This window comes from Pituophis catenifer, unplaced genomic scaffold, assembly GCF_029215685.1.
Source record: "Pituophis catenifer annectens isolate HBS135680 unplaced genomic scaffold, rPitCat1.0.hap2 SCAF_2, whole genome shotgun sequence".
Lineage (NCBI taxonomy): Eukaryota > Metazoa > Chordata > Lepidosauria > Squamata > Colubridae > Pituophis > Pituophis catenifer.
Genome location: NW_027256882.1, coordinates 28,900,200 through 29,044,378, shown reverse-complemented (window position 1 = coordinate 29,044,378; position 144,179 = coordinate 28,900,200). Strand labels below are relative to the sequence as shown.

Genomic DNA, 144,179 nt, shown 5'->3' with positions numbered 1-144,179 from the left:
GTTTTCTCCTTCAGGATTTTTATGCAAGAAATTTTGCTTAGGCTCCGAATTTGTTAAAATTAGCTCTTCTGAAGTTTAAGACACTTGTTGGATTATATTGGATTATATTCTATTGCTTGTATTTGCATTATACTGAATTCCATTAAGACGTGGTCACTCACCCAAGGTTCCGACAACTTCAACTCCTTCTATCACTTCTGCTCTTATTTGCAGCTGAGGACTTCCATGAGCAAAAGTGGTGCTTCAAAGCTTGCAGAGGCTTTTGGCATCATCTCATCAGCTAAAGCCCCCACATCTCTAAATTTAGCTCCAAAGGTTTGACTGTAACCAAATTGGGACATTTTGTCAGGCTTGAAAGACATAGATTTTCTCCCTGTATACATGTGTAGGTGGGTGTATCTTTATTTCTCTCTATGCATATAGCTGCAATGATATAACCTATCCCCAACACTTCAAGATATATTTGATGATAATACTTTGCATTGCTAAGAATTTATGATTAACCCAACTAAATAACTGAATCTGATTGAATGGATATTTGAACATGGATCTCAATAGTACTCCATGTGTCATATGAATCATCAATAATGTAAGTGATTATTCTAGTATTGGGGCATGTTTGTTTTTTCATTGTAATATATACTTTTTTCTTTTCTCACATCATCTCTAATCATTTTATAAACAAAGTTACACTTTTCCTTGAATCTTACAGACAAAGAGGATGGCAATAAGAGCACTCTGGGCAACTGTAAATAACAAGCAAAGTTGAAAAGGGAAGAAAATCAAGCCAGAAATCAAAATATGTTCCGTTTCCTTCAGAAAATCATACAATGATGCTCTTCCTCCAGCAGCTGTTAGACAAAAGAGAGAAAATCAAAAAAGAATAAGCAGATTATGCAGAACTGAAGGATACATTACATGAAAAGTGAAGAGAGATTATTTATCATTCAGAAAAAGAGGGAAATATCTGGAAGTCCGTGAGGAGGAAACTGTCAATAGTAAAGTCACGTAGAACAGACAGGAATACAGGCTTCTCCCTGTGAAGAAGAAAACGGCTTGAATGATAGCACCACTAAACAAGGCATTGTCCATATTTGTTTACCTCCTCAGGAATACTGGCTGTAGAAAAGCTCCATAGATTTGCCTATTGTGGGAAAAGCACAGATTGCAAATGTCCTGATTATGGGAAAGTCACAATTCCTGCCTAGGATTAAACCAGAAGATTCACATAGGAGAGAAATGCTTTGAATGTTCTGATTGTTGGAAAACTTTCAGTTATAATTCCAATTTGGTGATAGACCAGAGGAATCATAAAGGAGAAAAACCCGTTCAATGGCCGGATTGTGGGAGAAGTTTCAGTCATAATTCCTGCCTTACTCCATGGAGAAACCTTATGAGTGTCAAGATTGTGGGAAAGGTTTCATTAGAAATTCCCACCTCCTGAGACACAGGATCACGCACACAGAAGAGAAACACTTTGAATGTCCTGACTGTGGGAAAAGCTTTAGTAATAATTCCAATCTGCTGACACACCAGAGGATTCACACAGGAGAGAAACCCTATGAATGTCTTGACTGTGGGAAACGTTACAGTCAGAAATCTCACCTGGTAATACACCAGAGGACTCACACAGGAGAGAAACCCTTTGAATGTCCTATCTGTGGGAAAAGCTTTAGTAATAATTCCAATCTGGTGACACACCAGAGGACTCACACAGGAGAGAAACCCTTTGAATGTCCTCTCTGTGGGAAAAGCTTTAGTGATAATTCCAATTTGCTGACACACCAGAGAACTCACACAGGAGAAAAACCCTTTGAATGTCCTATCTGTGGGAAAAGCTTTAGTAGTAATTCCAATCTGGTGACACACCAGAGGACTCACACAGGAGAGAAACCCTTTGAATGTCCTGACTGTGGGAAACGTTACAGTCAGAATTTCCAGATGTTAATACACCAGTGGACTCACACAGGAGAGAAACCTTTTGAATGCCCTATCTGTGGGAAAAGCTATTGTGATAATTACAATCTTCTGAGACACCAGAAGAGTCACACAGAAGAGAAACCCTTTGAATGTCCTGACTGTGGGAAAAGCTATAGTGATAATTACAATCTTCTGAGACACCAGAGGAGTCACACAGGAGAGAAAACCTATGAATGTCCTGATTGTGGGAAAAAATTTAGTCACACTTCAAACCTGGTGACACACCAGAAGACTCACGCAGAAGAGAAACCCTTTGTATGTCCTATCTGTAGGAAACGTTTTTGTTATAATTCCAGTCTTGTGAGACACCAGAGGACTCACACCATGAAGAAATCTTTGAAATGACTAGTCTGTAGACATTACTTCAAGCATAAATCATCCCTTATTGCACACAAGGTAATCTATATGAGGAATAGTAGATGAGTTTAGAGAATGCTGGAATTTCATTTGTGATCTCCCATTGAAAGTTTAAATGAGAAATTGATTGTTTGAATTTTGGCCTGATTCATTTTGCTCAAACATTTTTCAGGATTAAATTCGTAGGTGGAGAGAAAAGGAAAATGGGAAATGGTTAACTAGTTTCTGGTTATTAGCAGAAGCTTCTGGATATTTCCTTTTCCAGAAGTAGTTGAATTCCTCAAAAAGGAATTTTGGGTGGAGCTTTTGTATTTTGATTATGGAATTCCCACATGTGTAGTTTCAATCTTCTACCTTGGTTTCCACCCAGATTCTGAGCCCCAGAATTCCGCAGTCAGCATAAAAGTAGTCCTCAAGATATGACTATTATGGACCTTGAATTATGGGTGCATGTTGCAATGGCTGTTAAGCGAAATTGCTTTCCTTAACTACCCAAATCCCTCTGCTCTCCCTGAGGCAGCCATTAATCAAATATGTGAGTCGCTATGCTGAACACTGTCTACTCAGAGCTGGGGAAAACTCTTGGAGATCTAGTGCATGGCCAGGCTTGTGTGCCATAGGCATCTCTAGGCCCCCTCTCCCTCCAAGACATCCTTGTACTCTGTATCCTAACCCTTGTGTCCCCTGGGCCCTTCACTCCCTCCCAGCGTCCCCTTACACCTGACTCCCACCCCACCCAACCTCACACCCTCCTCCTTCTTACCTTTTGAATATCTCTGAACCTCATGGTGGGGACAGAGGGAAGGACATGCATCCTTGGGCCTCATGATTTTGTCCTGGAAGTAGCCACCATTTTCAGTGGACCCTGGATTCATCCCTGCTGTGAACTGTGGTAATGGTGCAACACGCCACACTACATCCTGCCCCAAACGGCAGCTTGCATAGGCTGCACGACAAGCTATGTAGTATATGGCCACTCGCGGCCGCAGAAGACGTCAGATGGCTGTGCAACAAGTGTCGGGGTGTGCTTGCCCTGGCTGCGATGGTCCTAAAGTAAGCAGCTAAGAAATCCTCCAAAACTAAGAAGTGGGGCTCATTTTGAGCCCCAAAAGAAAATAAAACTAGGTCTTATTTTCAGGGAAACGGGTATGTATATGCAATTGTATGAACTCACGATTGACCCAAGTCAACAAATAAATTTCATAACTGAATGGGTGTTAGGTTCCGAAATAAAAGACTGCAAATCTTGATGATGATGGTTAGAAGATGCTTTATTGGTACAGACTGACATCCATAAATAATGAAAGGAAATATTGTTGGAGTTATTGCTCTGTGCTCCCCACCACCTTATAAAGTCTTGTGCCTAAGCAGGGCATTAAAGCAGCCCCAATCTTCTACCCACCCTCCTAATCCAAGGGCTAGCCACCCACACACTGGTCATACCCACCTCATTCCTACCTACTTCCTACTGCAGGGAATGTCAGTAAGACACAATCAGCCCTAACCAGCCCCAGTCCTACCAGCACTTTCAGCTCTTTCAGCCTCAGTCTTGCCAGCAGTTTCAGCTCCCAGTTTAGGCCAGCATGTCCAGGGCTGCTAGGCTTACTCCTTCCCTCTGAGAGCCTCCCATCGCTCGGAGATGCTTGCAATTCAACCACGGAGAAGGCTGCTGACTGCCTTATGACGTCATCCTTCCCTTGAGGAATGAGAGTAGGCTGTAGCAGTGGCTGGCGGCCTCCTGGAGACAGTATGATCAAGGTTAGCTCGGTGGGCTGTGGCAGCGCTGGCTGCGCCGGGGATGACATGTGGACCCCTACCATGAGGACCACGCCTGGAATATAAAGATTACAGTGAGTGGTAGCACGGGTCAGGGGCCCTGGGTTTGTCTGGATTCTTCCTGTGGAATCTAGTGGTCAGTCTCGGGGCCTTGACGTCCTCCATCGGGACCCAGGATGCCTCTGACAGCAGATACCCTTTCCACATTATCAAATACTGGAGTTTCTTTCTGTGCCAGCAGGTATCTAGTATGTCCTCTACCTCATAGAGTTGTTCCCTTCCTACCATGGTAGGAGGTGAAGGGGCAATCCTGAGGCCCCTCAGGGTAGTTATATGGACTGGTCAGAGTAGGCTACAATGGAATACCGGATGGGTTTTCCCTAGTAATCGGGGAAGACGGAGTTGCACGCTTACCGGATTAATGACTCGTATTATCGGGAAGGACCCTATAAACTTAGGGCCTAGTTTCTTGCAGGGATATGGGTAGTTTTGGATACTTGGTAGAAAGGTACAGTGGTTGACCCACCCTGAACATGGGTGGGGCTCTTTTTGTCCCCCGGCTTTTTGTAACCTGTAGCCGTGTGGTTTAGGGCTTTCTTGACGCTTCCCCATACGTTCCTCATTCGGTCTGACCATTCTTTGACTCCTATATTGGCTGGATCTATACTAGGGCACTCTGGTATCGCCATGAACTCTCTTCCCGACACTGAAATGGAATGGAGTAAACCCTGTACTGCTATGTACAGCATTATTATATGCTACTTCAGCATATGGCAGTAGGTCTGCCCAGTCCATTTGCTGATGTTTGATATAGCATCTCAGGTAACGTTCCACCATGGCATTGGCTCTTTCGGTTGCCCCATTGGTAGCAGGATGGAACGCATGTCTATCACAGTCCAGATGATTGTATTTCCTTGACTCTCTGGTAGCTCCACGATAAAGTCCATGGCTATCTGTTCCCAGGGATGTGTGGGGTCTGCTATTGTTTACAATAAGCCTAATGTTTTCCCTTGTGGGGTTTTCATGGTAGCGCACACCATACAGCTCCGTACATATTCCGCTACATCTTTTTTCATAGAGGACCACCAGAACTGGCGATTGATGAAGTGCAATGTCTTTAAATACCCAAAGTATCCAGCAGGTCGATCGTCATGACAGCACTGGAGTACCCTTAACTGCACATCTGGGGGAACATACAGCTTTGACCCCTTCCAAACAAAGCCATCCCTAAGTGTAAGGACAGAGCGATTTTCACTATACCACTGGTCTCTTGGTAATGCGGTTTGGATGGCCTGCGGAACAGCCCCACTGGAACCTGCTGGGTTATAGATGCCGACTGGGCGACAATCAGTGGTTCGGTGGTTTCGGTATGATAGTATGATGGCTTGCATTATCTCCTCCCTGGTGCTCTCACATGGTGGCTTCCGGGACAGAGCATCAGCCAGGAAATTTCTCCCTGTGGGTATGTATTTCAAAGTGAAATTGAATTGTCTGAAATAAAGAGCCCACCTCACTTGTTTTGGCGACAGCCTCCTGGGTTGTTGCAAAGCCCCCAAGTTCTTGTGGTCCGTCCACACTTCAAATGGTACTCCACCACAGGAGTGAAATCTAAAATTTGTTATTTCCGGTTCTGTGGGTGTGGCTTGGTGGGGGTGGGGGGGGGGTAATGTGACGGTGGGCATGGCCAACTTTTTTTTTTAACTTTTAAAAGCATTTTTTCTACAACCTTAAGAGGTTGCACAAAAAATACTTTTAAAAGCTTCTGACGATCAAGCAAGTCAGCTGGGATCGCCAGAGGCTTTTAAAGGCATTTTTTTACAGCCTCTTCGGCTGAAGGGGTTGCAGAAAAAAATGCTTTGAAAAGCCTCTGGTGATCCCAGCTGAGCCGTGCGATCATCGGAGGCTTTTTTTTAACTTTTAAAAGCATTTTTTTCAGCCGAAGTGGTTGTAGAAAAAATGCTTTTAAAAGTAAAAAAACCCAGCCTCTGATGATCACGCAACTCAGCTGGGCATGGGAGGGGTGCAGGAATTTTTGCTACCTGTTCTCTGAACCACCTGCCACCATTGCTACTGGATCAGGTGATCCAGTCCGAACCGGGAGCATTTCACCCCTGCTCCACCACCTTCCAGGAGCTGTCGCCAGGTCACCAACACCCAGTTAACAGCAAAGGTCTCCTTTTCCCAGATTGGCCAATTATGCTCAATCTCTGTTAACTTTCATGATGTGTATGCACATGGCTGCAGTGCTCCCTCCTCATTCCTCTGTATCAGAACTGCAGCCACAGTCACATCAGGGGCATCATTGGGATAAGCTGGTGTTAGAAGTTGGAGAACCCCAGAAAGCTTTGTAACTGCTTTCGGGTCTTAGGCACCTGCCAGTCTATCACCTGTCTCACCTTAGAAGTGTCCTCCGTAATATGCCTCCCGGAGATCCAGTTTAGTAAACACGCTTCCCTCGGCCAACCGGGCCAACATGTCCTTCATTAACGGCAGTGGATACAGCTGTTTTATGCACACTGCTAATCCCTCGGAAATCCACACATAATCTCAACCCACCATCCTTTTTCTCTTGAAACAGGACAGGCGCAGCACTTGTTTTCACTAAAGGCGTCTTTTAGATCGGCCTAGACCTCTGGATAACCCAGGTCTCCGGGTTTCCCTGACTGTGTTAGAATATTATATTTCTCCAAAGAAGAAATGGAGAAACATGTTCTTAGAGGCAGAAAGCAGCCCCCAGTCTTTCTTAATAGTTTACAGCAGATGCTCATTAAGAAATCCTGGGCCAGCCTATTCACAAACAAAATACCTTCACCTCCAGGTGATGAGATTAAGGACAGGACATGACCTTAACCTATGCATTGGAAAAAGTGGAAACAATACTGGTCCATGAAGGAAGGAACACTGGAAGCAATAGATAATAGGGTAAAATCAATTACAAGGATGAAATCCTCCATGGGTCACTAGCGCTTCGCCTGCTTGCACATGCACGGTGCCTGCAAGATGCATGATGTGTGCCCACAGACGCAAAATGCACACGCACATCAAATGCATCATTTGCACAGAGAAACAAACCATTTGATGGTAAGTACAACATGGAGGGGGGGTAACAGCTGCGTCACTCAGTACAAATTCGCTAGAAAGCAAGATTTCCTGCTTTCTAGTGAATATCACGCGGCACAGCTGATCGTCTGATATACCAGTTCAGACCAACTGGTAGCTTTTTTTTTACTACCGGTTTGCTGAACCAGTAGATTTTATCACTACCGGTTCACCCGAACCAGTCTGAACCGGTAGAATTTCACCACTACAAGGAAGTCATAATTAAGACCCATCATGAGCCTTTGCGAAACAAGTAAAACTAATCAAATAATAAAAGCAAACAAAGCAAAGGTCAAAATTACAAAATACTGTAAACTGTATAAAAATCCTTGCACTCATCAAGCTACTTTGTCAGCTGTCCCAGAACTGCATGCTGTGGTTCTGCTCATCAATAAACGTACCTTCTTTCGTAAGCAGCTAGCCTCCATTTTATTTCCAGAGCCTCTCTCCCCGCTTAGAACTGAACCAGATGGATATTTCTTCCAACATCCTGCTGTGATCTTTTCTTCTTGGCGATACCTGCTTGTTACCCCGGTGGTAGCAGCGCCAAGATGCTGACAAATTTGTTGCAACAGCCTTAGTGTTTAAGCTCTGAGAAAGAAACTCTACGATGGAAAATGTTTCATTTCTAAAAAAAGCATTGTGCTGCTCTTTAAATAGCTTTTGAGAATGAAAGAAATGGGTAACATTAACAGCATTGCTGTGAATGTGGGGGTAAAGCTGTCTTCCAACACACGGGAGATGTTTCCATTTCTTTCATTCCTCTCTCAGGGCTTCTTAAAAATTTCCAATCTCGACAAGTAAAGAGAGGAACAATAATTGGAGCAGAGAACTGGAATTTTAGCTCTGCAAATGAATCATCCTGATTGCTAAATTTAGAAGAGGAACCAAGAACCTCCTTTGGCCTGAGCCTCAAGCTCCAGGTAGCTTCAAATTTAAACATGTTTGAAAGTTTCTAAATTTTAAAACATTAATATATTTAATGTTTCCCTTCACTCATTTTTGATGTCATTTTTTTTGCGTAGCTGTCATCATGTCTCATGGTTAAGAGCTAAAAACCTTTAAAATGGCCAAAGCCTCTGAATCTTGGACTGTAATGCATAATCATGCATTCTGAACCCCTGTTCAGAATCTACCTCAGTGGGTTCTCCCAGAAGTGATATAAAGAATTACTGATGGATGATGGATTCAACAGCAAGAGGTAGATGTTGAGGCAGATGAAATAGATTAAATATGAGTGATGTAAGGAGATACAAGATCTCAAGGGAGGAGCATGGGAGATTTGACAAAAAGTCAGTAAGAGTTGAAATACTAAAAAGGGCAAGAGATGATGGATAGATATAGAATACTTAAGATGGCAATTGCTTCATTAAGGGTTAGAAAACAGGTATAAAATAGAAATTGGGAAAATAGTATTCATACATAATAGAATACATTATAATTACTATGTATACATAAATGTTAGAAGTTGAAAGGTATTATGTAAACCTAAACAGTATTATTATTAGTATTGTGTATAAAGTACATTGACCCAGACTGTTCACTAAGCACTTAGATATTTTTTAAAAAAACTTATTTAAAAATTATATTTAAAAAAATCTACCCCAATGGGAACTAATTATATTTATCAGCCATGGATTTCTGATTATTTGGGGGAATAAAGTTGGACAGTAAGACAGGGAACAGAAGAACTTGGAAGAACTTACGGCTTTGCTGGCTACCGCAAGAGTTCATTGCAAAGAATGTGACTTCTTTTTTCCTCTTGGAAATGTCTGATGCATAGAACCAAAGCCCCAGAAGGCAAGAAAGAGGGGGGCAATGGGTATGATTCCGAATATAAAAATAATAATAGTTTTATGTCATGATTAAGGATTAAGTGCAGATTAGAAATAAATATTAATTGAATTTCAATAGACAAAGAATACACATTAAAATTAATACGAGCTAAAGAGCAGAATAAGGTAAAAGTTCCGCTCGCACATATGTGCCAACTCTAGGGGGAGGTGCTCATCTCAGTTTCAAAGCCGAAGATCCAGCGCTGTCCGAAGACGTCTCTGGTCATGTGGCCTACATGGCTAAATGCCAAAAGTGGATGGAACGCTGTTATCTTCCCACCAAAGGTGGTCCCTATTTTTTCTATTTGCATTTTATGCGTGCTTTCAAACTGCTAGGTTGGCAGAAGCTGGGACAAGTAATGGGAGCTCACCCCATTACACGGTACTAGGGATTTGAACTGCTGAACTGCCGACCTTTCGATCAACAAGCTCAGCATGTTAGCCACTGAGCCACCGTGTCCTGATAATAACAGAATATCCAACCAAAAAACCCTCTTTCATAGCAATGCAGACAATATCTGTTTTTTCATTCTTAAAAGCTATTTAATGCGTTTTTTTAGAAAAGCAACATTTTCCATCATATAATTTCTTTTTCAAAGCTCCAACACCAAGGCAGTTGCAACAAATTTGTCAGCATCTTGGCGCTGCTACCACCGGGGTAACAAGGCGGCACCTCCAAGACTACAAAATCATAGCAAGAGGAGTTTATGAACCTAAGAACCCTGCACTCAAAACCACAATGCTTTTACTTCTCAAGCTACAACCCCTGTGCATATTTTTTTACCATGTAATTTTTTTAGAAGCTTCAGCAGCTTATTGGGACGACTCAGAAACTCTGCTTATGACTCACAGATAGTTTGTGCAAAGGATATGCTGGCTAAGAAATTCTGGCCTCAAAATCTGGAAGACATTCAGGATGCAGAAGGCTGAAACTGAACGTTGCGTTTCACTAAGACACATTAAAACTAGCATGAGGGGAATAGCAGAATATCAAAAAAAAAAAAAATACAACAACCCTCTACAATAAAAAGATAAATTAGGCACCCCTCCCAAACTTACTAACACTATATATCTAACAAAATTGAGCAAATTAAAAGGCAGCCCGAAACAAACACCAGAGGAGCTAGTCACAGGGCCAGGCAGAAGCCACTACCCAATCAGAGGAACCCTCCGTTTTCTCAGAAGAAAAGTATGAAACTAACTCAGATCGAAAGATGAAAAAGATCTGTTATCTGGAGAGTAAGGACGAGCCGGTTACAGAGTAAACTGAATTTTGAAAGTTGTAGCTTTCAATTTGCTGTTGAAGCAGCAGGAAGAGCTCAATGGGTAGATTTGTGGGGAAGAAGATGATCCAGGTTGGTGTAGTGGTGAAAGCTACAGGTTAGAGACTGGGAAATACTCAGTTGCAGTCCGCCTAAAGTGGGAAGCCATCTGTGCAGCTTTGGGCAGTCCTATCAGGTCTAGGCCTAAGAAAGAAAGGGGGAAACCGCTTGACTGACTTGAAGGCACCAAACCAGGGGTGAAATGCTCCCGGTTCGGACCGGATCGCCTGATCCGGTAGCGATGGCGGCGGGTGGTTCGAAGAACCGGTAGCAAAAATCCGTGCACAACCCCCATGCCCACCTGAGCTGCGCGATATCAGAGGCTTTTTTTTTTTACTTTTAAAAGCATTTTTTCTACAACCTGTTCAGCCGAAAAAATACTTTAAATACTTTAAAAAAAAAAAGTTGGCCATACCTTTCTAAAAAGATTAGCCTGGTGATCACTTAGCCATGTGGTTTGATGGGCTATTCTATTTTTGTCCTTTTTTTAAAACAATTTTTTTTGGGGGAAACATTTCTTCTACCATATATAGGCAATCAGGCCCTCTTTCTTAGGCTCCATTTTCTAGGCCCTGCTGCATATTTTTTCTGTGACCTAATGGAGACTTCAGTGCAAGCAAATTTACAGAATTTATACACGGCATTTAGGAGATATAAAATTTCCTCCTTCAGAAATGAAGCTTGGTGGTTGATGCTCTTGGACGCAGCCCTGGCCAGCAGGAGTGAAGCTGGCTCCCCTGCAGTGTCTGGCCTGATGGTGCTGCCATGTCCAAAATCCTGGGAGCCACAGGAAATCAGATTTTGGGGTATTAGAGAGGTTTTGATCTCCACTGAGAGTCACCCCTAAGAAAGCTGTGTAATTCTATAAAACCTTCATGAACTTTTACCGCTGAACACATAGCTAATCTTTGTAAGATAAGCAGCATCACATTTCACTAGGCTCAGAAGACAAAAACGACTTGATAGCATTTAATTAGTGGAAACATGTTGCAAAGGCCTTAGACAGAGGCTGGAGAAGCATGTTTTTCTGCCTCCTGGTAGGAGATGGTGGTCAAACAGGCAACACCTGTGCCTAGAAAGCGGTTATCATCTGTGGTTGAGCTTAAAGGAGTTAAAACCATAGAGTACTTTATTGCTAGAGAGGTTGGAAGGCGAGGGAAGGGTAGAAGGCAGTCGAGTTTCCTTTTGAAAAAGCACCTCTTCCGGATGACTGATGGGAGGAAGTTGGTGTGTGCAGAGCGGCTTTTCTGCTGTTTCCATGGTGGAAGCAGCAGCTGGCAGGTGAGTTGAGGGCTGCAGGTGGGAGGAGAGTCCGGGAGCAACTTGGGCTGGAAGCGGAGAAGCAACTGGGCTGAAGCCTCTCAGCTGCTGCTGCTGCAGGTTCCTTCCCTCCCCAAATGGAAGCCCACTGGTGCTGCAGGCTGGGAAACTGGGGGCTGCAATTTCTGCTGGTGGGAAGCTTGAAAAAGCCTCTTTCAAGTGGAGGTTGGTTCTTTGGGGCTGGCTTCCCTCCAGAGGTTGTGGCTGCTCCGTCACTGGAGGGTTTGTAACAGGGCTGGAAGGGACCTTGCAGGTCTTCTATTCCAACCTCCTGATCAAGCAGGAGACCCAATATCATTTCAGACAAATGGCTGTCCTGTCTCTGTTTAAAAGCCACCAGTGATGGGTCTCCCACAACTTCTGAAGGCAAATCCTTCCCCTGGTTAACTGTTCTCAGCGTCAGAAGTTTCTCCTTAGTTCTAGGTTGCTTCTCTCCTTGCTTAGTTTCCATCCAGTTTCTAGTCCTGCCTTCAGGGGCTTTGGAGAATAGATTGACCCCTCCCGCTTTGTGGCAACTCCTCAAGTATTGGAAGACTATCATGTCTCCCCTAGTCCTTCCTTTCACTAGACTAGACATTCCCAATTCCTGCAACTTTTCTTCCTATGCTTGCGCTCCAGCCCCCTAATCATCTTTGTTGCTCTTTTCTGCAATCTTTCCAGAGTTTCAACATCTTTTTTATGATACGGTACCAAACCTGTATGACTTAAAGGTCCCTCTGATTCTTGATGAACATATCTTTTCTTTTATATACACTGAGAGCATATGCACCTAGACAAATTCCTTGTGTGTCCAATCACACTTGGCCAATAAAAAATTCTACTCTGTTCTGTTCTGTTCCTGCTTGAGTCAGGTTCTACCTGTTCTGTAACAGTACATTTGGTTTTTCCTGCATAAGTGTAAAACCTTATTTTTTTTCATCCATCGAATTTCATTTTGTTAGGTAGGGCCCAGTGTTCAAATCTATCGAGATTCTCTATCTTGAGCCTATCTTCTGAGGTATTGGCTATTCCTGCTATCTTGGTGTCATTTGCAAATTTGATGCGTTCCCGTTCGATTCCCTCATCTAAGGCATTTACAAAGATATTAAAGAGTACTAAAACAGGATCTTGGGGTACCGACTGCTTACTTCCCTCCATACAGATATAGTCCCATTAAGGAATACACTTTGAGGATGGTTTGTCAGCCAGTTACGAATCCATCTGTGTGGATGGATGTACCTATCCCACATTTTTCTAACATACCAAGAAGGCGGCTATGATCTACTTTGTCAACTGCATTGCTGAAATCCAATTATACTACGTATTTCATTGGTCCACTAATTTAGTCACTTTGTGTAAGAATGAAATAACATTTGTTTGGAATGATCTGTTTTTGACAAACCCATGTTGACTTCTGGTTATATACAGTATTTGCTTGCTTCTAGGTGTTTGCTTCATTATTGTTTCATTATCTTTTCCAGGATCTTCCCAGGTAGTGATGACAGGCTAATTGGCCTGTAGTTTTATGATCCTTTTTTGAAGATGGGAACTACCATATTTTTCGGAGTATAAGATGCACCTTTTCCCCCCCTAACTACATCAGCTCTTTTCCAGTCCACCGGTAGTTCCTTGGTGTGTGAAGATCTTTGAAATCTATGGTTCAATGATTCTTAGATCACCTCTGCTGGCTCCTTCAGAACTCTGGGATGTAATCAATGTAGTCCTGGTGGTTAGAACTTGTCCAGAATGGACAGATGTTTTCCTATCATTTTCTTGCCTGTTTTAATTTGTATTCCTAGTCTGCCTTTTACAGTTCTGTTTTTGGTAGGTTTGGCTATTTTTTCTTTTTGCCTGAAGATAGATGCAGATAATGAATTAAGTAGCTCTGCTGTGTCTCTACTGCCCGTCACTTCCTTGCCATTGTCTCCCATTAATGGACTGATTGTTTCCTTGCCTTTTTTCTTGTTTTATACATGCTTTTAAATTATTTTTGACATTTGTTGCAAGTGTTAGTTCATTCTCAGCATGAGCTTCATTTCATCTTTGCAGATTCGGGCTATATGCTGGTATTCTGCCTTAGTTTATGTCTCTCTTTCAATTTTTTATACTTATCCTTTTTGTCTTTCAGTTTATCAGAGAGATCTTTCTGCAACCATGCTGGTTCTTGGATTTCTTGTTTTCCCTTTTTAGTGATATTGTGTTGGACTGGGCTTTTATGATCATATTTTCCAGTGTTTCCCATGCTCCTTGCGTTGTTTTCTCCTTCAGGATTTTTATGCAAGAAATTTTGCTTAGGCTCCGAATTTGTTAAAATTAGCTCTTCTGAAGTTTAAGACACTTGTTGGATTATATTCTATTACTTGTATTTGCATTATACTGAATTCCATTAAGACGTGGTCACTCACCCAAGGTTCCGACAACTTCAACTCCTTCTATCACTTCTCTATTAGTAAGAATTAAGTCGAGTATAGTTTTTTCTCTAGTTCCCTCCTCTACCTTTTGGATGGCAAAGTTGTTACCTAAGTTGGTTAGGAATCTGTTCAGTCACCTACTTGCTGTAGAGTTTGTCTCCCAGTTTATATCACGACAGTAAAAGTCTCCTGTTAGAACTTGATGTTGCCCTCTTGATATAGTTTGTAATCTACATGTGTATTGAAAATGACAGATGAATAAAATTTACAAGTTTTTTTTACTTCCATGTCTTGCCAATAAGTATGGTATTTCCTGTCCCACCATCCATGTATTAACCAGGTTCAATTGTGCTTAATCCAGCACTTCTAAGAAATAGCTATTGAGGATCTTTTGACATATTTGGTTGCACAGGTAGTCCTCACTTACCACTTCTTCCCTGAGACTTCAAGTTACTATGGCACAGTAGAAGCAGACGTGCACCTAGTCCACAAAATTTGTGGTAATCCTAGCAGTTGTTCAGTGACCGCACGTCAGCAGTGACTGTGATTTTGAAGGTGCAGGAAAAGAAATCACAGCAATTCGGGTTCTGTCAATAGTTTCACATTCATGATGGCTGCAGCATCCCACACTCACGATCCCAATTTGGAGCCTTCCCAGATAGATTCTGACCAGCAAAATCAGTGGATATACTGGCAGGAATTTGCAAGTCATGGTCATATGAAATTGCCTTTAACAACCCACAGTAATTTGCTTAACAACTACAGAGAAACAGATGTAAGTTGGCACTGTCATGTGACATCATGCTTAATGATTAGTGATGCTCAGTTCCAATTGTGGTAGGTTAAGTGAAGACTACTTGAATTGGAATTTCACCAGAGGGGTTGTAGACAGTATTTTCTGCTCTTATTTGCAGCTGAGGACTTCCATGAGCAAAAGTGGTGCTTCAAAGCTTGCAGAGGCTTTCGGCATCATTTCATCAGCTAAAGCCCCCACATCTCTAAATTTAGCTCCAAAGGTTTGACTGTAACCAAATTGGGACATTTTGTCAGGCTTGAAAGACATAGATTTTCTCCCTGTATACATGTGTAGGTGGGTGTATCTTTATTTCTCTCTATGCATATATCTGCAATGATATAACCTATCCCCAACACTTCAAGATATATTTGATGATAATACTTTGCATTGCTAAGAATTTATGATTGACCCAACTAAATAACTGAATCTGATTGAATGGATATTTGAACATGGATCTCAATAGTACTCCATGTGTCATATGAATCATCAATAATGTAAGTGATTATTTTAGTATTGGGGCATGTTTGTTTTTTCATCGTAATATATACTTTTTTCTTTTCTCACATCATCTCTAATCATTTTATAAACAAAGTTACACTTTTCTTTGAATCTTACAGACAAAGAGGATGGCAATAAGAGCACTCTGGACAACTGTAAATAACAAGCAAAATTAAAAAGGGAAGAAAATCAAGCCAGAAATCAAAATATGTTCCGTTTCCTTCAGAAAATCATACAATGATGCTCTTCCTCCAGCAGCTGTTAGACAAAAGAGAGAAAATCAAAAAAGAATAAGCAGATTATGCAGAATTGAAGGATACATTACATGAAAAGTGAAGAGAGATTATTTATCATTCAGAAAAAGAGGGAAATATCTGGAAGTCCGTGAGGAGGAAACTGTCAATAGTAAAGTCACATAGAACAGACAGGAATACAGGCTTCTCCCTGTGAAGAAGAAAACGGCTTGAATGATAGCACCACTAAACAAGGCATTGTCCATATTTGTTTACCTCCTCAAGAATACTGGCTGTAGAAAAGCTCCATAGATTTGCCTATTGTGGGAAAAGCACAAATTGCAAATGTCCTGATTATGGGAAAGTCACAATTCCTGCCTAGGATTAAACCAGAAGATTCACATAGGAGAGAAATGCTTTGAATATTCTGATTGTTGGAAAACTTTTCAGTTATAATTCCAACTTGGTGATAGACCAGAGGAATCATAAAGGAGAAAAACCCGTTCAATGGCCGGATTGTGGGAGAAGTTTCAGTCATAATTCCTGCCTTACTCCATGGAGAAACCTTATGAGTGTCAAGATTGTGGGAAAGGTTTCATTAGAAATTCCAACCTCCTGAGACACAGGATCACGCACACAGAAGAGAAACCCTTTGAATGTCCTGACTGTGGGAAAAGCTTTAGTAGTAATTCCAATCTGCTGACACACCAGAGGACTCACACAGGAGAGAAACCCTTTGAATGTCCTGATTGTGGGAAACGTTACAGTCAGAATTCTCACCTGGTGATTCACCAGAGGACTCACACAGGAGAGAAACCCTTTGAATGTCCAGACTGTGGGAAAAGCTTTAGTGATAATTCCAGTCTGGTGACACACCAGAGGACTCACACAGGAGAGAAACCCTTTGAATGTCTTGACTGTGGGAAACGTTACAGTCAGAAATCTCACCTGGTAATACACCAGAGGACTCACACAGGAGAGAAACCCTTTGAATGTCCTATCTGTGGGAAAAGCTTTAGTAATAATTCCAATCTGGTGACACACCAGAGGACTCACACAGGAGAGAAACCCTTTGAATGTCCTGACTGTGGGAAACGTTACAGTCAAAATTCTCACCTGGTAGCACACCAGAGAACTCACACAGGAGAGAAACCCTTTGAATGTCCTATCTGTGGGAAAAGCTTTAGTAATAATTCCAATCTGGTGACACACCAGAGGACTCACACAGGAGAGAAACCCTTTGAATGTCCTATCTGTGGGAAACGTTACAGTCAGAATATCCAGATGCTATTACACCAGTGGACTCACACAGGAGAGAAACCTTTTGAATGCCCTCTCTGTGGGAAAAGCTATTGTGATAATTACAAACTTCTGAGACACCAGAGGACTCACACAGGAGAGAAACCCTTTGAATGTCCTGACTGTGGGAAACGTTACAGTCAAAATTCCCACCTGGTAGCACACCAGAGAACTCACACAGGAGAGAAACCCTTTGAATGTCCTATCTGTGGGAAAAGCTTTAGTAATAATTCCAATCTGGTGACACACCAGAGGACTCACACAGGAGAGAAACCCTTTGAATGTCCTATCTGTGGGAAACGTTACAGTCAGAATATCCAGATGCTATTACACCAGTGGACTCACACAGAAGAGAAACCTTTTGAATGCCCTCTCTGTGGGAAAAGCTATTGTGATAATTACAATCTTCTGAGACACCAGAGGAGTCACACAGGAGAGAAACCCTATGAATGTCCTGATTGTGGGAGATGTTTCAGTCGCAATTACACGCTGGTGACACACCAGAAGACTCACACAGAAGATAAAGCCTTTGTATGTCCTATCTGTAGGAAACGTTTTTGTTATAATTCCAGTCTTGTGAGACACCAGAGGACTCACACCATGAAGAAATCTTTGAAATGACTAGTCTGTAGACATTACTTCAAGCATAAATCATCCCTTATTGCACACAAGGTAATCTATATGAGGAATAGTAGATGAGTTTAGAGAATGCTGGAATTTCATTTGTGATCTCCCATTGAAAGTTTAGATGAGAAATTGATTGTTTGAATTTTGGCCTGATTCATTTTGCTCAAACATTTTTCAGGATTAAATTCGTAGGTGGAGAGAAAAGGAAAATGGGAAATGGTTAACTAGTTTCTGGTTATTAGCAGAAGCTTCTGGATATTTCCTTTTCCAGAAGTAGTTGAATTCCTCAAAAAGGATTTTTGGGTGGAGCTTTTGTATTTTGATTATGGAATTCCCACATGTGTAGTTTCAATCTTCTACCTTGGTTTCCACCCAGATTCTGAGCCCCAGAATTCCGCAGTCGGCATAAAAGTAGTCCTCAAGATATGACTATTATGGACCTTGAATTATGGGTGCATGTTGCAATGGCTGTTAAGTGAAATTGCTTTCCTTAACTACCCAAATGCCTCTGCTCTCCCTGAGGCAGCCATTAATCAAATATGTGAGTCGCTATGCTGAACATTGTCTACTCAGAGCTGGGGAAAACTCTTGGAGATCTAGTGCATGGCCAGGCTTGCGTGCCATAGGCATCTCTAGGCCCCCTCTCCCTCCAAGACATCCTTGTACTCTGTATCCTAATCCTTGTGTCCCCTGGGCCCTTCACTCCCTCCCAGCGTCCCCTTACACCTGACTTCCACCCCACCCAACCTCACACCCTCCTCTTTCTTACCTTTTGAATATCTCTGAACCTCATGGTGGGGACAGAGGGAAGGACATGCATCCTTGGGCCTCATGATTTTGTCCTGGAAGTAGCCACCATTTTCAGTGGACCCTGGATTCATCCCTGCTGTGAACTGTGGTAATGGTGCAACACGCCACACTACATCCTGCCCCAAACGGCAGCTTGCATGGGCTGCACAACAAGCTATGTAGTATATGGCCACTCGCGGCCGCAGAAGACGTCAGATGGCTGTGCAACAAGTGTCGGGGTGTGCTTGCCCTGGCTGCGATGGTCCTAAAGTAAGCGGCTAAGAAATCCTCCAAAACTAAGAAGTGGTGCTCATTTTGAGCCCCAAAAGAAAATAAAATTAGGTCTTATTTTCAGGGAAACGGGTATGTATATGGAATTCTATGAACTCACGATTGACCCAAGTCAACAAATAAATTTCATAACTGAATGGCTGTCAGGTTCCGAAATAAAAGACTGCAAATCTTGATGATGATGGTTAGAAGATGCTTTATTGGTACAGACTGACATCCATAAATAATGAAAGGAAATATTGTTGGAGTTATTGCTCTGTGCTCCCCACCACCTTATAAAGTCTTGTGCCTAAGCAGGGCATTAAAGCAGCCCCAATCTTCTACCCACCCTCCTAATCCAAGGGCTAGCCACCCACACACTGGTCATACCCACCTCATTCCTACCTACTTCCTACTGCAGGGAATGTCAGTAAGCCACAATCAGCCCTAATCAGCCCCAGTCCTGCCAGCACTTTCAGCTCTTTCAGCCTCAGTCTTGCCAGCAGTTTCAGCTCCCAGTTTAGGCAAGCATGTCCAGGGCTGCTAGGCTTACTCCTTCCCTCTGGGAGCCTCCCATCGCTCGGAGATGCTTGCAATTCAACCGCGGAGAAGGCTGCTGGCTGCCTTATGACGACATCCCTTGAGAAATGAGAGTAGGCTGTAGCAGTGGCTGGCGGCCTCCTGGAGACAGTAGGATCAAGGTTAGCTCGGTGGGCTGTGGCAGTGCTGGCTGCGCCGGGGATGACATGTGGACCCCTACCATGAGGACCACGCCTGGAATATAAAGATTACAGTGAGTGGTAGCACGGGTCAGGGGCCCTGAGTTTGTCTGGATTCTTCCTGTGGAATCTAGTGGTCAGTCTCGGGGCCTTGACGTCCTCCATCGGGACCCAGGATGCCTCTGACAGCAGATACCCTTTCAACATTATCAAATACTGGAGTTTCTTTCTGTGCCAGCAGGTATCTAGTATGTCCTCTACCTCATAGTGTTGTTCCCTTCCTACCATGGTAGGAGGTGAAGGGGCAATCCTGGGGCCCCTCAGGGGAGTTATATCGACTGGTCAGAGTAGGCTACAATGGAATACCGGATGGGTTTTCCCTAGTAATCGGGGAAGACGGAGTTGCACGCTTACCGGATTAATGACTCGTATTATTGGGAAGGACCCTATAAACCTAGGGCCTAGTTTCTTGCAGGGATATGGGTAGTTTCGGATACTTGGTAGAAAGGTACACTGGTTGACCCACCCTGAACGTGGGTGGGGCTCTTTTTGTCCCCCGGCTTTTTGTAACCTGTAGCCATGTGGTTTAGGGCTTTCTTGACACTTCCCCATACGTTCCTCATTCGGTCTGACCATTCTTTGACTCCTATATTGGCTGGATCTATACTAGGGCACTCTGGTATCGGCATGAACTCTCTTCCCGACACTGAAATGGAATGGAGTAAACCCTGTACTGCTATGTACAGCATTATTATATGCTACTTCAGCATATGGCAGTAGGTCTGCCCAGTCCATTTGCTGATGTTTGATATAGCATCTCAGGTAACGTTCCACCATGGCATTGGCTCTTTCGGCTGCCCTATTGGTAGCAGGATGGAACGCTGAACTGAAACCCTGCGATGAACCAATTCTTGTCAGGAATTCCTGCCCAAATCTGGCGGTAAACAGCACCCCTCTGTCTGATATTATTTTCTGGGGTACCCCGTGGAGGTGATAGACATGAACTATAAACAACTTAGCTAACCACCTGGCAGAAGGGAGACCAGGACAGGGTATAAAATGGGCTTGTTTAGAGAACATGTCTATCACAGTCCAGATGACTGTATTTCCTTGACTCTCTGGTAGCTCCACGATAAAGTCCATGGCTATCTGTTCCCAGGGATGTGTGGGGTCTGCTATTGTTTGCAATAAGCCTAATGGTTTGCCTGGTGGGGTTTTCATGGTAGCGCACACCACACAGCTCCGTACATATTCCGCTACATCTTTTTTCATAGAGGGCCACCAGAACTGGCGATTGATGAGGTGCAATGTCTTTAAATACCCAAAGTGTCCAGCAAGTCGATCGTCATGACAGCACTGGAGTACCTTTAACTGCACATCTGGGGGAACATACAGCTTTGACCCCTTCCAAACAAAGCCATCCCTAAGTGTAAGGACAGAGCGATTTTCACTATACCACTGGTCTCTTGGTAATGCGGTTTGGATGGCCTGTGGAACAGCCCCACTGGAACCTGCTGGGTTATAGATGGCGACTGGGCGACAATCAATGATTGGCAATAGATAATAGGGTAAGATCAATTACAGGGGTGAAATCCTCCATGGGTCACTAGCGGTTCGCCTGCTTGCACATGCACGGTGTCTGCAAGATGCATGATGTGTGCCCACAGACGCAAAATGCACACGCACATCAAATGCATCATTTGCACAGAGAAACAAGCCATTTGACGGTAAGTACAACATGGAGGGGGGTAACAGCTGTGTCACGCAGTACAGATTCGCTAGAAAGCAAGATTTCCTGCTTTCTAGCGAATATATATCACGCGGCACAGCTGATCGTCTGATATACCAGTTCAGACCAACTGGTAGCTTTTTTTTACTACAGAATATCCAACCAAAAAAACCTCTTTCACAGCAATGCAGACAATATCTGTTTTTTCATTCTTAAAAGCTATTTAATGCATTTTTTTTTAGAAAAGCAACATTTTCCATCATATAATTTCTTTTTCAAAGCTCCAACACCAAGACAGTTGCAACAAATTTGTCAGCATCTTGGCGCTGCTACCACCGGGGTAACAAGCCGGCACCTCCAAGACTACAAAATCATAGCAAGAGGAGTTTATGAACCTAAGAACCCTGCACTCAAAACCACAATGCTTTTACTTCTCAAGCTACAATCCCTGTGCATATTTTTTTACCATGTAATTTTTTTAGAAGCTTCAGCAGCTTACTGGGACCACTCAGAAACTCTGCTTATGATTCACAGATAGTTTGTGCAAAGGATATGCTGGCTAAGAAATTCTGGCCTCAAAATCTGGAAGACATTCAGGATGCAGAAGGATGAAACTGAACGTTGCGTTTCTCTAAGACACATTAAAACTAGCATGAGGGGAATAGCAGAATATAAAAAAAATACAACAACCCTCTACAATAAGAAGATAAATTAGGCACCCCTCCCAAACTTACTAACACTATATATCTAACAAAATTGAGCAAATTAAAAGGCAGCCCGAAACAAACACCAGAGGAGCTAGTCACAGGGCCAGGCAGAAGCCACTGTCCAATCAGAGGAACCCTCCGTTTTCTCAGAAGAAAAGTATGAAACTAACTCAGATCGAAAGATGAAAAAGATCTGTTATCTGGAGAGTAAGGACGAGCCGGTTACAGAGTAAACTGAATTTTGAAAGTTGTAGCGTTGAATGTGCTGTTGAAGCAGCAGGAAGAGCTCAATGGGTAGATTTGTGGGGAAGAAGATGATCCAGGTTGGTGTAGTGGTGAAAGCTACAGGTTAGAGACTGGGAAATACTCAGTTGCAGTCCGCCTAAAGTGTGAAGCCATCTGTGCAGCTTTGGGCAGTCCTATCAGGTCTAGGCCTAAGAAAGAAAGGGGGAAACCGCTTGACTGACTTGAAGGCACCAAACCAGGGGTGAAATGCTCCCGGTTCGGACTGGATCGCCTGATCCGGTAGCGATGGCGGTGGGTGGTTCGAAGAACCGGTAGCAAAAATCTGTGCACACCCCCCATGCCCACCTGAGCTGCGCGATATCAGAGGCTTTTTTTTTTACTTTTAAAAGCACTTTTTCTACAACCTGTTCAGCCGAAAAAATACTTTAAATGCTTTTTTTAAAAAAAGTTGACCATACCTTTCTAAAAAGATTAGCCTGGTGATCACTTAGCCATGTGGTTTGATGGGCTATTCTATTTTTGTCCTTTTTTTAAACAACTTTTTGGGGGGAAACATTTCTTCTACCATATATAGGCAATCAGGCCCTCTAACTTAGGCTCCATTTTCTAGGCCCTGCTGCATATTTTTTCTGTGACCTAATGGAGACTTCAGTGCAAGCAAATTTACAGAATTTATACATGGCATTTAGGAGATATAACATTTCCTCCTTCAGAAATGAAGCTTGGTGGTTGATGCTCTTGGACGCAGCCCTGGCCAGCAGGAGTGAAGCTGGCTCCCCTGCAGTGTCCAAAATCCTGGGAGCTACAGGAAATCAGATTTTGGGGTATTAGAGAGGTTTTGATCTCCACTGAGAGCCACCCCTAAGAAAGCTGATTGTGTAATTCTATAAAACCTTCATGAACTTTTACCGCTGAACACATAGCTAATCTTTGTAAGATAAGCAGCATCACATTTCACTAGGCTCAGAAGACAAAAACGACTTGATAGCATTTAATTAGTGGAAACATGTTGCAAAGGCCTTAGACAGAGGCTGGAGAAGCATGTTTTTCTGCCTCCTGGTAGGAGATGGTGGTCAAACAGGCAACACCTGTGCCTAGAAAGCGGATATCATCTGTGGTTGACCTTAAAGGAGTTAAAACCATAGAGTACTTTATTGCTAGAGAGGTTGGAAGGCGAGGGAAGAGTAGAAGGCAGTCGAGTTTCCTTTTGAAAAAGCATCTTTGGGACAGCCGAACTTCCTCTTCCGGATGACTGATGGGAGGAAGTTGGTGTGCAGAGCGGCTTTTGTGCTGTTTCCATGGTCGGAGCAGCAGCTGGCAGGTGAGTGGAGGGCTGCAGGTGGGAGGAGAGTCCGGGAGCAACTTGGGCTGGAAGCGGAGAAGCAACTGGGCTGAAGCCTCTCAGCTGCTGCTGCTGCAGGTTCCTTCCCTCCCCAAATGGAAGCCCACTGGTGCTGCAGGCTGGGAAACTGGTGGCTGCAATTTCTGCTGGTGGGAAGCTTGAAAAAGCCTCTTTCAAGTGGAGGTTGGTTCTTTGGGAATGGCTTCCCTCCAGAGGTTGTGGCTGCTCCGTCCCTGGAGGGTTTGTAACAGGGCTGGAAGGGACCTTGCAGGTCTTCTATTCCAACCTCCTGATCAAGCAGGAGACCCAGTATCATTTCAGACAAATGGCTGTCCTGTCTCTGTTTAAAAGCCACCAGTGATGGGTCTCCCACAACTTCTGAAGGCAAATCCTTCCCCTGGTTAACTGTTCTCAGCGTCAGAAGTTTCTCCTTAGTTCTAGGTTGCTTCTCTCCTTGCTTAGTTTCCATCCAGTTTCTAGTCCTGCCTTCAGGGGCTTTGGAGAATAGGTTGACCCCTTCTTCTTTGTGGCAAGTCCTCAAGTATTGGAAGACTATCATGTCTCCCCTAGTCCTTCCTTTCACTAAACTAGACATTCCCAATTCCTGCAACTTTTCTTCCTATGCTTGCGCTCCAGCCCCCTAATCATCTTTGTTGCTCTTTTCTGCATTCTTTCCAGAGTTTCAACATCTTTTTTATGATACGGTACCAAACCTGTATGCAATTTTCTAAGTGTGGTCTTACTCTTTATAAAGTGGCACTAGTACTTCACATGACCATGTTTCTCTCTCTCTGTTAATGCAGCCTAGTATTGAATTAGCTTTTTTTTTGCTGCTGCAATACATTGCTGGCTCATATCTAAATGATTGCCCAGTATGACTTAAAGGTCCCTCTGATTCTTGATGAACGTATCTTTTCTTTTATATACACTGAGAGCATATGCACCTAGACAAATTCCTTGTGTGTCCAATCTCATTTGGCCAATAAAAAATTCTACTCTGTTCTATTCTGTTCTGTTCTGTTCCTGCTTGAGTCAGGTTCTACCTGTTCTGTAACAGTACATTTGGTTTTTCCTGCGTAAGTGTAAAACCTTATTTTTTTTCATCCATCGAATTTCATTTTGTTAGGTAGGGCCCAGTGTTCAAATCTATCGAGATTCTCTATCTTGAGCCTATCTTCTGAGGTATTGGCTATTCCTGCTATCTTGGTGTCATTTGCAAATTTGATGCGTTCCCGTTCGATTCCCTCATCTAAGGCATTTACGAAGATATTAAAGAGTACTAAAACAGGACCTTGGGGTACCCACTGCTTACTTCCCTCCATACAGATATAGTCCCATTAAGGAATACACTTTGAGGATGGTTTGTCAGCCAGTTACGAATCCATCTGTGTGGATGGATGTACCTATCCCACATTTTTCTAATTTACCAAGAAGGCGGCTATGATCTACTTTGTCAACTGCATTACTGAAATCCAATTATACTACGTATTTCATTGGTCCACTAATTTAGTCACTTTGGGTAAGAATGAAATAACATTTGTTTGGAATGATCTGTTTTTGACAAACCCATGTTGACTTCTGGTTATATACAGTATTTGCTTGCTTCTAGGTGTTTGCTTCATTATTGTTTCATTATCTTTTCCAGGATCTTCCCAGGTAGTGATGACAGGCTAATTGGCCTGTAGTTTTATGATCCTTTTTTGAAGATGGGAACTACCATATTTTTCGGAGTATAAGATGCATCTTTTCCCCCCCTAACTACATCAGCTCTTTTCCGGTCCACCGGTAGTTCCTTGGTGTGTGAAGAACTTTGAAATCTATGGTTCAATGATTCTTTGATCACATCTGCCGGCTCCTTCAGAACTCTGGGATGTAATCAATGTAGTCCTGGTGGTTAGAACTTGTCCAGAATGGACAGATGTTTTCCTATCATTTTCTTGCCTGTTTTAATTTGTATTCCTAGTCTGCCTTTTACAGTTCTGTTTTTGGTAGTTTGGCTATTTTTTCTTTTTGCCTGAAGTTAGATGCAGATAATGAATTAAGTAGCTCTGCTGTGTCTCTACTGCCCGTCACTTCCTTGCCATCGTCTCCCATTAATGGACTGATTGTTTCCTTGACTTTTTTCTTGTTTTATACGTGCTTTAAAATTATTTTTGACATTTGTTGCAAGTGTTAGTTCATTCTCAGCATGAGCTTCATTTCATCTTTGCAGATTCGGGCTATATGCTGGTATTCTGTGTTAGTTATGTGTCCCTCTTTCCATTTTTTATACTTATCCTTTTTGTCTTTCAGTTTATCAGAGAGATCCTTATGCAACCATGCCAGTTTCTTCTTGGATTTCTTGTTTTTCCTTTTTAGTGATATTGTGTTGGACTGGGCTTTTATGATCATATTTTCCAGTGTTTCCCATGCTCCTTGCGTTGTTTTTTCCTTTAGAATTTTTATCCAATAAATATTGGTTAGGCTCTGAATTTGTGAAAATCAGCTCTTCTAAAGTTTAAGACACTGGTTGGATTATATTCTATTGCTTCTGTTTGTATTATATTGAATTCCATTAAGATGTGGTCACTCACCCAAGGTTCCGGCAACTTCAGCTCCTTCTATCGCTTCTCTATTAGTAAGAATTAAGTCGAGTATAGTTTTTCCTCTAGTTCCCTCCTCTACCTTTTGGATGAAAAAAGTTGTCAGCTAAGTTGTTTAGGAATCTGTTCAATCTCCTACTTGCTGTAGAGTTTGTCTCCCAGTTTATATCAGGACAGTTAAAGTCTCCCATTACAACTTGATGTTGCCCTCTTGATATAGTTTGTAATCCACACGTGTATTGAAAAAGGCAGATGAATAAAATTTACACATTTTTTTTCTTCCATGTCTTGCCAATAAGTATGGTATTTCCTGTCCCACCATCCATGTATTAACCAGGTTCAATTGTGCTTAATCCAGAACTTCCTAAGAAATAGCTATTGAGGACCTTTTGGCATCTTTGGTTGCACAGGTAGTCCTCACTTACCACTTCTTCCCTGAGCCTTCAAAGTTACTATGGCACAGTAGAAGCAGATGTGCACCTGGTCCACAAAATTTGTGGTACTTCTAGCAGTTGTTCTATGACCGCATGTCAGCAGTGACTGGTTTTGAAGGTTTAGGAAAAGGAGTTGCAGCAATTTGTGTTCTGCCAATAGTTGCACATTTATTTATTTATTTTGTAAAAGTTTTTTAAAAATTTTTTACACAGACAGACAAACATACAATATATTTTTTCTGAACAGAGTGTTGGCCGTTTCACAAATTTAAACAATTTTTAGTCACTTCAACACAATTTATATATTCCCTTTTTGCCATAGTATTTATTCTCTCTACCTTTTTTTAAAGACCAATATTACCCTTAATTTTCATTTCATTTCATTTTATTAGATTTATATACCGCCCTACTCCCGAAGGACTCAGGGCGGTGAACAGCCAGAGAGATAAAACACACAAAATACAAAATTTAAAAGACAATGTAAAACCCATTAAATAATTTGGCCCAGAACAATTTAAAACATCCCCAATGTTTTAAAACTAATTTTAAATATTTCAGTTAAGGGAAGTTAGGCCAGGCCAACCTGTTGAAATAAATAGGTCTTGAGGGCCCGACGGAAGGTGCATAAATCCGGGATCCTCCGTATCTCCGGGGGGAGCTCATTCCAGATAGCAGGTGCCCCCACAGAGAAGGCTCTCCCCCTGGGGGCCGCCAGTCAACATTGTTTGGCCGACGGCACCCTGAGGAGCCCCTCTCTATGTGAGCGTACTGGCCAGTGAGAGGCGACTGGTGGCAGAAGGCGGTCCCGTAAATACCCAGATCCTAAGCCATGGAGCACTCTAAAGGTGGTGACCAAAACCTTGAAGCGCACCCGGAAGACCACCGGGAGCCAGTGCAGCTCGCGCAGGAGAGGTGTCACATGGGAACGCCATGTCGCTCCCATAGCCACCCGTGCGGCTCCACTCTGAACCAGCTGGAGCCTCCGGGTGCTCCTCAAGGGGAGCCCCATGTAGAGAGCATTACAGTAGTCCAGGCGGGAAGTTACAAGGGCATGAGTGACCGTGCATAAGGAGTCCCGATCCAGAAAGGGATGCAACTGGCGTATCAGGCGAACCTGATAGAAACCTCATCCTAATCTCTAATCTTAACCATTCAATTTTTCCCTTCATCTCTATTTTAAACCCCTTCAATTTTACATAATGTAATTCCTAATTTTTCCTTATATTCCCTTGATATAATCACTAATATTTTCATTTATCAATTATTTCAATATAATAGAATCCAGCCTCTTAATAAAAGTCAAATTAATTATGTAGTATTACAATCATTCATTTCTTATAAAAATAATAAACCAATTTTTTTATATCATACATTTCTTTAAATATTATTCCAAATGAGACAATCCATCGTCTTAATAAAAATCAGTTAATAATATAACAATCTTTTCTCTTTATATAATAATATTTGTACCTCTTCAAACAACATCTTAATCATTTCTACTTTCATTACAACCTAATTAGTTCATAATACAATATCATTTCAACTTTTTTTCTTTTTTAGATTCCAAATATGCAATTAAAAATATTCCAGCTATTAGTTCCAACAGTACAATTTAAAATCTCGTTTATTTTCTTATTCATATTCCAAAACCTATTTCAATTCATTCATATATTCATATAATTTTCCATTATTTTATATTACTTAATATCCCAATCTCATCTTTTTCTAACAAATCATTTCTTTCTCCTTTTCTTTTTTTATTACTTAATTAATATCCCAATCTCATCTTTTTCTAACAAATCTTATTTCAATTCATATTTCAATTCTAAATGTTTACAACATATATCTCTTCATTTCTTTCTCCCTTTTTTTCTTTTTCTTCCCCTTTCTTTTCTTTTGTGCTTTAGAATCCTGAACTCTCCTATTTTGCCCTGAATTTCCCATAGTTTTCAATCCCTTTTCCCTCTTTCTTGTTTTCCCACTGTTAATCCCAGTGCAATCATTTAATTTTTTTGTATTCTTTCTGTTCGACCCTTTCTTCCCTCTTTGTCTCTTTCCACCCTTTCTATTTTTTCCATTGTTAATCCCAATGTAATCTTTAACTTTCTCCTTTTTATTTTTACTACGGCAGCATCCCACACTCATGATCCCCATTTGTGATCTTCCCAGCTAGCTTCTGACCAGCAAAACCAGTGGATACACTGGCAGGAAATTGCAAGTCACGGTCATATGAAATTGTCTTTAACAACCCACAGTAATTTGCTTAACAACTACAGAGGAACAGATGTAGGTTGGCCCTGTCATGTGACAACATACTTAATGATTGAGCTGCTTAGTGACGCAGATGTCAGTTCCAGTTGTGGTAGGTTAAGTGAGGACTACTTGAACAAGGATGTCACCAAAGGGGTTGTAGAAAGTATTTTCTGCTCTTATTTGCAGCTGAGGACTTCCATGAGCAAAAGTGGTGCTTCAAATCTTGCAGAGACTTTTGGCATCATTTCATTTCGTCAGGCTTGAAAGACATAGATTTTCTCCCTGTATACATGTGTAGGTGGGTGTATCTGTATTTCTCTCTATGCATATATCTGCAATTATATAACCTATCCCCAGCACTTCAAGATATATTTGATGATAACTCTTTGCATTGATAAGAATTTATGATTGACTCCACTAAATAACTGAATTTGATTGAATGGATATTTGAACATGGATCTCAGTAGTACTCCATGTGTTATATGAATCATCAATAATGTAAGTGATTATTCTAGTGTTGGGGCATGTTTGTTTTTCATTGTAATGTATACTTTTTTCATTTTTCACATCTAACCATTTTAAAAACAAAGTTACACTTTTCTTTGAATCTTACAGGCAAACAGGATGGCAATAAGAGCACTCTGGACAACTGTAAATAACAACCAAAGTTGAAAAGGGAAGGAAATCAAGCCAGAAATCAAAATATTTTCCTTTTCCTTCAGAAAACCATACAATTCTGCTCCTCCTCCAGCAGCTGTTAGACAAAAGAGAGAAAATCAAAAAAGAATAAGCAGATTATGCAGAACTGAAGGATACATTACATGAAAAGTGAAGAGAGATTATCATTCAGCAAAAGAGGGAAATATCTGGAAGTCAGTGGGGAGGAAACTGTCAATAGTAAAGTCACGCAGAACAGATAGGAATACAGGCTTCTCCCTGTGAAGAAGAAAATGGCTTGAATGATAGCACCGCTAAACAAGGCATTGCCCATATTTTTTTACCTCCTCAAGAATATCAGCTGTGGAAAAGCTTCATAGATTTGCCTATTGTGGAAAAAGCACTGATTGCAAATAACAGCTGATTATGCACAAGAGGAGCCAGAAAGGAGAAAAGCCATACAAATTACCTGATTGTGGGAAAAACTATGCTTTAGTGAGCATGGCAACATGTTGCTACATCAGATAACTCACAGGAGGGAGAAAACACATGACTGTGGAGATTCTGTGAAAGTTTCATTAGAAATTCCCAGGTCATGAGACGCTAAAGGACGCACACACAGGAATATAACGATTTGAACGTCCTTTCTGCGGGAAATGTTTCAGTGAGAATTCCATCCTTGTGAAGCACCCGAGGACTCACACAACAGTGAAACCCTTTGAATGTCCTGATTGTGGAAAAAGTTTCAATCACAATTTCAGTCTGATGTGTCAGTAGATTGACTCCACAAAGAAACTATATGAATGTCTAGATTGTGGGGAAAGGTTCATTACAACTTTCCATCTCATGAGACACCAGAGAACTCACTCGGAAGAGAAGCCCTTTGAATGTCCTGATTATGGGAAAGGCACAATTCCAGCCTAGGATTAAACCAGAAGACTCACATAGGAGAGAAATGCTTTGAATGTCCTGATTGTTGGGAAACTTTCAGTTATAATTCCAATTTGGTGATACACCAAAGGACTCATAAAGGAGAAAAACCTGTACAATGTCCTGACTGTGGGAGAAGTTTCAGTTGTAATTCACGCCTGATTCCATGGAGAAATCTCATGAGTGTCGAGATTGTGGGAAAGGTTTCATTAGAAATTCCCATCTCCTGAGACACAAGACCACACACACAGGAGAGAAACCCACTGAATGTCCTGACTGTGGGAAAAGCTTTAGTGATAATTCCAGCCTGGTGAAACACCAAAGGATTCACACAGGAGAGAAACCCTTTGAATGTCTTGACTGTGGGAAACGTTACAGTCAGAATTCCCACCTGGTGATACACCAGAGGACTCATACAGGAGAGAAACCCTTTGAATGTCCTATCTGTGGGAAAAGCTTTAGTGATAATTCCAATCTGCTGACACACCAGAGAACTCACACAGGAGAGAAACCCTTTGAATGTCCTGACTGTGGGAAACGTTACAGTCAGAATTCTCACCTGGTAACACACCAGAGGACTCACACAGGAGAAAAACCCTTTGAATGTCCTATCTGTGGGAAAAGCTTTAGTGATAATTCCAATTTGCTGACACACCAGAGGACTCACACAGGAGAGAAACCCTTTGAATGTCCTGACTGTGGGAAACGTTACAGTCAGAATTCCCACCTGGTGATACACCAGTGGACTCACACAGGAGAGAAACCCTTTGAATGTTCTATCTGTGGGAAAAGCTGTAGTGATAATTCCAATCTGCTGACACACCAGAGGACTCACACAGGAGAGAAACCCTTTGAATGTCCTGACTGTGGGAAACGTTACAGTCAGAATTCCCACCTGGTGATACACCAGAGGACTCACACAGGAGAGAAACCCTTTGGATGTCCTATCTGTGGGAAATGTTTTAGTAATAATTCTAGCCTTGTGAAACACCAGAGGACTCACACAGGAGAGAAACCCTTTGAATGTCCTGATTGTGGGAGATGTTTCAGTCGCAATTACACGCTGGTGACACACCAGAGGACTCACACAGGAGAGAAACCCTTTGAATGTCCTGATTGTGGGAAGAGTTTTAGTCACAGTTCCAGTCTGGTGACACACCAGAGGATTCACACAGGAGAGAAACCCTTTGAATGTCCTATCTGTAGGAAAGGTTTTTGTGATCATTCCAGCCTGATGAGACACCAGAGGACTCACACAGGAGAGAAACCCTTTGAATGTCCTATCTGTGGGAAAAGCTTTAGTGATCATTCCAATCTGCTGACACACCAGAGGACTCACACAGGAGAAAAACCCTTTGAATGTCCTATCTGTGGGAAAAGCTTTAGTGATAATTCCAATTTGCTGACACACCAGACAACTCACACAGGAGAGAAACCCTTTGAATGTCCTGACTGTGGGAAACGTTACAGTCAGAATTCCCACCTGGTGATACACCAGTGGACTCACACAGGAGAGAAACCCTTTGAATGTTCTGTCTGTGGGAAAAGCTTTAGTGATAATTCCAATCTGCTGACACACCAGAGGACTCACACAGGAGAGAAACCCTTTGAATGTCCTGACTGTGGGAAACGTTACAGTCAGAATTCCCACCTAGTGATACACCAGAGGACTCACACAGGAGAGAAACCCTTTGGATGTCCTATCTGTGGGAGAAGTTGTAGTAATAATTCTAGCCTTGTGAAACACCAGAGGACTCACACAGGAGAGAAACCCTTTGAATGTCCTGATTGTGGGAGATGTTTCAGTCGCAATTACACGCTGGTGACACACCAGAGGACTCACACAGGAGAGAAACCGTTTGAATGCCCTGATTGTGGGAAAAGTTTTAGTCACAGTTCCAGCCTGGTGACACACCAGAGGATTCACACAGGAGAGAAACCCTTTGAATGTCCTGTCTGTAGGAAAGGTTTTTGTGATCATTCCAGCCTGATGAGACACCAGAGGACTCACACAGGAAAGAAACCCTTTGAATGTCCTGACTGTGGGAAATGTTACAGTCAGAATTCCCACCTGGTGAAACACCAGAGGATTCACACAGGAGAGAAACCCTTTGAGTGTCCTATCTGCAGGAAAAGTTTCAGTCAGAATTCCCACCTAGTGATACACCAGAGGACTCACACCGTGGAGAAATCTTTGAAATGTCCTCCAGAAGTTAAAACTGTTTTAATCAGCTGAGAAACAGTTTGGACACAACTTGGATGGACTGCCCAAGAACCTATACGAAGTCTGTCCGCAAGCAGCCGCAAAAAGAGTCAGGCAGCAGTGCAACAGGTGTCAGGACGTGGGAGGCCTGGCTGCGATGGTCCTAAGGAAAGTGGGTAAGATATGCCCCAAAACTAAAACCTGGTGGTTATTTTGGGGCCCAAAAGAAAATAAAACTGGATCTTATTTTCGGAGAAACACAGGGTATGTATATATGTATAATCTATCTCCAGCACTTCCGGGTATATATGATGATAACTCTTTGCAATTCTATGAACTCATGATTGACCCAAGTCAACAAATAAATGTCATAACTGAATGGGTATTTGAGATGTCTATAGAAAATGTAAATAATTAATGTAAGAGGTTAAGTTAGCATTTTGGCATCTTTGCCTTTTATTGTATTGTATGCCTTTGGATCTGTTTTTTTAAAAATATTGTGCAGCCATTTTATAAACCATAATTAAACTAACCCTTTTATGTGAATCTTGCAGGCAAAAAGAATGCCAAAGGGAGCACTGTGGAGAACTGAATCACAAGCAGAGCCACTTATTGGCCCTGGGCGCCCGAGAGAAGTACCAGCTGGCCATTTCAAAAGGGGTGGGAGCAGTTTATGCAGTGGGCAAGCCGCGGGACACAGTCTGAACCTCCTCAGTTGTGGAGCCTCCCCTGATAATTCCAGCCCGGTGAAACACAAGAGAACTCACACAGGAGAGAAACCCTTTGAATGTCTTGACTGTGGGAGATGTTTCAGTCAAAATTACACACTGGTAACACACCAGTGGACTCACACAGGAGAGAAACCCTTTGAATGACTTATCTGTGGGAAAGGTTTTTGCGATAATTCCAACCTGGAGAGACACAAGAGGACGCACACAGGGGAGAAAACTTTCAAATGTTCAATCTGTAGATGTTACTTCAGACATAAACCATCACTTATTGCACACTACGAAATACATATGAGGCAAAAGTAGATGAGTTTAGAGAAGGCTTTTCCTTTGTAATCTCCCATTGAAACTGTGGGTGAGAAATTGACTAATTGAATTCTGGCCTGATTCTTTTTACTCAAACATATCTCAGGATTAGATTTATAGATAGAGAGAAAAGGGAAATGGAAAAAGGCTTACTTTTTTGGTTATCAGCAGAACGTTTTGTTTCTGGTTATTGGCAGCAGTTTCTGGATATTTCCTTTTGTAGAAGTAGTGAAATTCCTCATGGCTTCTGGATGATAGTTTTGAAGATTGATTATGTAACTCCCATATGTGGAGTTTCAGTCTTCTACCTTGGTTTCCTCTAGATTTTTAGTCCCAGAATTCCCCAGCCAACATATAAATAGTCCTCAAGATACAACTGTCATGACCTTGCAATTATGGTTGCATGTTGCAACGGCTGTTAAGTGAGATTGCTTTTCTTAACTACCCGAATCATTTCTTACTCCCATTGGGTCCCTGCAGTCCTTAGGTCTGACTCCCACCCCACCAGGCCTCACACCCTCCTCCTCATCTGTTAAAGATCTCTGATCCTCATGTCGGGGAAGGATGGGAGGACACGTATCCCTGGGCCTCATAACTGTGTCCTGGAAGCAGCCACCATTTTCAGTGGGCCCCGGATTCATCCCTGGGCCATGGGATAGACATGTGGAAGCGGCTGCCATTTTGCCACACTGTCCACACTGTCGCGCAGAAGAGGGACAAACATCTCTGTTTGCTACCTTAACATGAGGAAAAACATGTACAGTTGAAAATGTTTCATTTTTAAAAATGCATCATGTTAGAAGTATCGGTAGCTTTTGACAAGGGAAAAAATGGGTTTGTCAGTGTTGCTATGAACATTAGGGCAAAGCAAGAAGCTCAGAGTTGCCACAAACTGCAAGATGGGCAGCGATTAAATTTAATAATAAATGAATTTAATAATAAAAAGGTAACGTAAAGTTCATTTCCCAGCTCCTGCTGAGTGATGTGGATTCCACAGATACAGTGGGTTTCTAATACACTACAATTGTTAACTTGTATTTTCCTTTAAAAAAATAGGTCAGGATTTCTTTAAAGTTTTCCAAATAATCCCTACAAGTAAAGAGAGGAACATTATTTGGAGCAATGAACAGATATTTAAGCTATGCAAATGAATGATCCTGATTTTGCTGAGTTTAGACATAGCCAAAGAATACCAAGTTTGTTCATTTCACTAACACAATTCAGAGGACTGGTTCCAATTTTTTTTCTAGTGGATCATATTGTTGGTAGGTAGTGCAGGCTGTCTGTGGATATATTGACCCTGTAAAGTACAGCATGCTACACAGGAAGTGCTTTGTATGGCATCTTGAGTTCCTGAATGAAAAGGAAATCAATAAAATATACCTTGCGGTTCTTTTATTCCAGATTCCTCCATGCAACAGAGCTCAGATCCGATAGCTAAAAGACCACTAAAGGTAAAGGTTCCCCTCACACATATGTGCTAGTTGTTCCCGACTCCAGGGGGCAGTGCTCATCTCCCTTTCATAGCCGAAGAGCCAGCACTGTCCGAAGACATCTCCGTGGTCATGTGGCCGGCATGACTAAGCACCAAAGGCTCACGGAACGTTGTTATCTTCCCACCAAAGGTGGTTCCTATTTTTTTTTACTTGCATTTTTTATGTGCTTTCGAACTGCTAGGTTGGCAGAAGCTAGGACAAGTAACGGGAACTCACCTTGTTATGCGGCACTAGGGATTTGAACCGCTGAACTACCGACCTTTCGATCGACAAGCCCAGTGTCTTAGCAACTGAGCCACCGTGTCTCTAAAAGACCACTATTACATTCCAAACCTTACTGGATCTGCACTGAAAATGACAGTGCAGGCTGTCCCTCTAAAAAGGTTAGCCTGGTTATTAATCAACTATATGTTTTGGTGGGATATTTTACTCTTCCCTTTTGTTTTCTTTAAAATGTAAAAATATTTCTTCTACTATATATTGACAATCACCCCCTCTTTCTTAGCCTCCATTTTCTCAGCCCTGCTGCATACTTTCTGTGACCTAATGGAGATTTCCATGCATGTAGATTTAGAGAATTTACACATGGCATTTAGCAGATATAAAATTTCCTCCTCCAGGAACCAAGCTTCTTGCTGGGAGCTCTTGGATGCAGCCCTGGCCAGCAGGAGTGAAGCTGGCTCCCCTGAAGTGTCTGGCATGATAGTGCTGCCATGTCCTAAAATCTTGGTGTCTGCAATGGAGAGCAAAATCCAGATTCTTCTCTCTGCTCTAGTGCGGCATCAGGATTACGCCTTAGTATATTTGCGGTACAAGGCAGCCCTCGTTTCCTGCCGCTTGGGACTTGGAACGGTAAACAGCGTCAGGTTCAGGGAGCAGCCAGATTTTGCTCTCCATTGCGGATGAGAGACGAAAGCTTGCAGGGGCCCGATCTGGCATCTGTAATGGAGAGTAAAATACAGCTGCTCCCCGAACCAGATGCCGTTTACCGCTCCGAATCCCAAGCAGCAGGAGATGAGGGCTGCTTTGCACCACTGGCTGGTGCAAACATACCGAGGCGAATGCTGATGCCGCACAAGTTCAAGTAGTGCTTTGCTCCCGCACTTCTTCGCCTTCCCTGTGAAGAAGGCAAGAGTAACTTGAATCAATGCTCCATCCAACAAGGGATTGAGAGTATTTTTGATGTCCTTGAGAATCCAAGAATGTCAGTGGTGGAAAAGATCCACAGATCTGCCTATTATGGGAAAGCAAAGGTTATAGAACACAGCCGATTATGCCCGGGAGGATCCACACTGGGAGTGGTTGGCACAGGAAGTCTTCAGACTTCTGCCTGGAAAACGGGAGAATTATCAAGAATCTTTATACTACCTATCTTGTAGGAGTAGCTGCACACCGACACTATTCAAAGATACACAAAGGCTATCCCCTTCACCTACTTCCACATAACGCAAGGGTCCTCAAACTTTTTAAACAGGGGGCCGATTCATGGTCCCTCAGACTTGTGGGGGGCGGACCAGCTGGGTGGGCGAGGCTAGGTCATGTGAATGTGTGAGCATGGCTTCTTGTCATGTGACTGTGGGCATGGCCAATTTAGCAGTCCATTAAATAATATACAGTGACCCTTTTTTCTATTCTTTTTATGCATGAAGTTTTTGCTCTAGGGGGGAGAGGTTGGCAATGCCTGGGGAAGGAAAGGCATGCTTTCTGCAGGTCTCATGACTATATTTAAAGAGCCAGCTGATGTCATTGGTGTTGGGAGATTCATTGGTGAGATGATAGTGACTGGATTAGCGATGTTCACTGGTGCAGTAACGAGTTGGTAAATTGACGTGTGGTGAGTATTAACAGAGAAGTCATGGACAAAGAAAGGGCTGACCAAACAGGATGGCTTAAGTTCATTGGGCTGGAGATGTTAACCACACTCCAAACATTGGCTGGGCTTCTCATATATATATATATATATATTTAATTTGATTTATATGCCGCCCTTCTCCGGAGACTCAGGGCGGCTTACAATGCGCTAAGCAATAGCCTTCATTCTTTCGTATATTTATACAAAGTCAGCTTATTGCCCCCACAACTGGGTCCTCAATATTCATTGCAGCAGCCACAATACAAGGAGCTGCTCCTTTGGTACTCGCCTCCCCCAAATTGTCAGCAGCTGTGCTGCTTTCTCCGGGGAATCGGCTGCTTCCCAAGCACTCAGAAACTCTGCTTATGACTCATAGATATTTTATGCAAAGGATATGCTGGCTAGGAAGTTCTGACCTCAAAATCTGGAAGACATTCAGGATGCAGAAGGATGAAACTGAATCTTGCATTTCTCTAAGACACATTAAAACTAACATGATGGAAATAGCAGAATATATAAAAAGCAATCCTCTGTACAATAAAAAGATAAATTAGGCACCCCTCCCAAACATACTAACACTATATATATCTAACAAAATTGAGCAAATTAAAAGGCAGCCCCACACAAACGCCAGAGGAGTTAGTCACAGGGCCAGGCAGAAGCCACTGTCCAGTCAGAGGAACCCTCCGTTTCCTCAGAAGAAAAGTCTGAAACTAACTCAGATTGAAAGATGAAAAAGATCTGTTTTCTGGAGAGTAAGGGCGAGCCGATTGCAAAGTGAACTGAATTTTGAAAGCTGCAGCCTTGAATTTGCTGTTGAATCAGCACGAAGAGCTCAATGAGTAGATTTGTGGGGAAGATGATGATCCAGGTGAGTGTAATGGTGAAAGCTACAGGTTAGAGCAGTGGTTCCAGTGGTGAGATTCAAAATTTCTTACTACCACCTCTGTTGTTGGGCTGTAATCTGGTCTCTTCTACTACTTTTCTCTTTGCAGACATCTTGTCTGTTGCTCTGGTCACTGCAAACAGCCAGTCTGTTACATTTCTCTCTATGGTCCTTGGACCCCCACCTCAGGAATTTCTCCTTGTGGCTTTTCCTAAAATGGTGCTTGTTCTCCTCAGCAATCAAACAAGCTTTCAGGGTTTCCAAACGCAATTCCTGCTCTGGTTTGCAAGCAAATACTGCAGACACTATGTCCCACGTTTCATCCAGACTTTTTAACACCAACAGCACCCTCTGAGATTCAGGAATCTGCATCCCATGCTGTTCTAACTCAATAAATAAAGTCTACATATGTATAAAATGCTGCTCCACAGATTTATGTGGTGCAAGCTGGGCTCTGTATAATTGTCTTGACAATTGCACAATATTGCATGCTGACACATTCACGTGCACACTTCTCAACTTCAGCCAGACTTCATGTGCAGTTTTTAAATTAGCCACACTGATAAATTGTTCATCTTCTAAACTCAAGATTATGTAGGACATTGCTTTATCATGCTGCCTCTGACCTGCAGCTGCTAATGGTGCCTGGGGTGGATTAACAACAATATGCTAGAGCTCCTTAGCCTTCAGGAAACATTCCATCTTTGCAGCCCAAATAATATAATTCTTCTGACCCAATCGAGGCAGAGAGCTCTCCTTGAATTCAACAGCCATCCTGCAATCCTTCTCTGCCTGGTGTTTCTTTTAACACAGGCAGTCCCTTAGCTTAATTACAGTTCAGACTTTCTGTGTGCTCTGGGCCCATAACCTGTCAGAGTTTGCAGCAATCCTCTCTTCTGTTCCTGTTAGTATCTTACTATATCTAATTCTGTCAACACCATATAAAAGCCATATAATTTAGCATCTTTTTCATACCTAGATTCAGTGGTGGGTTGCTCCCGGTTCGCACCGGTTCACAAGAACCGATAGTAAAAATTTTTAGTAGTTTGGAGAACCAATAAGATTGGCTGGCCACACCCCTGAACTGGTCCCCGGCCCAGTTCCCCCTTGCTTATCCTGCCCACCTCATGAGAGGCATTTTTTTTAACTTTTAGAAGCATTTTTTCTACCTCCTCTTCGGGTGAAAAAATGCTTTTAAAAGTTAAAAAAAAGCCTCTGATGATCGCGCGGCTCAGCTGTGATCGTCAGAGGCTTCTGAAAGCATTTTTTTTTTTTGCAACCTCTTCAGCTGAAGAGGTTGTAGGAAAAAAATCCCTTTAAAAGCCTCTGGCGATCGCAGATGATTTGCCTGATCATCAGAAGCTTGAAGAGGTTGCAGAAAAAAATGCTTTTAGAAGCTTCTGACAATCAGGCAAATCTGCTAGGATTGCCAGAGGCTTTTAAAGGGATTTTTTTCCTACAACTCCTTGGGCTGAAGAGGTTGTAGGGGGGAAAAAAATCCTTTTTTGGGGATTTTTTTCCCCTACAACCGATCCCAGATCGTCAGAAGCTTCTAAAAGCATATTTTTCTTCCCACCCAGATCAATCATACCTTCCTTCCATCTTCTCGCTCTTTCGGTGACTGCCCCAGCTTCATAGCAGCACGCAATGGCCGCTTTCCCAGCTGTCAGTTTGAGGGACTTTCTCTGAATCGATCAGGGAGTTTGCGGGCTCCCTGAGATCAACAGATGGTGCGCTCCCCTTGTTTATCATCCCTCCGAGACAATTTAGACCCAGTTTGGGCCACTCCGGCAGCTGGGATTTTGACAACCATGAGGTTCCCTGAAGCACGTCATATCGCTGTGAACTCAGCCCCGCCCCCTAACAGGAACAGAAGAGAGGATAATAAAAAAACCATATAGCTATTTACTGAGTATTAAATTAGAAGAACAAGTAAAGGAAACAATGATAGCCTGGGCAAAAAAATTTGGTTATACGATAGAACTAGCAAAATGACAGCAATTATGGGATAGAAATTACAAACTAACAATGTCAACTGCGTATAAAGAGAATTTGTATAAGATGTTCTACAGATGGCATTTACCACTGGCACGATTGGGGAAGATGTTTAAAGATAAATCAGCTAAATGTTGGAAATATCATCAGACACCCGGCTCATATTATCATATGTGATGGGCATGTGTAGAAGATTAAAAAAAATTGGACAAAAATATGTATATGGTTGGAAACGATGATACAACATATTGATTTGAAACCTGAAATATTTTTGTTGGGGATACTGCCAGAAACATATAGTAAAGAAAATGTATATTTGATTATTCATGTAATAACTGCAGCTAGAATTGTATTTGCACAAAATTGGAAAAGTGAAGATTCCTAGAGAGGAGAATATGATAAGGAAAATATTAGAATGTGCAGAAATGAATAGATTAACACTGGCAATTAAAGAGAAAGAACAAACTGGTTATTATGCGATACGGAAAACATTTTATCGATGGTTAGAGGACAAATATAAAAATTAGAAATAAAAATAGATGAGTAAAATATAGAAAATAGTCAATAGAGTTAAGCAAACTAAGAAGAGGATGTAAAGTATCAGATATTTAATGTATTGGTATTAAGCTAAGAATAGATTAAATAACGAATATGATTGTAAATTTTAATTGTTATTGCACCAACATTTGAACCCCAACGACACACTGTTTAATGGAAGATGGATTATTGTACTAAAATAAAATTTTTAAAAGTTTTTTTAAAAAAGAGTTTGCAGCAATGACATCCAAAAAGCACACACAGGTAAATGATTCAGCAGGATTCATTAACTTCTTTATATACATAACAACACATAAGGCATATATACAATACTAAAACCAGGTTTTCCAATGTGGTAGAGAGGAGAGATTGTAAGTAGGTAGAAACATAGGCAAGAGTTTTAGTTCATTTCAGAGCTAAGCCACGCCCAGGCTCCAACTGTTTCAGTTTCCATTAGCTGATCTGTTGTTATGCCTATTCATTGGCTGACCTTGTTACCATGTCTCTGTCAGTCATGAATACACTGACACTCGACTAGACTATTGCAATGCTCTCTACATGGGGCTCCCCTTGAAAAGCACCCGGAGGCTCCAACTGGTCCAGAATGCGGCCGCGCGGGTGGTTATGGGCGCAACTCGTTGTGCCCACGTGACACCCCTCCTGCGTGAGCTGCACTGGCTCCCAGTGGTCTTCCGGGTGCGATTCAAGGTGTTGGTTACCACCTTTAAAGCGCTCCATGGCATTGGACCTGGATACCTTCGAGACCGTCTTCTGCCACCAGTAGCCTCCCACCGGCCAGTTCGCTCCCACAGGGAGGGTCTCCTCAGGGTGCCATCGGCCAAATTATGCCGGCTGGCGACACCCAGGGGGAGGGCCTTCTCTCTGGGAGTCCCTGCCCTTTGGAATGAACTGGCCCCAGAAATTCGTAAAATCTCTGATCTCCGTGTATTTCGCTGTGCCTCAAAACCATGTTGTTCCGCCAGGCTGGACTATCAATGTAAAGATTTTAATTGGTTTTAAATGGGATTTTAAATTTGGGGTTTTATAAATTGGGCCTATTATTTAATAATTTTAATTATATTTAAATTTTGTCTGGCTTTGTGTTTTTAATTAGGCTGTACACCGCCCTGAGTCCTTCGGGAGAAGGGCGGTATAGAAATAAGATTAATAAATAAATAAAATAAATAAATGACTGAAACTCTTCCTACAGATAGCACATTCAAATTCACATTCACATTTCTCTCCTGTGTGAGTCCACTGGTGTTTCAATAGGTTGGAATTCTTAATGAAACTTTTCCCAGTCAGGACATCCAAATGATTTGTCTCCTGTGTAAGTCATCTGATGTGTAACCAGGCTGGAATTATCACTAAAACGTTTCCCGCAGATAGGACATTCAAAAGGTTTCTCTCCTGTGTGAGTCCTCCGGTGTATCACCAGTTGGGAATTACGACTGTAACGTTTCCCACAGTCAGGACATTCAAAGGGTTTCTCTCCTGTGTGAGTCCTCTGGTGTATCACCAGGTGGGAATTCTGATTGTAACGTTTCCCACAGTCAGGGCATTCAAAGGGTTTCTCTCCTGTGTGAGTCCTCTGGTGTGTCACCAGATTGGAATTATCACTAAAGCTTTTCCGACAAATAGGACATTCAAAGGGTTTCTCTCCTGTGTGAGTCCTCTGGTGGTTCACCAGGCTGGAATTGTAATAAAAACCTTTCCTACAGATAGAACATTCAAAGGGTTTCTCTCCTGTGTGAGTCCTCCAGTGAATCACCAGTTGGGAATTACGACTGTAACGTTTCCCACAGTCAGGACATTCAAAGGGTTTCTCTCCTGTGTGAGTCCTCTGGTGTATCACCAGGTGGGAATTCTGATTGTACCGTTTCCCACAGTCAGGGCATTCAAAGGGTTTCTCTCCTGTGTGAGTCCCCTGGTGTGTCACCAGATTGGAATTATCACTAAAGCTTTTCCCACAGATAGGACATTCAAAGGGTTTCTCCCCTGTGTGAGTCCTCTGGTGTTTCAGCAGGCTGGAATTATCACAAAAACCTTTCCTACAAATAGGACATTTAAAGGGTTTCTCTCCTGTGTGAGTCCTCTGGTGTTTCACCAGGCTGGAACTCAGGCTAAAACTTTTCCCACAATCAGGACACTCAAAGGGTTTCTCCCCTGTGTGAGTCCTCTGGTGGGTCACCAGGCTGGAACTCAGACTAAAACTTTTCCCACAATCAGGACATTCAAAGGGTTTCTCTCCTGTGTGAATTCTCTGGTGTGTCACAAGGGTGGAATTCCGACTAAAACCTTTCCCACACTCAGGACATTCATATGGCTTGTCTCCTGTGTGAATCCACTGGTGTGTGACCAGACTGGAATTCTGACTGAAACTTTTGCCACAGATAGGACATTCAAAGGGTTTCTCTCCTGTGTGCGTGGTCTTGTGTCTCAGGAGGTTGTAATTTCTAATGAAACCTTTCCCACAATCTTGACACTCATAAGGTTTCTCCATGGAGTGAACCTTCTGATGTATTACGAGGCAGGAATTACGACTAAAACTTCTCCCCCAGTCAGGACGTTGAATGAGTTTTTCTCTTTTATGGTTCCTCTGGTGATCACCAAATTGGAATTATAATTGAAAGTTTTCCAACGATCAGGACTTTCAAAGCACTTCTCTCCTATATGAGTCCTCCCCTGTATCACCAGGCTGGAATTGTGACTTTCCCACAATCAGGACATTTAAAGGGTTTCTTTTCTGTGTGAGTTCTCTGGTGTCTCATGAGATTGAAATTTCTAATGAAGCTTTTCATTCTAGACACTCATACAGTTTCTCCTTTGACTTTTCAAATAACGTATCCTTGAGTTCTGCATAATCTGCTTATTCTTTCTTAATTTTCTCTTTTTTGTCTAACAGCTGCTGGAGGAGGAAAATTGTGTGGTTTTCTGAAGGAAATGGAAAATATTTTGATTTCTGGCTTAATTTTCTTCCCTTTTCAATGTTGCTTGTTATTTACAGTTGTCCTGAATGCTCTTATTGCCATCCTCTTTGTCTGTAAGATTCAAAGAAAAGTAGAATTTTTATTGTTTATAAAACAGAGATGAGGTGAAAAAACAAAAAAAAAATATTACAATGAAAAAGCAAACATGCCCCAATACTAGAATAATCTCTTACATTATTGATGACTCATTTGACACATGGAGTACTATTGAGATCCACATTCAAATATCCATTCAAATTCAGTTGTTGATTGGGGCCAATCATAAATTCTTAGCAATGTAAAGTGTTATCATCAAATATATCTTGAAGTGCTGGGGATAGGTTATGTAATTGCAGATATATGCATAGAGAGAAATAAAGATACACCCATCTACACATGTATATATGGAGAAAATCTATGTCTTTCAAGCCTGACAAAATGTCCCAAAATAGTTAGTCAAACCTTCTGAGCTAAATTTAGAGCTGTGGGGGCTTTAGCTGATGAAATGATGCCGAAAGCCTCTGCAAGCTTTGAAGCACCACTTTTGCTCATGGAAGTCCTCAGCTGCAAATAAGAGCAGAAAATACTTTCTACAACCCCTCTGGTGAAATTCCAATTCAAGTAGTCTTCACTTAACCTACCACAATTGGAACTCAGTGTCACTAAGCAGCTTAATCATTAAGCATGATGTCACATGACAGGGCCAACTTAAATCTGTTTCTCTGTAGTTGTTAAGCAAATTACTGTGGGTTGTTAAAGGTAATTTGATATCACCATGGCTTGCAATTTCCTGCCAGTATATCCACTGATTTACCATGTCAGAAGCTAGCTGGGAAAGTCACAAATTGGGATCATGAGTGTGGCCGCCATCATAAATGTGCAACTATTGGCAGAACCTGAATTGGTGCAACTACTATTCCTGCACCTTCAAAATCACATTCACTGCTGATGTGCGGTCACTGAAAAACTGCTAGAAAATACCACAAATACTGTAGACCAGGTGCACGTCTGCTTCCACTGTGCCATAGTAACTTTGAAGGCTCAGGGAAGAAGTGGTAAGTGAGGACTACCTGTGCAACCAAAGATGCCAAAAGGTCCTCAATAGCTATTTCTTAGGAAGTGCTGGATTAAGCACAATTGAACCTGGTTAATACATGGATGGTGGGACAAGAAATACCATACTTATTGGCAAGACATGGAAGTAAAAAATCTTGTAAATTACACTCATCTGTCATTTTCAATACACATGAATTACAAACTATATCAAGAGGGCAACATCAAGATGTAATGGGAGACTTTAACTACCCTGATACTGTATCAACTGGGAGACAAACTCTACAGCGAGTAGAGATCGAACAGATTCCCAACCAACTTAGCTGACAACTTTTTCATCCAAAAGGTAGAGGAGACAACTAGAGGAAAAACTACACTGGACCTAATTCTTACTAATAGAGAAGCGATAGAAGGAGTTGAAGTTGTCAGAACCTTGGGCGAATTCCACATCTTACTGGAATTCAATATAATGCAAACACAAGCAACAGAATATAATCCAACCAGTGTCTTAAACTTTAGAAGAGCTGATTTTAACAAATTCAGAGCCTAAGCAATATTTCATGGATAAAAATTCTAAAGGCGAAAACAACTCAAGGAGCGTGGGAAACACTGGAAAATATCATATAAGCCCAGTCCAACACAATATCACTAAAAACAAAAAACCAGAACTCCAAGAAGAAGCCAGCATGGTTGCATAAAGATCTCTCTGATAAACTGAAAGACAAAAAGGAGAAGTACAAAAAATGGAAAGAGGGACACATAACTAAGGCAGAATATCAGCAGATAGCCCAAATCTGAAAAGATAAAGTCAGGAAAGCAAAGGCTCAGAATGAACAAAGACTTGGAACAAAAGTTAAACATAACAAAAACAAGTTTCTTTCAACATATATGTACAGTACTAGCTGGACGCCTGTGCTTCGCTACGAAACTATGTGCCTGGGCTTGATAAATTGAGACTTACAGCCTGAAACATAATGTAGAATGCGTAACTCTGTAGCATTAGAGTATGTTAATATAATGCAACTGGCAGTTGGAACAGAGGGGAAGGGGGAGTAGAATGTCCCAGCCCGCAGCATCCATTGGTATTCATCTGGCTAGCAACCTGTCAGTGTGTGAGAGAGTTGAGGGGTGTTTGGAAACTCAAGCAGTATTTGCAGTGTGAGCAAAGAGGAGACAGGAAGGAGGCTGGGTGTGGGTTAGCTCAACTGTTCTGTAGTAAAGCTGCTTGCTGTTGTGAAAGTAAAACAAAGTAAAACTCCTTTCCTCTGCTTGTGTTTTGCATTTTGAACAGATTTCTTTTGAGGTGAGGAGCGGAGTAGAACTCCTTAGCATCAGAGAGAGGAACAGATTTCTTTTCAGGTGGGGAGGGGGAGTAGAACTCCTTAGCATCAGAGGGCTGTTTGGAAAGTGAAACAGAATTTGTTGTTTGAGCAAGAAGGAGACAGGAAAGAGCCTGGCCGTGGCTTTGCTCAAGTGTTTTGTATTAAAGCTGCTTCCTGCGGTGAAAGTAAAACTGAAAGTGAAACTTCTCTCTTCTACTTGCTTTTTGCATTTCGAACAGATTTCTTTTCAGGTGGGGAGGGGGAGTAAAACTCCTTAGCATCAGAGCATGTTAATATTAATATAGGAAATATTAATGCTCTGATGGTCATTTCAAAAAATCCTTTCTTAGTGAGCACTTAGAAGCCAAGAGGAACATACGTGGTAAATTTCAAGTTTTTAGGCTTTACGGTTTTGGAGGTTTCATGATTACGGCATGAGTGGTTTTCGCTTTTATATATAAAGATATATAACAAGAAAAATGTCAAAGGTCTTGTTGAATACAATACGGGACTCGAGTATCTTGAAAGGTATAGTGATAAGGCAAGAGGACTACAGAATAAGGGCATTTGCAGATGATCTGGTTGTTACCCTAACACAGCCGATGGAATCAATAATCCAGATGAAAGACATTATAAAAGACTATGGCACAGTATCAGGATTTAGACTGAACCAGAAAAAAACTAAGATGATAGTTAAAAATATGACACAAGATCGAAAACACGAACTTGAAAGGAGGGCAGGTTTTGAGATTGTACCAAAGGTTAAATATCTAGGAGTTCAGGTTGCAGAATCAAATATGAAACTGTTTCAAAATAATTATGAGGTATTGTGGCAAGATGTACAGAAAGATATGGAGACTTGGAAAAAACTGCAGCTGTCTTTACTTGGAAGAATAGCAGCAGTTAAGATGAACATTTTGCCAAGATTTCTTTTTTTGTTTCAAATGATTCCGGTGCTTAAAAGTGATAAACAATTGAAAGAATGGCAAAGTGGACTGAATAAGTTTGTCTGGAACGAGAAAAAACCGAGAGTGAAATTGAAAATTATGCAAGATGTTCCAGAAAGGGGAGGTCTTAAACTTCCAAACCTACAGTTATATTATGAAGCAGCAGCCCTGACTCAAGCAAGCGATTGGTTTGGAAGGAAAAAGACTGGAATATTGAATATAGAAAGTTTTGATCTTGAATTTGGATGGCATGCTTACTTATTTTATGAAAACAAAGTGGATAAAGTATTTAAAAGCCATATACTTAGAGATTCTTTGATGAGAGTTTGGAAGAAGCACCGACTCAAATGGGATTACAAAATACCACTATGGCTGGATCTTGGTCATATCATGTGGAATACAAATATAATGTCACTCGGGGGGGGGGGGTTATATAAAGAGGTTCTTTTTACAGATGCGGGCAGATGGCAAATGAAGACATTAGAGACACTGTTGGACGAAGGGATTAATTTAACTTGGTTACAGTATAATCAACTTCAATTGAGATGGAAAGAGGACCAAAAAATTGGTATTATGTTGCATGAGGAAGAATTGGTTAGACATATAAAAGAGAAAGGTCCAATGCATATTAAAAGGCTTTACAATGTTTTGTTAGAAAGGGATTCAGAAACTGAATTGGTTAAAGATTGTATGATTAAGTGGGCACAAAATTTTGCAGAACCAGTGATGTTGGAAACATGGGAAAAAATTTGGGTTCAGAATGTTAAATTCACACAGTCGCAGAATCTGAGGGAAAATTTTTATAAAATGTTTTATAGATGGCATTTAGATCCTAAGAAATTGTCGTGTATGTACCCTAATGTTCAGCCAAAATGTTGGAGATGTGATTGTTTAGATGCTACATGTTATCATGTTTGGTGGACTTGTAAGAAAGTTAAGGCTTTTTGGATAAAAATTTGGTGGGTCATGCAGAATGTTTTGAAGAAAAAAATTCAATTTTCTCCACAATTGTTTTTACTGGGTATAGTTAAGGGTTTTACATTGGATGAAACAAAATTGATATTGTATATGATAACAGCAGCGAGATTATTGATAGGTAAATACTGGAAAAATGAAGCTTTGCCCACTATCGAGGAATGGACTTTGAAGATGGCCAGCTTTGCAGAGATGGCGAAGATTTCAGCATATCTAAAAGATCGCTCACAAGAGACTTATGAATGGGAATGGAAAAAGTGGATAGATTATGTGCAGAACAAATATCAAACTAAGAAGTATCAAATAGCTTTTCACTGACAGTATTATATAAAGATAGAAATATTTGAATTTTGTGAAGATGAAAAATTATATGGGGGATGGAGGGGTTCAAGTTTTATATAAAGGGGATTCTGATGGGAGTATATTCTGTGGAAGTCTGGGGGGGGAGGGGAGGGTTAGGGGGGGGTTGGGAGGGTTAGGCTGGGGAGCTTGGGGTGGGTTGGGGGGGAAATGGGGTGAAAATGTAATTGTAAAACTTTTGCAATAAAAAAAAAAGAAAAATGTCAAGGAAACAGTCCATTAAAGAGAGAAAATGGCAAGGAAGTAAGAAACCATAGAGAGAAAACAGAGCTGCTTAAGTCATTCTTTGCATCAGTCTTCATACAAAAAAAAAAAAAACTATAGCCCAACCAATCAAAAACATAACTGTAAAAGACAGAGTAGACATAAAAATTAAAATAAGCAAGAAAATGGTAAATGAACACCTGTCTGACCTTGAGGAATATAAATCACCAGGACCTGATGGATTACATCCCAGAGTTTTGAAGGAGCTGGCAAATGTTATCTCAGAACCATTGTACCTTATCTTTAAAAAATCCTAGAGCACCAGATACTACCAGAGGATTGGAAAAGAACTAATGTGGTTGCCATCTTCAAAAAAGGGAAAAACACAGACCCAAGAAACTACAGACTAATCAGCCTAACATCAATACCTGGGAAGATACTGGAAGAAGTAAAGAAAAAACAGGTCTGCAAAGGTGAAGTCAGGAAAGTTCATGCTAGAATGAACTAAGACATGCAAGATATGTCAAGAAGAATTTAAAAAGCAAAATACAAGAAAAAAGTCAAAGAAATAATTGGTCTACTAATGGGAGATGTTGGCAAGGAAGAGACAGCCGTTAGAGACAAAGCAGAGCTCCTTAATTCATTGTTTACATCTGTCTTCAGGCAAAAAGAAAAAGTAGCCCAACTTAGAAAAAACAGAACTGTAAAAGATAAGACTAGGTACACAAATTAAAACAGGCAAGAAAATGCTAAGAGAACACTTGTCCACTCTATATGAGTTTTAATCACCAGGACCAGATTGATTATATCCCAGAATTCTGTGACAGCTGGCAGATGTGATCTCAGAACCATTGAACCATATCTTTCAAAGATTATGGCGCACTGGAACTACCAGTGGACTGGAAAGAGCTGATGAAGTTCTCATCTTTAAAAAAAAAAAAGGGGGGGGGTAGGAATGGATCTACGAAACTGCAAACCAGTCAGCCTGACATCAATACCTGGGAAGACCCTGGAAAAGATAATCAAGCAACAGATCTAGGGGTGGGATGCTGGGGGTTCGCAGAACCCTCAAATCCCACTCCTGGCTGACCCCATCTATCCCACCCCTTCCAGAAGTCTCCACACGGCCCATTTTGGATGCAAGTAAGTGCAGGACACGCATGGAGGCTTGGGGAGGGCAAAAAATGGGCTATTGGAAGTTCGTGAAGGCTGGAAATGGGCCCATTGGGGAAGCCGTTTTCGCCCTCCCAGAGACTCAAGAAAAGCCTCCAGAGGCTGGGGAGGGCAAAAATGCCCACCCACCATGGTGCAGAAGGCTGACTAGGCCACACCCACCAGGGCCACGCCCACCCAGCAACCGGGCAGAGAATCCGTTGCTAAAATTTTTGAAGCCTACCTCTGAACAGATCTGAGAACATCTAGAAGCAAGCAAAGTTGTAACTACCGGTAGAAGCCAAGAAGGGTTTATTAAAAACAGATCGTGCCAAAGAAATCTTATTCTATTCTTCAACAAAATGACTAAATTAGTGGACCAGTAAAATGCAGCACACATGGTATACTTAAGATTTCAATAAAAAGCATCTGACAAAGTAGATGGTAAGTTTTTGTTATATTAAAAAAAATGTGGCACAGACACATCCATCCACACAGATGGATTCATAACTCGCTGACAAATCGTACTCAACATGTAGTCCTCAATGGAACTACACCCACATGGAGGGAAGTATGCAGTGGGATTGCATTTTAGACCCAGTACTGATCAACATTTTCAGAAACTATCTAGATGCGGGAACAGAAGGGGAACTCAATCAAAATGGAGCTGGAAGGGAATTTGGAAGTCTTCTAATCCAACTCAAGGGCCATGGGCCAGATGTGGCCCACAGGGTGCTTAGATCTGGCCCACAGCCCAGTCTAGAAACAGGAAAGGACCAGCCTGCAGTACCTCTGCTAGTGAAAACAGAGCTCAGGGAGGGCTGTGTGCAGCCCTCCCAGGCTCCGTTTTCGGCTGCGACGGCCTCCTGCAACCTTCAGCCAGAGAAAACAGAGCTCGGGGAAGCCACATGCAGTCCTCCTGGGCCACGGTTTCACTGGCAGAGGGCTGCAGGAGGCTGTTGTGGCCAAAAATGGAGCCCAGGCAGGCCTCACACAGCCCCCCCAGCTCTATTTTTGGAGGCAGAGCACTGCATGAGTCCGTCATGGCCAAAAACAGAGCCTCAATGTGTGACATTCAGTTGGCCACGCCCCCCGTAGCCACACACACCCCCGACCCACCGACATCAAACACAACCCTGATGTGGCCCTCAATGAAATTGAGTTTGACATCCCTGCTTTAGTTCCAGGTTGCTTCTCTCCTTCATTAGTTTCCATCCATCCTTTCAATTACTAGAATACCTCTATCATGTCACCCATAGTCCTTCTTTTTTCTAGACTAATCAAACCCAAATCCTGCAACCATTCTTGATATGTTTTAGTCTCCAGGCCTTTAACCATCTTGGTTGCTCTTCTTTGTACTTTCCCCAAAGTTTCAGCATCTTTTTTGTAATGTGATAGCCAAAACTGGATGAAGTATTCCAGGTTTGCTCTTACTAAGGCTTTATATAAAGCAGTACTAAACATTCACATGATTTTGATTCTATTCCTCTGTTTACATAACCAAAAATTGTATTAGCTTTTTTGGCGGCTGCTGCATACTGCTGGTTCATATTTAAGTGATTGTCCATTAGAAGTCCAAGGTCCTTTGGTTTTTCCTATAAAATCTTGCTTTTCTCCACATTAAATTTCATGTTGTTGGATAGGGCCCATTGTTCAACTCTGTCAAGATCTTTTTGGATCTTGAGCTTGTCTTCTGGGGTGTTGGCTATTCCTGCCAGCTTAGTGTCATCTGCAAATCAGATGAATTCCCCTTCTATTCCCTCATCTAAGGCATGTATTGAACATACCGAAGAGTACTGGGTCTAAGACAGAACCGTGTGGCATATCACTGCTCACCTCCCTCCATGTAGATGTAGTACCATTAAGGACAACTTGTTGAGTACATTTTGTCAGCCAGTTAGAAATGCATCTGTTGGTGACGTTGTCTATCCCACATTTTTCTAGCGTATCAAAAAATAGGTTGTAGTCTACTTTATTGTATGCCTTGCTGAAGTATAAATATATCATGGCCACAGCCTAACCCTAACCCTAACCCTAACAAGAGCCTGTAGTACAGTGGACTAATGCACTGTTATTAACATCTGCTGCTTGCAATTACTGCAAGTTCAAATCTCACCAGGCTCAAGGTTGACTCAGCCTTCCATCCTTTTAAAGGTAGGTGAAATGAGGACCCAGATTGTGGGGGCAATAAGATGACTTTGTATAAATATACAAAAGTATGAAGGCTATTGCTTAACGCATTGTAAGCCGCCCTGAGTCTCCGGAGAAGGGCGGCATATAAATTAAAGCAAAAACAAAAAAACAAAAAACCAGCATTTCTCTGGTCTACTAATTTAGTCACTTTGTCAAAGAATGAAATAAGATTGGCATGATCTGTTAACAAATCCATGCTGGCTTTTAACTAAAACTTTTTTTGTTTCTAGATGTTCGCAGATCCGTTTTTTAAAATTATTTTTTCCCAGTATCTTCCCAGGTATCAGTGTTAGGCTGATTGGTCTGTAGATTCCTGGCTCTGTTTTTTCCCCTTTTTTGAAGATGGGAACTACATCAGCTCTTTTCCAATCCTCAGCGTTCCAGGATTTTTGAACGATATGGTACAAGGGTTCTGAGATAATATCTGCCAGCTCCCTCAGAACCCTGGTGTTCTGAGAATCAGGTCCTGGTGATTTATATTCGCCAAACTCATCAAATTTGAGATGACACCAAGCTGGCAGGAATACCCAACACCCCAGAAGATAGGGTCAAGATACAAGAGAATCTCAATAGCCATTCCCAAAGAATCAACCTCCACTTGAAAGAGGCTTTTTCAAGCTTCCCACCAGCAGAAATTGCAGCCACCAGTTCCACAGCCTGCAGCACCGGTGGGCTTCCATTTGGGGAGGGAAGGAACCTGCAGCAGCAGCAGCTGAGAGGCTCCAGCCCAGTTGCTTCTCCGCTTCCAGCCCAAGTTGCTCCCGGACTCTCCTCCCACCTGCTGCCCTCAACTCACCTGGCAGCTGCTGCTTCGACCCTGGGAAGAGCACAAAAGCCGCTCTGCACACCAACTTCCTCCCATCAGTCATCCGGAAGAGGAAGTTCCTCTGTGTTTCTTCTCTCCTCTCATCCTTTCTAGCAATACAGTACTTGATGGTTTTAACACTTTAAAATCAACCACAGAGCCCGCCTACTATATTGTCTGCTTTCTAGGCAGATATTGTCTTCTTTATTTATTTATTTTATTTATTTATTAAATTTTTATACCGCCCCCTCTCCCGAAGGACTCGGGGCGGTGAACAGCCAAAATTAAAAACACACAATACAAATATTAAAATGCATTAAAACAGAATTAAATTATCTTAGGCTTCACCAATTTAAAACCCCGTTACCCATAAAATTCACCAATTAAAAATTTTTAACCCAGCCCGGCTTGCTGAAATAAAAACGTCTTCAGGGCCCGGCGGAAGGTCCGGAGATCCGGGATTAGTCGTATCCCTGGGGGCAGCTCATTCCAGAGGGCGGGTGCCCCCACAGAGAAGGCTCTTCCCCGGGGGGTCGCCAGCCGACATTGCCTGACAGACGGCACCCTGAGGAGACCCTCTCTGTGGGAGCGTGTTGGCCGGTGGGAGGTTATCGGAGGCAGAAGGTGGTCTCGTAAATAACTGGGTCCTAAGCCATGGAGCGCTTTGAAGATGAGAACCAACACCTTGAAGCGCACTCGGAAGACCACTGGAAGCCAATGCAGCTCGCGCAGGAGAGGTGTCACGTGGGAGCGCCACGCCGCCCCCATAAGTACCCGCGCGGCCGCATTCTGCACCAGTTGGAGCCTCCGAGTGCTCCTCAAGGGGAGCCCCATGTAGAGAGCATTACAGTAGTCGAGGCGGGAAGTAACGAGGGCATGAGTGACCGTGCATAGGGAGTCCCGATCCAGAAAGGGGCGCAACTGGCGTATCAGGCGGACCTGATAGAAAGCCCCCCTGGCCACGGCCGTCAAATGCTCTTCTAAGGACAGCCGTGCGTCCAGGAGGACACCCAAGTTACGCACCCTCTCCGTGGGGGCCAATGTCTCGCCCCCAATAGTCAGCGATGGCACCAGCTGACTATATCGGGACGCCGGCAGCCACAGCCACTCAGTCTTGGAGGGATTGAGTCGGAGCCTGTTCCGCCCCATCCAGACCCGCACCGCCTCCAGGCACCGGGACATCACTTCAAGGGCATCGTTGGGGTGGTCTGGGGTGGAGATGTACAGCTGGGTGTCATCAGCGTACAGATGGCACTGCACCCCAAAACCACGGATGATCTCGCCCAGCGGCTTCACATAAATGTTGAACAGGAGAGGCGAGAGGACCGACCCTTGTGGCACCCCACAAACCAGGTGCCTTGAGGTCGACCTCTGCCCTCCAGCCAACACAGACTGCGACCTGTCGGAGAGATAGGAGGAGAACCACCGTAAAACAGTGCCTCCCACTCCCAACCCCTCCAACCGGCGCAGCATGATACCATGGTCGATGGTATCAAAAGCCGCTGAGAGGTCTAATAGGACCAGAACAGAGGAACAACCTCTGTCCCGAGCCCTCCAGAGATCATCAACCAACGCGACCAATGCCGTTTCCGTGCTGTACCCGGGCCTGAAGCCGGACTGGAACGGATCTAGATAGACGGTTTCCTCCAGGTACTGGGGGAGCTGTCGCGCAACCACACTCTCAACAACCTTCGCCAGAAAGCGAAGGTTGGAAACTGGACGATAGTTTGCTAAAACAGCTGGGTCCAGAGAGGGCTTCTTGAGGAGGGGCCTCACCACCGCCTCTTTCAAGGCGGGAGGCAAGAACCCCTCACTCAAGGAAGCGTTTATAATCCTCTGGAGCCAGCCTCGTGTAACCTCCCGGGTAGCCAGCACCAACCAGGAGGGACACGGGTCCAATAAACATGTGGTTGCGTTCAACCTCCCCAGCATCCTGTCCACGTCCTCGGGAGTCACAGGGTCAAACTCATCCCAGATAACCGTCTCAAGACAGACCTCGGACAACCCGCCTGTACCTACCCAGTCGGAGTCCAAGCCTTCCCGAATCTGAGCGACTTTATCGTGCAGATAATGCGCAAAATCCTCAGCACGACCTTGCAAGGGGTCTTCCCGCGCTCCCAGATGGAGAAGGGAGCGAGTCACCCTAAACAAGGCAGCTGGGCGATTTTCTGCCGACGCGATAAGAGCGGAAAAGTAATTACACTTCGCCGCCTTTATCGCCACTAAGTAGGTCTTGATATAAGACCTCACTAGTGTACGGTCAGATTCGGAGCGACTGGCCCTCCAACTACTCTCTAGGCGTCTTTTCCGGCGTTTCATCCCCCTCAGCTCCTCGGAAAACCAAGGAGCTGGGCAGATTCGGCGCCGGGTCAGAGGCCGCAAAGGCACGACCCGATCTAAAGCACCAGCGGCCGCCCTATCCCAGGCGGCCACCAGGTCCTCAGTCGAGTCGCGTGACGTCCATCTCCAGATAGGAAAGGCTTGTGCCGTCTCTACCTAAGGGGTCTGCAAGATGTTTTCACTGATTAAAGCTATCAAGTCGTTTTTGAGTTCTAGCAACCGGCCTTTGCAACTGAGCCAAGTGAAATAGTGAGATGTGATGCTACTTAACCTTGCGAAGATTAGCTATGTGCTCAGCCTTAAAAGTTAATGACTTTTTTTTTTACAGAATTACACTATTAAATTTCCCTGGTGGTGTCTCAGCGGAGATCAAAGCCTCTCTTTGTGACTTATTTAATGTGGCTCTCAAGGATTTAGGACATTGCAACATCGTCAGGTGAGAGTCTCCAGGGGAGCCAGCTTCACTCCTGCTGGCCAGGGCTGCATCCAAGAGCACCCAGCATGCCATGTTCATTCCTGAAGGAGGAAATTGTATATCTGCTAAGTGCTAAATGCCATGTTCTTCTGTAAATTGGCCTGCATGGAAGTCTCCATTAGATCACACAGAGAGAAAAAGTATGCAGCCTAGAAATTGGGGTCTAAGAAAGAGGAAGTGATAATCTATATTTGGTAGAAATGTTTCCAAAAAAGATTTGTAAAAAAAACAAAAGGCAAAATAGTGTAGGAAGTTAGCACCCACCCTTTCCTGGAAGAGTGAAATATTTTAGGAAATATGAAAAAGGCAGAATATTATATTTCCCTGGGATAAGCATGTTTTGAAGCAGCTCCCATCTTCCTGCCCCCACCCTTTGTCAATGGGCCAAGTTAAGGCTTGGGCCAGTCTATTCTACATAACAAAGATCTACCTCCTTCAGGCAGAGTCATAGTAGGAATTGCCAAAGATCCAACAAAGATAGGATTAGCTCTCTACACAATATCAGCAGAAACTCACCACATGCGACCTGGGAAGCACATGTGACCATCGGCTAGCTAAGACCCCCACCCCCTGGGAGTCTGACAACCAATCAGAGTTCTCTTTCTGGGCCCCAGGAAGTTCAAAGCCAGAGAGAGCATAAAACCTGAAAAACTCGCTGTATCTGCCCTTTTCTGTTCAGGAACTCAAGCCATGTGATCCTGTCCACCATTAAACCATCTTTCCAAGCAGTCTCCATGTTTCCAGTGTCTTTTTCCCCACTTGGAGCAGAACCCAGAAGGATGTTTCTTCCAACAATAGAATAGCTCATCAAACCACATGGCTAATTGATCACCAGGCTAACCTTTTTAGAAGGACACCCTACAATGCAATTTTTAATGCTGACCTAATAAGATATGGGGGGTGGGGGTGGTGATGATGACAGCAGTATCCCAGTATTTGAGGGGCTGCCACAAAGGGGAGAGGGTCAATTTATTTACCAAAGCCCCAGAAGGCAAGACAAGAAACAATGGACGGAAACTAATCAAGGAGAGAAGCCACCTGGAATTGAGGAGAAACTTCCTAATAGTGAGGACAATTAACCAGTGGAACCAATTGCCTTCAGAAGTTGTGGGTGCTTCATCCCTGGAGGTTTTTAAAAAGAGATTGGACAGTCAGTTCTCTGAAATGGTATAAAGTTCCCTGCTTGAGCAGGTTGGACTAGAAGACCTCCAAGGTCCCTTCCATTTCTATTCTATTCTGATGATATTGGCTCTGAGCTCTGTTGTGCGAAGGAACCTTTAGGTTTACCTTTAATGGGGAGAGAGAGTGTGTCAGATCCCTAAAAGTGATACTGCCATTCAATTGAGAGAAGGGAGAGACTTGGATTCGATTTACTAGCATTGCCTGTGTCAACAGATATTTTACAACCTATATCCTGGCGCCAAAGAGCCCTGAGATCCCCTTAACGTTGAGGAATGTTTATGACAGCCATGTGGGCTGTTTCACTTTAAAGAAAAAAGGAGAAACGATGTGAATACATACTTATCCAGTTCTCAGGGCAAGTGGTAAAGAAAACATCTTCACACTTGTGTATTGGCTAAAATCTGCATTTTGGCTTAAGGGAGGGTTCCCTACTGCTTTAATCCTACTTGTCTTGCCTAAGGGTATTCAGACTTTGCTTTGAATCCATTGCTGTCACTTCTGCTTAATAAAAGGGTCCTTTTGAAATACTATGTTTCAAGAGTTTTTACTTTCTTAAGTTGAGAGGAGAGGCAATCCTTACAGAGGGAGGGAGGGAGGGAGGAGGTAGAAACAGGGAAATATATGGAAGTATTAGTGGCATATGGAAGATATGTTAACTTGGTTAAACAAATATTATGAATATATTATTATTATTGATATTAATGCAATGAATATTGTTGTAAACACTTTATTATTTTCTAAAATGATTTGTACCCAGCCAATACACTGTTCAATTGAAATTGGAATGTTTGTATGCTATAAAATAAAATAAAAAATTTATTATAAAAAAAAGCTAAATATTTGGGAATATATCTAACAGCAAGATGCGCAATAATAAAAGAAGATAATTATATTAAGCTATTAAACCAAATAAAATGATTTGGTAAAATGGAAGAATTTGCAATTATCTAGGTTCGGAAGAATAGCAATTATAAAAATGAATATTCTACCAAAACTACTTTTTTTGTTCCAAACGATTCCTATAAAAACAGAAAAAGTATTTTGATGAGCTAAATATAATAATTTTGAAATTTATATGGCAAGGGAAAAAAGCTAGAATTAGATTGAAAATGTTGCAAGAATCTAAAAATAATGTAGGATTTGGATTACCAGATTGGGCATTATTTATTTATTTACTTACTTATTGGTTCAATTTATATGCCGCCCTTCTCCAGAGACTCAGGGCGGCTTACAATGCATTAAGCAAGAGCCTTCATACTTTTGTACATACCTGCTTAGTAGGGCTTTCGGGCCCCCCCCAAGAGGTGTTCTTTTTTATACAAAGTCAGTTTATTGCCCCCACAATCCGGGTCCTCATTTTACCTACCTCAAAAGGATGGAAGGCTGAGTCAACCTTGAATTATATTACCAACGACCCATGTACTAACATGGGTGAAAGAATGAATAAATCTCAGACATAAAAGATTATTGTATTTAGAAGGTCACAATCTGCAACTAGGATGGCATGCTTTCTTATGGTATGATAAGAATAAAATTCATAGATAATTCCAAAATCACTATGTAAGAAATGTGCTATTTTTAGTATGGGAAAAGGTGAAAGTGAAAATATATATGAAAATACCAGAATGGCTTTCAACAATGGAAGCATTTGTTCATCCAAACCTAGTAAACTTTGAAAAAATTCTAACATATAGATACGGAAGGGAAACTAAAAACCAAACAAGAACTACAAGAACAGAGATCTATCGTGGTGGCCACAAATGCAAATGCAATTGAGGTACAATAAAGATGTTAAGATATATGGCTTTTATAAAGAACCAACAACATTTGACCAAATACTGTTAATGGTAGATGAAAAGTTAATTAAGAAACTATATAATTTTTTATTAAGCCTAAAAATGGAAGACGAATAGGTGAAAGAGACAACAATAGTATGGGCAAAAACATTTGGATATAATATAGAACTAGATAACTGGCAAAAACTTTGGGAAAGAAACTACAAATTGACGATGGCAACCACTTATAAAGAAAACTTGTATAAAATGTTTTATAGGTGGCACCTACCATCGGCGAGGCTAGCAAAAATGTTTAAAAATATGTCTACCAAATGTTGGAAATGTAATCAAAAACCGGGCACCTATTATCACTTGTGGTGGATGTGCCCAAAAGCAAACAACTTTTGGACAAAAGTGTATACTTGGTTAAAAAAAATGAATATAGATTTTAAGCCAGAACCATTTTTGTTAGGCATAATACCAGAAAAATATGATAAAGGAAATGCATATTTGATATGGCATGATTTAACAGCAGCAAGAATTGCACAATATTGGAAAAGTGAGGAAGCAACTACGGAAGAAGATATAATTTAAAAAATATTAGACTGTGCAGAAATGGACAGAGCAACACTGAAGATAAAAGAAGGCACAGAATATTTTCGAACTTGGGACTTTTTTTTATCAATGGCTGGATAAAAGAGCTGGAAATTAGGAAATTAGTATTACTATGTAAACAAATTGACTGAGACAGTATGCTGTTCATTAAGCACACACACACACACACACACACACACACACACACACACACACACAAAAGGCAAATCCACTCACTCATCCCAAAATCTCCAGAACTGCAAAACCTACAAACCTGAAATTTTGCACATATGTTCCTCTTGGCTTCTAGGTGCTCACTAAGAAAATATAAGATATACTTTGTTAGTGATGATGACAATGAGATGGACATCCGTGGAATCTACCCAGGCACTAATCCAGAACTGGTTAGCCAACTGCAGAAGTTGCTGTGTGAAGACAAGTATATTCTGGAATTTAAGGCTGCTGTTGATTCTGTTCCTAAGAGCCACAAGGATTTCCAAGTGGTGATTAACGCCGATAGGAAGCCTTCTGGAGAACAATGAAATCGTTTCAATGCCTCCTTCTCATTAGGTGGCCAAAGTATTTGAGTTTCATCTTCAGGATCTGGCCTTCTAAAGAACATTCAGGGTTGATCTCCTCGAGGACTGACCGGTTTGTTCGCCTTGCAGTCCAAGGAACTCACAGGAGTCTTCTCCAGCACCATAGTTCAAGGGCCTCAATTATTTGGAGCTCAACCTTTCTTTATGGTCCAACTTTCACAGCCATATATTGAAACTGGGAAAACCATAGCCTTGACTATATGCTCTTTTCTTGGCAGGGTGATGTCTGCTTTTTAGAATGCTGCCTAGATTTGCCATAGCTTTCCTCCCCAGGAGCAAACATCTTTTAATTTCTTGGCTGCAGTCCCCATCTGCGATGATCTTGGAGCCCAGGAAAATAAAATCTGTCACTACCTCTATTTCCTCCCCATCTATTTGCCAGGAATTGAGAGGGCTGGGTGCCATAACCTTAGTTTTCTTAATGTTGAGTTCCAAACCAACTTTTGTACGCACCTCCTTCACTTACATCAAGGAGCTTTACGTTACCTTTTTATTATTAAATTCATTTATTATTAAACTTAATCGCTGCCCATCTCAGTTTGAGGCAAATTTGAGCATCTTGCCTTGCCCTATTGTTTATAGCAACACTGACAATACCCGTTTTTTACATGTCAAAAGCTACTGATAATTGTAACGTAATGCATTTTTAAAAAAATAACATTTTCTACTGTACATTTTTTTTTCTCTTGTAAAGGCAGCAAAACAAAAGTTTGTCACTTCCACAAGTCCACCACATGGCCCAGGGACAAATCCAGGGCCCACTAAAAATGGTGGCTGCTTCCACGACACAGTCATACTGACATGGGGGGAACACACTCTGGACTTGATTTTTGCCTCTAGTCAGTGGTTGAATGATCTGGAATTAGGGGATCTAGTCATCAAACCCCTGTCATGGTCAGAACATTCACTTCTTCAACTAGACTTCCGAACCGCTTCCCCCCACCGCAAGGAGTCAGAACCGCCTAGGTGGTTCCGTCCCAGGCGCCTGATGGATCCTGATAGGTTCTTGACGGAGCTTGGGCCATTCTCTGAGGCTCTGGCTCACGACTCAACTGAAGAACTGGTGGCCACCTGGGAAAAGGCGGCCGCTGGAGCCTTGGATCAAGTCGCACCTTTGCGGCCTCTAACCCCGTGCCGATCCCATCCAGCTCCCTGGTTTTCAGAGGAGCTAAGGGAGATGAAGCGCCGGAAAAGACGCCTGGAGAGTGATTGGAGGGCCAGCCGCTCCGAATCCGACTGAACACTGATAAGATCTCATATTAAGACCTACCTAGTGGCGATAAAAGCGGCAAAATCAAATTATTTTTCCGTTCTTATTGTGTCTGCAGAGAACCGCCCAGCCGCCCTGTTTAGGGTGACCTGCTCCCTCCTTCATGCGGGAGCATGGGAGGACCCCTTGCAGGAGAAGGCTGAGGATTTTGCACAATTCCTGCACGACAAAATCGCTCAGATTCGGGAAGGCTTGAACTCCGATTGGGTAGATCCAGAGGGGGTGACGGGGGTGAGTCTTGAGAGTATTATCTGGGAGGAGTTTGACCCTGTGGCTCCCAAGGATGTGGACAGGATTCTGGGTAGGTTGAGCTCTGCCACATGTTTATTGGACCCGTGTCCCTCCTGGTTGGTGCTGGCCTCCCGGGAGTTTACACGAGGCTGGCTCCAGAGGATTATAAACGCTTCGTTGAGTGAGGATTTCCTCCCCGCTGCCCTTAAAGAGGTGGTGGTGAGGCCCCTCCTCAAGAAGCCTTTTCTGGACCCAGCGATATTAGCAAACTATCGTCCAGTCTCCAACCTCCGCTTTGTGGCGAAGGTTGTTGAGAGTGTGGTGGCGCAACAATTTCCCCGGTACCTGGATGAAGCTGTCTATCTAGATCCATTCCAGTCGGGCTTCAGGCCGGGATACAGCACGGAAACGGCATTGGTCGCTTTGGTAGATGATCTCTGGAGGGTGCGGGACAGGGGATGTTCCTCTGTCCTAGTCCTATTGGATCTCTCAGTGGCTTTTGATACCATCGACCATGGTATCATGCTGCGCCGGCTGGAGGGGTTAGGAGTGGGGGGCACCGTGTGCGGTGGTTCTCCTCCTTCCTCTCCGGTTGTACGCAGTCTGTGTTGGCAGGGGGACAGAGATAGACCTTGAGGTGCCTCATGTATGGAGTGCTGCAAGGGTCAGTCCGCTCGCCCCTTTTGTTCAACATTTATGTGAAGCCACTGGGTGAGATCATCTGTGGTTTTGGGGTGGAGTGCCATCTGTACGCTGATGACACTCAGCTGTATATCTCCACCCCGGACCACCCCAATGATGCCCTTAACGTGATATCTTGCTGTCTGGAGGCCGTGCGGATCTGGATGGGGAGAAACAGGCTCAGACTCAACCCCTCCAAGACTGAGTGGCTTTGGCTTCTGGCGTTCCGGTATAGCCAGCTGGTTCCATTGCTGGCTATTGGGGGTGAAATCTTACCCCCCTCGGAGAGGGCTCACAATCTGGGCATCCTCCTGGACGCACGGCTGTCCTTAGAAGAACACATGACAGCTGTGGCCAGGGGGGCTTTCTATCAGGTTCGCTTGATGTACCAGTTGCATCCCTTTCTGGACCAGGACGCTCTACGCACAGTCACTCACGCTCTCGTCACATCCCACCTGGACTACTGTAACGGTCTCTACATGGGGCTTCCCTTGAAGAGCACCCGGAGGCGCCAACTGGTCCAGAATGCGGCCGCGCGGGTGATTATGGGTGTGACTCAACGCACCTACGTGACACCTCTCCTGCACGAGCTGCACTGGCTCCCAGTGGTCTTCCGGGTGCAGTTCAAGGTGTTGGTTACCACTTTAAAGCGCTCCATGGCCTAGGGCCCGGATACCTACAGGACCGCCTTCTGCTGCGAGTAGTTTCCCACCAACCAACACGCTCCCACAGAGAGGGGCTCCTCAGGATGCCGTCGGCCAGACAATGTAGGCTGGCAACCCCCAGGGGAGAGCCTTCTCTGTGGGAACACCCACCCTCTGGAATGAACTACCCCCTGGGATACGTACGATCCCCGACCTCCAAACCTTCCACCGGGCCCTAAAGACCCTGCTTTTTCAACAGGCTGGCCTGGCCGAATAAGACCCTCGATGGGATATTTTAAATTATGAGTTTTAAAAGGACAAGGCCAATTTGTTTAATTCTTTTTAACTGGTTTTAATTTTTGTATGATTCTGTGTTTTATTATGGCTGTGCACCGCCCTGAGTCCTTCAGGAGAAGGGCGGTATAGAAATCTAATAAACTGAAACTGAAGTCATATGTCCCAGGGATGTGTGTCCTCCCCTCCTTCTTCAACATGAGGACCAGAGATCTTCAAAGGTAAGGAGGTGGAGGGTGTGAGGGATGGAGGGGTGTGAGTCAGGTGTAAGAGGATCCTGGGTGGGGGTGGGGAGAGGCCTGTGGGGACCGGCGGGGGGGGAGAGAAAGGACTGGTGGAGGAACCGTGTGGAGGAGTAAAGGGCTGAGTGGAAACAAGGGTTAAGAAACAGAACACAGAGTGTCTTGGAGGGTGGGGGAGGCCTAGGGATGACTATGGCAGGCAAGTCTCGCCCTGTGTTAGGTTTCCAAGAGTTTTCCCCAATGTTGAGATAGCAAGTATTCTGCTTAGCAACTTGCACATTCAATTAATAGCTGCCTCAGGGAGAGCAGGACGATTCAGGTAGTTAAGAAAAGTGGCCTCACTTAACAGCTGTTGCAACATGCAACCATAATTGCAAGACCCATAATAGTTCTATCTAGAGGACTACTTTTATGCTGGCTGGGGAATTCTGGGGTTAACATCTGGGTGAAAACAAGGTAGAACACTTGAAACTCCAAATGTGGGTCCATAATCAACATACAAAAAATTCCTTTTTGAAGAATTCCACTACTTCTGCAAAAGGAAATACCCAGAAGCTTCTGCTGATAACCAGAAAATGGCAGTTAGCCATTTTCCACTTTCCTTTTCTCTCCACCTACAAATTTAATCCTGAGAAACGTTTGAGTAAAAAGAATCAGGACAGAATTCAAACAGTCAGTTTCTCAACCTACACTTTGAACAGAAAATCACAAATGAAATTCAAGCCTTCTCTAAACTCTTCAACTTTTGCCTCATATGGATTTCCTTGTGTGCAGGGATGATTTATGCTTGAAGTAATGTCCACAGACTGGACATTTCAAAGATTTCTCCATGGTGTGAGTCCTCTGGTGTCTCACAAGGTGGAAATTCTGACTAAAACCTTTTCCACAGTTAGGACATTTAAAGTGTTTCTCTCCTGTGAGTCCTCTGGTGTTTCATCAGGTAGGAATTCTGAAACTTTTCCCACAGTCAGGACATTAAAAAGGTTTCTCTCCTTTTTAAGAGGAGTACTCTCTTGTGTGAGTACTCTGGTGATATTTTTTATAAACAATTTTTTTAATTTTTCCATATAAACATACATATTTTGCGGACTGTACATTGACTGGGTCAAGTCTTTTTTAAACAATATTAACAACAATAATACAAATCAATATGTGTAATCCTATTGTTCCAACTTCAACAATACTATTCTCATTTCATAATCTTTTATCATTTCCCCATTAATCCATTTAAATATAAATAACATTTCTTTATGTCATTTATTTGTTCCCCTATTAAAATGCTATTATTAACTTTCATCCAAATGTGTAGGATTATTAATAACACCAAATATTAACAATATTAAATCAATCCCGGAGTATATCTCAAAGTCCCCCCAATTTCCAATCCTTAATATAAACATTTGCAATATATTTTAACAGACTATAAATATTAATACCACTAAATTTCCTAATCCTAAATTTCCTTCGAATAATCTTTATTTTATATATATAGTACTATTTCCCCTATTAGTAATTTATATTTTCTTACATTTTCTTATTTCCATCATCTCTTAACCTTTTTCCATATTAACAATAATACAAATCAATATGTATAGTCTTAGTCTTCCAACTTCAACAATGTTATTCTCTTTTTATAATCTTTTATCATTTTCCCATTAATTCATTTAAACATAAATATTTCTTTACGCCATGTATTTATTCCACTACTAAATGCTATTATTAACTTCCATCCAAATGTGTATAATTATTAATGACTCCAAATATTAACAACATTAAATCAATTCAGGGTGTATATCTCAAAATCCCAATTTTCAATCCTTAATATAAAAATTCACAATATATTTTAACATACTATAAATATTAATAAAACCACTGAATTTCCTAATCCTAAATTCCCATCTATTGATCTTAACTTATTCTGTACATATACTACTATTTTCCCTTTTAGTAATTTCTTATATTTTCTTTTATTTTCTTAGTATCCATCATCTCTTAACCTTTTTACAATCCCATCATCTATTGACTTTTTAATCAGCCTTTTATCTCTCTCTCTTGGAATCCTAAAGCTCTTTTTGTTGTGTTTATGTCTACTGAACATTACCTTCTGGATATCCTTTATCTCTTTCTGCTGTATTGTTTGAACACCCCAACAAAATTTCCTTCTTTTTTTAAAAAGATTTTTTTTTTTAGTCTTTCTTTTTTGGGGGAGAATTTTTCTCTTTTCTCTCTATTCTTTTGTAAGCTTTTGAGGAGTTCTCTAACTGGTTCCTATTTATTCCTTTCTCTTCTTTAGCTTCTTGCGTCTCATTTTGAATTTCTTCTAAATTCTCACCTATTTCTTGAGTATCTTTTCCCCCCACTTGTTGAGTAACTTCTACATTCATTTTTATCATTCTTTAAAGATTCCCTCATACTTTTTATCATCAAAATTATATCTTCATGTACCTCTATATCCATTTTGACAATTTAATGAAAATTATTCAATATATTTCTATAATTCCAATATCCCAATATTTTAAACCTCCTTTTATACTCTTAAGTTTTTAATTCACAACTTTGAAGTTTCCCTATTATATATTTTCCCAATTGTCCAAATTTTCTTCCTTTCTCCCCCTTTTCTTTTAACACCTTTCTTCTTTTGACTCGTAGAGTGTTCTGTTAAATAACATTAAAAGTCCAAGTCCAGATTAGTCCACTATATTTCTCCAATCTTTCAAATCTATGATCCAATAGCCAATTTTAATAATGTTTAGTTATGTGTAAGTTCCTTTTGAAGTCTTCAGAAGAGAAAAAAAAGGAAAAAAGGAACTCATCAGATATTCTCACAGTTATCCAAGTCGTAACATAAAATCAAGGTCAGGTCGTCTTCCAGATGTTATTGCTTCTATTCTGTGTATTAGACTTTGTGTATATTAAATTCACTTTCACTAAGTATGCTGCAATTGCTGTAGTACTTCACTTCATCCAATAGATGGTACTCTTATTGCCAAATCTCACATTATATAGTCTGTCAAAAACAGCTGATTATCAATAAATCCAGGGGGTTTAAAAATACAAATAGACAAAACAATTTCTCCCAAGAATCACTTTTCAAATTGTCTAAGCTTTTTTTTCAAGCGTTGTATGCTTTTTAGCGTCTCTTGGGCTTCTTTTGCCTCTTAATTGTCTGCAGTTTTTTTCTCCATGTGTCAATCCACGGCTATCTTGGAGTTATCTAAGATAGTTATCTATCTTGCATTTGCATCAGCTCTTTAAGGTAAAGGTCTCTATTATCTCACCCAGTTTCAATGCTCTGTCCATACACTGCTCCAGCACAAATCTTGTGGTCCCGTTGTCCCAGAGAAAAATGGCAGTCATCCCTGCTGTCATTTGGGAGAGGTTGCTTCGGACCAAAACAAGGAATTTGCAGATTCCTTGTGGTCAGCGAAGCGCTTCTCCTACCTTCACCGCCCCGTCAAGGTGGTTATGACCCCATAGGGTCCCCCAGCAGCAGTTACCAGCTGGATTTCACAAGGAGCCTGCTATTTTCCAGCTGTTCTCGCCGCTATGTCAACTGGAAGTCCACTCTGGTGATATATAAGGTGGGAAATTGAAGTTTCTGACTGAAACTTTTCCCACAGTCACAACATTCAAAGGGTTTCTATCCTGTATGGCTCCTCCTATCACCAGGTGGGAATTACGACTGAAACTTCTCCCAGTCAGGACATTCAAAGGGTTTCCCTCCTGTGTGAGTCCTCTGGTGTTTCACCAGGCTAGAATTATTACTAAAACTTCCCCCACAGATATGACATTCAAAGGGTTTATCACCTGTGTGAATCCTCTGATGTATCACCAGTTGGGAATTCTGACTGTAATGTTTCCCACAGATAGGACATTCAAAGGGTTTCTCTCCTGTGTGAGTCCTCTGGTGTCTCACCAGGCTGGAACTCAGACTAAAACTTTTCCCACAATCAGGACATTCAAAGGGTTTCTCCCCTGTATGAGTCCTCTGGTGTGTCACCAGGCTGGAATTATCACTAAAGCTTTTCCCACAGATAGGACATTCAAAGGGTTTCTCACCTGTGTGAGTCCTCTGGTGTATCACCAGATGGGAATTCTGACTGTAACATTTCCCACAGTTAGGACATTCAAAGGGTTTCTCTCCTGTGTGACTCCTCTGATGTCTCATGAGGTGAGAATTCTGACTAAAACCTTTTCCACAGTCTGGACATTCAAAAGGTTTCTCTCCTGTGTGAATACTCTGGTGATATATAAGGTGGGAATTCTGACTGAAACTTTTCCCACAGTACCAACATTCAAAGGGTTTCTCTCCTGTGTGAGTCCTCTGATGTCTCATGAGGTGGGAATTCTGACTAAAACCTTTTCCACAGTCTGGACATTCAAAAGGTTTATCTCCTGTGTGAATACTCCGGTGATATATAAGGTGGGAATTCTGACTGAAACTTTTCCCACAGTCACAACATTCAAAGGGTTTCTCTCCTGTGTGAGTCCTCTGATGTATTACCAGGCAGGAATTCTGATTGAAACGTTTCCCACAGACACAACATTCAAAGGGTTTCTCTCCTGTGTGAATACTCTGGTGTCTTGTGAGGTTGGAATTATCATTAAAACCTTTTCCACAGTCTGGACATTCAAAGGGTTTCTCTCCTGTGTGAGTCTTCTGATGTTTCACCAGGCTGGAATTATCATTAAAACTTTTCCCACAGATAGGACATTCAAAGGGTTTCTCTCCTGTGTGACTCCTCTGGTGGTTCATGAGTTGGGAATTTCGACTAAAACCCTTTCCACAGTCAGGACATTCAAATGGTTTCTCTCCTGTATGAATACTCTGGTGTTGAACCAGGCTGGAATTATGACTGAAACCTTTCCCACAATCAGGACATTCAAAGGGTTTCTCTCCTGTGTGAGTCCTCTGGTGTCTCAGCAGCCTGGAATTATCACTAAAACTTTTCCCACAGATAGGACATTCAAAGGGTTTCTCTCCTGTGTGAGTCCTCTGGTGTATCATAAAGTGGGAATTTCTAATGAAAGTTTTCCCACAATCAGGACATTGAAAATGTTTCTCTCCTTTGTGAGTTCTTTGGTGTTTCATCATTGTGGAATTATCACTAAACGTTTTCACACAAATAGGACATTCTCTCCTGTGTGAGTCCTCTGGTGTCTCATGAGGTGGGAATTTCTAATAAAACATTTCCCACAATCAGAACATTGAAAGGGTTTCTCTCCTGTGTGAGTCTTCTGGTGTCTCACCAGCCTGGAATTATCAAAAAAACTTTCCCCACAGATAGGACAGTCTCCTTTGGGTTTCCTCTGGTGTATCACCAAGGTTTGAATTACAACTGAAAGTTTTCCCACAATCAAGGCATTCAAAGTATTTTTCTCCTATGTGAGTCATCTGGTATTTGTTGAAGCTGGAAGTTTCAATCAGGAAACTTTTCCCCACAGAAAGGTCATTCAAATGTTTCTTTTTTCCTGTGGAGTTCTCTGAGTTTCCTGTCCGTCTCTGAGATGGACATTTCTAATGAAGCTTTTGTACAGTTTCTCCCTGGAGTCAATCCACTGATGGATCACCAGACTGGAATTGTGACTGAATTTTTTTACCCAGTCGGCACATTCAAATGGTTTCCCTTCTTTGTGGGTCTCAGGTGCTTCACCAGATTGGAATTCTCACTGAAACTTTGCCCACAGAAAGGATGTTCAAATGGTTTTATTCCTGTGTCTGCGTCCTTTAGTGTTTCAGGACCTGGGAATTTCTAATGAAACTTTAACACAATCTGCAGTTGCCATACTCACTATAGCATTTACTGCATTGGGAGCACTTTTATGGCTTCCCTCTTGTGTGGTTGTTTCCATGAACCACAAGGGAGTTGTTCTGACCAGTTTTTGCTACACTGAGATAATGTGTATGGCTTTTCTCCTGTCTAGCTTCTTGTTGCATAATCAGCTGTGATTTGGAATCTGTGCTTTTCCCACAATAGGCAAATCTATGGAGCTTTTCCACAGCTGATATTCTTGAGAAAGTCAAAAATATGTTCAACGCCTTGTTTAGTGGTGCTTCCATTTAAGCCATTTTCTTCCTGACAGGGTGTGCCCTGCATTCCTGTCTCCACTCCGTGGCTTTACTATTGACCTTTTCCTCCCCACTGACTTCCAGATATTTCTCTTTTCTGCTGATTGAAAAATAATCTCCTTTGACTTTTCATGTAATGTATCCTTCAGTTCTGCATAATCTGCTTTTTCGAGCTTGAAATCTTTCTTGATTTTCTCTTGTTTGTCTAACAGCTGCTGGAGGAGGAGGAGGAGAATTGTGTGGTTTTCTGAAAGAAATGAAAAATATTTTGATTTCTGGCTTGATTTTCTTCCCTTTTCAACCTTGCTTGTTATTTACAGTTGTCCCCAGTGCTCTTATTGCCATCCTCTTTGTCTGTAGGATTCAAAGAAAAGTGTAGCTTTTATTGTTTATAAAATGATTAGAAAGGTGAAAAAAGAAAAAAAGTATATATTACAATGAAAAAGCAAACATGCCCCAATGCTATAATAGTCTCTTATCTTATTTATGATCACTTACAATATTGATGATTCATTTGATACATGGAAGACTACTAAGATCCATTCAAATTCAGTTGTTGATTGGGATCAATCACAAATTCTTAGCAATTCAAAGGACTATCATCAATTATATCTTGAAGTGTTGGGGATAGATTTTATCATTGCAGACATATCCCTACAGAGAGAAATACAGATACATCCACATGTATACATGGAGAAAATCTATGACTTTCAAACCTGAAAAAATGTCAGGTTACAGTCAAACCTTCTGAGCTAAATTTAGAGATGTGGGGGCTTTAACTGATGAAATGATGCCGAAAGCCTGTGCAAGATTTGAAGCACCACTTATGCTCATGGAAGTCCTCAGCTGCAAATAACAGCAGAAAATACTGTCTACAACCCCTCTGGTGACATCCTTGTTCAAGTAGTCCTCACTTAACCTACTCCAATTGGAACTAATATTTGCGGCACTAAGCAGCCTGATTATTAAACATGATGTCACATGACAGGGCCAATTTACATCTGTTCCTCTATAGTTGTTAAGCAAATTACTGTGGGTTGTTAAAGACAATTTCATATGATCGTGACTTGTAATTTCCTGCCACTATATCCATTGATTTTGCTAATCAGAAGCTAGCTGGGAAGGTCACAAATGGGGATCATGAGTGTGGGATGTTGCAGGCATCATAAATGTGCAACTATTGGCAGAACCTGAACTGGTGCAACTCCTTTTCCTGCACCTTCAAAACCACAGTCACTGCTGACGTGCGGTCACTGAACAAGTGCTAGGATTACCACAAATTTTGTGGACCAGGTGCACGTCTGCTTCTACTGAGTGGCTGTGGTTTCCGACGTCCCGATATAGTCAGTTGACGCCATCACTGACTATTGGGGGCGAATCATTGGCCCCCACGGAGAGGGCTCGCAACTTGGGCGTCCTCCTGGATTCACGGCTGTCTTTAGAAGAGCACTTGACGGTCGTGACCGGGAGGATTTTTTATCAGGTCCGCCTGATTCGCCAGTTGCGTCCCTTTCTGGATCGGGACTCGTTACGCACGGTCACTCATGCCCTCGTCACCTCCCGCCTGGACTATTGTAATGCTCTCTACATGGGGCTCCCCTTGAGGAGCACCCGGAGGCTCCAACTGGCGCAGAGTGCGGCCGCGCGGGTGGTAATGGGAGCGACATGGCGCTCCCATGTAACACCTCTCCTGCGCGAGCTGCACTGGCTCCCGGTGGTCTTCCGGGTGCGCTTCAAGGTTTTGGTTACCACCTTTAAAGCGCTCCATGGCTTAGGGCCTGGTTATTTACGGGACCGCCTACTACCACCAATAGCCTCCCACCGGCCAGTACGCTCTCATAGAGAGGGACTCCTCCGGGTGCCGTCAGCCAAACAGTGTCGACTGGCGGCCCCTAGGGGGAGAGCCTTCTCTGTGGGGGCACCTACCATCTGCAATGAGCTCCCCCCGGAGATACGGAGGATCCCGGATCTGCGCTCCTTCCGCCGTGCTGTGAAGACCTTTTTATTCCATCAAGCGGGCTTGGCCTAATCTCTTCCCTTTTTAAATATGTAAATTTTAATCTGTTTTTAAATTATTGGGGTATTTTAATTTGTCTGGGCCAAATAATCTAATTTGATTTTATCGGGTTTTTAAATTTTGTGTATTTATGTATTTTATTGTTGGCTGTTCACCGCCCTGAGTCCTTCGGGAGTAGGGCGGTATACAAATCAAATAAACTAAACTAAACTAAACTACTGTGCCATAGTAACTTTGAAGGCTCAGGGAAGAAGTGGTAAGCGAGGACTACCTGTGCAACCAAAGATGCCAAAAGGTCCTCAATAGCTATTTCTTAAGAAGTGCTGGATTAAGCACAATTGAATCTGGTTAATACATGGATGGTGGGACAGGAAATACCATACTTATTGGCAAGACATGGAAGTAAAAAAACATTGATCGGTTGAACAGTGTTCCAATACCGGAAGAGTTCACATAAAGAAGAGGGTATCAACTTAGTTTCCGAAGCACTAGAAAGCAAGACAAGAAGCAACGGATGGAACTAATCAAGGAGAGAAGCAACCTAGAACTAAGGAGAAACTTCCTAACAGCGAGAACACGTAACCAGTGGAACAGCTTATGTTCAGAAGTTGTAGGTGTTCCATCACTTTTAGAAGAGATTGCACAGCCATCTGTCTGGAATGAGCAGGGGATTGGGACAGAAGTTTCAGCTCATCCCAGTGATGGACCACCCAGAACCATTCCCAAAGAATCAACCTCCACTTGAAAGAGGCTTTTTCAATCTTCCCACCAGCAGAAATTGCAGCCACCGGTTTCCCAGCCTGCAGCACCAGTGGGCTTCCATTTGGGGAGGGAAGGAACCTGCAGCAGCAGCAGCTGAGAGGCTTCAGCCCAGTTGCTTCTCCGCTTCCAGGCCGTGGAGGGAACGGAACAGCCCGACTTGCTCCCGGACTCTCCTCCCACCTGCAGCCCTCAACTCACCTGGCAGCTGCTGCTTCGACCCTGGGAAGAGCACAAAAGCCGCTCTGCACACCAACTTCCTCCCATCAGCCATCCGGAAGAGGAAGTTGCTCTGCGCTTCTCCTCCCATCCCATCCTTTCTAGCCATACAGTACTTGATGGTTTTAACTCTCAAGAGTTTAAATTTAGAGCCCGCCTATTGTATTGTCAGCTTTCTAGGCACAGATGTTGTCCCCTTGACTTCCATCTCCCGATAGGAAACGTTTGTCCCGTCTCTACCTAAGGCGTGTGGAAGATGTTTTCACTGATTAAATGCTATCAAGTCGTTTTTCACTTCTAGCAACCCACTTTTGCATCTAAGCCAAGTGTGATGTGCTCAGCTATTAACCTGAATAGAATAGAATAGAATTCTTCATTGGTCAAATGTGATTGGACACAATAAGGAATTTTTTTTTGTGCCGAGCTCAAAAGTTAATGACTTTTACAGAGTTACAGAATCAGCTTTCTTGGGGGTGTCTCTCAGTGGAGATCAAAGCCTCTCTACACCCTAAATCTTTATGACTTATTTAATGTGGCTCCCAAGGATTTAGGACAGGACACCAAACTCTCCAGGGAGCCAGCTTCACTCTTGCTGGCCAGGGCTGCATCCAGGGGCACCGAGCATAAAGCTTGATTCCTGAACGAGGGAATTGTATATCTGTTAATGTTAAATGCCATGTGTAAATTCTGTAAATTTACTTGCGGGGAAGCACATGGCTGACTGATCACCAGGCTAACTTTATTACAGGGACACCCTACGCTGCCATTTTTAATGAAGATCTAGTAATTTTAGATGGTGATAGTGGCGTTTTAGCTATCGGATCTAAGCTCTGTTGTATGGAAGAAACTGAAATATAAGAACCTCAATATATACAGGTAGTCCTCAACTTACGACAATTGAGCCCAAAATTTTTGTTGCTATGTGACTCTGGACACTGCAATTGTCATAAATATAAGTCAGCTGTCAAGCATCCGAATCTAAATCACATGACCATGGGAATGCTGCACACAGTCATAAGTGTGAAAAATGGTCATAAGTCGCTTTTTTCAGTGCCATTGTAACTTTGAACGGCCACTAAATGAACTGTCCTGAGTAATTGTTCTAATATCTGCCTCCTTCTGGGTCACTTACAGCAAGCTTTCTTCGGATAGCCTGCCCTCGGCCACAGTTACCAGAGCTTCTCTCCAGGCGTCCCAGGCAATCCTGATTGATTTTAAAAGGAGAGCAGATCTGTTGTCAAGGTTGCGACAGATGCCCTAATTAAGTCATGAGTCTCTAGCCAAGTTTCAAAAGGAATCAAAATGATTTATTTATTTATTTATTTTGTAAAAAGTTTTTCTTTATTTTTTACACATACACACACACAAACATACAATGTATTTTTGCTGAACAGGCTATTTGGCCAGTTAACAAACTTAAACAGTTTTTGCTCCTTACAATTAAAATTACAATTTCTATACCTCTTTTTTGCCATAGTATTTATTTTCATCTATTTTTTACCAATATTACCCTTCATTTCATCTCTAATTTTAACCAAATTCCAATTTTACCTTCTATTCTATATTAAGCCCCTTCTCATTGTCATCTGTTTTTGTATCCATCATCAGAATAATTAATTTTGTGATGCTGCAATTGTTCAATTCTTATTTTATAGCATATATTTTCTTAAGTAATACATACATTTCTTAAGTAACAACATTTTAATATAATCAATTACTTATGTAAATATCTTTTCCATTTATATTAATGGAACAAAAATGGAACAAAAAAAAAAGGATATAAACGTGCCTATTCCAATTAGTTCCATTTTCATACATTAAATAGTTTTCCCCATATGTTCCTCTGAATCACATCTTAATCCTTTCTACTTTTACCACAATATACAATTAAAAATATTTCATCTATTTCAATTTCCTTAATTAAATTTAAAAATATTCTGGCTGTTATCCTCTCATATTGCTTCCCCCATGTATTGTTTCAAGTCCTCACTTAGTCATTTCTATACACACCACCATAAACCATTAAAAGTATTTCAATTATAACAATTTAAACTTATTTATATTTCTAAAAAAAACCCTCATCATTATCTAGATTTCAAAAATACAAATGCTAATATTCCAATCATTGTTCAATTCATTTTCACCATCATATGATTTACCATTATTTCTTACTACAATTCATATTTCAGTTCTAGATGTATACCTCATATTCCTCTTTCCTTTCTTTTTCCTTTTCTCCCTTTTTGTTTTTATTTTTACCTTTTTCTTTCCCCTTCTTTCTGTGCTTTAAAATCCTGATCTCTCCTATTTTGCCCTATATTTCCCATTGTTCCCTCTCTCTTTTCCCTTTTTTTAATTTCACCACTATTTAGCCCGCTGTTTAGCCCAAAATTGTCATTCTGTATCAGTGGTGGGTTCCTCCCGGTTTGGTCCGGTTCCGCCAAGCCAGTAGCGGTGACAATATGACGTCACCGAACCGGTTCTCCCCCCCGCCTTCCCATCCCCCCACCCCCCCACGTTATTCTTACCTTTTATTTGGTCCCACCCCCAATCTATTGCTGCTTCCTGAGTCCCAGCTGATGACTAGAGGGAAAAAAACTGTTTAAACTCTTGCCGCGGGGCTTCAAAGGGCCGTCCTACAGCTGATCAGTGTTAAAAGCAAACAAATGAGTCGGGTCGTAAGTGCGAGGACTTTCCAGAAATGACTCTGACCAGCTAGCCACGCCCACCTAGTCACATGACCTCCAAGCCATACCCACAAAATAAGCCACGCCCACAGAACCGGTAGTAAAAAAATTTAGAACCCACCCCTGTTCTGTATGTCAAAGTCCTGGATTCTTCTCTTCTGCCCTATATTTCCTGTTGTTTTCCACCCTTTTTCTCTTTTTTGTATTTTCCCTGTAAATCCCAGTGTAATCATTTAAATTCTTTATATTCTTTCTGTTCTACCCTTCTTTCCATGTTTGTCTCTTTCTATCCTCCCTATTTCTTTCATTGTTAATCCCAATGTAATCTCTAAAAACCTCCTTTTTATTATTACTACTATCCATATATTCAATTACTTTTTCATATTTAATCACATTTTCTTTATTTTCAGCCTCTGTGTCTTGCTTCTCCGTCTTTGTTTCTTTGTCAGCTTGCATATGCTCTATCTCGTTTTTTATGTCCTCAGATTTTAATTCCCCATGCATCATTGTAGTTATTTCTTATTTCCATTTTCCACGACAAGTACATCGATTTGATCATTTCTCTAATTTCCTGTGCCATTTTATTCTTTTTGATTTAGTATTATTCCAATTTTAAAAGTTCAGTTGTATTCCTTCCCCCCGCCCCCCAAAGTCAAACCGCTTGCAAGCAAAGGAATCCTCCCCAAAAATTCTCACGGCTGTTATCTGTAACGTTCACAATTTTCCAAAACACAAACCAAGTTACAGAGTTTCTTTTTGCTCCTGAAGGTGTCTCTCTGCAATCCACAATTTCTGGTTATCTAACAAGTATCCATTTTGTTTCAATCTACATTAACAATCTTCTCTTTTTCTTTTTAGCTTTAAGAATACCAAATCAGTTTTGTAGTCCAGTCCAAATTTAAACAGCTCTTTTCACTTCTTTTTTCCTTTTTTCTTTTATTTATACTGCACTTCTATTACAGGGTTTATTGGCCATTTTCTTTTATTTTTCTTTAAATTCACAAGAAAGAGTAGAGAAAAAGGATCTATTTATTTCTTTCCGATCCTTTAATCAATCTTGGGGTAATTTATTTCATTTTTAAAATTTTCCAAAAAAATTTTTCCAAGTCGTTTTGTTCAACAATCAGTTTTCTATTCGGCCTTTTGTCTCTTTACAATTACGCTTCAACATCCTCTTTTCTTCCTTCCATGCTTATTAGCTACTGTTTTTTCGCTAAGGGTCTTCAGGTTCTTTTAAAAAAAATGTTTTTCTTATTGTGAATTGGCTGTCACTCACCCAGCTTAAAAAACTCCATTCCATTCACTTCTCCTGCTTAATGCCTAGTCCGGTTGCCCCAGCTTCATGACAGCCACAGATACGCCTGGAATGTGCTCCCCCCTTGCTTCTAATGGCAACTCGAGAGCACACTAGAAATGCTTTTGCAAGTCAACACATAAATTTACAAGGAGTCAACCTTGTATACCAGGTTCAAGGTGGCTGGTGCGTAGTGTTTTCGCAGCTCTTAGAACTGCAAAAAAAAAAAAAAAACCAATTGCTACCAACCTGCCTTCCATTGAGGACCTGTATACTGCACGAGTCAAAAAGAGGGCTGTGAAAATACTCACGTCCTGGACATATATTGTTTCAACTCCTACCCTCAAAACGACGCTATAGAGCACTGCACACTAGAACAACTAGACACAAGAACAGTTTTTTCCTGAACGCCATCACTCTGCTAAACAAATAATTCCCTCAACACTGTCAAACTATTTACTAAGTCTTCACTACTATTAATCTCCTCATCGTTCCCACTACCCATCTCTTTCCACCTATGACTTATGACTGTATCTTTGTTGCTTGTATCATTACAATTTATATTGATATTGTTTCCTGATTGCTTATTTATACCCTATGATTATTATTAAGTGTTGTACTTTATGATTCCTGATGAATGTATCTTTTGCAATCCCCACCCCGAATCCAAAACGGTTCCCAGTTCCCCCGCTGCACATTGCAAGGGAACTGGCCGGCCGCCGCCTGAAATGCGGCTCTGAAAATTGGATTGGGGAATCCAGGCAGCAGTGGCTGGAAAGGAGGGGCGTTTTACTTTAGGAGCTCCCATTCGTCTCAGCTTGGATCCTGGGCGTGGAGAGGGTTTAGGCAGTGGCGGCAGCGGCTTCTCACATTGCTGGGGGGTGAAGTCATCACGAACATTGTCTGCCCTGAGCTGCCCGCTGGGTGGCCAGAGGGGTGACCAGCCTCAAATCGTGGCACCTGTCTTGTTCCCCGAAGCTGTCGGGTGGATTCCCCCCCCCCGACTGTCCCAAAGAGGTTTGTTCCTCAGGCTGTGCCCCGACCCAGATCCCTGCCGCCTGGAACTGCCCAAAAATGGCCGAAGGTTGGGGGCCGATGGGTGGGCGGGGCTACATTCGGCGTATAAGACGCACCCAGATTTTCACCCCCTTTTTGGGGGTAAAAAGTTGCGTCTTATACACCGAAAAATACGGTAATTTGAGCCATCTCTTTCTGCCTCATGGAGTCCAAGAACATAGTCATATAGCTACTCGTTTCATCCAGTTTACACTGTAAAAGGGCATCTCTGGTGGCAACAAGTGTGAAAACCCATGTTTTGGGTAGCTTGTGCAAAATGTCATCAAGTGTTGGCATTAAATAGTGTGACCATTTCAGGGCCATATTCAGAAACTTAGGATCAATGCAGATTCTAATCTTCTCCGGCCTGCTAATAACAACCATGTTGCTTATCCAATCAGTGGGCTCAGATACTGAAGTAATATGTCCTTCTGCCTCATACTTATCTAGTTGTGCTTTACCCTGCAGCTTAATAGCTATAGGCACATTACGTGGAGCACTTTTATTGGAGAAATGATAGAATCAAGTTCAAAATGAACCTCTCCTGGAACAGATGCTATGGGGCCCTCAAATACCTCCTTGTAAACTTGGAGGATTTGCTATTTTGTTAATGGTCTCACCGGTGGTTTCAGGGGGTAACTCATAATATTGTGTAACTCGGCTGGAATGGTGAACTGCATCAACCCCAAGTGCTCACATGTTGATCCTGACAGTAACGGCTTCTGATCAGCTTCCACAATCTCAAATTCAAGTTTATAAATATCCCCACATATGCTGCATTCTGTTTGAAATAGGCACAGTGATTCCATTAGTTCCCCTGAATATAACTTCAGTTTAGTACTACTAGGCCGAAGAAGTATCTCGGGTGCCAGTTTCATTTTATCCTTTAGCCTCATTACATCACATGTTGTACCTGAGTCCAGCTGGCAGGGTTGAATTATGTTATTAAACCTGAGATTTATAAACCATTTTTTTGCCCTTAGAGTGTACTGTGCATTATTTCCTATAAACCACATCGGTTCATCTGATTCATCCTCCGAGTCTGACATTTGCTCAATTGTGTGCAGCTTCCTCACTTCCATTTTACGTGCCCAACACACTCCTGCAAAGTGATTTAACTTCCAACACACACTGCAGGTTTTTCCATCTGCAGGGCACTGCTCTCTCTCTTGTATATGCACACTGACGCAATACTTGCATGCTACTTGATTATTTGCAAACGAATTATAAAGCTACATTTTATGATTGTACTGATAGTTCATCATACTCAGCTGTTGTTTAGAGACTGTATTGACACAATCATTAACATGCTCTAGAGCTTTCAGCCATTTGTCAGTAAGTTCTATAGTCCAACACATCTCAATTGCTGCTTGTAAACTTAAATTATGCTCCCTCAAGAGGCAGCAGTGTGTGCTTTCACTGGTAACACCTAAAACTATTTTGTCCCGAATAAGTTCGTCTCTTAAGGGGCCATAGTCAGAGCTTGCAGCCTTTTCCCTTAAGCATTTGACAAAGTTATCTATTGTTTCACCTTCTTCTTGCTTTCAGCTGCTGAATATATATCTTTCATAAATGACATTTTAAGAGGTCTAAAACAGACCTCTAAAGCATCTAGGATAACTTTGATGTTGCTTTTTGCTCCTCAGTAGGGATTGTGTTTATAAATGTGGAGGCATTCACTACCCATCAATCTCCTCAATGTGGTGGCTTGTAATGCTGCCGGTTTATCTATCAAGCCTCTAGCTAAGGAATAGTCTTCAAGCTCTGCCCTGAATGTATCCCAATTGCTGTTTCAGTCTCCACTCACCCTTATTTATTTATTTATTTTTCAAACTTTTATACCGCCCTTCTCCCGAGGGACTCAGGGTGGTGTACAGCCAATGATAAAAACATCAATACAAAAGTTAAAACAATTTAAAACTAATATGGCCAATAATTAAAACCCAAAAAAACTAAAAACTAAAACCCATTAAAATTCTCATGCCGCCAGACCAGCTTGCTGAAATAATAAAGCCTTAAGGCCTCAGGCAGAGGTATGTTGTTAGCAGCTGCCATTCTGATGAGTTCCTTGCTTCAACTGCTTGTCTTTCAGGAGTATGCCTCAAATGTATCAGGAAGACATAGATTGAGACTTCTGACACCAGCAGTTAACAGTGATAAGCCATCATTAGCAGTATATATGACAGGAACCGGAAAATGCCTCACAGGAGCAGCTAAAGGCAACTCCTAGAGAGGCAGGAAATGCATCTCAGAATAGAGCTGCCTACATAGCAGAGAACCACTGTAACAATTAACACCAGTAGGAAGTCTTCTGGAGAGACTTCCGAGAATATTTCAATGCCCCCATGACTACAGAAGTGGCTGTTCTCATTGTTGGCCAGGATTTGTCAATTTATCAAGCCCAATTACATAGTTCTGTAGTGAACTATGTGTGTTTGTGTACACACACACAAACAGTATGTGTGGAGCCCTCATCACTGAGCAAGAATTGGGAAATGAGCTTTACATTACCTTTTTTATTATTAAATTCATTTATTATTAAACTTAATCACTGCTCATCTCATAGTTTGAGGCAACTCTGAGCAACTTGCCTTGCCCTAATGTTCATAGCAACACTGACAATACTCATGTTTACATGTCAAAAGCTACTGATAATAGTAACATAATGCATTTTCTTAAAAAGAACATTTTCTACTGTACATTTTTTCTTGTTAAGGCAGCAAAACAAAGTTTGTCACTCTTCTACACAACAGTGTGGCAAAAGAGCAGTCACTTCCACAAGTCCACCACATGGCCCAGGGACATCCAGGGCCCACTGAAAATGGTGGCTGCTTCCAGGGCACAGTCATATGTTCCAGGGATGTGTCCTCCCCACTGCCACAGCATGAGGATCAGAGAACTTCAAAGGTTAGGAGGTGGAAGGTGTGAGGGATGGAGGAGTGTGAGTCAGGTGTAAGGGGACCCTGGGGGTGGGGGAAGAGAAAGGACTAGGTGGGACCCTGTGGAGGAGTGAAGGGGCTGAGGGGACACAACGGTTAGGAAACAGAGTACAGGGTGTCTTGGAGAGCAGGGGAGGCCTAGGGATGACTATGGCAGGCTAGGCTTCCAAGAATTTTCCCCAACGTTGAGGTAGCCAGTGTTCTGCTTAGCACCTTGCACATTCAAATAATAGTTGCCTCAGGAAGAGCAGGGAGATTTGGGTAGTTAAGACTTAACACTTAACGGCCATTGCAACATGCAACCGTAATTGCAAGGCCCATAATAGTTCTATCTAGAGGACTATATTTCTGCTGGCTGGTGAATTCTGGGGCTTAAAATCAGGGCAAAACCAAGGGAGAAAACTGAAATGGACCACATGTGGGTCCATAATCAACATACAAAAGCACCATCCAAAATTCCTTTTTGAAGAATTCCACTACTTCTGCAAAAGGAAATATACAGAAGTTTCTGCTGATAACCAGAAAATGGCAGTTAGCCACTTTCCTTTTCTCTCCACCTACAAATTTAATCCTGAGAAACATTTGAGTAAAAAGAATCAGGCCAGAATTCAAATAGTCAGTTTGTCACCTACACTTTGTGAATGGGAGATCACAAATGAAATTCAAATCTTCTCTAATTCTTCAACTGTTGCTACATGTGAATTTCCTTGTGAGCATTAAGGGATGATTTATGCTTAAAGTAATGTCCACAGACGGGACATTTGAAAGATTTCTCCAACGTGTGAGTCTTCTGGTGCCTCATGAGATTGGAATTCTGACTGAAAACTTTTCCACAGTCAGGACATTTAAAGCGTTTCTCTCCTGTGTGAGTATTCTGGTGTTTCACCAGGCTGGAATTATCACAAAAACTTTTCCCACAATCTGGACATTCAAAGGGTTTCTCTCCTGTGTGAGTCCTCTGGTGTCTCTTGAGATTGGAATTCTGACTGAAAACTTTTCCACAGTCAGGACATTTAAACCGTTTCTCTCCTGTGTGAGTTCTCTGGTGTTTCACCAGGTTGGAATTCTCACAAAAACTTTTCCCACAATCAGGACATTCAAAGGGTTTCTCTCCTGTGTGAGTTCTACGGTGTTTCACCAGGCTAGAATTATTACTAAAACGTCTCCCACAATCTAGACATTCAAAGGGTTTCTCTCCAGTGTGAGTCCTCTGGTGGTTCACCAGGCTGGAATTATCATAAAAACTTTTCCCACAATCAGGACATTCAAAGGGTTTCTCTCCTGTGTGAATTCTACGGTGTTTCACCAGGCTGGAATTATCATAAAAACTTTTCCCACAATCTAGACATTCAAGAGTTTCTCTTCTGTGTGAGTCCTCTGGTGGTTCACCAGACTGGAATTATTATAAAAACCTTTCCCACAGATTGGACATTCAAAGGATTTCTCTCCTGTGTGAGTCCTCCGGTGGTTCATGAGTTGGGAATTTCGACTGTAAGCTTTCCCACAATCTGGACATTCAAAAGGTTTCTCTCCTGTGTGAGTCCTCTGGTGGTTCATGAGGTGGAAATTTCGACTATAAGCTTTCCCACAATCTGGACATTCAAAAGGTTTCTCTCCTGTGTGAGTATTCTGGTGTCTCATGAGGTGGGAATTATAACAAAAACCTTTTCCACAGTCTGGACATTCAAAAGGTTTCTCTCCTGTATGAGTACTCCGGTGACATATAAGGTGGGAATTATTTCTGAAACTTTTCCCACAATCAAGACATTCAAAGGGTTTCTCTCCTGTGTGAGTCCTCTGGTGGTTCACCAGGCTGGAATTATAACTGAAAAGTTTTCCACAGTCAGGACATTCAAAGGTTTTCTCTCCTGTGTGAAGTCTTTCGTGTTTCAACAGGTTGGAACTCTGAGTAAAACATTTCCCACAATCAGGACATTCAAAGGGTTTCTTTCCTGTGTGTGTTATATGGTGTTTCACCAGGCTAGAATTATAACTAAAACTTTTCCCACAATCTAGACATTCAAAGGGTTTCTCTCCTGTGTGAGTCCTCTGGTGTTTCACCAGGCTGGAATTATCACTAAAACCTTTCCCGCAATCTAGACATTCAAAGGGTTTTTCTCCTGTGTGAATACTCTGGTGTCTCATGAGGTGGGAATTCTGACTAAAACCTTTACCACAGTCTGGACATTCAAAAGGTTTCTCTCCTGTGTGAGTATTCTGGTGATATATTAGGTAGCAATGCTGACTGAAACTTTTCCCACAGTAACAACATTCAAAGGGTTTCTCTCCTGTGTGAGTCCTCTGGTGTATAACCAGGTAGGAATTCTGACTGAAACGTTTCCCACAGTCACAACATTCAAAAGGTTTCTCTCCTGTGTGAGTCCTCTGGTGTCTCACAAGGCGGGAATTATCATTAAAACTTTTCCCACAGATAGGACATTCAAAGGGTTTCTCTCCTGTGTGAGTCCTCTGGTGTATTACCAGGTCGGAATTCTGACTGAAACGTTTCCCACAGTCACAACATTCAAAGGGTTTCTCTCCTGTGTGAGTCCTCTGGTGTCTCACAAGGCGGGAATTATCGTTAAAACTTTTCCCACAGATAGGACATTCAAAGGCTTTCTCTCCTGTGTGAGTCCTCTTGTGTATTACCAGGTAGGAACTCCGACTGAAACTTTTCCCACAATCACAACATTCAAAGGGTTTCTCTCCGGTGTGAGTTTTCTGATGTCTCATCAGGTGGGAATTATAACTGAAACTTTTCTCACAATCAGGACATTCAAAGGGTTTCTCTCCTGTGTGAGTCCTCTGGTGGTTCATGACTTGGGAATTTTGACTGTAAGCTTCCCCACAACCTAGGCATTCAAAGGGTTTTTCTCCTGTGCGAATACTCTGGTGACTCACCAGTATGGAATTATCAGTAAACGTTTTCGCCCAGATAGGACATTCAAAGGGTTTCTCTCCTTTGGGTTTCCTCTGGTGTATCGCCAAGGTTCAAATTACAACTGAAAGTTTTCCCACAATCAGGACATTCAAAGCATTTTTCTCCTATGTGAGTCCTCTGGTGTATCTCAAGGTTGGAATTCTGACTGAAACTTTTCCCACAGAATGGTCATTCAAATGTTTTTTTTCCTGTGGAGTTCTCTGTTGTGTGAGATGGACATTTCTAATGAGGTTTTTCCCACAATCTAGACATTCGTACAGTTTCTCCCTGGAGTCAATCCACTGATGGATCACCAGACTGGAATTGTGACTGAATTTTTTTATGCAGTTGGCACATTCAAATGGTTTCTCTTCTTTGTGAGTCTCCGGTGCTTCACCAGATTGGAATTCTCACTGAAACTTTGCCCACAGAAAGGATGTTCAAATGGTTTTATTCCTGTGTCTGCATCCTTTAGTGTCTCAGGTCCTGGGAATTTCTAATGAAACTTTCACACAATCTGCACACTCATGTTTTCTCATTGTGGCGAGTCCTCTGATGTATCTCCATGTTGCCATTCTCACTAAGACCTTCCTGAGGAAGCATTGTCCAAAAATATGGACAATGCTTTGTTTAGTGGTGCTTCCATTTAAGCCATTTAAGCCATTTTCTTCCTGACAGGATGTGCCCTGCATTCCTGTCTCCACTCCGTGGCTTTACTATTGACCTTTTCCTCCCCACTGACTTCCAGATATTTCTCTTTTTTGCTGATTGAAAAATAATCTCCTTTGACTTTTCATGTAATGTATCCTTCAGTTCTGCATAATCTGCTTTTTCAAGCTTGAAATCTTTCTTGATTTTCTCTCTTTTGCTGGAGGAGGAGGAGAAGAATTGTGTGATTTTCTGAAAGAAATGGAAAATATTTTGTTTTCCGGCTTGATTTTCTTCCCTTTTCAACGTTGCTTGTTATTTACAGTTTTCCCGAGTGTTGTTATTGCCATCCTCTTTGTCTGTAGGATTCAAAGAAAAGTGTAACTTTTATTGTTTATAAAATGGTTAGAGATGTGAAAAAAGAAAAAAAAGTATATATTACAATGAAAAAGCAAATATGCCCCAAAGCTACATGTATCCACATGTATACATGGAGAAAATCTATGTCTTTCAAGCCTGACAAAATGTCCCTAAATGGTTTCAGTCAAATCTTCTGAGCTAAATTTAGAGATGTGGGGGCTTTAACTGATGAAATGATTCCAAAAGCCTCTGCAAGCTTTGAAGTACCACTTTTGCTCATGGAAGTCCTCAGCTGCAGATAACAGCAGAAAATACTGCCTACAACTCTTCTGGTGACATCCTTATTCAAGTAGTCCTCACAATTGGAACTGATATTTGCATCTCTAAGCAGCTCAATCATTAAGCCTGATGTCACATAACAGTGCCAACTTACATCTGTTCCTCTGTAGTAGTTTAGAAAATTACTGTGGGACTTCCGGCTGTACTTCTGGCACCTTCGGAGCAGGAACTGCAACCTTCATGGTCCCGTTACAAGCTCTCTTTCGAGGGCTGAAATGTGAGCCAAAGCCATTCTGGAGGAGTGGTGAAGTAAAGGGAGAAAATACTTTTAATTGCAATTTGACCCCAAAAAATCAAAGGGAATATACATTTAGAGATATTTGTTAAAGCAGCGACCAGGCATCCAGAAAAAAACCCAGACATTAAAGAAGAATTTTTTTTTTTAAATACAAATAGAAATCTGCATTTTGAAAGAGAAAAGGCATGACATGGCGAAGGCATTTTAAATGTTGGAATTATAACTACAAACTTTTGTTTCATCATTATCGCTCATTTATTGGATTTACAACTTTAAATAATTGAAATTGGATTTTTTAACAATAAAGCAGAGAGGCTGGGGTAGACTGAAGTGAGAGCGCCAGCTGCTGATAAAACATGAACTAAGCAACTTTGGAAATAACTAGTTAAAAAGACTGAAAATACTTGTTGGATAGGCTTCTAATTTAAGACCACTGGAGATTTAAATAAAAGATTCTTGAATATTACTGAACATATAAAAGTGACTTGCAGAGGGTGGAAAACTCCCTGGTGCACCAAGATTGAATAGACTGTGTATTGATGAAATATTTAAAAACTGTGGTCTGGAAATCTTGTAAGCTAAACGGATTGGAGTCATCTCAAAGCACTAAGGAACTACTTGGTCACATGGACCAACTGTTTGATTGCGTAGCTGAAAGACTGGAAAATATAACGCAAGAGATCATGAGCAAAAATTTGGATAATGAGAGGGCAATGGAGTTATCAGAAGACATGGGAGAGAAAGCAGAAGTGAGATGCCAACAAGATGAAGATAACAAGAGATATCACTAAAATTAATAATGATTAAAAATTAAAACACCAGGGAAATAATGTAAAAGTTTTTAAGAGGGAATGGGAGAAACAGGAAGAGAATTGGGGAAAAGAGAAGGGGCATGGAATAGATAGTTTCAAAATCAGACAGAGGGGAAAGGTAGAGGGAGGAAAAAAACCTACGTTATATAATGTAGAATATATAAAAATATATTCTACATTATAGAATATATAATGTAGAATATAAAAATCTATATACAGAATATAGATTTTGAAACAGAAGGAGAAAAAGGCTTAAAAGAAGAACACCGGAAGCAAGTTTAAGAAAAAAAAAGACTAAAAACTTGGAAGCAGCCAAGAGATGATGGATAAGAGGGGTAAAAAGAGTAAAAAATTATTGTTGAATATATATGAATAATGTACACCATTATTAGAATTATATAGGTTGGAAAATTACTTTGTAAATTAGATAACTAGAATTTGTATGAGGGTATTATTAAATGTGTATAAAAATGTGATTAGCAATGAAAAGCTAAAATTAAACAATTTGAGATCAGACAATGAAAGAACATATTTTAATGAAAACGTGTATAGATTCTAGAATTATAAGGATTGAAGGATTGGAAATAATATGAAAATGAATAAATGTACATTAAATGTTTGAATGATTATGGTTGGAAATAGAAGTGTATTCTGAAATATTGAATAATGAAAGAAAGAGGGATCACGCCTTTGAATATTAGAGTATGGGAGGGGGGGAAGTTAACATAGAGGTAGAAGTAAGAGGGGAATAATAGTAAAAAATAGACACAAAAATGTTACAATGAATGGAAGAACTATGAGAAGGTTTAGAACTGAAGGACGATAGTAAAGATTATGTGTTAACAAAATGAAAAATGAAAATGAAATGTAATTATTAGGAATAATAATGTTATGTTTATTTGCATTGAAACGTATGATACCCAGATACCACACCATTCACACAATAGATATATAAAATTAAAAATAACAAACTTGGAAAAAAAAATTCTTAGCAATGCAAAGGACTATCATCAATTATATCGTGAAGTGCTGGGGATAGATTTTATGACTTTCAAGCCTGACAAAATGTCCCAAAATGGTTACAGTCAAACCTTCTGAGCTAAATTTAGAGCTGTGGGGCTTTAGCTGATGAAATGAGCCTGATTATTTATTTATTTATTTATTTATTTATTTATTTATTTATTTATTTATTTATTATTTATTTATTATTTGTTATTTATTTATTTATTTATTTATTTATTTATTTATTTTAATTTTTATATCGCCCTTCTCCCAGAGGACTCAGGGCGGTGCACAGCCAACAATAAAACACACCTATACACAAAATTTAAAAACAGTTTAAAAACATATTAAATAATTTGGCCCAATATCATTAAAAAAGACAACCATTAAAATACATGTTTAGGCCAGCCCAGCTTGTTGGAACAGTAACGTCTTGAGGGCACGGCGAAAGGTGTTATTAGTCATTATGTCACGTGATAGGGCCAATTTACATCTGTTCCTCTGTAGTTGTTAAGCAAATTACTGTGGGTTGTTAAAGGAAATTTCATATGACTGTGACTTGCAATTTACTACCAGTATACCCACTGATTTTGCTTATCAGAAGCTAGCTGGGGAGGTCACAAATGAGGATCATGAGTGTGGGATGCTGCCGCCATCATAAATGTGCAACTATTGGCAGAACCCGAGTTCGTGCAACTTCTTTTCCTGCACCTTCAAAACCACAGTCACTGCTGAAGTGTGGTCCCTGAACAAGTGCTAGGATTACCACAAATTTTGTGGACCAGGTGCACATCTGCTTCTACTGTGCCATAGTAACTTTGAAGGCTCAGGGAAGAAGTGGTAAGTGAGGACTACCTGTGCAACCAAAGATGCCAAAAGGTCCTCAATTGCTATTTCTTAGGAAGTGCTGGATTAAGCACATTTGAACCTGGTTATAAAACATGGATGGTGGGACAGGAAATACCATACTTATTGGCAAGACATGGAAATAAAAAAACATTGATCGGTTGAACGGTGTTCCAATACCAGAAGAGTTCACATAAAGAAGAGGGTGTCAACTTAGTTTCCGAAGCACTAGAAAGCAAGACAAGAAGCAACGGATGGAACTAATCAAGGAGAGAAGCAACCTAGAACTAAGGAGAAACTTCCTAACAGCGAGAACACGTAACCAGTGGAACAGCTTATGTTCAGAAGTTGTAGGTGTTCCATCACTTTTAGAAGAGATTGCACAGCCATCTGTCTGGAATGAGCAGGGGATTGGGACAGAAGTTTCAGCTCATTCCAGTGATGGACCACCCAGAACCATTCCCAAAGAATCAACCTCCACTTGAAAGAGGCTTTTTCAATCTTCCCACCAGCAGAAATTGCAGCCACCGGTTTCCCAGCCTGCAGCACCAGTGGGCTTCCATTTGGGGAGGAAAGGAACCTGCAGCAGCAGCAGCTGAGAGGCTTCAGCCCAGTTGCTTCTCCGCTTCCAGGCCGTGGAGGGAACGGAACAGCCCGACTTGCTCCCGGACTCTCCTCCCACCTGCAGCCCTCAACTCACCTGCCAGCTGCTGCTTCGACCCTGGGAAGAGCACAAAAGCCGCTCTGCACACCAACTTCCTCCCATAAGTCTTCCGGAAGAGGAAGTTGCTCTGCGCTTCTCCTCCCATCCCATCCTTTCTAGCCATACAGTACTTGATGGTTTTAACTCTTTAAACTCAAGAGTTTAAATTTAGAGCCCGCCTACTGTATTGTCAGCTTTCTAGGCACAGATGTTGTCCCCTTGTCCTCCATTTCCCGATAGGAAACCTTTGTCCCGTCTCTACCTAAGGCGTGTGGAAGGTGTTTTCACTGATTAAATGCTATCAAGTTGTTTTTCACTTCTAGCAACCCACTTTTGCAACTGAACTGTGATGTGCTCAGCTATTAATCTGAATAGAACAGAATATAATTCTTTCTTGGTCAAATGTGATTGGACACAATAAGGAATTTGTCTTTGTGCCGAGCTCAAAAGTTAATGACTTTTACAGAGTTACAGAATCAGCTTTCTTGGGGATGTCTCTCAGTGGAGATCAAAGCCTCTCTACACCCTAAATCTTTATGACTTATTTAATGTGGCTCCCAAGGATTTAGGACGAGGCACCAAACTCTCCAGGGAGACAGCTTCACTCTTGCTGGCCAGGGCTGCATCCAGGGGCATGGAGGATAAAGCTTGATTCCTGAAGGAGGGAATTGTATATCTGTTAATGTTAAATGCCATGTGTAAACTCTGTAAATTTACTTGCGGGGAAGTCTCCATTAGGTCACAGATAGAGGAAAATATGCAGCAGGGCCTAGAAAATGAGGACTAAGAAAGAGGGGACAATTGTCAATATAGAGTAATGAAGATATAGTAATTTTAGATGGTGATAGTGGCATTTTAGCTATCGGATCTAAGCTCTGTTCTATGGAGGATGCTGCAATATAAGAACTTCAACATATACAGGTAGTCCTCAACTTACGACCACAATTGAGCCCAAAATTTTTGTTGCTATGTGACTCTGGACACTGCAACTGTCATAAATATAAATCAGCTGTCAAGCATCCGAATCTAAATCACAAGACCATGGGAATGCTGCACACAGTCATAAGTGTGAAAAATGGTCATAAGTCGCTTTTTTCAGCGCTGTTGTAACTTTGAACGGTCACTAAATGAATTGTCCTGAATAACTGTCCTAATATCTGCCTTCTTCTGGGTCGCTTACAGCAAGCTTTCTTCGGATAGTTGCCGTCAGCCACGGTTACCTGAGCTTCTCTCCAAGTGCCCCAGATATCCGGGAGCGATTGAAGAGTCCGGGATTTAGGAAGCCCGGCAATCTGATTGATTTTAAAAGGAGAGCAGATCTGTTGTCAAGGTTCCGACAGATGCCCTAATTAACTCATGAGTCTTGAGCCAAGTTTCAAAAGGAATCCAATGATTTATTGGATTTATTGGATTTATTGAATTATTAGGAGCAGCATGTCGGCCTCTAGGCATCTACTCAAGTGAGGTCTGCTCTGCTGCATGTAAGTTACGGCTCACCTTTGACCCTGTCCCCCCCCTCCTCCTTTCAGTCAATGACATTCTCCAATGAGGTACTCCCAGGGGCTGTAGAGACACACCTCACAACCCGGCTTCGGTAATTCAAAGTTGGAAGAAGGTACTCGTGGAATGTGCCCCCCCTTGCTTCTAATGGCAACTCAAGAGCAGACTAGAAATGCTTTTGCAAGTTGACACATAAATTTACAAGGAGTAATCCTTAACATGGAGAATTTTTAAAACTCCCAACACAAAGAAAAATGCAGGCACCAGTTTTAAAGTATGTGCCACCAGTGGAATACAATATGAGGAGGGAAGGAATTTAGAGCAGCTGACATGTTTCAGCCTCTTGCTTGTCTGCTATTACACCTGGGGAATCCCAAACAGCCCTACTTGCTTCCGGCCTCTCCTCCACCTGTCCACACCTCCCCTTTCAGCTACTGCTTCCACCCTGGGAAGACCAGGAGGGCCATTCTCCCCGCCCACACCCTCTCAGCAGACAACCGGAAGAGGCTGTTCTCTTCTCCTTCAAATCCTCTCTAGGAATCTACTGTTCAAATGTTTGTTTATTTATTTATTTACTTTTAACAATTTTTATTGAACAATTTTTAAAATTTTTGACAATTTTCTTCTTTGCAACATTTCCGCATCAGTATACTTCCACTATATATCCATTTCCCCCCCTTACATCTATATGAAGAAACTGGCAGACGAGATCTCAGAACCACTGAACTATATCTCTCAAAGATCCTGGAGCACAGGGGAACTGCCAGAAGTCTGAAAAAGAGTTGATGTAGTTCCCATCTTCAAAAAAGGGAAAAAAACAGATCCAGGAAACTACAGACTTATCAGCCTGACCTCAATGCCAGGGAAACTTCTGGAAAAGATAATCAAGCAACAAATCATCAAACACCTAGAAGCAAACAAAGTAATAACCAAAAGTAAAAGCCAACATGGGTTTGTCAAAAACAGATCATGCCAGACTAATCTTATTCCATTCTTTGACAAAGTGACAAAATTAGTGGACCAGAGGAATACTGTCGATATAATTTACTTGGACTTCAGTAAAGCATTTGATAAAGTAGACCATAACCTACTACTAGATAAAGTAGAAAAATGTGGGTTAGACAGCATCACCACCAGTTGGATTCGTAACTGGCTGACCAACTGCACTCAACGTGTAGTCCTCAATGGAACTGCATCTACATGGAGGGAAATATGCAGTGGAGTACTCCAGAGCTCTGTTTTAGGCTGAGTATTCTTCAACATCTTCATCAATGACTTGGATGAGGGGATAGATGGGAAACTCAACAAATTTGCAGATGACACCAAGCTGGCAGGAATAGCCAACACTCCAGAAGATAGGCTTAAGATACAGAAGGATCTTGACAGACTTGAACATTGGGTGTTATCTAACAAAATGAAATTCAACATTGAAAAAAGCAAGGTTCTACATTTAGGGAAGAAAAACAAAATGCACAGGTACCGTATATGTCAGTGATGGCAAACCTTTTTGGCATTGTGTGCCAAAAGTCTAAGCGTGCCTGCGCTGTCACGCTCCCACGTGCCGGAACCCATAATGCAATGCGTGCCCCCATTTATGCATGTGTGCACGACAACCCCCACGCTCCCTCTACACATGCGCCCACACTGTGCATGCATGCCCCCCCAATGCGCCCCCCCCACTTTTTCCAAGTGGGCCGGCATACCTCTTACCAGAGGACAACTATCTTCTGTTCAACATTTATGTAAAGCCGCTGGGCAAGATCATCCATGGTTTCGGGGTGAAGTACCACCAGTACGCTGGTGACACCCAGCTGTACATCTCCACCCCGGACCACCCCAACGATGCCCTTGAAGTGATGTCCCGGTGTCTGGAGGCCGTGCGGATCTGGATGGGGAGGAACAGGCTCAGGCTCAACCCATCCAAGACCTAGTGGCTGTGGTTTCCGACGTCCCGATATAGTCAGTTGATGCCATCGCTGACTATTGGGGGCGAATCACTGGCCCCCGTGGAGAGGGCTCGCAACTTGGGCATCCTCCTGGATTCACGGCTGTCTTTAGAAGAGCACTCGATGGCCGTGACCGGGAGGATTTTTCATCAGGTTCGCCTGATTCGCCAGTTGCGTCCCTTTCTGGATTGGAACTCCCTACACACAGTCACTCATGCCCTCATCACCTCCCGCCTGGACTATTGTAACGCTCTCTACATGGGGCTCCCCTTGAGGAGCACCCGGAGGCTCCAACTGGTGCAGAGTGCGGCCGCGCGGGTGGTTATGGGAGCAACATGGCGCTCCCGTGTGACACCTCTCCTGCGCGAGCTGCACTGGCTCCCGGTGGTCTTCCAGGTGCGCTTCAAGGGTTTGGTTACCACCTTTAGAGCGCTCCACGGCTTAGGACCTGGTTATTTACGGGACCGCCTACTACCACAAACAGACTCCCACCGGCTGGTACGCTCTCACAGAGAGGGTCTCCTCTGGGTGCCGTCAGCCAAGCAGTGTCGACTAGTGGCCCCCAGGGGGAGGGCCTTCTCTGTGGGGGCACCCACTATCTGGAACGAGCTCCCCCCGGAGATACAGAGGATCCCGGATCTGCGCACTTTCCGCCGTGCTCTTAAGACCCTCCTATTCCAGCAAGCTGGCCTGGCCTAATTTTCTCCCCCTTTTTTAATTTTTTAAACTGAAATTTTAATTTGTTTTAAATTATGGGGTTTTTTAATTGTCTTGGGCTAAATTATTTAATTTGGTTTTAAATTGTTTCTAACTTTTGTATTTATATATTTTATTCTGTGCCTGTTCACCGCCCTGAGTCCTTCGGGAGTAGGGCGGTATATAAATTTAATAAAACATAAACAAACATAAACAAACTAGGTACCGGCCCGTTCCCTGGTGAGACAGCTGTTCCCTGCCCTGGCGCATGGTGCTGCCAAGATGGCTTGGCTGATGATCAGGCAACTCCAAAGTTTCCTGCTAAACGTGTTCATTCTCTTGCCCATCTTCTTTCCCTGTTTAAAAGAGCTGCGCTTGTAGGGGGGAGAGATCTGACTAAAGAGCTGTGCTTTAGCTGTGCTAAAGAGCTGCCTCCTGCCTTCCACGATCTCCAAAGTTCCTCCCCCATGGAATCCTGGCTTTTTCCTGCCTTCCACGATCTCCAAAGTTCCTCCAAAGTTCCTCCCCCATGGAATCCTAGCTTTTTCCTGCCTTCCACGATCTCCAAAGTTTCTCCCCCATGGAATCCTGGCTTTTTCCTGCCTTCCATGATCTCCAAAGTTTCTCCCCCATGGAATCCTGGCTTTTTCCTGCCTTCCACGATCTCCAAAGTTCCTCCAAAGTTCCTCCCGCATGGAATCCTAGCTTTTTCCTGCCTTCCACAATCTCCAAAGTTCCTCCCGCATGGAATCCTAGCTTTTTCCTGCCTTTCACAATATCCAAAGTTTCTCCCCCATGGAATCCTAGCTTTTTCCTGCCTTCCAGGATCTCCAAAGTTTCTCCCCCATGGAATCCTAGCTTTTTCCTGCCTTCCAGGATCTCCAAAGTCTCTCCCCCGATTGAGTGCCTCCTGCCTTCCGTGCCTCCTCAGATCTTTGCAGTTTCTCCCCCCATTGCGTGCTAGCTTTCTCCTGCTTTTCTGCCACGGAGAGGCATCTGCAGAGGGTAGAACCTGCAGAGATCGGGAAAGGAGCCTGGATTAGCTCAGCAGACTAATGCATTGTAATTTAACTCCAGCTGTCTGCAATTAGTAAGTTCGAATCTTGCCAGGCTCAAGGTTGACTCAGCCTTCCATCCTTTCTAAGGTAGGTAAATTGAGGACCCAGTTTGTGGGGGCAATAAGCTGACTTTGTATAAATATACAAAAGTATGAAGGCTATTGCTTAATGCATTGTAAGCCTCCCTGAGTCTCTGGAGAAGGGCAGCATATAAATCAAAAAAAAAAAAAAAAAAGGCCCTGGCTCCGTTCATGCGTGGCAGAGACCAGAAGACCAGTTGGCCAATTGGAGGTGCGTGCATGTGCAGTGGACCTGGGCTGAGGCAACGGCTGGCGTGCTGGCAGAAAGGGCTCTGCGTGCCACCTGTGGCACGCGTGCCATAGGTTCGCCATCATGGGTATATGTGGTACCTTGCTCAATAGTAGTAACTGTGAGAGGGATCTTGGAGTCCCAGTGGACAACCATTTAGATATGAACCAGCAGTGTGCAGCAGCTGCCAAAAAAGCCAACACAGTTCTGGGCTGCATAAACAGAGGGATAGAATCAAGATCACGTGAAGTGTTAATACCATTTTATAATACCACTTTGGTAAGGCCACACGTGGAATATTGCATTCAGTTTTGGTCGCCACGATGTAAAAAAGATGTTGAGACTCTAGAAAGAGTCTCAGAGAAGAGCAACAAAGATGATTAGGGGACTGGAGGCTAAAACATATGAAGAACGGTTGCAGGAACTGGGTATGTCTAGTTTGATAAGGAGGAGGGGTAGGGGAGACATGATAGCAGTGTTCCAGTATCTGTCAGGTGTGCTTCCTTCAAAGTCCAGGAAAGAATGACCCAAACTCCATGTTTTATAGAGAAAGGTACTTTTACTAGAAATGAAGTGAACGCAACCACGGCTAAGCTGAAATTAAAGCAATAGGCGTGAAAAGTGCATATAGAAAGCATCCCCTCCCACTATCCATAGTAAATCATCCAATCCAAAGGTCTCCCAGGGTCAGGTGGAAGCACGTCTGGCAGCATCATCAATCAGGAATGCCACAACGGTTGACCCGATAGCCACTTCAAGGATTCAGTTTCGTTTCTTCCGAAGCCACGCCCCTCCTCTAGCACGCTTCCCCCCCAAGCTCCCTAGCTCTCCCCCCTCCCGGTTCCTATGGCAGCCAAAGCAGCCAAAATGGAGGCTGACATTCGGCCCCTCTGCAGAAGAGATGTTAGTCCTAAACAGGAAAGAGAAAAAAATGCAACACAGAAATTACGGTTTATCAGGGTATTTTGTATGAAACAATTGTACTTTCCTGGGCGCCTGGACATCACGTTTATTCACTCATTCAGTTTGAGATAAAGGAAAATGTTTCCAGGCCACCAGATATTGCACTTTACCATGGTGTTTCCTAGAGTCTAGAATTTCCTTAACTTCAAAATGTTGTTCCCCTTCTATCAGTATAGGGATCGGGGGAGAACCTTGGTCCGGACACAAAGGGGACGAGTGTTCTGGTTTCAACAAGCTGACATGAAATACAGGGTGTATTCATCTCAGAATTTTTGGCAATTCCAATTCAACTGTTACTGGGTTTATGAGTCTAGTGATTCAGAAAGGACCCACATACTTGGGTCCAAGCTTTTTTGATTTCTGGGAAGTCTATAAATATTTGGTGGAAAGATAAACCCTGTCACCCACTTGGTACACTTGGATCTTTTTTTGTCAACCTGGGTTTTATGTGCTCGATGTGTGTCATCTAAAGCTTTTCGAGTTACTGCCCAAATACCCCGTAGCTGTTCTATCCACTCAATCAAAGAGGGGTTCTGTGGGTCATCCTGTGGTAGCTTGGGGATCGGCACAAACTCCTGACCAGACGCTACCTTAAACGGAGTGAATCCAGTGCTGCTATGTATGGAGTTATTGTACGCCACCTCTGCAAATGGCAATAGGTCCACCCAATTATCTTGCTGGTAATTTACGTAACATCTCAAGTACTGTTCTAACACGGCATTGGTTCTCTCACAAGCCCCATTAGTTTGGGGGTGGTGGGCGGAGCTTAACCCCTGGGCAGAGCCTATCAACTTTAAAAACTCCTTCCAAAAGTGGGAAGTAAATTGTACACCCCTGTCCGAAATTATACGTTTTGGAATCCCATGTAATCGGTAAACATGACGAATAAACAATTTTGCAAGGGTTTTAGCTGAAGGGATTTTAGAACAGGGGATGAAATGCACTTGTTGGGAAAACAGGTCCGTTACCGCCCAAATGACAGTGCAGCCTTCACTTACTGGTAGGTCTACAATAAAATCCATGGATATTTCTTTCCAAGGGGCATTCGGCCTTGCCACACTCTGAAGCAAACCGGGCGGTTTATTGATTACATGCGTCAGTTGTTAGTTGTTTTTGACTTCAGTGGTCACATCAATAGACTTTCTCCATGATGATTATCCCTAACTTTTCTTTTCAGGCCTCCCAAGTATTCACTCATCACCCCAGAAACAGAGCAAGAAGTTTCCCATGCAAAAAGTGAGAACTACGCCAAGGGGAGGGACCTTTCATGGCTGAGGAGGGACTGAAACTTTGGTATCTCCACTCCTAGTCCAGCAACAGCACCTCCCCCCTAACAGGAAACCATCCAGAGACACTCCCTACTACACATTGGTCTCCTCCCCATCAATCACAGGAAGCAGCAGCATGGAGGGTGGTGATGAATGAATGCAAATAGTCCTCATTTAGTGATCAAAACTGTGATGGGCAATTCTGGCAAATCACTTTATTGCAACATTTTTAAGCCTAAAAATGGAAGACAAATAGGTGAAAGAGACAATGATAGTATGGGCAAAAACATTTGGATATAATATAGAACTAGATAACTGGCAAAAACTTTGGGAAAGAAACTATAAATTGACGATGGCAACCTCTTATAAAGAAAACTTGTATAAATTGTTTTATAGGTGGCACCTACGACTGGCAAGTCTAGCAAAAATGTTTTAAAATATGTCTACCAAATGTTGGAAATGTAATCAAAAACTGGGCACCTATTATCACCTGTGGTGGATGTGCCCAAAAACAAACAACTTTTGGACGAAAGTGCATACTTGGTTAGAAAAAATAAATATGGATTTTAAGCCTGTACCATTTTTGTTAGACATAATACCAGAAAAATATGATAAAGGGAATGTATAATTTGATATGGCATGATTTAACAGCAGCAAGAATTGCACAATATTGAAAAAGTGAGGAAACAACTAAGGAAGAAGACATAATTAAAAAAATATTGGACTGTGCAGAAATGGACAGATTAACCCTGAAGATTAAAAAAAAAAGAAGACAGAATATTTTTGAATTTGGGACTTGTTTTATCAATGGCTGGATAAAAGAGCCAGAAATATTACTATGTAAACAAATTGACTGAGACAATATGCTGTTCATTAAGCATGCGTGCACACACAGACATATTCAGCCAAAAAGGTTTCAAATAGGGTGGCTGTGAATTGGGGCCCATTATTGGAAACTACAATGTCCGGCAGGCCGTGTGTGGCAAACAGCCTCTGTAATACCCTGGTAACTGCTTCGGCCATCGTAGTGGGCATCTTAACTATATCTAACCATTTGGAATATGTGTCCATTATTATTAAGAATGTTTGCCCCTGTACCGACCCTGCAAAATCAAGATGCACCTGTGACTGTGCTTTAGGTTTCTCCCATTCATGTGCTGGGGCAATGGTGGTGCCGGTCTGGACTCCTGACAAGGTGTGCACGTGGCAACTCATTCTGTTATGTCTGTGTCCATGCTGTGCCCAAACATAACTCCTGGGTAATGCCTGCATTCTTACAATGCCAGCGTGCCCCCCATGTCATGTTTCTAATATTGATTCCCTTAACGTTTGTGGTACTACGACTCTATCCCCCACAACAGACACTGTTTTTGCACTGACAGCTCATGTTGGGGTTAGGGTTAAAGGGTTTCCATTAGCCCCCCCCATTGGGGGGGGAAGAGAAAGGACTATGGGGGACCCTGTGGAGGAATGAAGGGGCTGAGGGGATACAATGGTTAGGAAAGAGAGGACAGGGTGTCTTAGAGGGTGGGGGAGGCCTAGGGATCACTTTGGCAGCCTAGCTTCCAAGAGTTTTCCCCAATGTTGAGGTAGCCAGTGTTCTGCTTAGCAACTTGCACATTCAAATAATAGTTGCCTCAGGGACAGCAGGGAGATTCAGGTAGTTAAGAAAAACGGTCTCACTTAACAGCCATTACAACATGCAACCGTAATTGCAAGGCCCATAATAGTTCTATCTGGAGGACTACTTTTATGCTGGCTGGGGAATTCTGGGGTTAACATCTGGGTGAAAACAAGATTTGAAACTCCACATATTGGTCCATAATCAACATAGAAAAGCACCATCCAAAATTCCTTTTTGAAGAATTCCACTACTTCTGCAAAAGGAAATATACAGAAGCTTCTGCTGATAACCAGAAAATGGCAGTTAGCCCTTTTCCACTTTCCTTTTCCTTTTGTCTCCACCTACAAATTTAATCCTGAGAAACGTTTGAGTAAAAAGAATCAGGCCAGAATTCAAACAGTCAGTTTCTCACCTACAGTTTGTGAATGGGAGATCACAAATGAAATTCAAGCCTACTCTAAACTCTTCAACTGTTGCTGCATGTGAATTTCGTTGTGTGCTATAAGGGATGATTTACGTTTGAAGTAATGTCCACAGACTGGACATTTGAAAGATTTCTCCATGGTGTGAGTCTTCTGGTGTCTCATGAGATTGGAATTCTGACTGAAAACTTTTCCACAGTCAGGACATTTAAAGCGTTTCTCTCCTGTGTGAGTCTTCTGGTGTTTCACCAGGCTGGAATTATCAGAAAAACTTTTCCCACAATCTAGACATTCAAAGGGTTTCTCTCCTGTGTGAATCCTCTGGTGTCTCATGAGATTGGAATTCTGACTGAAAACCTTTCCACAGTCAGGACATTCAAAGTGTTTCTCTCTTGTATGAGTCCTCTGATGTCTCTTGAGATAGGAATTCTGACTGAAAACTTTTCCACAGTCAAGACATTTAAAGGGTTTCTCTCCTGTGTGAGTCTTCTGGTGTTTCACCAGGCTGGAATTATCAGAAAAACGTTTCCCACAATCTGGACATTCAAAGGGTTTCTCTCCTGTGTGAGTCCTCTGGTGTTTCATGAGATGGGAATTCTGACTAAAACCTTTTCCACAGTTTGGACATTCAAAAGGTTTCTCTCCTGTGTGAGTATTCTGGTGATATATAAGGTAGCAATGCTGACTGAAACTTTTCCCACAGTAACAACATTCAAAGGGTTTCTCTCCTGTGTGAGTCCTCTGGTGTCTCATGAGATTGGAATTCTGACTGAAAACTTTTCCACAGTCAGGACACTTAAAGCGTTTCTCTCCTGTGTGAGTCTTCTGGTGTTTCACCAGGCTGGAATTATCACAAAAACATTTCCCACAATCCGAACACTCAAAGGATTTCTCTCCTGTGTGAATACTCTGATGTCTCATAAGGTTGGAATTATCATTAAAACTTTTCCCACAGATAGGACATTCAAAGGGTTTCTCTCCTGTATGAGTCCTCTGGTGTCTCATGAGATTAGAATTCTGACTGAAAACTTTTCCACAGTCAGGACATTTAAAGGGTTTCTCTTCTGTGTGAGTCCTCTGGTGGTTCACCAGGCTGGAATTATCACAAAAACATTTCCCACAATCTGGACATTCAAAGGATTTCTCTCCTGTGTGAATACTCTGATGTCTCGTAAGGTTGGAATTATCATTAAAACTTTTCCCACAGATAGGACATTCAAAGGGTTTCTCTCCTGTGTGAGTCCTCTGGTGGTTCATGAGTTGGGAATTTCGACTGTAAGCTTTCCCACAATCTGGACATTCAAAGGGTTTCTCTCCTGTGTGAATACTCTGGTGTCTCATGAGGTGGGAATTCTGACTAAAACCTTTTCCACAGTCAGGACATTCAAAAGGCTTCTCTCCTGTGTGTGTACTCTGGTGATATATAAGGTGGGAATTCTGACTGAAACGTTTCCCACAATCAAGACATTCAAAGGGTTTCTCTCCTGTGTGAGTCCTCTGATGTATCACTAGGTGGGAATTATCACTAAAACGTTTCCCACAGTCACAACATTCAAAGGGTTTCTCTCCTGTATGAACCCTTTCGTGTTTCAACAGTGTGGAATTATCATTAAAACGTTTCCCACAATCAGGACATTCAAAGGGTTTCTTTCCTGTGTGAGTTCTATGGTGTTTTACCAGGCTAGAATTATAACTAAAACTTTTCCCACAATCTAGACATTCAAAGGGTTTCTCTCCTGTGTGTGTCCTCTGGTGGTTCACCAGGCTGGAATTATCACTGAAACATTTTCCACAATCTAGACATTCAAACGGTTTCTCTCCTCTGTGAATACTCTGGTGTCTCATGAGGTGAGAATTCTGTCTAAAACCTTTTCCACAGTCTGGACATTCAAAAGGTTTCTCTCCTGTGTGAGTATTCTGGTGATATATAAGGTAGGAATGCTGACTGAAACTTTTCCCACAGTAACAACATTCAAAAGGTTTCTCTCCTGTGTGAGTCCTCTGGTGTATTACCAGGCAGGAATTCTGACTGAAACGTTTCCCACATTCACAACATTCAAATTGTTTCTCTCCTGTGTGAATACTCTGGTGTCTCATAAGGTGGGAATTATTACTAAAGCTTTTGCCACAGATAGGACATTCAAAGGGTTTCTCTCTTGTGTGAGTCCTCTTGTGTATTATCAGGTAGGAATTCTGACTGAAACTTTTCCCACAGTCACAACATTCAAAGGGTTTCTCTCCTGTGTGAGTTCTCTGGTGTCTCATCAGGTGGGAATTATGACTAAAGCTTTTCCCACAGATAGGACATTCAAAGGGTTTCTCTCCTGTGTGAGCCCTCTGGTGGTTCATGACTTGGGAATTTCGACTGTAAGCTTTCCCACAATCTGTGGGTTTCTTTCCTGTGTGAATACTCTGGTGTCTCACCAGCATGGAATTATCACAAAAACTTTTCCCACAGATAGGACATTCAAAGGTTTCTCTCCTTTGAGTTTCCTTTGGTGTATCACCAATGTTCGAATTACAACTGAAATGTGAAAAAAGAAAAGAAGTATATATTACAATGAAAAAGCAGACATGCCCCAATGCTAGAATAGTCTCTTATCTTATTTATGATCACTTACAATATTGATGATTCATTTGATACATGGAAGACTACTGAGATCCATGTTCAAATATCCATTCAAATTCAATTGTTTAGTTGGGTCAATCACAAATTCTTAGCCATGCAAAGGACTATCATCAATCACTGTATATCTTGAAGTGCTGGGGATAGATTTTATCATTGCAGACATATCCCTACGGGGAGAAATACAGATACATTCACCTACACATATATATACATGGCGAAAATCTATGTCTTTCAAACCTGACAAAATGGCCCAAAATGGTTACAGTCAAATCTTCTGAGCTAAATTTAGAGATGTGGGGGCTTTGACTGATGAAATGATTCCAAAAGCCTCTGCAAGCTTTAAAGCACCACTTTTGCTCATGGAAGTCCTCAGCTGCAAATAAGAATAGAAAATACTGTCAACAACCCCTCTGGTGATATCCTTGTTCAAGTAGTCTTCACTTTACCTACCGCAATTGGAACTGATATTTGCATCATTAGGCAGCTCAATCATTAAGCATGATGTTACATGACAGTGCCAACTTACATCTGTTCCTCTGTCGTTGTTTAGCAAATTAATGGGGGATTTCCGGCTGTACTTCTGGCGCCTTTGGAGCATGAACTGTGAGCCCCACGGTCCTATTCCAAGCTCTGTCTTTTGGAGGGCTGAAATGTGAGCCACAGCCTCTCTGGAGGAGTGGTGAAGTAAAGGGGGACTGCCTGGCAGGTCGAGGAGAGCCGCATGTCTCTTCTCTGCTCAGGAAAGCCCCCTTATTCGAAGATAAAGAGCAGCAGCAGCAAAAATATCTGCCACCAAGCTGCGGACAGTCAGAATACGTAGGACTGTGCTGGAGTGGAGAAAGTGAATGGTGTGCAAACTGGAAGAGGGGAAAGGTTAACATAGAGGTAGAAATAAGAGGGGAATAATAGTATAAATAGACACTAAAATGTTACAGTGGATGGAAGAACTATGAGAAGGTTTAGAACTGAAGGACGATAGTAAAGATTATGTGTTAACAAAATGAAAAATGGAAATGAAATGCAATTATTAGAAATAATAATGTTAAGGATGTGGATTTACCTCCCTGTATTACAATCTCTGCACAAGAACTGGACGTCGTCCATGACTTTATGTACCTCGGCTCAGCTATCTCTGACACTCTTTAGATACTGAGCTGAATAAACGTATGGGTAAAGCGGCCACCATATTTTCCAGACTTACAAAGACAGCATAGCTTAATAAGAAGCTGATAGAACATACAAAGATTCAGGTCTATGGAGCCTGCATCCTGAGAACACTCTTGTACTGCAGTGAGACTTGGACCCTTTACGCACAGCAGGAGAGAAAGTTGAACACCTTTCATAAACGCTGTCTCCGATGTATTCTTGGCATCACCTGGCAGGCAAAGTTCCAAATAGAGCAGTGTTGGAACGTGCTGGAATTTCTAGCACGTATACACTATTGAAACAGCGACATTTACACTGGCTTGGGCATGTCATGAGAATGGCTGATGGTCAGATTCTGAAAGATCTTCTGTATGGAGAATTAGTGCAGGAAAAGCACCTCAGGGGGAGACCACAGCTGCAATATAAGGATATCTGCAAGAGGGACCTAAAGGCTCTGGGAATGGACATTAACAACTGGGAAACTTTGACCTCCGATTGTTCAGCTTGGAGGCTAAAGACGCAGCATGGCCTTCTCCAATTTGAAGAGACACTTGTTCATTAGGCTGAGGCAAAGAGGCAGTCCCGGAACCAGTGAAATCTGGAGGCTGGGCAGGGGACAGAATATATCTGCCCTCAGTGTGGAAGGGATTGCCACTCTCGAAATGGCCTTTTTAGTCACACTAGATGCTGTTTTAGGACCTCTTTCCAGAGCACAATGCCATAGTCTTTTGAGACAGAAGGTTGCCAAAGATGAATGTTATGTTTATTTCTATTGAAATGTATGATACCCAGATACCACACCATTCACACAATGAGATGTATAAAATAAAAAATAACAAACTTGGAAAAAAACCCAAATTCTTAGCAATACAAAGGACTATCATCAATTATATCTTGATAGATTTTATAGGGAGAGATATCCCTACAGAGAAAAATACAGATACATCCACCTACACAGGTCAGGTTACAGTCAAACCTTCTGAGCTAAATTTAGAGATGTGGGGCTTTAACTGATGAAATGATGCTGAAAGCCTGTGCAAGATTTGAAGCACCACTTTTGCTCATGGAAGTCCTTCAGTTGCAAATAAGAGCAGAAAATACTGACTACAACCCCTCTGGTGAAATCCTTGTTCAAGTAGTCCTCACTTAACCTACTGCAATTGGAACTGATATCTGCGTCACTAAGCAGCCTGATTATTAAGCATGATGTCACATGACAAGGCCAATTTACATCTGTTCCTCTGTAGTTGTTAAGCAAATTACTGTGGGTTGTTAAAGGAAATTTCATGTGACTGTGACTTGCAATTTACTACCTGTATACCCACTGATTTTGCTTATCAGAAGCTAGCTGGGGAGGTCACAAATGAGGATCATGAGTGTGGGATGCTGCCACCATCATAAATGTGCAACTATTGGCAGAACCCGAGTTGGTGCAACTCCTTTTCCTGCACCTTCAAAACCACAGTCACTGCTTAAGTGCGGTCCCTGAACAAGTGCTAGGATTACCACAAATTTTGTGGACCAGGTGCACGTCTGCTTCTACTGTGCCATAGTAACTTTGAAGGCTCAGGGAAGAAGTGGTAAGTGAGGACTACCTGTGCAACCAAAGATGCCAAACGGTCCTCAATAGCTATTTCTTAGGAAGTGCTGGATTAAGCACAATTGAACCTGGTTATAATACATGGATGGGACAGGAAATACCATATTTATTGGCAAGACATGGAAATAAAAAAAACATTGATCAGTTGAACAGTGTTCCAATACTAGAAGAGTTCACATAAAGAAGAGAGTGTCAACTTAGTTTCCGAAGCACTAGAAAGCAAGACAAGAAGCATTGGGTGGAACTAATCAAGGAGAGAAGCAACCTAGAACTAAGGAGAAACTTCCTAACAGTGAGAACACGTAACCAGTGGAACATCTTATGTTCAGAAGTTGTAGGTTCTCCATCACTGGTGGCTTTTAGAAGGGATTGCACAGCCATCTGTCTGGAATGAGCAGGGGATTGGGACAGAAGTTTCAGCTCATTCCAGTGATGGACCACCCAGAACCATTTCCAAAGAACCAACCTCCACTTGAAAGAGGCTTTTTCAAGCTTCCCTCCAGCAGAAACTTGCAGCCACCAGTTTCCCAGCCTGCAGCACCAGTGGGCTTCCATTTGGGGAGGGAAGGAACCTGCAGCAGCCGCAGCTGAGAGGCTTCAGCCCAGTTGCTTCTCCGCTTCCAGGCCGTGGAGGGAACCGAACAGCCCAAGTTGCTCCCGGACTCTCCTCCCACCTGCTGCCCTCAACTCACCTGCCAGCTGCTGCTCCGACCCTGGGAAGAGCACAAAAGCCGCTCTGCACACCAACTTCCTCCCATCAGCCATCCGGAAGAGGAAGTTGCTCTGCGCTTCTCCTCCCATCTTATCCTTTCTAGCAGTACAGTACTTGATCGTTTTAACTCTTTAAACGCAAGACTTTAAACTCTGTGGCTGCTGAGCTATCAATTAGAATAGAATAGAATTCTTTCTTGGTCAAATGTGATTGGACACAATAAGGAATTTTTTTTGTGCCGAGCTCAAAAGTTAATGACTTTTACAGAATTAGCTTTCTTGGGGGTGTCTCTCAGTGGAGATCAAAGCCTCTCTACACCCTAAATCTTTATGACTTATTTAATGTGGCTCCCAAGGATTTAGGACGAGGCACCAAACTCTGCAGGGAGTCAGCTTCACTCTTGCTGGCCAGGGCTGCATCCAGGGGCACTGAGCATAAAGCTTGATTCCTGAAGGAGGGAATTGTATATCTGCTAAATGTTGAATGCCATGTGTAAACTCTGTAAATTTACTTGCGGGGAAGTCTCCATTAGGTCACAGATAGAGGAAAATACGCAGCAGGGGTTAGAAAATGAGGGCTAAGAAAGAGGGGACAATTGTCAATATAGAGTAAAAGAAATGTTTCTAAAATGCATTTAAAAGAAAAAGGAAAAATAGAATATCCCAGCAAAGCACATGGCTGACTGATCACCAGGCTAACTTTATTACAGGGACACCCTACGCTGCCATTTTTATTTATTTATTATTTAAATTTTTATACTGCCCTTCTCCCGAGGGACTCAGGGCGGTACAGCCACAATAAAACAACATATACCCATAAAATTTAAAAACAGTTTAAAACATATTAAATAATTTGGCCCTTATATTAAAAAATGAAGATCTAGTAATTTTAGATGGTGATAGTGGTGTTTTAGCTATCGGATCTAAGCTCTGTTCTATGGAGGAAGCTGCAATATAAGAACTTCAACATATACAGGTAGTCCTCAACGTACGACCACAATTGAGCCCAAAATTTTTGTTGTTATGTGACTCTGGACACTGCAACTGTCATAAATATAAGTCAGCTGTCAAGCATCCGAATCTAAATCACTTGACCATGGGAAGGCTGCACACAGTCATAAGTGTGAAAAATGGTCATAAGTCACTTTTTTCAGCGCCGTTGTAACTTTGAACAGTCACTAAATGAACTGTCCTGAGTAATTGTCCTAATATCTGCCTCCTTCTGGGTCGCTTACAGCAAGCTTTCTTCGGATAGTTGCCGTCAGCCACGGTTACCTGAGCTTCTCTCCAAGCGCCCCAGATATCAGGGAGCGATTGAAGAGTCCGGGATTTAGGAAGCCCGGCAATCTGATTGATTTTAAAAGGAGAGCAGATCTGTTGTCAAGGTTCTGACAGATGCCCTAATTAACTCATGAGTCTCGAGCCAAGTTTCAAAAGGAATCCAATGATTTATTAGGAGCAGCATGTCGGCCTCTAGGCATCTACTCAAGTGAGGTCTGCTCTGCCGCATGTAAGTTACGGCTCACCTTTGACCCTGTTCCCCCCCTCTTCCTTTCAGTCTGTGTCATAAATGACATTCTCCAATGAGGTACTCCCGCGGGCTGTAGAGACACGCCTCACAACCCGGCTTTGGTAATTCAAAGTTGGAAGAAGGTACGCGTGGAATGTGCTCCCCCTTTATTTATTATTTATTTATCTATCTATCTATCTATCTATCTATCTATCTATCTATCTATCTATCTATCTATCTATCAAATTTCTAGACCGCCCTACTCCCGGAGGACTCAGGGCGGTGAACAGCCAAGATAAAATACAGATAATACAAACATTAAAAGTCCATTAAAATTATTAAATATTTTGGCCGAAAACAAATTTAAAACATCCAATTTATAAAACAAATTAAATGATTTAAAAATTTAAAAGGGAGAGTTAGGCCAGGCCAGCCTGCTGAAATAAAAATGTTTTGAGAGCACGACAAAACGTGCGCAGATCTGGGATCCTCCGTATCTCCGGGGGGAGCTCGTTAGGTGCTCCCACAGAGAAGGCTTTCCCCCTGGGGGCCGCCAACTACAGACACTGTTTGGCTGACGGCACCCTGAGAAGCCCCTCTCTATGGGAGCGTACTGGTCAGTGAGAGACTATTGGTAGCAGAAGGCAGTCTCATAAATACCCCGGTCTGATGCCATGGAGCGCTCTAAAGGTGGTAACCAAAACCTTGAAGCGCGCCCGGAAGACCACCAGGAGCCAGTGCAACTCGCGCAGGAGGGGGGTCACATGGGAGCGCCACGCTGCTCCCATAACTACCCGTGAAACCGCATTCTGGACCAGCTGGAGCCTCCGGGTGCTCCTCAATGGGAGTCCCATGTAGAGAGCATTGCAGTAGTCCAGGCGGGAAGTAACGAGAGCATGAGTGACCGTATTTAATGAGTCCCGATCCAGAAAGGGACGCAACTGGAGAATCAGGCGGACCTGATAAAAAGTCCCCCTTGCCACAGCCGTCAAGTGCTCTTCCAAAGACAACCGTGAACCCAGGAGGACACCCAAGTTGCGAGCCCTCTCCGTGGGGGCCAATGACTCGCCCTCAATAGTCAGTGATGGCACCAACTGACTATATTGGGATGTCGGAAACCACAGCCACTCGGTCTTGGATGGGTTGAGCCTGAGTCTGTTTCTTCCCATCCATATCCGCACAGCCTCCAGGCACCGGGACATCACTTCAAGGGCATCACTGGGGTGGTCCGGGGTGGAGATGTACAGCTGAGTGTCATCAGCGTACTGATGGTACTTCACCCCGAAACCACGGATGATCTCACCCAGCGGCTTCACATAAATGTTGAACAGAAGGAGCGAGAGGACCGACTCTTGTGGCACCCCCCATACAAGGGGCCTAGGGGTCGACCTCTGCCCCCCTGTCAACATGGACTGCGACCAGTCAGAGAGAAAGGAGAACCACCGTAGGACCGTGTCACCCACCCCTAACTCCTCTAGCTGGTGCAGCATGATACCATGGTCAATAGTATCAAAAGCCACTGAGAGGTCTAATAGGACTAGGACAGAGGAACAACCCCTGTCCTGAGCCCTCCAGAGATCATCAACCAATGCAACCAATGCCGTTTCCGTGCTGTACCCAGCCTGAAGCCTGACTGGAACAGATCCAGATACGACGATTCATCCAGGTACTGAGGGAGCTGTCGCGCTACCACACTCTCAACAACCTTCGCAACAAAGCGAAGGTTGGAGACTGGACGGTAATTTGCCAACACTGCCGGGTCCAGGGAAGGCTTTTTGAGGAGAGGCCTCACCACCGCCTCTTTCAAGGTGGCGGGGAAGACACCCTCACTCAGAAAAGCATTTATAATCCCCTGGAGCCAGCCCCGTGTAAACTCCCGAGAGGTCAGCACCAGCCAGGAGGGACACGGGTCCAGTAAACATGTGGCTGCGCTCAGTCTGCCCAGTATCCTGTCCACGTCTTCGGGCGTCACAGAATCAAACTCTTCCCAGATAATATCACAAGACCTGCCTCTGCCCTCCCCCCTGAATCTACCCAGTCAGAGTCCAGGTGTTCCCGAATCTGAGCGATTTTGTCATATAGATACTGTACAAAATCCTCGGCTCTACCCTCCAAGGGGTCCTCCCGCGCTTCCTGGTGGAGCAGCTAGCGGGTCACCCTAAACAGGGCGGCCGGGCGATTATCTGATGACGCAATAAGAGCAGCAAAATAGTTATACTTCGCCGCTTTTATCGCCACCAGGTAGGTCTTAATATGAGACCTTACCAGTGTTCGGTCAGATTCAGAATGGCTGGCCCTCCAACCGCTCTCCCAGCGTCTTTTCCAATGCTTCATCTCCCTCAGTTCCTTGGTGAACCAAGGAGCCAGGCGAGATCGGCGCCGGGTCAGAGGCTGCAAAGGCACGACCCGATCCAAAGCCCCAGCGGCCACCCTATCCCAGGCGGCCACCAGGTCCTCAGTCGAACTGTGTGCCAGAGCCTCAGGAAATGGCCCAAGCTCTGTCTGGAACCTATCTGGATCCATCAGGTGCCTGGGGCGGAACCATCTCAACGGTTCCACCTCCCTGCAGTGGGGTGTGGCAGTTCGAAGGTCAAAGCGAAGGAGGGAGTGATCCGACCATGACAAGGGCTCGATCACTATATCCCCTATCTCAAGATCACTAAACCACTGATCAGAGACAAAAACCAGGTCCAGCGTGTTTCCTCCCGTGTGAGTAGGGCCATGAACTAACTGGGTCAGGTCCATGCCATCATGGAAGCCATGAACTCCCGAACCACCTCAGACGCCTCACCGGCGGATGGCAGGTTAAAATCCCCCATGACCATAACCCTTGGGGTGTCAACTGCCACCACAGCTATAACGTTGAGCAGTTTGGGCAGGGCTGCCGCTACGTGGCAGGGAGCCAGGTACGTAACCAGCACGCCCATCTGCGCCCCACTTCACCAGGAGGGACTCACATCCAGCCGTCTGAGGAACAGTGGCCTCCCTCGGACCAAGACCTTCTCTAATGACAACCGCCACCCCCCCCGCCCCTCCCCTGTGCCCTCGGCTGATGAAATGCATGGAAACTGGGTGGGCACATCTCAATGAGGGGGACTCCCCCCTCCTGGCCCAACCAGGTCTCCGTAATACCCGCCAGGTCCGCTCCCCCCTCCTGAACAAGATCATAAATGAGGGGGACTTTATTTACCACGGACTGGGCGTTGCACAGCATCAGCCGAAGGCCAAGGGCCTGAGGGTCTGTGCAACCTGGGGAACGAGAGGAGCATTGGAGGCTGGAGCACACCACCGCTTGGAGCCAGCGGGCACGCGCTCCCACCTGATGTGGCCCCCTGCTCCTGCCATATCTGCCCTTCCCACCCACAGTACTGATATAATATCCATCCACAACACAAGCTCTAACCCCCTCCTTGACCCCAGTTCCCACACTTTTTGTGCCGCGCTCTTCAGCCGGCTCTGGCCTCCTCCCCGACAGGTTCTCCCCCAAACCCACAGAGCCCACCCCCCTCGCAGAACCCTTTAAAACCTTATCTAAAAATTTCCCCCAAAAACCCCACAACCCCCTCCTTGCCGCATGCCACCTCTCGGGATTCCAAAATCCGTCATCAAGGTAGGCCCTCGATAGTGAGGAGGGCCAAACCTGTGAGAGGGGGGAGTCTCGCAGTGCAAGCAGGTCAGCAGCCGTAAACATCACAAAAAAACAGAGGTGGAGAGTCAACTGGTCAGGGCTTCACCAGATTGTCCAATAATACTGGGTCCAAGTAGATCTTCATATCAGGAGCTGGTTCACTGCCCTCTCACGGCAGTGGGAGGGGCCAGTGTCATCCCCCCATGTCCGGAGGATAATTATCCCAGTCACCCTCTCACAATGACTGGGCCAGATGACACCGACAATAGAGTCACAATAGTCCATCCTTTCATCCGGCGGATGACAACAGCCCCCTCAGCACCTGCACACCGTTTTGCCCAGTTCTCCTCCAGTTTGGAGTCGCATATGAAGCCAGCAGTTCGTAAAGTTATTAAGGGCAATGATGATAATCCCATGGGCACAAGCTCTTCCCTGAGGTGAGAGTAGGGATAGCAGACAGAAAACCCAGTCCAAGGGTGGGTGGCCATCGAAGGCCAACACCCACCCATACCTGGGGGGAAAGGGGGCGAGGAGAAGCCACCCGAGGCGACCAATAAACCAACCCTCGTCAGCCTCCCGCCTCTCCTGCCCCAAAACTCCCCAAACCCCCAGTCTCAGCTCTGATGACAAAAAACCCCGGATAGTAGGGGTCACAATCCAAAATAGAGCAGATGGTAATCCTGAGGGCAAGGCTCTCCGTATTTCCCCCAACCACCTACTGCAAGCTATTTCCTTAACCGGGTGGTCCGTGGCTGCCATTGCCTCCAGCCGCCGCCGCCATCATCGCCGGCTCGTAACCGGCACCCTAGGCTCCTTCTTCTAATGGCAACTCAAGAGCACACTAGAAATGCTTTTGCGAGTTGACACATCAATTTACAAGGAGTAAACCTTAACATCAGGGTGGATTTGATTTAAATCGAGTTGATTTAAATCACGATTTAAATCATGATTTAAATTACGATTTAAATCATGATTTAAATCACTAGTAAAAAGGCTTGATTTAAATCAACTCGATTTAAATCATAATTTTTAAAGAGCAACTGTCACTCCTTTGACCCACTGTTGACTCACCGATAGTCCCAGTGTTGCAGAATATACAGCCTCATACTACATAACTAAGCTCCATTTCATGCTGAATAAACTAAATTATTTATGTATCTTAAATAGAAAACTACCTTACGATAGATTTTTACCCCAAAAGTTTTTTATTAAAATAGATTCGATAAAAATCAAAAAAATCTGATTTAAATAAAAAAAATCCGATTTAAATAAAAAAAATCTGATTTTTTTGATTTTTTAAAAAAAATCATTGATTTTTATCCACCCTGCTTAACATGGAGACTTTTTAAAACTCCCAACACAAAGAACAATGCAGGCACCAGTATTAAAGCATGTGCCACCAGTGGAATACAATCTGGGGAGGGAAGGAATTTAGAACAGCTGACATGTTTCAGCCTCTTGCTTGTCTGCTATTACACCTGGGGAATCCCAAACAACCCTACTTGCTTCCGGCCTCTCCTCCACCTGTCCACACCTCCCCTTTCAGCTGCTGCTTCCACCCTGGGAAGACCAGGAGGGCCATTCTCCCCGCCCACACCCTCTCAGCAGACAACCGGAAGAGGCTGTTCTCTTCTCCTTCAAATCCTCTCTAGGAATCTACTGTTCAAATGTTTGTTTATTTATTTATTTACTTTTAACAATTTTTATTGAACAATTTTTAAAATTTTTGACAATTTTCTTCTTTGCAACATTTCCGCATCGGTATACTTCCACTATATATATCCATTTCCCCCCCTTACATCTATATGAAGAAACTGGCAGACGAGATCTCAGAACCACTGAACTATATCTCTCAAAGATCCTGGAGCACAGGGGAACTGCCAGAAGTCTGAAAAAGAGTTGACGTAGTTCCCATCTTCAAAAAAGGGAAAAAAACAGATCCAGGAAACTACAGACCTATCAGCCTATAACCAAAAGCCAACATGGGTTTGTCAAAAACAGATCATGCCAGACTAAAAAAGCCTCTGCCGATCAGGGAACTCAGCTTGGATCATCAGAGCATTTAAAAGAAAAAAAGGGTTTTTTTCTCCTGTTCTGGCCACCCAGTCAGAACAATAGCCTTCAGTGCCTGTAAAGGTACATCAGTACCTGTGTGCTGCCTAAGCTGTCATAGCTGCTGATTTGTAATATTAAGATGGTCTACTTTAGTGATGGCTAACCTTTTTGCCATTGCCTGCCGGGGGGGGGGAGGTTCACGTGCGTGCATGCCCACACCCATAATTCTATGTGCCCTGCAAGCCCCCTCCCCCCCAGACTCCTAGTCTCTAGAGCAGTGGTTCTCAACCTTCCTAATGCCGCGACCCTTTAATACAGTTCCTCATGTTGTGGTGACCCCCAACCAGGGGTGGGTTCTAAATTTTTTTACTACCGGTTCTGTGGGCGTGGCTTATTTTGTGGGCATGGCTTGGAGGTCATGTGACTGGGTGGGCGTGGCTAGCTGGTCATGTGACCGGGTGGCCATGGCTATGTGTATAGGGACTACTCAGAGGGCTGAAAAAAGTCATTTCTGACAGGTCCTCGCACTTTTGACTGGTCCTCACACTTATGACCATCCTCACATTTATGCCTGTGCAGCATTTTTTTTTATTGCAAAAGTTTTACAATTACATTTTCACCCCTTTTTTCCCCCCCTCCACCCCCCCAAACTTCCCGACCTCCCTAACCCTCCCCGCCCCCCAGACTTCCCTATAATATACTCATAACTCGTAAAGAAAAAACACAAGAAAAAAAACCCTTAATATAACACTTATGTGTAAACTTGAACCCCTCCCTCCCCTGTATAATTTTTCTTTTTACCTCATTACATTAAAATATTTCTAAAACATTATTTTCAAATAAAAGCTATTTGATACTTTCTAGTTTGATATTTGTTCTGAACATATTCTATCCATCTTTTCCATTCCCATTCATAAGTCTCTTGTGAGCAATCTTTTAAGTATGCTGAGATCTTCGCCATTTCTGCAAAACTGGCCATCTTCAAAGTCCATTCCTCAATAGTGGGCAAAGCTTCATTTTTCCAATATTTACCTATCAACAATCTTGCTGCTGTTATCATATACAATATCAGTTTTGTTTCACCCGATGTAAAACCCTTAACTATACCCAATAAAAACAATTGTGGAGAGAATTGAATTTTTTTCTTCAAAACATTCTGCATGACCCACCAAATTTTTATCCAAAAAGCCTTAACTTTCCTACAGGTCCACCAAACATGATAATACGTAGCATCCAAACATTCACAACTCCAACATTTTGGCTGAACATTAGGGTACATACATGACAACTTTTTGGGATCTAAATGCCATCTATAAAACATTTTATAAAAATTTTCCCTCAGGTTCTGCGACTGTGTAAATTTAACATTCTGAACCCAAATTTTTTCCCATGTTTCCAACATCACTGGTTCTTCAAAATTTTGTGCCCACTTAATCATACAATCTTTAACTAATTCGGTTTCTGAATCCCTTTCTAGCAAAACATTATAAAGCCTTTTGATATGCATTGGACCTTTCTCTTTTATATGTCTAACCAATTCTTCTTCGTGCAACATAATACCAGTTTTTTGGTCCTCTTTCCATCTGAATTGTAATTGATTATATTGTAACCATGTTAGATTACTCCCTTCGTCCAACAGTGTCTGCAATGTCTTCAGCTGCCATCTGCCCGCATCTGTAAAAAGAACCTCTTTGTATAAAAACCCCCCGAGTGACATTATATTTGTATTCCACAAAGTATGACCAAGATCCAGCCATAGCGGTATTTTATAATCCCATTTGAGTCGGTGCTTCTTCCAAACTCTCATCAAAGAGTCTCTAAGTATATGACTTTTAAATACTTTATCAACTTTGTCATCATAAAATAAGTAAGCATGCCATCCAAATTCGAGATCAAAACTTTCTGCATTCAATATTCCAGTCTTTTTCCTTCCAAACCAATCACTTGTTAAAGTTAAAGCTGCTGCATCATAATATAACTGTAGGTTTGGAACTTTAAGACCTCCTCTTTCTGGAACATCTTGCATAATTTTCAATTTCACTCTCGGCTTTTTCTCGTTCCAGACAAACTTATTCACTCCAGTTTGCCAGACTTTCAATTGTTTATCACTTTTAAGCACCGGAATCATTTGAAACAAAAAAAGAAATCTTGGCAAAATGTTCATCTTAACTGCTGCTATTCTTCCAAGTAGAGACAGCTGCAGTTTTTTCCAAGTCTCCATGTCTTTCTGCACCTCTCGCCACAACACCTCATAGTTATTTTGAAACAATTTCATGTTTGATTCTGCAACCTGAACTCCTAGATATTTTACCTTAGGTACAGTCTCAAAACCTGCCCTCCTTTCTAGCTCATGTTTACGATCTTGTGTCATGTTTTTAGCTATCATTTTAGTCTTTTTTGGATTCAGTCTAAAACCTGAAACTTTACCATAGTCTTGTATAATGTCCTTCATCAAGATTATTGATTCCATTGGTTGTGATAGGGTAACAACCAGATCATCTGCAAATGCCTTTATTCTGTAATCCTCTTGCCTAATCATTATACCTTTCAAGATATTAGAGTCCCGTATTGTATTTAGCAAGACTTCTAATGTTAGAATAAATAAAAGTGGGGACAACGGACATCCCTGTCTTGTTCCTTTTTCAATTTTAAACTCTGTTGTCAAACTTCCATTAATAATGATCTATGCCTTTTGCTCTTGGTAAATTGCTGAAATCGCCTGTATAAATTGATCCCCAAAATCCATCTTTTTTAAAGTCTTTAGTAGAAAATTCCAATCCACTCTATCAAAGGCCTTCTCTGCATCCAAAAAGACCAGCACTGCAGGAATCTGTTTATTCTTCTCAAGATATTCCAATAAATCTATTACTTGCCTTACATTATCCTTCATGTGTCTGCCCTCGATAAATCCCGCTTGATCATCATGAATCACCTTTTGGATTACTGGCATCAACCTGTTGGCTAATACTTTCGCATAGATTTTATAATCTGTATTCAAAAGAGATATTGGTCTATAGTTCTCTGGTTTTTTAGGACCAACTTGTTCTTTTGGTATCAAAGATATATAAGCGGTTGTCCATGATGGGGGTATTTTACCCCCTTGTTGAATATTGCAAAATAAGTCTCTAAGTTGTCCCACCATTTCAGCTTGCAAAGTTTTGTAATACACTGCGGTCAAACCATCCGTGCCAGGAGCTTTGGCTGTTTTTAACTGTTTAATTGCTACTATTATCTCCTCCTCTGTTATAGGATAATTCATTCTTTCCTTTTGTTGATCAGTAATTTTTGTAACTCTTTTATCATTTAAATATTTTTCTATAAGTCCATTCTGCACCTCCTCTTTGGCATATAGTTTAGTATAATAGTCCACAAAAGCTTCTTTAATTAATTTTTGTTGAAATATTTCTTTCCCTCCAATATCAATACTATCAATAGTCCGTATACTTTGTTTTTTCCTCAATGTGTAAGCCAACCATCTGCCCGGTTTATTAGCGTTACAAAATGTATTATGCTTCGCATATTGTAAATTTGTTGCAACTTGTTCCGCCATAAGCATTTGAAATTGGTCTTTCAAAAGTTTTATAGCACTACATATTCTTTCATCTGTTGGATTTTTAATAAGTAACTGTTCTTTATTCTTTATTTCTATTTCCAATTCAGATCTTTTCTTTTGTCGAAACAGTCTATGTTTAGAGTTCATGTAGATAAGTACCCCTCTCATATAAGCTTTACTTGCATCCCACACAATTTCAATTGGGGTACCTTTATTCAAATTTATTTCAAAAAATTCTTTCAAATGCTTTTTAAGTTCTGTTATATTTTTTTCGTATCTAAACAAGTTCTCATTTAATCTCCAAGAACGTCTCTCAACCTTATCCATCTCAATTTCTATCCATACTGGGCTATGGTCAGTCAAAGTTCTTGGAAAAATCTTTGTTCTTTTTGTCTTGACAAGTAAGTCATCTGACAACAAAATGAAATCAATCCTAGAGAAGGATCTGTGTCTGTCAGAAAAAAAAGTGTAGTCCAATTCTTTTGGATTATGTATTCTCCAAACATCTTTTAGTTCCATATCTTCTTTCATGTCAAAAAAGGTCTGTGGTAATCTAATCCTGGACTTTGCCAAACTCTTTTTATCTAATTTGGAATCAATTACTCCATTCCAGTCTCCCATAATTAAAATAGATCTGTAGTCCCATTGCAGTATTTTAGTATGTAACATCTTATAGAAATGGTCCTGTTGTTGATTGGGAGCATAAATTCCAATCAGAAGAATTTGGCCATTTGCTGTAAGCAATTCAATTGCTACAAACCTACCATCTTCATCTGCTTCTATAACTTTAGCTGTTAGCTTTTTATTTACATAAATAACCACACCATTCTTTTTTTGCGAAGTTGAAGATATAAAATGTGTTCCTAGTTTGGAGTTTGTCAAATATTTTTGATCTTGAGTTGTGATATGCGTTTCTTGTAAACAAATTATATCATTGTTAAATTGTTTCAAATATGTAAATAATTTCTTCCTTTTCTGTGCTGAATTCAACCCGTTAACATTCCAAGATAAACACTTAAACATCATCTTCATCTTTCTGGAGCAAAGAGCAGAATAATCGAAGGTCATCCGAAAGCTTCGATCTCGCTCCCCCCATGGCTCCAGTCTCTTGTGCAGTACTCTTAACTGCCTTCTTGTCTTGTCTTTCCTGTTGTTGTTGTTGCTTTTGTTTAAGTAACTTAGATTGAGCTCGAGTTATACGTTGATCCTTAACTTCAATCATCCGAGCTGGGTCCAAAATTGGAGAAGATTCCAGCAGAGGCTCATCCAGAAAACCTCCTTCTGCGCCTTGCATTTCCTCTAATTCCTGCTTAGACTGTTCTTGCAGTTCTCGTTGAGGTTGCTTCTCTTCACTCTCCTTAATCTCCAAAACTGTAGATGTACGTGGAGATGGTGTTCTTTCCTTAAGAATAGTAGTATAAAAGTGCTGTGCCTTCTCCATGGTATTCAAACGATATCTTTCTCCCTTGTATCTGAAAATTATACCAACTGGGGCATCCCACCGAAATGGTATCTGTAAATTTTGCAATTCCTTAACAAGAAAGCCAAATTCTTTTCTAGTTTTCAGCATTTTAGGAGGTAATTCTTTATAAATTCCAATTCGTGAGCCCCCCACTTGCACAGAAGTGTAAAAGGATTTTTGCAGGATGTCGTTTCTTATTTCTCTATCTGTAAAATATATGACCACATCTCTGGGCAATTGTCTTTGTCTGGCCACCCAAGAATTCACTCTGTAAATTTTGTCTATTTTGTGAAAAACCACATCAGGATTAACTTGTAGAATCTTGGCCAGGGCCTCAGAACAAACTTGTCTCAAATCCTGTCTTTCCTCTTCTCGAATTCCTCGAAGCCGTATGGCAAACTCCATTGCCCTGAATTGTACCATGACAATCTCATTTTCAACTCTTTGCATTTTATTGTCAACATCAGCAATTTTATAATCATTGTCTTTCATCTTAACATTAACTTCTGATTTAAGTTCTTCAACTTTAGAATCAACTTTCCCAATAAATTCTGCCAGGCCAGACGCCACTTCTGATATTTTTTTGGTCACCTTGTTTTGATTCTGTTTCACCATATCTTTAACTTCATTAATTTCCTGCATAAATTCCTGATGTGATTTTTGAAGTTTATCATCTATCTCCTGTTGAGATTTTTGAAATTTATCATCCAGAGTTTTAGAAATAAATTCTTTTAAATCTCCCACATCAAAATCTTTTTTCTGAGTCTGTATCTGTTGTGCTGGGGGAGGCTGTGCTTTATGTGTGGGAGATCCACCTCCTGTTGCCTTCGCTTCCTGCTTCTTTGAGGCCATCCTGCCACGTAGGCTGGTTTTACTAAAAAGGGAAGTTCTTCTTCCTCTCCCACCTCCACAAAGACTTCTAAAAAAGTCCCCCAGATTTAATCAAATAAAAACCAAAGTAAAACAAAGTCCAGTATTAAAAAAGGAGAAATTTCTCTGTTATTCTCTTGTTACAAGCGAAGCAACTTTGTAGCAACTTAGTAACTTTGTAACAAAACAAGATAACTTCACCAATCCACACTTGCTGGCTCGTTAACTCTAATGCTGAGCGCCATATTTTTTCAAGTCACTTTCACTCATTCGCATTTTTTCTTAAATTGAAAAGTCAACAAAGCGCTAATACTTGCGATTCCAAGTTTCAGGGTTCAAGTGTATATCCGCTGCTTGTTAAAGTTAGTTCCTTTCGCTTTAAATGTTTACTGCAGCCGGCTTGTTCTGCAGAAGCAGAATCGTCCCACGCCGCCCGGAGTCTCAGCAGGTTGGGAGGGAGCCGCGCCTGTTTCCTCCCCAGAAACGATTCCCTGGGGGGTTACAGGGGCTCGACCTGTGCCCTGCTATCTCTCCTCCAACAATCCTCAGGATTTTGAAGTTTTCGAGCCGCTTCTCGATCGCGAAGCGGCTCTACAGGCGGCGGGGCTGGCGGAGCTTCAAAAGGCACCGCCGCTGCCAAAGGCTAGCAAACCGGAAGTCACCTGTGCAGCATTCTTAACAACCATGTCACTCATTTCACAACTGCTTCTCTTCACCATGGTGACAAGATAGGGCAAAAACGTAAAATGTGAGGACAGTCGTAAATTCGAGGACTGGTCAAAAGTGCGAGGACCAGTCAAAAATAACTTTTTCAGCCCTCTGAGTAGTCCATATGCACAAAAGGACTACCCAGAGAGCTGAAAAAAGTGATTTCTGACAGGTCCTCGCACTTTTGACCAGTCTTCGCACTTATGACTGGTCATCATTTATGCCCATTGTAGCATTCTTAACAATGTGTCACTCATTTCACAACTGCTTCTCTTCACCATGGTGACAAGATAGGGCAAAAACGTAAAATGTGAGGACAGTCGTAAGTTCAAAGACTGGTCAAAAGTGCGAGGACCAGTCAGAAATAACTTTTTCAGCCCTCTGAGTAGTCCATATGCATAAAAGGATACAGCAATAGAGAGGGATGAAGGAAGGGAAGGGAAATTAGAGTAGGAGTGAGGGTAAGAGAGGGAGGAAGAGGGGAGGAGAAGGAGAAAGAGAAAGTAAGAAGGAAAGAAAAGAGAGAGGTGGTAGGTTTGAGGAGAAAGATTGCTGTACCATAAAAAAGATGAAAGGGAAGAAAGCCAACCCCAAACAAATATAAAGATATTAAGATAAAGAATGAATTGTTAAACTTTAAAGAATAAAAGAGAACAAATATGAATAAATAACAATAATTAGAAACACACATACAAACATACAATGTATTTTCTTTGAACAGAGTATTTGGCCGGTTCATAAATTTAAACAGTGTTTAGTCATTTCAATTAAATTTACAATTTCTATATTTCCATTTTGCCATATTTATTCCTCATCTATTTTTGTAAAAAACCAATATTACCCTTCATCCTCATCTCTAATCTTAATCAGATTCAATTTTTCCCTTCTATTCTATATTATACCCCTTCCCATTGTCATCTATTTTTATATCCATCCTCACATTGGTTAATTATGTAATATTACAGTTGTTTAAATTCAACATTTTAATATAAATCAATTAGTTATATAACTACCTTTTTTGTATATTAATCAATATGAACATGAATATTCCAATTATTTCCATGCAATCCAATTTCTTACAAATCAATTAATTATATTTACCAATAATAATAAACCAAATAATTTCCCCCATATATTCCTCCAAACCACAACTTAACCATTTCTGCTTTCAGAAATATACAATTAATAGTATCTCAATTATTACAATTCCCTAGTTAAATAGAGCTTTTTTTCTTTTGTGTTTTAAAATCTCCTCTTTTTCCCTAAATTTCCCGTTGTTTGCACCTACCTTATTTGGTGAGGAAAAAGAAAAGAAATCTGCCTGCCTAATTTTCCAAGTTGCAGCAACAGCAAAGCAGTTTCAGTTTCGGTTTTAAGCATAGATAGGGGGGAAAAAATCAGCACTCTTTCCAAGCAAGCAGAAGAGCCGTGAGCAAACAGCTGAGAGCAAATCAGCTGGGGGTCGGGAGCCGATCTAAGCAAGGGCTAATTAGCCTATGCTGAAGCTCCGGGGGCCAATAAAATTACAAAAAAAAACACAGAACCCTTTGTTAAATTGCTGGCTCCCCTGCCCCTCGCCCACCACTATTTATTGGCAATAAATAGTGGTGCGGAGGGGCGGGGCAAGCCAGCAATTTAACAAAGGGTTCGGCTGCACCACTGGCTCTAGGGCGGCCCTTTGAAGCCCCATGGCAAGAATTTAAACTGTTTTTTTTCCTCTAGCCATCGGAGGCAGCAATAGATTGGGAGTGGGCGGGATAAACGAATGGCCGGTGATCCAACAGAGCAGAGAGTGAGGGTGAAGGCGTGGGGGGGGCAAGAGAGGGCTTTGGTGACCCCTGTGAAATGGCCGTTCGACCCCCAAAGGGGTCGCGACCCCCAGGTTGAGAACCGCTGCTCTAGAGGCTGGGGACAGTAAAAAAAGTCACTTCCTGTCCCACTGGGAGTTCAGAAATGGGCCCTTTCAGGCCTCTGGAGGGCTCTGGGGGAGTGGGAAAGGCTGTTTTGGCCCTTCCCAGATGCATAGAGAGGATCTGGAGCCAGGTAAGAAAGAAAAATGGGCCTTCCCCACCCACCCCCCAGGCCCTCCAGAGGCAGGAAACAGCCTATTTCCCTACTTCTGGTGGGCCCAGAAGGCCTGAAAATCAGCTGGCCAGCACGTGCATGCACACCAGAGCTGAGCTGGCGTGCCCACCGATATGGCTACGCGTGCCTCCTGTGGCACGCATGCCATAGGTTCGCCATCACAGGTCTACTTGATTAACAATTTATCAAGCCCAATCACATAGTTCTGTAGCGAAGCATGGGTATCCAGCTAGTATGTGTTTGTCTGTAAACACACAGAAACACACACACAGTATGTGTGGAGTCTTCATCACTGAGCAAGAGTTGGGAAATGAGCTTTACATTACCTTTTTATTATTAAATTCATTTATTATTAAACTTGATCGCTGCTCATCTCACAGTTTGAAGCAACTCTGAGCAACTTGCCTTGCCCTAATGTTCATAGCAACATTGACAATACTCATGTTTACATGTCAAAAGCTACTGATAATTGTAACATAATGCATTTTCTTAAAAGGAACATTTTCTACTGTACATTTTTTTCCCATGTTAAGGCAGCAAAACAAAGTTTGTTAGTCTTCTGCACAACAGTGTAGCAAAAGAGCAGCCACTTCCACAAGTCCACCACATGGCCCAGGGACAAATCCATGGGCCACTGAAAATGGTGGCTGCTTCCAGGACACAGTCCCAGGGATGTGTCCTCCCCACTGCCACAGCATGAGGATCAGAGATCTTCAAAGGTAAGGAGGTGGAGGGTGTGAGGGATAGAGGAGTGTGAGTCATGTGTAAGGTGACCTGGGGGGGGGGAAGAGAAAGGACTATGGGGGACCCTGTGGAGGAGTGAAGGGGCTGAGGGGACACAATGGTTAGGAAACAGAGGACAGGGTGTCTTGGAGAGCAGGGGAAGCCTAAGGATGACTATGGTAGGCTAGGCTTCCAAGAGGTTTCCCCAACGTTGAGGTAGCCAGTGTTCTGCTTAGCAACTTGCACATTCAAATAATAGTTGCCTCAGGGACAGCAGGGAGATTCAGGTAGTTAAGAAAAATGGTCTCACTTAACAGCCATTACAACATGCAACCGTAATTGCAAGGCCCATAATAGTTCTATCTGGAGGACTACTTTTATGCTGGCTGGGGAATTCTGGGGTTAACATCTGGGTGAAAACAAGATTTGAAACTCCACATATTGGTCCGTAATCAACATACAAAAGCACCATCCAAAATTCCTTTTTGAAGAATTCCACTACTTCTGCAAAAGGAAATATACAGAAGCTTCTGCTGATAACCAGAAAATGGCAGTTAGCCCTTTTCCATTTTCCTTTTGTCTCCACCTACAAATTTAATCCTGAGAAACGTTTGAGTAAAAAGAATCAGGCCAGAATTCAAACAGTCAGTTTCTCACCTACAGTTTGTGAATGGGAGATCACAAATGAAATTCAAGCCTACTCTAAACTCTTCAACTGTTGCTGCATGTGAATTTCCTTGTGTGCTATAAGGGATGATTTACATTTGAAGTTTATTTATTTATTTATTTATTTATTTTTCATATTTCTATGCAATCCAACTCTCCGAGGACTCTGGGCGGCTTACAACAAAGACAGCATAAACAATATACAATAAGAGATATTAAAAACCTATACACACCGCTTACGGCCGGATCTCGCAAGATCGCAATGGTGAGATCAACGGCCCCAAGCCTGCTGGAAAAGCCAGGTTTTCACCATTTTCCCCGAAGGCCAGTAGGGTGGGAGCGATCCTGGCATCAGGAGGTAGCTGATTCAAGAGAGCTGGGGCGGCCACAGAGAAGGCCCTCCCCCGCGGACCCACCAGACGACATTGTTTAGCTGATTGGACCCGGAAGAGGCCAACTCTGTGGGATCTTACCGGTCGTTGGGAGCTATGCGGTAGAAGACTGTCTCGAAGATAACTTGGCCCTAAGCCATATAGGGCTTTAAAGGTAATAACCAACACCTTGAATTGTGACCGGAGACCAATAGGAAGCCAGTGCAGCTCATGGAGGATTGGTGTAATGTGGGAGTACCTAGGTGCACCCATGACTGCTCGAGCAACTGCATTCTGGACCAACTGTAGACTCCAAATACTTTTATTTATTTTATTTATTTATTATCAGATTTATATACCGCCCTTCTCTCGAAGGACTCAGGGCGGTGCACAGCCAAAGTAAAAACATAAATACAAACATTAAAATACAGTTAAAAAGATATATATGCGTTTGGCCCCATAGTTAAAAAAAACAACAACAACAACAGACCTATTAAAAACATTTTAAAAAGTGTTAAGCCAGCCCGGCTTGCTGAAAAAGAAAGGTCTTAAGGGCACGGTGGAAGGCACTGAAGTCTTGGATTCTTCATATCTCTGGGGGCAGGGGTAGCCCCATGTAGAGCACGTTGCAATAATTCAACCATGAGATGACAAGGACATGAGTGACTGTGAGAAGAGCCTCCCGATCCAGGTAGGGTCGCAATTGGTGTACAAGGCAAACCTGTACAGGTCCCCTTAGCCACAGCTGTCAGGTGTTGCTCTAATCTCAGCTGTGGGCCAAGGAGGACGCTCAAATTGCGAACCCATTCTGAGGGGGACAGCTTCTCCCCCCCAGGGCTAAGGATGGACAATCGACATGGTCCTTGGGAGGCAATACCCACAGCCACTTGGTCTTGTCTGGGTTAAGTCTGAGCCTGTTTACTCCCATCCAGACCCTCACAGCCTCCAGGCACTGGCACATCACATCCACTGCTTCACTGAAATGATGCAGAGTGGAGATATACAGCTGGGTGTCATCGGCATACTGCTGATATCCCACCCCGTATCGTCAGATGATCTCCCCCAGCAGTTTCATGTAGATGTTAAATAGAAGGGGAGAGAGGACCGAGCCCTGAGGTACCCCACAAATGAGGGGCCTGGGGTCGACTTCTGTCCTATTAACACCGATTGTGACTGACCAGAGAGATAAGAGAACCACCATAACACGGTGCCTCCCACTCCCAACTCCCTTAGTCGGCCTAGTAGGACACCATGGTCGATGGTGTTGAAAGCCGCTGAGAGGTCAAGTGGCACCACGATAGAGGAATGACCCCCATCACGGGCTCACCAGAGTCCATCAGTGTGACCAAAGCAGTTTCCATGCTGTAGCCAGGTCTGAAGCCAGATTGAAAAGGGTCCAGGTAATCCATTTCATCCAATGTCCATAGGAGCTGATGTGCCATCACTTTCTCTACAACCTTCCCCACAAAGGGTAAATTGGAGATTGGACGAAAGTTCTTTAATTCTGCTGGGTCCAAGGAAGGCTTCTTGAGGAGGGGCCTTACAACCGCTTCCTTTAATGGTTGCGGAAAAGACCCCTCCCTTAAGGAAGCATTAACTAAAGTCAGGAGCCAGCCTCGTGTCACCTCCCTGCTGGCTGAAACTAGCCAGGAGGGGCACAGGTCCAACAAACAAGTGGAGGAACTCATCACACCACAGCCTTTTCCACTTCCTCAGGAGTCACAGGCTCAAACTCATCCCACACAATATGACTAAGTCCTGCCCTGGTCATCTCAGTCGGAATTGCCCAATCAGCGTCCAGGTCCATCCGAATCTGAGCGACTTTATCCGACAGAAACTGCACAAATTCCTCAGCTCTACCCTGTAAGGGGCCCTCCGCTCCCCCTACATTAAGGAGAGAGCGAGTCACCCTAAACAGTGCGAGAATTAGCAGATGCAATAAGTGCGGAAAAATGCAAACATTTTGCAGCCCGTATCGCCACTAAATAAGTCCTAATAAAGGCTCTTAAGAGTGTTTGGTCAGATTCAGATTTACTGGTCCTCCAGCGCCGCTCTAGACGTCTCTTCTGGCGCTTCATCTCCCGGAGCTCCTCGGTAAACCAGGGAGCTTTCCTGGATCCACTGCTCTTGAGAGGTCGCAAAGGCACAATCCAGTCCAGTGCCCCAGACACCGTCTTATTCCAGGCAACAACCAGGGTCTCTGCCAGGCTGTGGACAAGGGAGTCAGGTAACTCCCCAAGCTCCTTCTGGAACCCTACAGGGTCCATTAGGCACCTGGGGCGGAACCATTTAATCGACTCTGCCTCCCTGCGATGGGGGAGTGGCATCCTAAAGTCCAACCTCAGCAGGAAATGATCTGACCACGACAAAGGCGAAACATCTAGAGCCCTTAATTCCAGATCACATCTCCACTGCCCTGAGAGAAACACCAAGTCAAGCATGTGTCCCCCCCCATGGGTCGGACCCTGAACTACTTGGGTCAGGTCCATGGTTGTCATGGAAGCCATGAACTCCTGAGCCACATCTGAGGGTTCGCCAAGTGACAGCAGGTTAAAATCCCCCAGTACCATGAGCCTGGGGAATTCCACCGCTAACCTGGCTACTGCCTCTAGTAGCCCAGGTAGGGATGTTGTAACGTAGCTGGGAGGCAGGTACGTCAACAACAGACCCAACTGAACCCTTGAGTCCAACCTCAAGAGGAGGGACTCATATCCGACAATCTCTGGCCCAGCCAGGTCTCAGTTATGCATGCCAGGTCAGCCCTCTCCCCCAGGATTAAATCCCGAATGAGGGGGGGGGGGGGCTTTATTAACAACAGACCTGGCATTAAATAGCAGCAGCCTGAGGCCAGGGCCCTGATTTCCCAAGTCACCAGGTATACAGGATGAGCCTTGTGAACCAAAACCAGACGGGCCAGAACACGTAATCGCTTTGACATAGCAAGTCCTAGTTGTCTGGACATTTGAAAGATTTCTCCATGGTGTGAGTCTTCTGGTGTCTCATGAGATCGGAATTCTGACTGAAAACTTTTCCACAGTCAGAACATTTAAAGCGTTTCTCTCCTGTGTGAGTCCTCTTGTGTATTACCAGGTAGGAATTCTGACTGAAACTTTTCCCACAATCTGGACATTCAAAGGATTTCTCTCCTGTGTGAATACTCTGATGCCTCATAAAGTTGGAATTATCATTAAAACTTTTCCCACAGATAGGACATTCAAAGGCTTTCTCTCCTGTGTGAATACTCTGGTGTCTCATGAGGTGGGAATTCTGACTAAAACCTTTTCCACAGTCAGGACATTCAAAAGGTTTCTCTCCTGTGTGAATACTCTGGTGTCTCATGAGGTGGGAATTCTGACTAAAACCTTTTCCACAGTCAGGACATTCAAAAGGTTTCTCTCCTGTGTGAGTCCTCTGATGTATCACTAGGTGGGAATTATCACTAAAACATTTCCCACAGTCACAACATTCGAAGGGTTTCTCTACTATATGAACCCTTTCATGTTTCAACAGGGTGGAATTATCATTAAAACGTTTCCCACACTCAGGACATTCAAAGGGTTTCTTTCCTGTGTGAGTACTCTGGTGATATATAAGGTAGGAATTCTGACTGAAACTTTTCCCACAATCAAGATATTCAAAGGGTTTCTCTCCTGTGTGAGTCCTCTGATGTATCACTAGCTGGGAATTATCACTAAAACGTTTCCCACAGTCACAACATTCAAAGGGTTTCTCTCCTGTATGAATCCTTTCATGTTTCAACAGGGTGGAATCATCATTAAAACGTTTCCCACAATCAGGACATTCAAAGGGTTTCTTTCCTGTGTGAGTACTCTGGTGATATATAAGGTGGGAATTCTGACTGAAACGTTTCCCACAATCAAGACATTCAAAGGGTTTCTCTCCTGTGTGAGTCCTCTGATGTATCACTAGGTGGGAATTATCACTAAAACGTTTCCCACAGTCACAACATTCAAAGGGTTTCTCTCCTGTATGAACCCTTTCATGTTTCAACAGGCTGTAATTATCATTAAAACCTTTCCCACAATCAGGACATTCAAAGGGTTTCTTTCCTGTGTGAGTTCTATGGTGTCTCACCAGGCTAGAATTATAACTAAAACTTTTCCCACAATCTAGACATTCAAAGGGTTTCTCTCCTGTGTGAATCTTCTGGTGGTTCACCAGGCTGGAATTATCACTGAAACATTTTCCACAATCTAGACATTCAAAGGGTTTCTCTCCTGTGTGAATACTCTGGTGTCTCATGAGGTGGGAATTCTGTCTAAAACCTTTTCCACAGTCTGGACATTCAAAAGGTTTCTCCCCTGTGTGAGTATTCTGATGATATATAAGGTAGGAATGCTGACTGAAACTTTTTCCACAGTAACAACATTCAAAGGGTTTCTCTCCTGTGTGAGTTCTCTGGTGTCTCATCAGGTGGGAATTATGACTAAAGCTTTTCCCACAGATAGGACATTTAAGGGTTTCTCTCCTGTGTGAGTCCTCTGGTGGTTCATGACTTGGGAATTTCGACTGTAAGCTTTCCCACAACCTGGACATTCAAATGGTTTCTCCTCCTGCGTGAATACTCTGGTGTCTCACCAGCATGGAATTATCACAAAAACTTTTCCCACAGATAGGACATTCAAACGGTTTCTCTCCTTTGAGTTTCCTTTGGTGTATCACCAATGTTCGAATTACAACTGAAATGTGAAAAAAGAAAAAAAGTATATATTACAATGAAAAAGCAGACAGGCCCCAATGCTAGAATAGTCTCTTATTTTATTTATGATCACTTACAATATTGATGATTCATTTGATACATGGAAGACTACTGAGATCCATGTTCAAATATCCATTCAAATTCAGTTGTTTAGTTGGGTCAATCACAAATTCTTAGCAATGCAAAGGACTATCATCAATTATATCTTGAAGTGGTCTTATTAGTAAAAGTCCATAATCTAACGTTGTTTCTCACCTGGGTTGGTGTCACTCACCCGGCTTCAAAGGACATTTTGAAGATTTTGTAAAGTAACAATAGGGGATAACGACCTATTAAGGAATTTACTTTAGTACTGATTGTTTTGGACGAATTGGCTATTAACAAATTAGAAAACTGAGTTTTCCTTCAAATTGGAACAGATTCGATCTTTGGAAAAACAGAAAAGAGATAAATAAGGACTTAACACCTTTAAAAGTTAGATGAAGCAATGCAAACGGATGGTTACCTAATTGCTACAAAATGGAGATTGCTGTGACTAAGCGAAAATGTAAATTGCGGAAACTCTCCTTTTGCTTGAAAAAGAACTATTTTGACTGGCTATTTACCCTGGATTACTTAGAAAATAATTATGGATTTTTGGATTTTGGAGATTTCTATTCTGCCTATGGGTGGTTTTATAAGGAAAGAAGAAATATAATGGAACTAATAAAATCGAAACTAACTGGCGCAGGGACAAAAAAAGTGGCGCAGGAACAAAATAAGGAAACTGATGGATTCTACATGGAACAGACTTTACAATAGAATTAAAATGATATATAGATTTTCAAACATGGATATACTGATTTTGAAGTGGAATACTTATGGACAGATAGGGAAATCAAGAAATAAAATAGATAAACTTAAAATGTAATGTTTAAATGTTTAAATGAGTTTTAAATACAAGCAGGAGGTCTCTATGGAGAAATAAAGATGGAAAATAAAAGAAGGGAACTAAAATAGAAATGTGATGTTAAGGTGGTTAAAAATGACATTTTTACAAAAGCATAAGAGTATATATTAATATGAGACAAACTTAAAAAAAATTATTAGACTATGGGAGAGTAAGTGGAGAATGTCTGATGCAATATGTTGTAATTTTAAATTGCAAAATTTATTAGACTATGGGAGAACAAGTGGAGAATATGTTTGATGTAACATGTTTTAATTTTAAACAGTAAACAAAGTTGAGAATGGTAAATATGATTAAATGTGAATGATTAATGAATTATTGGATGATAAAATAAGAAATGCAGACTTAAGTAACAATTTGAGATTGAATTTAATGTATGTTGGAAATGATCAACATTAAGAAATAGGTTAGGAAATACCCTGGAAGAGTATATTTGGAAATAATTAAATAATAGATAAATATACTGAAAAGAAAACACTCAAAACAAGATATGCTGGGTATCAGCCAAACAAGAGATGGAGATGTGGAGGAGAATATGCTGGAAATCAGCCAAAATAAAATATGCTGGAAATCAGCCAAACAATAGTTGGAGGTAGGGGGGGAAATATGCTGGAAATTAGCCAAAATAAAAAAAAATGCTGGAAACCAGCCAAACAACAATTGGAGTTATTGAGGAGAGTATGCTGAAATTCAGCTAAAATAAAATTTGCTGGAAATCAGCTAAACAATAGCTGGAGATATAGAGGAGAATATACTGGAAAATAGTCAAATTAATATGGGGTGAAAAAGAATATGTTGGAAGACAATTAAAATGAAGTAAAATGATTTTGAGATTATTTTGTATAAAATGAAATGTGTAATAGAGGATAAGCTCAAGAAAATTAAGTGTAAATTGACAAAGTTTAAGATCTAAAGATTGAATGAAATGGGTCCAGACATTAAGAAATACAGATAGAATTTTGATTTATAAATTGAAATAAAAATAGAGTTGTATATATTGGAAAATAAGATTTGTGGTGATAAAATAGTAAGGTAAATACTTAGATCAAGAGGTTATAATATTTCTTAAATTTGTGTTTTGATATTGATGTTAAAAGAAGTAATGGAGAAAATTTAGGAAAAAGTTGGAATGAACATTGATTTATATTTGGATATAAAAATGAATGGAGTTTATTTAGGAATTAAGATTTGTGGTGATATAATAGTATGGCCTAAATTAACATGTTAGAATTTATGTTAAAAATTTTTGTTTTGATTTGTAAATTTTGAATGGAGTTTGTTAAAAAATGTAAGCGATTGTACCTATTTATGACTGGATCAAGACTTCGTTCTTAAAAGATATATTTTATGTTTATGTTTGAAAAAAAATTAAAAAATATTTTTTTAAAAAAATTAAGCATGGTGTCACATGACAGTGCCAATTTACATCTGTTCCTCTGTAGTTGTTTAGCAAATTACTGAGGGATTTCCGGCTGTACTTCTGGCGCCTTTGGAGCATGAACTGTTCCGAGCTCTCACTTTCGGAAGGCTGAAATGTGAGCCACAGCCCCTCTGGAGGAGTTGTGAAGTAAAGGGGGACCGCCTGGCAGGTCGAGGAGAGCCGCATCTCTCCTCTCTGCTCAGGAAAACCCCCTTATCTGAAGACAAAGAACAGCAGCAGCAAAAATATTTGCCACCAAGCTGGGGACAGTCAGAATACATAGGACTGTGCTGGAGCGGAGAAAGTGAATGGTGTGCAAACTGGGTGAGAAAATACTTTTAATTGAAATCTGACCCCAAGAAAATGGAGAAGGCATTTTAAATGTTGGAATTATAACTACAAACTTTTGTTTCATCATTATCGCTCATTTATTGGATTTACAATTTAAAATAATTGAAATTGGATTTTTTAACAATAAAGCAGAGAGGCTGTGGTAGACTGAAGTCAGAGTGCCATCTGCTGATAAAACATGAACTAAGCAACTTTGGAAATAACTACTTTAAAAAGACTGAAAATGCTTGTTGGATAGGTTTCTAAATTAAGACCACTGGAGATTAAATAAAAGATTCTTGAATATTACTGAACATATAAAGTGACTTGAAGAGGGTAGAAAACTCCCTGGTGCACCAAAATTGTATTGATGAAATATTTAAAACTGTGACCTGGAAATCTTGTAAACTAAACGGATTGGAGCCATCTCAAAGCACTAAGGAACTACTTGGTCACATGGACCAAATGTTTGATTGCATAGTTGAAAGACTGGAAAGTATAATGCAAGAGATAATGAGGAAAAATTTGAATAATGAGGGAAAAATGGAGTTATCAGAAAAAATGGGGGAGAAAGCAAGTGAGATGCCAACAAGATGAAGATAACAAGGAAGAGATACCACTAAAAATAAATATTGATTAAGAAATTAAAACAGGAGGGAAATAATGTAAAAGATTTAAAGAGGGAATGGGAGAAACAGGAAGAGAATTGGGGGAAAGAGAAGGGGCATGGAATAGATAGTTTTGAAATCAGACAGAGGGAAAAGGTAGAGGGAGGGAAAAAAAACTTCGATTATATAGTCAGAATATAGATTTTGAAATAGAGGGAGAAAAAGGCTTAAAAGAGGAACACTAGAAGCAAGTTAAAAAAAAAGACTAAAAATTCAGAAGAGGCCAAGAGATGATGGATAAGAAGGGTAAAAAGAGTTAAAAATTATTGAATATATATTAATAATATATATTAGAATTATAAAGGTTGGAATATGAATATGAATAAATGTATATTAAATGTTTAATGATTGTGTTTGGAACTAAAGTGTATACTGAAATATTGAATAATGAAAGAAGTAAGGATCAGGTCTTTGAATAAGAGTATGGGAGGGGGGGAAAAGGTTAACATAGAGGTAGAAATAAGAGGGGAATAATAGTATAAATAGACACTAAAATGTTACAATGTTGACGGCCGTGACCAGGAGGATTTTTCATCAGGTTTGCCTGATTCGCCAGTTGCATCCCTTTCTGGATCGGGACTCCCTACACACAGTCACTCATGCCCTCATCACTTCCCACCTGGACTACTGTAACGCTCTCTACATGGGGCTCCCCTTGAGGAGCACCCGGAGGCTCCAACTGGCGCAGAGTGCGGCCAAGCGGGTGATTATGGGAGCAACATGGCGCTCCCGTGTGACACCTCTCCTGTGCGAGCTGCACTGGCTCCCGGTGGTCTTCTGGATGCGCTCCAAGGTTTTGGTCACCACCTTTAGAGCGCTCCATGGCTTAGGACCTGGTTATTTACAGGACCGCCTACTACCCCAAGCAGCCTCCCACCGGCCGATACGCTCTCATAGAGAGGGGCTCCTCCGGGTGCCGTCAGCCAAACAAGGTCGACTGGCGGCCCCTGGGAGAGGGCCTTCTCTGTGGGGGCACCCACTATCTGGAACGAGCTCCCCCCAGAGATAGGGAGGATCCCGGATCTGCGCACTTTCCGCCGTGTTCTTAAGACCTTCCTATTCCAGCAAGCCGGCCTGGCCTAATTTTCTCCCCTGTTTTAAAATTCTTTTAAATTGAAATTTTAATCTGTTTTAAATTATTGGGATTTTTAATTGTCTCGGGCTAAATTATTTAATCTGGTTTTAATTATGTTTCTAACGTTTGTATCTATGTATTTTATTTTGTGCCTGTTCACTGCCCTGAGTCCTTCGGGATTAGGGCGGTATATAAATTTAATAAAAACAAACAAAAACAAAACAAAAAACAATGGATGGAAGAACTATGAGAAAGTTTAGAACTGAAGGATACTAAAGATTATGTGTTAACAAAATGAAAAATGAAAATGAAATGTAATTATTAGGAATAATGTTAAGGACGTGGATTCACCTCCCTGTATTACAATCTCTGCACAAGAACTGGAGGTCATCCATGACTTTATGTACCTCGGCTCAGCTATCTCTGACACTCTTTAGAGATGTGGGGGCTTTAACTGATGAAATGATGCCGAAAGCCTGTGCAAGATTTGAAGCACCACTTTTGCTCATGGAAGTCCTTCAGCTGCAAATAAGAGCAGAAAATACTGTCTACAACCCCTCTGGTGACATCCTTGTTCAAGTAGTCCTCACTTAACCTACCAGAATTGGAACTGATATCTCTGTCACTAAGCAGCCTGATTATTAAGCATGATGTCACATGACAAGGCCAATTTACATCTGTTCCTCTGTAGTTGTTAAGCAAATTACTGTGGGTTGTTAAAGGTAATTTCATATGACCGTGGCTTGCAATTTACTACCAGCATACCCACTGATTTTGCTTATCAGAAGCTAGTTGGGGAGGTCACAAATAGGGATCATGAAGGTGGAATGCTGCCACCATCATAAATGTGCAACTATTGGCAGAACCCGAGTTGGTGCAACTCCTTTTCCTGCACCTTCAAAACCACAGTCACTGCTGAAGTGCGGTCCCTGAACAAGTGCTAGGATTACCACAAATTTTGTGGACCAGGTGCACGTTTGTTTCTACTGTGCCATAGTAACTTTGAAGGCTCAGGGAAGAAGTGGTAAGTGAGGACTTATTGGCAAGACATGGAAGTAAAAAAACGAACACTGAACGGTTGGATTGGGACAGAAGTTTCAATTCATTCCAGTGACGGAGCAGCCACAACCTCTGGAGGGAAGCCATTCCCAAAGAATCAACCTCCACTTGAAAGAGGCTTTTTCAAGCTTCCCACCAGCAGAAATTGCAGCCACCAGTTTCCCAGCCTGCAGCACCAGTGGGCTTCCATTTTTGGAGGGAAGGAACCTGCAGCAGCAGCAGCTGAGAGGCTTCAGCCCAGTTGCTTCTCCGCTTCCAGGCCGTGGAGGGAACCGAACAGCCCGACTTGCTCCAGGACTCTCCTCCCACCTGCAGCCCTCAACTCACCTGCCAGCTGCTGCTTCCGACCCTGGGAAGAGCAGAAAAGCCGCTCTGCACACCAACTTCCTCCCATCAGCCATCCGGAAGAGGAAGTTGCTCTGCGCTTCTCCTCTCCTCCCACCCTTTCTAGCAATGCAGTACTTGATGGTTTTAACTCTTTAAACTCAAGAGTTTAAACTCAGAGCCCGCCTACTGTATTGTCAGCTTTCTAGGCACAGATGTTGTCCCCTTGACTTCCATCTCCCGATAGGAAACGTTTGTCCCGTCTCTACCTAAAGCGTGTGGAAGGTGTTTTCATTGATTAAATGCTATCAAGTCGTTTTTCACTTCTAGCAACCCACTTTTGCAACTGAGCCAAGTGTGATGTGCTCAGCTATTAACTTGAATAGAATAGAATAGAATAGAATAGAATAGAATAGAATAGAATAGAATAGAATAGAATAGAATAGAATAGAATTCTTTATTGGCCAAGTGTGATTGGACACATAAGGAATTTGTCTTTGTGCCGAGCTCAAAAATTAATGACCTTTTTTTACAGAATTACAATATCAGCTTTCTTGGGGGTGTCTCTCAGTGGAGATCAAGCCTCTCTACACCCTAAATCTTTATGACTTATTTAATGTGGCTCCCAAGGATTTAGAACGGGGCACCAAACCCTCCAGGGAGCCAGCTTCACTCTTGCTGGCCAGGGCTGCATCCAGGGGCACCGAGCATAAAGCTTGATTCCTGAAGTAGGGAATTGTATATCTGCTAAATATTAAATGCCATGTGTAAACTCTGTAAATTTACTTGCGGGGAAGTCTCCATTAGGTCACAGAGGAAAATATGCAGCAGGGGTTAGAAAATGAGGGCTAAGAAAGGGGACAATTGTCAATATAGAGTAAAAGAAATGTTTCTAAAATGCATTTAAAAGAAAAAGAGAAAATAGAATATCCCACCAAAACACATGGCTGACTGATCACCAGGCTAACTTTATTACAGGGACACCCTATGCTGCCATTTTTAATGAAGATCTAGTAATTTTAGATGGTGATAGTGGCGTTTTAGCTATCGGATCTAAGCTCTGTTGTACTTAGGAAGCTGAAATATAAGAACCTCAACATATACAGATAGTCCTCAAGTTACGACCACAATTTATCCCAAAATTTTTGTTGCTATGTGACCCTGGACACTGCAACTGTCATAAATATAAGTCAGCTGTCCAGCATCCGAATCTAAATCACATGACCATGGGAAGGCTGCACACAGTCATAAGTGTGAAAAATGGTCGTAAGTCGCTTTTTTCAGTGCCGTTGTAACTTTGAACGGTCACTAAATGAACTGTCCTGAGTAATTGTCCTAATATCTGCCTCCTTCTGGGTTGCTTACAGCAAGCTTTCTTCGGTTAACCTGCCCTCGGCCACGGTTACCTGAGTTTTTCTCCAAGCGCCCCAGGTATCAGGGAGCGATTGAAGAGTCCGGGATTTAGGAAGCTCGGCAATCCTGATTGATTTTAAAAGGAGAGCAGATCTGTTGTCAAGGTTCCGACAGATGCTCTAATTAACTCATGAGTCTCAAGCCAAGTTTCAAAAGGAATCCTATGATTTATTAGGAGCAGCATGTTGGCATCTACTCAAGTGAGGCCTGCTCTCCCACATGTAAGCTACGGCTCACCTTTGACCCTGTTCCCCCCTCCTCCTTTCAGTCTGTGTCATATATCACATTTTGGGAGAGTAGCAGGATTACTAATTAACGAGAAAAAATGAAAATATTAGTTAAAAACATGACACAGAGGCAGAGATGTCAGTTGGAGGGACTCCTGGGAATGCAGATAACCAATAAAATAAAACATTTGGGAATTTGGTTGACAGCAAGGTGTTCTTCGGTAAAGGATAATTAAGCTCCCCTTCATAATCAGACAGTTAGAGATTTGGAGAGGTGGAAAAATTTACAGCTATCACTTATGGGAAGGATTGCTGCCATCAAAATGTATGTCCTCCCCAAATGGTTGTTTTTATTCCAAACTGCCCCGGTAAGTCTGGATAGGGAATTCTTCAACACCTTGAACAGAGTTATTTCTAAATTTATTTGGCAAAGTAAAAAATCAAGGATTAAGCTCAGGATGATGCAGGATCCTAGACTTAGAGGGGGATTTGGACTCCCAAATTAGGAGCTTCACCATCAGGCAGCCATTCTGATATGGGTGAAGGACTGGATCGCCCTGAAAAGGAGGCGGCTATTGGTGGCAGAAGACCATGGCCTTCAACACGGTTGGCACCACTTTTTATGGCCAGAATAGTCAGCCCGACCGAGGTATTTTCAGAATCATTATTTACGTAAGATCCTAGGGGGATACCTGGGAAAGACTTAGAAGAAAGTTGTATCTGAAGATACCATGTTGGATCTCAATTCAGGAGGCCCTGGTATACCCGACATTATATAAAGGAGAGAAAGTCTTGACCTATGAAGATATTTTGGATACTCAGGGCAGACTGAAGACATGGGAACAACTGAGGTCGGGGGGGTGTAACATAGATGGGTGGGCCTATACCCAAATACTCAAGGTGGAAGAAAGATCAGGAAAGTGAAGGGATATACCATGGAAAACAAGAATTGGATAAAATCTTATTAGGTAATGACAGGAAAGTTTTAACAAAATGCTATTCTTACCTATTATCATTGAAAGCGGGGGAGGAAGTCGTTAAAGGTTCCATGATTGCCTGGGGGCGAAATATGGGTTATTCATTGGATTTTCAAAAATGGGAGGAGATTTGGCTTAAAAATTTAAAATTAATTTATAATCTCTTATAAAGAGAATATTTATAAGATGGTTTATCGATGGCACCTGCCTCAAGCAAGATTAGCTAAAATGTTCCCCGGGACATCTCCACAGTGTTGGAAATGTGGGTACAGCAATGGAACCTACTTCCACCAATGGTGGACATGCCCGCTGGCAGCTAAATATTGGATGAAAATACGATGATGGTTGCTTGAAATCACACACCGTGATTTCACTGTAGAGTGGAAATCACACACTGTGAATCCACTGTAGGGTGGAACTGAAACCGGAAACCTTTTGTTGGGGGTTAGACCCGCAAATATTGGATTGACTAAATGGTATCTGATGTTGCACATAATCACTGCAGGGAGACTGGCATTTGCACAAGAATGGAAGAATGAGGATTTACCAACGGATTCAAAAATAATTTATAAAATCATGGATTGTGGGAGTCCGATAGACTTACAAAACTGATCTGGTTAATACATGGATGGGACAGGAAATACCATATTTATTGGCAAAACATGGAAATAAAAAAACGAACACTGAACGATTGGATTGGGACAGAAGTTTCAGCTCATTCCAGTGACGGAGCACCCAGAACCATTCCCAAAGAACCAACCTCCACTTGAAAGAGGCTTTTTCAAGCTTCCCACCAGCAGAAATTGCAGCCACCAGTTTCCCAGCCTGCAGCACCAGTGGGCTTCCATTTGGGGAGGGAAGGAACCTGCAGCAGCAGCAGCTGAGAGGCTTCAGCCCAGTTGCTTCTCCGCTTCCAGGCCGTGGAGGGAACCGAACAGCCCGACTTGCTCCCGGACTCTCCTCCCACCTGCTGCCCTCAACTCACCTGGCAGCTGCTGCTTCGACCCTGGGAAGAGCACAGGAGCCGCTCTGCACACCAACTTCCTCCCATCAGCCATCCGGAAGAGGAAGTTGTTCTGTGCTTCTCCTCTCCTCCCATCCTTTCTAGCAATGCAGTACTTGATGGCTTTAACTCTTTAAACTCAAGAGTTTAAACTTAGAGCCCGCCTACTGTATTGTCAGCTTTCTAGGCACAGATGTTGTCCCCTTGTCCTCCATTTCCCGATAGGAAACGTTTGTCCCATCTCTACCTAAGGCGTGTGGAAGATGTTTTCACTGATTAAATGCTATCAAGTCATTTTTCTCTTCTAGCAACCGACTTTTGCAACTGAGTCAAGTGTGATGTGCTCAGCTATTAACTTGAATAGAATAGAATAGAATTCTTTATTGGCCAAGTGTGATTGGACACATAAGGAATTTGTCTTGGTGCTGAGCTCAAAAGTTAATGACCTTTTTTACAGAAATACAGAATCAGCTTTCTTGGGGATGTCTCTCAGTGGAGATCAAAGCCTCTCTACACCCTAAATCAGTGGTTCTCAACCTTCCTAATGCCGCGACCCTTTAATACAGTTCCTCATCTTGTGATGACCCCCAACCATAAAATTATTCCTAAAACCATTGAAAATATGTGTTTTCCTATGGTCTTAGGCGACCCCTGTGAAAGGGTCGTTCGACCCCCAAAGGGGTCACGACCCACAGGTTGAGAACCACTGCCCTAAATATTTATGACTTATTTAATGTGGCTCCCAAGGATTTAGGATGGGGCACCAAACTCTCCAGGGAGCTAGCTTCACTTTTTTTATTATTAAAAAGTTTTATCAAGTATTACAACAATTTTACCCATCCCTCCTCCCCCCACCCCTCCTCCACCCCTCCTTCCTTCCTCCACCCCCCCATCCCTCCCCCCCTCTCCCCCCCCACCCCTCCCCCCACCCCGGACTTCCCAGAGCAAATACAGAGTATAACATTTAACTAACAAACTAAAATATGCTAACTTTCTATAGACTCCAAACTCCCTCTTGCTCTTTAACTCCCCTTTCAACTAACAAAACATAATTCAAAAAGAAAAAATATTTTTTTTTGTTTCATTCATAAGCTATTTGAAATTTTTTAGTCCAATATTTGTTTTGACTATAGTCAATCCATCTTCTCCATTCCGATATATATCTTTCATTTGAATGGTCCTTCTCTGCTAAATTCACTACTTTTAATGTCCATTCTTCAATAGTAGGTAAGTCTTCCTTCTTCCAATACTGCGCCCCCAAAAGCCTGGCTGCTGTTATTAAATTTAAAATCAATTTAGTCTCTATATCCGTACAATCTGTAATTATTCCCAACAGAAAGAACTGTGGAGTAAATTTTATCTTCTTTTTGAGAATATTTTGGATAATCCACCATATTTTTATCCAAAATGCCTTAATTTTTTTACATGTCCACCATATATGATAATACGTGGCATCATCAGATTCGCATCTCCAACACTTAGCTTGCAAACTTGGATACATTTTTAGGTAAGTTTAAGGCTAACTTTTTAGGATCTAAATGCCATCTATAAAACATTTTATAAAAATTCTCTCTTAAATTTTGGGCTTGTGTAAACTTTACATTTCTAACCCATATTTTTTCCCACGTTTCCATCATTATTGGTTCTTCAATATTTTGTGCCCATTTTATCATACAGTCCTTAACTAGCTCCGTTTCTGAATCTATTTCTACCAATGCATTATACAACCTTTTTATATGCATTTGACTTTGGTCTCTAATTTGTTTTACCAAGTTCTCCTCATTCAGCAAAATACCAGTTTTCTGGTATCCATCTAGCTTGCAGCTGTCCATACTGAAACCATGTTCGAATTATCTTTTCTTCTCTTAATTGATTCAAAGATTTTAATTATAGTATACCTCTTTCCTTAATGAGAAGCTCTTTATAGGTAGTCACATCTTGTTTTTGCTCTACACTTATATTCTCTATCGCGTCTGGGTATTGCCCACATTGGTAACTTATCATTTAATTTATACTGATACTTTTTCCAGACACGCAATAAAGCATTCCTTAATATGTGACTTGTAAAAGTCTTATCCACTTTCTTATCATATAATAAATAAGCATGCCAACCATAAACCAAATCATATCCCTCAATATTCAATATTCTTTCTTCTGTTGAATTCATCCAGTCACTAATTACTGATAGGGCAGCTGCCTCATAATATAATCTTAAATTGGGCATTTTGAGACCTCCTCTTTCACGTATATCCTGCATTAGTTTTTGCTTTATTCTCGGTCTCTTTCCTGCCCAAACAAAATTATTAATACCCTTCTGCCATATCTTCAAATTTTCATCTTTCTTAAGTATTGGTATCATTTGAAAAAGAAATAAAAACTTAGGCAAAACATTCATTTTTACTGCTGCTATTCTTCCCAACAAAGATAACTGTAATTTTTTCCAATTTTCCATCTCTCTCTGTATTTTTTGCCGCAACGGATCATAATTATGCTTAAATAATTTCGCATTTGATGTCGTAATATAAACCCCTAAATACTTAACTTTTTTTACAATTTCAAATCCTGTTAGTCTTTCTAACTCTTCTTTTTGATTTGTAGTCATGTTTTTAGTTATTATCTTCGTTTTCCCTGCATTTATTTTAAATCCAGATACTTGTCCATATTGATTAATTATATCCATTACACCTACAACCAACTGTAATGGTTGGGTTAAAGTAACAACCAAGTTGTCTGCAAATGCTCGTAATCTATAGTCATACTGCCTAATTTTAATTCCACTTATTTTATCCGATCCACGTATTTTACTCAGCAAAAATTCCAAAGTCAAAATAAACAATAATGGAGACAAGGGACATCCTTGTCTTGTTCCTTTTTTTATATTAAAAGTATCTGTTAAACTACCATTAATTATTATTTGCACTGTTTGTTTCTGATATATTACCTTAATAGATTGTGTAAAATATTCTCCAAACTGCATCTTTTGTATTATTTTCAATAAGAAATGCCAATTCAATCGATCAAATGCTTTCTCCGCATCAAGAAATATTAGCACCGCAGGGATTTGGTTGTTCTTCCCCAAATACTCTTAATAGGTTAACAACTTGCCTTACATTGCTCTTCATTTGTCTACCATTTATAAAACCAGTTTGATCATTATGAATCATTTGTTGCATGACTGTCATTAAGCTATTTGCTAGTATTTTAGCAAAAATCTTATAATCTGTATTTAAAAGTGATATAGGCCTATAATTTTTTGGCTGGGTGTGGTCTTGATCCTCCTTTGGAATCAGAGAAATAAAAGCTGTCCTCCAGGATGGGGGTACATCTCCTCCAGATTGTATATTAGTAAATAATTCCTTAAGTGGTCCCACCATTTCTAACTGCAAGTCTTTATAATAAGCGGCTGTCAAACCATCCGTCCCAGGTGCTTTACCCACTTTCAACTGCTTAATTGCAAACATAATTTCCTCAGAGGTTATCGGTTGATTTAAACCCTCCCTTTGCTCTTTTGTAATTATAGGAATATTCTCTTTCTGTAAATATCTATCTATATCTATACTTTGAATTTTATCACTAGCGTATAACCTCGTATAAAATTCTAAAAATGCTTTTTTAATCATATTTTGCTGATAAACCTCTTTACCTTTATATTCTATTTTCTCTATAGTCCGTGACTTTTGTTTTTTCCTTAACAGATATGCTAACCATCTCCCTGGTTTGTTAGTATTGCAAAAAGTATTGTGTTTAGCATATTGCAAGTTAGTTGCAACCTGATCTGCCATTAACATATTAAACTGCCCTCGCAGTAAGTTAATTGCCTCTTTTATTTTCTTGTCTGTTGGGTTCAATATCAAAGCTATATATAAAAGCCTGGTGGCGCAGCAGACTAATAGCCTGTTATTATCATTCAGCTGCCTGCAATTACTGCTAGTTCGAATCTCCCCAGGCTCAAGGTTGACTCAGCCTTCCATCCTTTCTAAGGTAGGTAAATTGAGGACCCAGTTTGTGGGGGCAATAAGCTGACTTTGTATAAATATACAAAAGTATGAAGGCTATTGCTTAACGCATTGTAAGCCACCCTGAGTCTCCGGAGAAGGGCGGCATATAAATCAAATAAAAAAAAAAAAGCTTGTTCTTTTTTTTTTAATTTCCTCTTCTAAGTCCTTCCTTTTTTTTTCCAGAAAAGCAAGGAAAAATCAAGCTGCTAACAAGGAACCTGCCTCATTCCACATTCCTGCCAGCTGCATAAAGGAAACTTTGTAAGAAAACAGCTACTAGTGCTTAGAGATAATAAAAGGTGGAAGTCAGAAGTTCGGCTCCATTTACAAGTAGGCAGAAAACTCATTCAAGATAGGATATTTCACAATGGAAATCGCCCAAACCTTTTTAGAAACACAAAGCCCATGTTGCACAAAGCCCATGTTGCACAAAACACAGAACCATATAAGAATCCTTCCTCTTATCCAGTTTGTTGTTCAGCTAACCCAGAAACGAACTGCTGAATGTCACTTCGCTTCTGCAAGTAAAAACCTCCTTTCAACAGCTGCTTCTTGGTTTGTCAATTTAAAGCTATGGCCGTCCTGTTTTTTTTTTTCTCTTCTTTGTCAAGTAAGCCCTGATTTTTTCCTTCTAGCCAATCAGCTGAGAGACTGGAAGGCAGCGAATAGATTGGGTGCGGGGCCAGGCAGAGGTGGTATTTACCAGTCGTAAGAGCCAGGGAGAACATTTAGCAACCCACCACTGATTTGATTGCATTTTAGTTTACTCAATTTTGTTAGATACATAGAGTTAGTAAGTTTTTGGGGTCTATTTTATCTCTGTTATTGCAAGGAGATACCTTGTTGGGTATTTTGCTATTTCCTTTGTGTTAGTTTTAATGTTTCTTTCTTCTTTGTATATTGAAATTCAGTTAATATTTCTCTATTTCTGCTCTGCACTTAACTCTTAATCATGACATAAATTATTAGTTTTATCCTCATATTGATCCCCATTGTCCCCCTTTCTTGTCTTCTGGAGGTTTTGTTGTGTGCATCAGACATCTCCAATACCCACCCACCCCACGCAAGGAAAAATTGCAGAATTGGAATAAAAAGAAAAAAGACTCTTGGCAATGAACTCTGTAGTACCCAGCCAACCACAAAGTCTTTCAATGTCTTCTGTTCCTTGTCCTATTTTATTCAGAAATCTGTGTCCACTAAATATAATTTATCTTCACGGGGGTGATTTCTGAGCATTGTTTTAGAAAGCAAGATTATGCCCTATGGTGTAGCCCTGTCAAAGATTCAGAAACTTTTGGTCCAAATGTTGATCCCTCTGGAATTGTTAGCAAAAGATAAACTATTTCTCTTTCATCTCCTTTTCTCCTTATATGAGGAACCACAATCTCTAACTGCAGCCTGAGTGCTCTTATCCTGGTGAGATGCTGCCTGGGGAATTTTGGGGCTGAAAATCTCGAAGATACGCAGGGAGAATAAGGCTGAGACCCTTATTATTTCTATTCCAGTTATGAAGGGAGGAGTGTCAGAGTATATTCATCAACTGGAATAGGACATGTTAACAAGGTCAGCCATTGTATAGGCATAGCAACTAAGTAAGCCAATGAGGGCTGTTTGGGAGCTGAGAGAGACTGGAGCCAGGGTGTGTCTTACTCTGCAACTTCTGAGTCTGTGCAGAGAAACTGAAACTAGTCTGCTCTGCTGAAATGAAACTAACTGTTCTCTCCTGCTGTGTGTTTTGCTTGTAATTGCTACTACGTTGAAGAAGAATCTATATTGGTATTGCACATTTAACTTCATGTATTATAGGTATATAGAGAAGTTAATGAATCCTGCTGAATCAATTATCTGTGTGTGCAGATTTCTGGATTTGATTTTTGCAAGAAACTCTGATAGGTTATGGGCCCAGAGCACACAGAAGACTGCATTGTAATTAAGCTGAGAGACTGCCTGTGTTTAAAAGAGAAAGAAGGCAGAGAAAGCTTGCAAGATGGCTGCTGTTGAATTTAAGGAGAGCTCTCTGCCTTGTTTGGGACAGAAGAACTATATTATTTGCTCTGCAAAGTTAGAATGTTTCCTGAGGGCTAAGGAGCTCTGGGATATTGTTGTAAATCTACCCCAGGCATTTGCAGCTGCAGAGCAGAGGGAGCATGATAAAGCAATGGCTTATACCATATTGAGTTTAGAATATGAACAATTTATCAATGTAGCTAATTTAAAGACTGCACATGAAGTCTGGCTGAAGTTAAGAAGGGTGCATGTGAGTGTGTCAGCATGCAAAATTGTACAATTATCAAGAAAATTATACAGAACCTGTTTGCAACCAGGTGAATCTGTGGAACAACATTTTATACAAATGCAAACTTTGTGGAGTTAGAACAGCATGGGATGCAGTTTCTTGAGTCCCATATGGGTGCTGCTAGTGTTAAACAGTCTTGATGAAATGTGAGACATTGTTTCTGCAGTGTTTGAGTGCACACCAGAGCAGGAATTGCGTTTAGAGGCTTTAAAGGCTTGTTTGATTGCTGCGGAGCAGAAACACCATTATGTGTTACAGACTGGCTGTTTGCAAAGAGAAATGTAGCAGCAGAAGAGACCAGAATACAGCCCAGCAAGCCCAGCAACAGGGTGATGCTTCATTTGTGGTGTAAATACATATTTAAAGAAGGACTGTTTGCAAAGAAAAGGTTATTTGCAAGACAAAAATTATTTGCAAGGAAGACAATTGCAAGATGGACAGGTTGCTGTTGCAAAAGTTGGCTATTGCAATAGCAGAGACAAATGGTTAATAGACAGTGGGGCAAGTCAAACAATTGTTAATATTTCTAAATTGTTTTACAGAATGGATCCAGCTGCTGGAGATGCAGTAGCCTTGGCAAATGGCCAGAAGGCTAAAGTCATTGAAAGAGACAGTGTGCAAATTCCATATCTGAAAAAGAGGTTTAATGATGTATTATGTGTGCCTGAAATGGAGCATAATTTACTGATATCTAGTTTAAACAAGCAAGGATTTGAGACCACATTTGCAAATGGGAGGTGTCTCATAAAGAGAAATGGGAATGTATGTGCACAGGGCATAAAAAGATAATCTTTATGTGTTGCAGGGACAAAAGGTTCAATGTGCACAAATATTTGGAAATGTGCCACAACATGATTCCTGAGTTCATCTCTTGCACAGGAGGCTTGGCCATGCTAGCTTCAGAGTTTTGCAACAAATGCAAGATTTTGCAATATCCTTCCCCCAGGAGTGGGGAGGGAATGGGGATTTTGCAGTATCCTTCCCCTGCCATGCCCACCAAGCTACACCCACAGAACCGGTAGTAAAAAAATTTGAATTTCACCACTGGATTGGAGGTATTCCAGGAGGCTGATCCACCCACCAATCAGCGGCTCATGCTAAATCAGGCTGCAATAATGTGCTGAAGCTGACCTGGCTGTTTGCTATTTGCTGCAAGGAAGCTAGCCAGATGAATACCGATGGATCCTGGTAGGCAGAGGCAGAATTTTTTTCCTCCCAAAAATTAAAGTGCGTCTTATACTCCGGAGTGTCTTATACTCCAAAAAATACGGTATTTCTCTTCTCCTCTCGTTTTCTCATGAGGAGCCAAAATCTCTAACTATAGCCTGAGTGCTGTTATCCCGAAGAGATACTGCCTGGGGAATTCTGCGGCTGAAAATATTGAGGACACCTAGGGAAAAGAAGGCAGGGCCTCTGTATATGGCATTTCTATCATTTGTTATGATAAAATTGGGAAGGACACTCCTAAGAAGATGTTTGCAGCTTTCTACAATTTTTGCAAAAATAAAATATCCAGCAATTTCTGCTGCTAATGGCCAAACAGTCCTTATCAAATTAACATGTTCCACTTTTTTTATTTCCTCCTTCCCATCTAATACCATGACCTATTTGATGACAAAAAATCAGGCAAATTCTTTGTACTCAAATTAAAGAGTCAATTTCCCAGTTGAACTTACAATGGGACATTTGAAATGAAATTCGAGTCTTCTCTACACTCATCACTTTGGGCTTCAGGTGCATTTTCTTGTGTGCGATAAAGTTGGAAGGTTTCCTGAAGCATCATGCACACTCAGGGCACTTAAATTGTTCCCCCCGAGTGTGTATGATTTAGAAGGCTATCTAAAGTACTAAAGTAGAAGTACTGAAATTTTTGCCACAGTCTGGACACTCATATGGTTACTTTCCTATGTGAGTCCTCTGGTGACTCACCAGTTGAGAATTCCAAAGGACCTTTTCCTACAATCTGGTCACATATGCTTTTTCCCTGGAGTGAGTCCTCTGGTGTCTAACCCAGCTGGAATTATCACTGAAACTTTCCCCACAATCAGGACATTAAAATGGTTTCTCTCTTGTGTGAGTTCTCTAGTGCAGTGGTCCCCAACCTTTTTATCGCCGCGGCCCGCTGAGCACGCGCAGGGGTGGGGGCACGGCCCAGGAGCTTTTGCGCATGGCCCATTGCGCACGGCCCAGGAGCCTTTGCGCTGCAGCGTTCATGTCCCCCGGCCGCTGCGCGGCCCGGTGCCAGGTACTCCACGGCCCGGCACCGGTCCGCGGACCAGGGGTTGGGGACCACTGCTCTAGTGTATCACCAGGTTGAAATTTTGACTGAAACCTTTCCCACAAACAGGACATTCAAAGGGTTTCTCTCCTGTGTGAGTCCTCTGTTGTATCACCTGGCTGGAATTTTGACTGAAAGCTTTTCCACAGTCAGGAGAATCAAATGGTTTCTCTCCTGTGTGAGTCCTCTGGTGTGTCATCAGGCTGGAATTGTGATTGAAACTTTTCCCACAATCAGGACATTCAAAGGGTTTCTCTCCTGTGTGACTCCTCTGGTGTGTCACTGTTGTGTGCTGTTGTGTGAAACTTTTTTCACAATCAGGGCATTCAAAACACTTCTCTCCTATATAAATCCTCTGTTGTCTCATGAGGTGGGAATTTCCAATTAAACTTTCACACAATCTGGACATTCATACATGATGTGAGTCCTTTGATGTATCACCATGTTGCCATGCTCCCTGAAGTATTTACCATGTACGTGTTATGGTGGTTCTCCTCCTACCTCTCTGGTCGGTCACAGTCGGTGTTTGT

General features: G+C 42.1%; 6 protein-coding genes and 1 pseudogene across 7 annotated transcripts in view; 3 read left to right on the top strand and 4 right to left on the bottom strand.

Moving 5' to 3' along the window:
* The window catches only part of LOC139311987 (zinc finger protein 436-like), a 4,999-nt gene extending 2,526 nt beyond the window's left edge, over positions 1 to 2,473 (top strand). For both annotated transcript variants that reach the window (XM_070936505.1, XM_070936507.1), the window contains exon 2: positions 713 to 2,473. In XM_070936505.1, coding sequence (XP_070792606.1) covers positions 1,381 to 2,325 — 945 coding nt within the window. In that variant the 5' untranslated portion in view covers positions 713 to 1,380 and the 3' untranslated portion in view covers positions 2,326 to 2,473. The remainder of the gene's footprint in view (positions 1 to 712) is intronic.
* Positions 2,474 to 15,035: 12,562 nt separating this feature from the next.
* Positions 15,036 to 18,786, top strand: LOC139311985 (zinc finger protein 84-like). The gene is made up of 2 exons (XM_070936502.1): positions 15,036 to 15,095; positions 15,493 to 18,786. Exon 2 carries the CDS (start codon positions 16,162 to 16,164, stop codon positions 17,524 to 17,526), a length of 1,365 nt encoding a protein of 454 aa, XP_070792603.1. The 5' UTR covers positions 15,036 to 15,095; positions 15,493 to 16,161; the 3' UTR covers positions 17,527 to 18,786.
* An 11,550-nt stretch (positions 18,787 to 30,336) lies between these two features.
* LOC139311980 (zinc finger protein 850-like) lies at positions 30,337 to 34,707 on the top strand. Its single transcript, XM_070936500.1, has 3 exons — positions 30,337 to 32,331; positions 33,117 to 33,200; positions 33,285 to 34,707. Exons 1-3 carry the CDS (start codon positions 30,357 to 30,359, stop codon positions 33,425 to 33,427), a joined length of 2,202 nt encoding a protein of 733 aa, XP_070792601.1. The 5' UTR covers positions 30,337 to 30,356; the 3' UTR covers positions 33,428 to 34,707.
* Positions 34,708 to 40,470: 5,763 nt separating this feature from the next.
* LOC139310052 (zinc finger protein 84-like) lies at positions 40,471 to 42,813 on the bottom strand (the record flags this gene model as incomplete). Its single annotated transcript, XM_070934216.1, has 1 exon — positions 40,471 to 42,813. A coding segment is annotated over one exon (1,338 nt), but the record flags the coding sequence as incomplete, so codon positions are not given.
* Positions 42,814 to 63,590: 20,777 nt separating this feature from the next.
* Positions 63,591 to 82,436, bottom strand: LOC139310051 (zinc finger protein 585A-like; annotated as a pseudogene).
* Positions 82,437 to 93,481: 11,045 nt separating this feature from the next.
* On the bottom strand, positions 93,482 to 99,584 carry LOC139311954 (zinc finger protein 850-like). Its single transcript, XM_070936476.1, has 2 exons — positions 94,880 to 99,584; positions 93,482 to 93,828 (listed from the first exon to the last, which is right to left on the bottom strand). Exon 1 carries the CDS (start codon positions 99,542 to 99,544, stop codon positions 97,226 to 97,228), a length of 2,319 nt encoding a protein of 772 aa, XP_070792577.1. The 5' UTR covers positions 99,545 to 99,584; the 3' UTR covers positions 93,482 to 93,828; positions 94,880 to 97,225.
* Positions 99,585 to 123,597: 24,013 nt separating this feature from the next.
* On the bottom strand, positions 123,598 to 125,359 carry LOC139309308 (zinc finger protein 84-like). Its single transcript, XM_070933358.1, has one exon. It carries the CDS (start codon positions 125,341 to 125,343, stop codon positions 123,859 to 123,861), a length of 1,485 nt encoding a protein of 494 aa, XP_070789459.1. The 5' UTR covers positions 125,344 to 125,359; the 3' UTR covers positions 123,598 to 123,858.
* Between the last annotated feature and the right edge of the window lie 18,820 nt (positions 125,360 to 144,179).

What these genes read in the sequence shown, in the direction of transcription:
- LOC139311985 (XM_070936502.1), top strand. Translation starts at nt 16,162, where the DNA reads ATGGAGAAACCTTATGAGTGTCAAGATTGTGGGAAAGGTTTCATTAGA.
- LOC139311980 (XM_070936500.1), top strand. Translation starts at nt 30,357, where the DNA reads ATGGAGAAATCTCATGAGTGTCGAGATTGTGGGAAAGGTTTCATTAGA. An exon ending in TATCTGCAGGAAAAGTTTCA is followed by an intron (nt 32,332 to 33,116) that starts GTCAGAATTCCC and finishes TCAGTTGTGGAG; the next exon opens with CCTCCCCTGATAATTCCAGC. An exon ending in ATGTCTTGACTGTGGGAGAT is followed by an intron (nt 33,201 to 33,284) that starts GTTTCAGTCAAA and finishes TCTGTGGGAAAG; the next exon opens with GTTTTTGCGATAATTCCAAC.
- LOC139311954 (XM_070936476.1), bottom strand. Translation starts at nt 99,544, where the DNA reads ATGAACCACCAGAGGGCTCACACAGGAGAGAAACCCTTTGAATGTCCT.
- LOC139309308 (XM_070933358.1), bottom strand. Translation starts at nt 125,343, where the DNA reads ATGAGACACCAGAGAACTCACACAGGAGAGAAACCCTTTGAATGTTGT.